General features: G+C 41.8%; 4 protein-coding genes and 1 long non-coding RNA gene across 8 annotated transcripts; 2 read left to right on the top strand and 3 right to left on the bottom strand.

Annotated features, from left to right (window-relative positions):
* Nucleotides 1-4,201: 4,201 nt before the first annotated feature.
* si:ch211-153b23.5 (glutamine amidotransferase-like class 1 domain-containing protein 3A, mitochondrial) lies at nucleotides 4,202-112,275 on the bottom strand. Of its 3 annotated transcripts, none has more exons than XM_032528324.1 (6): nucleotides 112,254-112,274; nucleotides 111,770-111,888; nucleotides 111,497-111,524; nucleotides 4,974-5,117; nucleotides 4,643-4,844; nucleotides 4,202-4,547 (listed from the first exon to the last, which is right to left on the bottom strand). In XM_032528324.1, the coding sequence occupies exons 2-6, from the start codon at nucleotides 111,875-111,877 to the stop codon at nucleotides 4,355-4,357; spliced, it is 675 nt and encodes a 224-aa protein (XP_032384215.1). In that variant the 5' UTR covers nucleotides 111,878-111,888; nucleotides 112,254-112,274; the 3' UTR covers nucleotides 4,202-4,354. The 3 variants fall into 3 exon arrangements, with proteins under 3 accessions (XP_032384215.1, XP_032384217.1, XP_032384218.1); XM_032528326.1 differs by lacking the exons at nucleotides 111,497-111,524; nucleotides 111,770-111,888; nucleotides 112,254-112,274 and adding exons at nucleotides 9,306-9,314; nucleotides 9,400-9,406; nucleotides 21,397-21,408 and having other exon boundaries at nucleotides 4,974-5,119; XM_032528327.1 differs by lacking the exon at nucleotides 111,497-111,524 and having other exon boundaries at nucleotides 4,974-5,146; nucleotides 112,254-112,275.
* Nucleotides 6,477-10,774, top strand: LOC116697018 (uncharacterized). Its single transcript, XM_032528315.1, is given in 10 exon segments — nucleotides 6,477-6,528; nucleotides 7,175-7,290; nucleotides 7,421-9,096; nucleotides 9,184-9,283; nucleotides 9,431-9,579; nucleotides 9,665-9,777; nucleotides 9,869-9,958; nucleotides 10,040-10,064; nucleotides 10,067-10,161; nucleotides 10,265-10,774. Coding segments are annotated over 8 exon segments (2,343 nt in total). The 5' UTR covers nucleotides 6,477-6,528; nucleotides 7,175-7,290; nucleotides 7,421-7,433; the 3' UTR covers nucleotides 10,373-10,774.
* On the bottom strand, nucleotides 75,525-77,213 carry LOC116697027 (uncharacterized). The gene is made up of 3 exons (XR_004333895.1): nucleotides 77,184-77,213; nucleotides 75,971-76,065; nucleotides 75,525-75,878 (listed from the first exon to the last, which is right to left on the bottom strand). It is a non-coding gene; the product is annotated as an uncharacterized LOC116697027 (long non-coding RNA).
* On the bottom strand, nucleotides 77,545-83,177 carry si:ch211-153b23.3 (uncharacterized). 2 transcript variants are annotated; one of them, XM_032528320.1, is made up of 8 exons: nucleotides 83,033-83,177; nucleotides 81,511-81,696; nucleotides 79,907-81,420; nucleotides 79,726-79,818; nucleotides 79,534-79,638; nucleotides 79,318-79,427; nucleotides 79,014-79,205; nucleotides 77,545-77,592 (listed from the first exon to the last, which is right to left on the bottom strand). In XM_032528320.1, exons 3-8 carry the CDS (start codon nucleotides 80,403-80,405, stop codon nucleotides 77,554-77,556), a joined length of 1,038 nt encoding a protein of 345 aa, XP_032384211.1. In that variant the 5' UTR covers nucleotides 80,406-81,420; nucleotides 81,511-81,696; nucleotides 83,033-83,177; the 3' UTR covers nucleotides 77,545-77,553. The 2 variants fall into 2 exon arrangements, with proteins under 2 accessions (XP_032384211.1, XP_032384210.1); XM_032528319.1 differs by lacking the exons at nucleotides 77,545-77,592; nucleotides 79,014-79,205; nucleotides 79,318-79,427; nucleotides 79,534-79,638; nucleotides 79,726-79,818 and having other exon boundaries at nucleotides 80,427-81,420.
* irg1l (immunoresponsive gene 1, like) lies at nucleotides 83,282-86,708 on the top strand. The gene is made up of 6 exons (XM_032528316.1): nucleotides 83,282-83,485; nucleotides 83,711-83,765; nucleotides 83,917-84,104; nucleotides 84,466-84,558; nucleotides 84,845-85,050; nucleotides 85,728-86,708. The coding sequence occupies exons 1-6, from the start codon at nucleotides 83,291-83,293 to the stop codon at nucleotides 86,653-86,655; spliced, it is 1,665 nt and encodes a 554-aa protein (XP_032384207.1). The 5' UTR covers nucleotides 83,282-83,290; the 3' UTR covers nucleotides 86,656-86,708.
* Nucleotides 112,276-114,231: the final 1,956 nt, after the last annotated feature.

The raw sequence follows: 114,231 nt of genomic DNA, 5'->3' as shown, positions 1-114,231 counted from the left end.
TCTCTTCCTGTGTTCTTCCATTGTCACAGCGAGTCTGCTGCGCCCTTCAGGGTGTGCTGTGTGTGTGTGGGTGGCTGGGCGATGCAGTACCAGGCTGTAGATCAGGCGGTCTTGCTTCTGGTGCCATGGATTTCTTCTGGTGTCAGAGGTTTGTCCACCAGCACGTGACACACCGTCAGAGTCAGTCTTTACCACTGCCTCGTTTCTGGTGAGTTGTGTTGCAGCGTTGGTGGCACAGAACTTAGTCTGTCAGGCCACGGACTTCCGGGCGTCTGGCGGGACTGGCTTGTCCCCTGGTCCTGGAACCCTCTTGCAGTGTGGTGCGTGGATCCACGGAGCCCTCTCAGCAACCTTCACTGCTGTGGGTGACCATAAGAACCTGGAAGAGACCTTGCCAGCGTTTGGATTGCCAGTTTTTCCTCCTGTAGTTTTGTTACGACCACGAAATCTCCTGGCTGCAGCGTGTGGAGCAGTCCTCCAGCTGGGTGGGGCAGGGCAGCAGACACCTGGATTCTTATGGCAGAGAGAGCAGAAGACAGTTGTACACACTACTCTAACATCTCATGCTCGCACAGAGCTGATGAGGGAAGGGGTGCTCTAGAAGCTTCTAACCCCCACACTGGGTGGTCTGCCGAAGAGAATTTCAAAAGGACTGAGGTTACTGCGCGTTCTTACCCTTATTCACATGTACATAGTTTTGTTCTTAACGTGCCGTTATCACTTGACAACCGACTTGATATTATTAATAATATATAATATAATAATTTCTGTCATTGAGAGCTTTTGCTAACAGTGAAGCAGTTTGTTCTGAAGCGGGAAACACCTCCACCCATTTTGATCAACCATCACCAAACAAAACTTTTTCACCTGTGACGGTGTGAAATCAACAAATTTCATCATATGTTCAAATGCCTGCTTTACAAAATTTTCCTTTTCTGCAAATGTTGTGAAGGCCTTTGTGTACCATGTTGTTGTTAACAATAATAGCACTCGCCCCTTTGACACATGGTCCCATGGGCCCATGTGTCACTTTGCATAATGTGTGAAAAAATGGTGTGGAAGATAAGGTTTTGAATCCGGCCCCGGCCAGACATCCTCTTTAAAGGTGCACTCTGCCCTTTCCCACTGTATTCTGCAGCCACTGATTCTGTAAGTAGAAAATCAGTCAGCTGCACTGTGTGTGTGTGCAGAACATTTGTATCAGCCTAGCTAAGATGGAAACAAGATCACAGATCAATTGGTGATGCAAAATGGGCTTACCATAAGACTTTAGGAAGTTTTGGTGTTTCCACAATGCCCCAAAATCATGTACAACTCAAAAGGCCTACCTGGTGTCTGTGTAGGTCGTCACAGACGAACCTTCAGCCAGTTTTACATGCTTCAGTGAGAGCAATGAGCTCAGCAGCCTGCGTAGAGAAGTGTTTGGGAAGAGATTTAGCAATTAAGGTTTCCACCGCTTTATCTGGGGACGATCAAAAACAATAAATAATCGTGTCATCAGCATAGAAATGCAAATTAGCATCCGAGACATTTAGGCCCAGGACATTTATATACATAATGAACAAGAGAGGACCCAATAATTTACCTTTTGCACCTACACTGGCCAGGCGATAAGGAAGGTGATCTCTGAGTGTGTGCTGTCTTATCCTGTTGAGGTAACAATGCATGCAATGGCTTTGTTGTTTAGTGCTGCAAGGTTGGGTGTGGAGAGACTGTCCTATTTTACCATTTCAATGAGTGTGGGTGTGTTCTCACTAACAAACAAAAGGAAAACAATTGCCAAATTCAGATATGTAAATATCTAGTAATGTAAGGGAAAATGTTTATTGCCCCTTCTCAAGGAGCTCCATGCCGGTCCTGATTGGCTTACATACTGCTTAACAAGCCACACGGATCTTGAAATTTGGCCTAAGAATCATCTGCCCTGTCACTCAGTATCTTCCATATTTGGTACAAACACAATCTACAGTATATATATGCTGTATATACACAGTATATGTATATAGTATACAGTTTATGTAGATTTAAACATGTAATACGGCTCATTTTAGCCTAACTTATTATATATATATATATATATATATGTCTATCTGTAAAAATTCTGTTTGTAGCAATAGCCATCTGTAGATATGTTCATAGTACATGTTCCCCTGTGAACTCTGTTATAGTAACAACCATCTTTATATTATATTCAGTACATATCCTGCTGTAAATCTTGTTCACAACACTAGTTATCTACATATTATGTTCAAAGGACAAATCTATCCGTGAAATTCTGTTTACAATAGCATTCATTTCTATATTTATTCAGTACTTATCCATGTCCTGCACTTATTGAACCATTGCATATCCTGCACTTACTGCTATTGCACTTCTGGTTAGACCTAAACTGCATTTCGTTGCCTTGTACCTGTACCTGTGGAATGACAATAAAGTTGAATCTAATCTAATCTAAGATAACATATGTGTATTTACTCTCTCTCTATATATATTAAATAGTATATGATAAGCTTATCCCACAGTTCTTATGTTTTTGTAATTTTCAATGTTTTATTTTAACCATCCTGTTGCCCTTTTAAAAATGTGTACATCAGAAATTTGGCATGCTTTTTAAACAAATTACCACAAAAGAGGATGGATTCCATGCAACTCTCTTTGCAAATACAATTGATCACTTTCATCGAATTTTGGGTGAAAATTGGATGGTTTCAAATCAGCATCCTGACCAAACTCATCCACTCAACATACATTCCTCTGATATTAACTAATAGTCAAAATAATTCATAATTTCTGCTTTATTAACTCATTATTAACTGATAATTCTATACAAATGAGGGTTATTGACTATGGATTCCAAAAAGAAGTGTAAAACTAGTAGTAGTAAGATGGTGTTCTAAAAATAATTATGCATTGAAAATGTTAAATGTCGAAATAAAGGTAAGAAAATAAATGAATAAGTGTTAGTCTTTTTTACCCGGGAGGACAACACAAGGGTAAATAGAGTAAAAATGGAAATTTGTAATTTGTAGAGTAACCTGTATTGAAAATCCTCAAGATACATTGAAATATTAACATCAGATACAGTACATGCCGTAACTTTCTATGCTAGTCAAGAACATTCCAATTGATTTTAAAGTAAATGAATTAAAACACCTCAGACAAAAGTAAGTATACCAGCACATAGGAACAATATGATAGACAACAGTAGGCTACACTCTCAAGCCTGTTCAGCAAGGCCTTTTGTTAAAGGTGCCTATGGCTCCAGGGCTTATGTCTTTCCCCAAAGCCAGCCCTTTTGCACCTGCACTGGCCAGGTGGTATGTAAGGTGATCTCTGAGTGTGTGCTGTCTTGTCCTGTTGAGGCTACAATGCATGCAGGCTTTGTTGTTTAGTGCTGCAAGGTTGGGTGTGGAGAGACCAACTGTCCTATATTACCATTTCAATGAGTGTGGGTTTGTTCTCACTAACAAACAAAAGGAAAACAATTGCCAAAGTCAGTTATGTAAACATTTAGTCATGTAAGGGTAAATGTTGATTGCCCCTTCTCAAGCAGCTCCATGCTGGTCCTGATTTTCTTACACACAGGTAGAAGCCACACGGATCTCTGCCTGGACAAGGTTTTGAAACTTGGCCTAAGAATCATCGGCCCTTTCACTCAGTATCTTCCATATTAGGTATAAACACAACATAGTATATGATAAGCTTATCCTACAGTTCTTAAGTTTTTGTGATTTTCATTGTTTCATTTTAACCCTCCTGTTGCCCTTCTTAAAAATGTCTGTATCAGAAATAGGGCATGCTTTTGAACCAAATTACCACAAAAAAGAATGAATTCCATGCAACTCTCTTTGAAAATACAATTGATCACATTCATTGAATATGAGGTGAAAGTTGGATGGTTTCATCCTGACCAAACTCATCCACTCAACACACATTCCTCTGTTCTTAATTAAAGATAAATCATAATTTCTACTTTAACTCAAATACTAGGTAAATTCTATACAAATGAGGGTTATTGACCATGGATTCCAAATAGTAGTGTAAAACTAGTGGTAGTAAGATGGTGTTAGTGAAAAAAAAAGAACATTAATGCGTTGAAATGGCAAATGTCAAAAAAAGGGTAAGAAAAAATTAAATAAGTGTTATTCTTTTGTACACGGGAGGACAACACAAGGGTCATAAAGAAAAAATGCAAATTTGTAATTTGTAGAGTAACCTTTATTGAAAATCTCAAAATACATTGATATATTAACATCAGATACAGTACATGTCGTAACTTGCTATGTTAGTCAAGAACATTCCAATTGATTTTAAAGTAAATAAATAAAACATCTAGAATGTAATTAGAGACTTCTTAAGCCAGTTTCAGTGTCTCTTTAACCATGACTCCTATTCCATCATAAACACTATGAATGGGAGCATTGCACATAAATGCACAGGTGGTGACCAGCTTATTTTTGACATCAACGTGCGCTTTCTCCACATCCGTGTTGATGTGTTTGCAGCCCATCTCCTTCATAGCGCCTGCTGTCTGAGCATACGGCCACCTAAAGATAAAAAGAGAAGGACAGTTAGAATTGTAAATTTAATGTTTTATTTTATATCCATAGACATCTGATGATGAGAAACACATTTTACACACTTTTCACACTCTTTGTCCTGTCCCACAGTGAGCTCACAGCCGGGCAGGATTTTGGCAGCGAGGATGGGGGCGATGCAGCACATGCCCAGCGGCTTTCCGGCTTTGTGGAAAGCCTTGATGAGCTTCTCTAACTGTGGCAGGATGGTGCAGTCCTTATTCTTCACTGCCCAGTCACTCAGGTTCTTCGCCACACCAAAGCCCCCTGAATGAGAGCACACAGGATTTGAGCAGATTATTATAAAACTGGAGGTGAAAAAAGGTGAAAGAGAGTAAAAAAAATGACATAAATATATTACACTGTGGCAATAATTAATGGCCGGGTCAGACTTACCTGGGATGATGAGGGCGTCAAATGCTGAAACATCTAACTTGGTCAGATCGGCCACGTCACCCCTTGCGATGCGAGCACTTTCCTGCAGAATGTTTCTCTTCTCCTCAGTAGGTTTCCCCTCACAGTGATTTACAACATGCATCTAAATCGCACCCAGAAAAAACCACCTGCACCTGCAATAAAACATGAAAAAACTTAGTCTTGTACATTAGTAAAACTTTGGGTTTTTTTCAGAGTTTTTTTTAAAAAGCCCAAACTGCATTTTAGTTGGTCGGGTTTTAAATGTAGACAAAAATAACTGAAGCGAAAATCTTTCAAAATAAAAGGGATCCTATTTTTTGACATTAATAACCAAAAAAAAAAATTTTAACTTATTTTTTTTTCCCCTTATTTTGCCCGCCCCTCGATGGACGGGGATAGCGGGGCCCTCGGGGATCTCTGTGCCGTCAAGCCCACAGCCTAAGAATAACTGAAACCCCCCTTTTCCCTGGTTCCTAAAAAACACACCTACGAAAACCCCTTTTACTAAGTCTACCCTTTTTTTTCCCTTTCTCAGACTGAAAGCCTGCCCCTACCACCTTTTCCTGTTCCATGCCGGGGGCGGGGAGTCCGGGGTCCTGCTGCTAGAAACACGTTACCCCCAAAAAAAAAAGGAACCCAAGGGGTTGGATCTGCGTGTAAGCTCCCCGGAAATACTATTTGTAAATGTAGGTATATTGATAACATTTGAAAACTTTCACATTTTCCTTGTGGATTTTACGTACTGCTTACCCTTTTATCATCACGCTTATCATCCTTTTTTTGTTGCTAAAATTTAAAGAAAGCTTGTGTGTAGCAGGTGATATAGTTTCCCTTTAATGGTTCGGGGTCGCCTAGCTGGGTGGGCTGTTCTTAGGGGTTTTGCTGGCTGACTCAAGGGGGCTCTTTATGTCTGTCGCGTCCGTCCCCTCCCCAATCCTGTCCAAGGCTGCTACCCCGGTCCTTTAAAACAAAAAATGCTAAACTTCCTCTCAGAACTTATTTTTTTAAATAAAACTTTAAAAACATTTACGGGGGTTTTTTTTAAATCCTTTTTTTTAACATTTGGAAAAACCTTTTGCTAACCTTCATTCCAACCTTTTTGCATCCAATTCGGGAGTATATAGATCATAAAATTAACGTTTTTGTCATAAATGACTTCTGTTTCATTTTTAGACGATATTATACATTTTGAAATGCTCTGCTTTAATATACATAAATTCTTTTATCCTTTTTTATTTTTGAAACCCCGTTGTGAAAAAGGTTTAAAAGAAACTAGACAAAAATCCCTGCTTTTATTTGTTCTACTGGTAAATGCACCTTCCTGGGTTTTTCCCCCGGGTTTTTTTTCTAAGTTTTTTCCTAGATACTAGCCTAACAAAAGTTTTTTTCACTGGTCCCACGTCTTGTATTTTTCCCTTTTTTCCCACGAGCTGACGTCAACCTCGGTTTTTTAAAGTGCGCCTCGCCTTCAAATTCTCCTGCTATGGGTCCCACTCGCTTTTCATGCCTTTTCGGGGGTACTGGGCATCTCTGGGAACTTTTTTTTAATTTTTACTATTATAATATTTTAAATTTTTTCGGCAGTTTTTCTACGCAATCATAAGTCACTTTTCTTAAATTTTATTTTCTTAACCCCCCGGACTATAGACTACTCCTATCACGCACATAATCCTGACTTTTTGGGCGGCCCGTTTATCGCTCAATGTGGGCGTTTGTTTTAAACTTAGAAAATAAAAAAATTAAAAAGTCTAAGCCTAGGCTACTGCTAATATCGGAAAACAAATTTATTCTTAAAACATAACTGTGTTATCTATTAAAGGAGCTGTAGCCTAATCGATATTCAGTAGGCTTATAAAAAAATATGAACGGTTTTCACGAACTGTTATAGTTCGTCAAATATAGATCAACGCACTCACCAGCACTAACACGCACGCGCGGCGCGCACCATCCATCAAAACGATGAACAGAGACGTTTAGATTACTAACACACACAATGAATTAGACTTTATTCTGTGTTCAGGACCCTATTACCCCATTATATATTTAAATATTAAATAGCCGTTGCTTACTGCTATATTAACCTTCTGAATATAGAGTAGGCCTAGGTGGTGCCTATTTTTATTTATTTTTTTTGGTAATTACCAGCAGATGGTTCTAGATGAATATGTTTTCCTGCTTAAAGGTTCTCTCCTGCTTTTGGTAAACGACTATGGCAGCACACCTGAAAAATACTTCATCCCCCATACTGCACTGGGGATTCTGCTGCTCATCATTGCAGTGCTTTTAGCGTATGCAGGTTGGTTTTTATGAATGGTCATCACAAAATCTCTTTATTACTATATTAATTTGGAGTTTTGGTTGATGTGTATTTATTGTGTGTGTGTAAAACTCTCAATCCTCTGCTCTGTTTCCTCTTTGTCTGTTAGGTATCGTTGCAGTATGTCCAACGCCCAGATGTTTTCCTCTGTGTGTCTGACTGTATCTGCCCTGTGGTGTGGTTCAGGTCTGGTGTACATCCTGGTGGGACAGGGGGTGCTGCAGCCCACAGAGCTGAGACCCTCTCTGGTCCCGGGCCTGGCAGCATTTACCTTAGCCCTTCTCATTATCGGCGGCGTAGCAGTCGTTGTGAAGGAACCAGTTCTATCTGTCATAGCTATCTGCATTAGCTTAGCATGTGCCCATCAAATCGCCGGTTTGTCAGCTGCAGGTTTTGGTCAGTCTGCCACAGCTGCTAACTACCTTCTGGTCTGCATTGTAGGTGTTTACTTTGGTTTTGGACGTCTGCTGTCCACCATCACTGGTGGTAAATTGGATCCTCCAGGAACGGCTCTGGAGAGAAACGCTGAGATGAAAACAGAGCAGAACCAGGGGTGTAGTGATGCGGTGTCCGTAGGTCTGGTGATGAACTTGCTGTCTGCCTCTGTGTTAGCCTGTCCCCTGTTAGGCGTGGTCCCCCAGCTCTTCGTCGGTCACGTGCCTTGGCTGTGGACAGCTGGAGTCTTCCAGCTTGGCATGTGTGTCCTCCTCTACCGAGGCATGGACACACTAGCTGCCACCTTTTACGGCTTCACAGCTCTGCTGAAACTTGCAGAAGGCTACAGTGCTCTCCTATCATTCTACTCAATTCAGCCTTTCTCCCCTGTTCCTTTCCCTGTTGTCTTCTCTGTGCTTTTCTCCATCCTGGCTCTCTTCATGTGTCAGAAGAGCTTGCTGGATGGGCTCTACCTGTTATTCTACGCAGCTTATTGTATTGCCATTGCAGCCCAGCCTCAAGGCTTCTTTCAAAGAGGCACGCAGGGTGTACAGGGAGCTATATTTGTAGTCTCTGCCGGCATGCTTTTAATTACCACATTCAATATGGTTTCCACTACAATGATTCCCACAGGGCAGGGCTATTTCAAGGATTTAGTAACCAGAATCAAGGGTCTTACTCTCAGAGCCCATGATAAAGAGCTACATGTACCTTACCTGGGCTACTCCAAGTATGCTGATGCAGAGGTGTTAGGCCACGCCTGCAGTGTGCTGGCTGCTTTTGCCATCACTGCCACAGTTGGTGACAGAAACCCTCTGTCTGTGCTGGTTCTGCCCTGGGTGGTGGCGGCTGGAGGGGTACTCCAGTTGTTCTGCGGCTCAGTAGCTTTTGCTCGAGGTAAAACCTTTGAGTGCACAGTTTTTATTCTGTACGGGGTGATGTGGGCAGTGTGGGGGTTGACACGATATGGCGGCCTGTACTGTGGAACCAGAAGCTTTAATGTGGCTGTCGGGATCATTAGCTTCATGATGTTTAACTGTTTAGTGACAGCTGCAGCGCTGTTCATAAATGTTGCCTGGTTTGCTTACGCCCTCACCTTCCAGCTCATCCTTATAAGCTTCCTGCTCGATGCAGTAGGTGCACTGCCTTATGGTTATGACATAGCAGTCACCATCATCTTTGGTCTTGTCAGTTTTTATTGTTTCCTTGCGCACATTTTCAACAGCACCTTCCAGTCCCCCCAGATCCCCTTAGGAAAACCTTTGGTGAAGCTGAGTGGGGTTGGGGGAGGTGCAGATGTCTGTCCGCATGTACCAGCCCGCAAGGCCACATCGGTCCAGCAGATTGCAGGTGAGAATCTGTCAAAGAGATCAATGTTGATTAAAAAAAAGCACAGTTGTTTACATACGTGATGTTTTCCTCTTCTTTAATCTGCAGAAATCATGAAAAATGGTGGCATATGTGGAATGCCTACTGACACCGTCTATGTTCTGGTGGCAGCATGCAACAGGCCGGACGCAGTCATCAAAGCTTACAAGTGAGTTTCCAGTCTGCCCTTATCTGCATTCCTTTATTAATAAAATGTTTCACAGTAACATAGAAAGATATTCATCCAAGAGCGACAGCAGCCTCCCTCAGAGCCAACTGGATCACGCATCAACTTAATAATTATGGGTTATTTCAGAGTGAAGAAGCAGGCGGAGGACCGACCCATGTCTCTGTGGATCTCCTCCATCAAGCAGCTGGAGCCGGTGCGACACCTGCTGAGCCCCCTGCTCCTGGACTTCATGGAGGCTGCCTGGCCTTCCTCCATTAGCATGGTCATACCCAGAGGTGGGTGTGCGTTTAAGGATGCATACTTGTACATCAAACATTTTTGTGTTATATGAGCATCATTTTGGTTTTTGTCTCACACAAGGCACCTGGATGGACGTCTTTGGTTTAGGAGATGCTGCCGAACACATAGGGACACCACAAAGCATTGCAATCAGAAACCCAGACTGTTCTGTGGCCACACACCTCATTAATTTTGTAAGGGCTGTGTGAAGGAATCACTATAAGTCTTACAGTGAGTCAAACTACTCAGGCCCTTTAGTAAAACTAACAACCTCTTTATTTGCAGGTGGGACCCATCGCTGTAACCTCAGCCAACCCCACAGGCGAGGCAGACACAACTCACCACAACCAAGTTTATGCCAAGCTAGGCAAAAGGGTGAGGACAATATTACAGTGCTATTAAATACAACAGGCACTGGATTTTTTATTTATGTAAACGTGCGTTTTGCTGGGTTAGGTTGATGGAGTGTTATGTGACGGACCCTCCCAGAGAACATTGCATCAACTGTGGTTGACTGCACTAAGATTGAAACAGGGCACATTGGCTTCTTCAGAGTGGGTCTCATTCCTAAATCAAAGGTAATATAAATATCCCTTTTTCTTCTAGTCATTCTAAATACTCAGTCTCAGTTCAGTGTATGCCTACACTAATACCTTCTGCTTTTTTATGTTTGCTTTGAAGGTTCTTCAAATTTTCGAGGAGGTTCAGAAGCGACGCAAACATGGGCAGATGAATCCTGCTTTTGAAAATGAACCGCAGCTGTCCGATACACAAAGAGACAACAGTTGAGGAGAGGACAACGCAGTATTAGTAGTGTCAGGAGGAGGAAGTGAAAACTCAAAAACCGTTAAGTTTCACCTGAACAAAGTTGGGTCACAGTATCCATGTGCTGCTTAAAACTGCTAAAAAGTGAATGTAAATTCTGATTTGCACACATAACAATTGTTGTACGCATTGCTGTTTGAGGAGGCTTCATGTAGTACCAAGTACAAGGACAACGCTACAGGCTGGTCAGTGTTTTATGGGGGTAATACTAATGTTTTTATTATGTTTATCCGAAAATTTCTATAATACATATATCATATAATGCACGTTATATGACTAGCAGGATAACTTTACTAATTTTTGTTTTGTACAGTATGTAATATACACATTTTTTTAATTGTCTTTCTGAAATTTGTAGTTCAAATGCATGAATATACTGTATATATCTTTATATTATAAAATGTACATGAAATTATTTCTAAAAGCAGATGCAATTATTTATACACTGCTCTTAGATTACTATTGACTGTGTTTTACTCTCTTTTATGAAACATACTCATTTACAGGTCAATGTATGTTTAAGTAAACAAAACCATAAAATAATGACCTCATTAAACTGTCAATTAAAATGAGCTTCATTGTGTGAATTCTGATTCAGCAGTATTCACAGTATTGTTACAACTTTGTACGACTATTCGATGTATTATACTATGACTTTTTATCACTTTTTTTGACATTCTAAACTATGACTTTTTTCATCACATTTTTCGACATGAGACTATATTTGACATATTTTACTAAGAGTTTTATCATTTTTATTTGACATTTTCATACCATTTTTTAGCACTTTTTCGACATACTATACTGTGCCTTTTTATCACTCTTTTCAACATACTACTCTATAACTATATCAGACATACTTTACTATGACTTCCTTATCGCTTTTTCAATGTACCATACTAAGACTATTTTCAATATAATATGAAAGTACTTATTTATCACTTTTTTAACATACTATGTATGACTTTTTCAACATACTGCACTCTAACTTTTTAATCACTTTTTTGGACATACTATACTATGATTTGTTTTTAATATACTGTACTATGACTAATTTGGACATGCTATACTATGACGTGTTTAATACCTTTTCCAACATTCTACACTATGACTTTTTTATCACTTACATTATTTCAACATACTATATTATGACTTTTTTGACATACATACTATGACCTTTTTGGACATACTATACTATGACTTTTGATTACTTTTTTCAACATACTATACAGTAATTTTTTATGACTTTTTTTAAGTAATACTATATCACATCTATTTTTGACGACTACTGCCTTTTTAATCACTTTTTGACTTACTATAATAAGACATTTTTCAACATACTTTGACTTGACTTTTTATTATGTTTTTTTTACGTACTGTACTATGACTTTTTATGACTTAAAAAAATACTATTTAATACTTTTTTTGAAATACCATACTGTTTTTTTATCACTTCTTTCGACATACTAAACAATGGACTTTTTTCATCACATTTTTCGACATAGGACTGTATTTGACATATTTTACTAAGACTTTTGTCACTTATATTTGACATTATACCATGACTTTTTTGACACACTATACTGTGCCTTTTTATTACTCTTTTCAACATACTACTCTATAACTATATCCGACATACTATACTATGACTTCCTTATCACTTTTATTCAACATAATATACCATGGCTTTTTCATGACTTTTTTGGCATACATTACTGTGACTTTTTCAACATACTATAACATCACTTTTTCATCCCTTTTTTTACATACTATTCTATGATTCTTTTCTATTACTATACAATAACTGTAAATCACATATTTCTACATGACCTTTTTCGATCTAGACTTTGAGCTATAGTGCGTAGTTTCTCCACCCCCATGAGAATTTCTATGTCATGACAGAAAAACTGTTGGCGCATCCACATGACACAAGCCTTCAATGCCCCCCCTCCTCAAAGAAGTTGCTAGTAGGACACGGAGCATTAGAAAAAGAGATAATTATCGTCACTCGAGTGTCACCGGACGCCACAATCTCTTGAACACAGCCATACTGAGAAATACAGAGAGAGTTGTGTAGAGCTGATAGTCTTAATTAGCTTTGTAGCAACTCATTCGGTAATGTCTTGAACGTAACGGACGTTTATTAATATCAAAAAGTTACGCACTAAATATTTAACATACTATGCCATGACTTTTTTGTGACATTTTTCAAAATACTATACTAAGATGTTTTTCTAATATACTGTTTATTTTGTGGGACATAATATAATTTTGTCATTTTCAACGTACCATTCTATCACATTTTTATCACTTTTTGGACATACAATACTATAACTGTTTCCACTTTTTATGTTGGCATGGAGGTTAGTACACCCACATAGCAACAAGTCAGCAGTGGAAAGTGTTACTCTTGGTTCAATACTCATTCTGGGCATATCAAAATTATCTACGGTTCAACAAGTGTTTCACATGGGAAATAAAGAAATACACTTTATCTGCCCAAAAGGTTGAGAGGTAATTATTGTTCTTCATGCATACATATTCAAAGCATAAGTGACATCTTACCAGTTGAGGTTCAAACTAGAATCATCATATACAGGCCTGCATTTGTTATTATGTGTTTTTTAAGTTGAGGTAAAGGTTGAGGAAAAATGGACATACGCCAGTATATTGTCATGTTTCGTCCCTCTGTCAAGTTTCTGTTTTTAGTTTGTTTCATGTTTTTTGTTAGTTTTCCCATTTCCTGTTTTGTTTTGTAAGTTCTCTGTTCTCCCCTGTGTTGTCTTGTGTTTGTCGGTTCACAGGGCCTCATCTTGGCCTGGGACATACACTGAAGGAATTATTAGGGCCCGAGCGCCGAAGCAGTGAAGTCCTTATTGAGAATGAAGAAATTATTATTATTATTATTGGGGCCCAAGCGCCGACAGCGGCGAAGGCCCTATTGGAATTGAAGGAATTATTATTAGGCCCCGAGCGCGGAAGGGGCAAAGGCCCCATTGAAACTGAAGGAATTATTCTTTCTTTCTTTCTTTTTCCATCAAATGAATTGCCTTTTTGAGGGACTTTTCATATTCAAAAACTCACCAAATTTGGCATTCGCATCAAGTCTGGTGAAAATGTACGTATTTTAAGGGTTTCGGGAATGGGCGCACAAAAATGGCTCGCTAGCGCCCCCTATAGAATTAAGAAAATTGAGCCCCTGCAGTACGTTTAACGTAGAGTCACGGAACTTGGTAGACATATGTAGCATGGCAGGGCGGACATATAACTCCATTGTAGCCCCCCCCTAAACCCAACAGGAAGTCCGCCATTTTGTATTGAAAGTTTGAAATTAGTATGATTTTGGCCATTTCCACATGTCGTACTTTAATAAACTCCTCCTAGAGATTTCATCCGATCAACTTTAAACTTTGTCTGTGTCGGGCGGCCATTTTGTGCGATTCGCCAATGAAACAGGAAGTGGGTGTAACTTGAGCGTACGTTGTCCGATTGGCTCGAAACTTTCCAGGATTCATCAGAGTCCACCCTTGACAACATATACATGCCGCTATTGGCTCAAAGTCATAGCGCCCCCTAGTGGCAATAGGAAGTAGGCCTAAAAGACAAGGTGCTATACTTTAACAAACTCCTCCTACAGATTTCATCCGATCATCTTCAAATTTGGTCATCTTTAAACTTCATCTTAGGACGTTAACGATGAAAAGTTATTAAATGAAAAAACTTTTGTCAAACGGTGTGGGCGTGGTATGGCGGCCATTTTGAGTGTTTAGCGATGAAGGAGAAAGTGGCTGTAACTACAGTGTACGTTGTCATATCTGCTTGAAATTTCCCACAATCACCAAGAGTCCAGGCCTGAGGACATCTACAGGCCAATATGGACTTTTGGAGATAGCGCCACCAACTGGCAACAGGAAATAAGCCTTATATGACAGGAAGTGAGTGTAACTTGAGTCTTCATTGTCCGACTGGCTCGAAACTTTCACAATTAATTAGAGTCCGCCCCTGACGATATTTACACGCCGATATTGTCTCAAAGTCACAGCGCCCCCCTAGTGGCAACAGGAAGTAGGCCTAAAAGACAAGGTGCTATAATTTAACGAACTCCTCCTAGAGATTTGATCAGATTGACTTCAAACTCAGTCTGAGTCATCGTAAGATGTTAACGATGAAGACCATTAAAAGAAAAACTTTTTGTCAAACAGTGTGGGCGTGGCATGGCGGCCATTTTAAGTTTTTAGCGATGAAGGAGAAAGTGGCTGTAACTACAGTGTACGTTGTCGTATCTGCTTAAAATTTCCCACAATCACCAAGAGTCCAGGCCTGAGGACATCTTCAGGCCAATATTGACTTTTGGAGATAGCGCCACCAACTGGCAACAGGAAATCAACCTTGTATGACAAACATCATCCATCCATCCATCCATCTTCGACCGCTTATCCGGTACTGGGTTGCGGGGGAAGCAACTCCAGCAGGGGACCAAAAAACTTCCCTTTCATGAGCCACATCAAACAGCTCCGACTGGGGGATCCCGAGGCGTTACCTGGCCAGGTATGAGATGTAATCTCTCCACCTTGTCCTGGGTCTTCCCCGAGGCCTCCTCCCAGCTGGACGTGCCTGGAACACCTCCCTAGGGAGGCATCCTTACCAGATGCCCGAACCACCTCAACTGGCTGCTTTCAACGCAAAGGAGCAGCGGCTCTACTGCGAGCTCCTCTCGGATGACTGTGCTTCTCACCTTATCTCTAAGGGAGACGCCAGCCACCCTCCTGAGGAAACCCCTTTCGGCTGCTTGTACCCTGGATCTCGTTCTTTCGGTCATGACCCAGCCTTCATGACCATAGGTGAGGGTAGGAACGAAAATTGCCCAGTAGATCGAGAGCTTTGCCTTCTGGCTCAGCTCCCTTTTCGTCACAACGGTGCGATAAACAGAATGTAATATCGCACCGGCTGCTCCGATTCTCCGACCAATCTCACGCTCCATGGTCCCCTCACTCGCGAACAAGACCCCAAGGTACTTAAACTCCTTCACTTGGGGTAAGGACTCACTCCCTACCCGAAGATAGCACTCCATTGGTTTCCTGCTGAGAACCATGGCCTCAGATTTTGAGGTGCTGATCCTCATCCCAGCTGCTTCACACTCAGCTGCGAACCGATCAAGTGAGTGCTGAAGGTCACAGACCGATGATGCCATCAAGACCACATCATCTGCAAAAAGCAACGATGAGATCCTGAGCCCACCAAACTGGAACCCCTCCCCGCCCCGACTACGAACATCATCCGATTTACATAAAACTTAGAATGTATGGTCTACATGTGATACTGAGCAGGCCCCTATACTTTAACCACGCCCACTATATCAGGCCACGCCTCCTTTCATTACATTTGAACCGTTTAAGGTACAGTCTTGTGTAAGCTGTCATTGAACTCAGCAGAGAGTTCCTTCTTCGTTGGTGATGCTTTGACCCTCCCCCTTGTGATTTGGCCACGCCCTCTTCCACTGATATTAACTGTATGACGTAGAGTCTTAAGACATGGAGGTCCATCTTCATTGGTGACGATTTGCAGTGTCTGAGTGCCGCGCAAATTCACTGCTGCTAAGATTGGCCTATGCAAGTACCCCCGACCTGCAAAGAGGCAAGGGCCCGTTCATCACTGCTTGCAGTTTGAATTAGGGCCGGAGCACTAATTAAGTGTAGGGGGCTATTGAAACAGGAAGCTCTGTATCTGGCCAAGATTTATTCAGATTGCCCCTAAATAAAAAGACAGTTGTTCCGCATAGCAATATGAGCATCCATGCCAAATCTTGAGTGAATCGGACATTACATGGGGCTCTTAGAATTTTCTTTTATTCATTACCCACATTGCAATATATCTAGCATTAATCCCATCTGCATGAAATGTTGGATTTTGAATAAAATGCTATACATTGTAACTTTATTTCTTTTACAACAAACACCTATCTGACTGAATTGTTTGTTTATTAAATGGGGATAACATGTGGGAGAGCCTTTAATGACACTGGGTGTGACAGCATGACAGTCTGTGACAGTCAGTCATGTGTGACTCAGCTGGCATGGCCCCCCCCCCCCGATGAAATCACTATGCTATAGGCAAGGCAAGGCAAGGCAGCTTTATTTGTATAGCACATTTCAGCAACAGGGCAATTCAAAGTGCTTTAAACAAAATCAGTTAAAAAACAGTTAAAAAAAATAAAAACAGATAAAACACGTGAATTAAAAATAAGAACATTAAGACACATAAATCACAAGAATAAAAAGTTACAGTGCAACATAAGAAATTAAACATTAAAGAAAAGAACATCATTTAAAGAAAGGCAACATCAAAAAGAAAGGTCTTCAACCTTGATTTAAAAGAACTGAGAGTAGCAGCGGCTCTGCAGGTTTCTGGGAGTTTATTCCAGATATGAGGAGCATAGAAACTGAACGCTGCTTCCCCCTGTTTAGTTCTGACTCTGGGGACAGAAAGTAGACCTGTCCCAGAATAATTGGATGACTTTGTAATTGTCTTAATGTGGCTGTTAAAATTCAGGTCTTAGTCCATGACTTTACCAAGATTTCTGGCTTTGTCTGTTGTTTTTAACATTGTTGTTTGAAGCTGAGCGCAGACTTTTAATCGTTCCTCTTTTGCTCCAAAACCAACTACCTTAGTTTTTCCTTCATTTAATTTCAGAAAGTTCTGGCACATCCAGCTGTTAATTTGTTCGATACACTTATTCAGTTTTTGTATTGGACTATAATCCCCTGGCGATAAGGTTATGTAAATTTGTGTGTCGTCCGCATAACTTTATTAACTTATTTTGTTGTTTTACATAATTTGAGCCAGTGGGAGCATGAAGATGTTAAACAGAAGAGGCCCCAGAATGGAGCCTTGGGGAACTCCGCACGTCATTAGGGATGAGCCGAATACTCGGCTGAAACGAGTCTCCGGTACGGATACAGCACTTTTGCCGAGTACAAGTATCATACGAGTAATGTGAGTCAATATCCGTGCTCGGATTCAGTGAAAGTCTCCACTGACTGTGTCTCCGTTCTGTGATAGGCTAGTCACAGTGCCAGTCACAGCGCCTCTCCCTTACACTATTCTGTGATAGGCTAGTCCCAGCGCCCCTCCCCTACACTATTCTGTGATAGGCTAGTCCCAGCGCCCCTCCCTACACACACAGATTCCTTCTGTTGCTGTCTGACCGGCTGTTCTCACACGCACTCAGGGCGCGGAGAAGTGAACAGCTCTACCCTTCAGGTCCGCGGGGCTTTCCCGTTAACATTTAGGGTTTCTTCAGCTTCAGGTTTGTTTTATACTTCGGTTTGAACTAGTACCTAGTAACCAGGAGACTTCTGGTAACCGTGGGGATTGTTCAGACATAGTGTTGGTAGAATGCGACTCGCGTTGCATCTCTGCCGTCAGAGTTTTTTTTTTTTTTTTTTAACTGCCTGCTGGCTCTAACCAGTTTTTTGAGTGTCTTGAGTGTTTTTTGAGTGAAACTTTCTTGCTGTGTTTTATAAAAAAAAATAAAAGGCAGTTGCGGTATAAATGAATAATATTACAAATGAAGATACACACACAAACACATTCCAACCCCCCCCCTGTCTCTCTTTGTTTCTCTCTCTCTCTCTGTATCTCTTACTCACTCACAGACACACACACTCACAATTGAGTGTGTTCGTCTGTGAGTGTGAAAATAACAGTGTGAAAATAAAAAAGAACCAAAAATAAATAAATGATCACACTGATCATAGAAAAATTAAAAGTTAAAAAATAAAGTTATATTATTGAGTATGAAAACTCTTGTTCATTACATTTTACTTAATAATTGCAAGCACATTGTTGTATTTATTGTTGCAAAACTTGTTATATACTGTAGGCCTATATAGTTTGTTTGTTACCATGACAACACCAATGCTGTCATGGAAATAGTTTTCTAATCAGCCATAAATATAACAATTTCTGATCAACCCATATCAATTGCATGCTTAAAATAACATACCGGTTAAAGCCCCCCCCCCCCCCATTTCAAGACAACCCGACCCACTTCCTGGTTAAATCTGACCACTTCCGGTTTAGGCCCCGCCCAGTCCGAGTACGGATCCGGATACAGATAATTCATGTGGTAAACAGATACAGATACAGATACAGATAATGCTGTACTCGCTCATCCCTACACGTCATATTTGTATTTTTAGATGTATAATTACCTATTGACACAAGTAATCCCTATTCTGTAAGTAGGATTCAAACCAGTTTAGTACTGACCCAGAAAGGCCAACCCAGTTTTCCAATCGGTCTAGTAAAATGTCATGGTCGACTGTGTCAAATGCAGCACTGAGATTAAGTAATACTAAGACTGAAATTTTGCCACTATCTGTGTTAATGTGGATGTCATTAAAGACTTTGACAAGAGCCGTCTCAGTGCTGTGGTGTGGTCGGAAACCCGACTGAAAGGTATCAAAACTGTTGTTTAGTAACAAGAAATGGGTGAGTTGTTGAAAAAACGCTTTTTCAATGATTTTACTTAACCCTTGTGTTGTCCTCGGGCCAAATTGACCCGTTTCAAAGTGTCTCATGTCAGAAATATGGATTTCTTTCAACCAAATTGCCGAAAAATAACGTGGATGATTCCATATAACATTCTTCAGGTAAAATGAATGATTACTTTCATTGAATTTTTTGGGGTGTTTTATTTATTGTTATGGCATTTGAATGGCTTTTTTTTTTTTTAGGGTTTCAAAACAGTATCCGGACTAAACTTTGACTTAACATCAACATCCTCTGATCTTAACTATTAGTCAAAATAATTCATACTTTCTGCCTTTTTTAACTAAAAACATATGTACAATTTGATATAAATGATGTTTGTTGACCATGAATTCCAAGAGTAAGTGGAAAACCAGGTCATGTTTTTAAAAAAGCTCCAAAAGCATGGAAAAAGTGACAAAAACATCGGAAAAGCACAAAAAAAATGTTTGTTTTTAATTTTGACCTGGAAGGACAAGTTCGTGGTTAACGGGAAGACAACACAAGGGTTAAAAACGGAAGGTTTGATATTGGCCTATAGCTGCTCATTAGTGATGTGTCTAGATTGTTCTTTTTTAAGAGTGGCTTGATTACTGCAGTTTTCAGGGCCTGTGGAAAGATACCTGAGACAAGAGACGTGTTTACAATCTGTAGAAGATCAGAAGCCAAACAATTCGAAACATTTTTGAAAACACCCGTTGGTAGAATATCAAGGCAACAGGAAGAGAATTTCAGACGTTGTATAATGTCCTCCAGGTTTTTATGGTTGATCGTATGAAATTCTGTAATATTGGAACTAGTTTTGCTTGAACACTGTGACAACACATATTCTGTACTTGATATGGAGGCACTGACTGTTTGTCTAATCTTCTGAATTTTGTCTTTGAAGAAGGAGGCAAAGTCATTGCAAACCTTGATAGATAAAAGTTCAGATGCTACTGGTACTGGAGGGGTTGTTAACCTATCAACAGTAGTAAACAAAGCACGTGAATTATTATTGTTTTTAGAGATAATATTAGAGAAGAAGGACCGCCTTGCAATCCTTAGTTCCAAATTATAAATGCGAAGTCTCTCTTTATAGGTGTTATAATGGAGATTTGTTTTTCGCCACCTTCGTTCAGCTTTCCTACACTCTCTTTATTCTTTTCTCACCAGTAGGACATTCCTCCATGGAGATCTTTTCTTACCAGAGACAACTTTGAACCTTAGTGGGAGCAATGGCATCAGTAACATTTGTAATTTTACAGTTGAAATTATCTACAAGCTCAGTGACTGATAGCCCAGAGAGGGCGGGTGTGGATGAGCAAAGCTGAGGAAATGTTTCACTGGTGTTTTCAGTGATATACCTTTTTCTGATGATTTTTGTTTGGACACTTTTGGACACAGTGATAGAGCCGCTGATGAAAACACAGGAATGATCAGAGAGAGCAACGTCACTCAGCACAACCTTGAAAATGTTCAGACCCTTGGAGACTATCAGGTCCAGAGTGTGACCTTTATTGTGCGTAGGCTCTGTCACATGCTGAGTCAGTCCATAGTTCTCAAAAACACAACACAGTTCTTTGGTCCCCCTGTCCTGGGGGTTGTCAACATGAATGTTAAAATCACCCGCAATGATTACACAATCAGAGTTAATGCAGATTATAGACAGCAGTTCAGTGAAGTCATCAATGAAAGTTGCACAATATTTAGGTGGCCTGTAGATATTTAGAAATATCGCTTGAGGGGAGGACCTTAACTGAAGAGCCACAAATTCAAAAGAAGCAAAATTTCCATAACATATTTGCGTACAGTGGAATGAGTCATTAAACAAAAAGGCGACACCACCTCCTTTCCTATTCAGTCTATTCTCGCTCATAAAACTGAAGTTAGGGGGAGCTGACTTGATGAGAACAGCAGTGCTGTTATTATGGTCTAACCAGGTTTCAGTTAAAAACATAAAATCTAGATTGTGATTATTAATAAAATCATTGATTAAAAATTATTTTCCTGCCAAAGACCTGACGTTTAGTAAGGCTAGCGTTAGTGTGTTTTCAATTTTTGGGACAGGCTGTAGCTGACGAGGAATTGATGCTAAATTTGCTAAGTTTGTAGTTAAGCGCTTATTTACAAATTTCTTTCTATTACCTATCACAACATAAAATGAGGAAGAACTGTGGTGGTGGATCACTGCCGCACTTTGTTGTGTCTTCCTCTTGTTTTGATTCGTCTTGTCTCGTGTCCTTGGCAGAGGGAGCAGATGTGTAGCGCAGAAAGTAGATTAGAGATGAACAGCTTTACTCCAGGCTTGTTAAGGAAAAGTTGATCTGCTTTAAAAAGATGTCTAAATTTAAATTGTCAATGAACTGCAGAGAATGGACGGTACATTAAGTTGAAAGGCATTTGTTTTGTGCCAACAGTCGGCTGAATCTCTCAGCTCCCAATCTCTCACTGGCAGTATAGGGCCATTGATAAACACATCTGCAATTAGGGAGATTACTGTGTCCAGCAGTTCCCTAAAGTCCAGTTTCTGCAGTTCAGATTGTTGCTTTACAACATCATGTGACGGAGAGTAAGACGAGATCGAGAAACAGACGAAATGGTCATGGAACGCAAAATTAAACAATATCCATATAAACAACATTGTAACGGATTCGAGGACATTAGCACCGGTGCGTCCTAGAGGAGCTAACAGCTAACAGATGCTACTAGCACCGACTAGCACTGGTCACTGCTGTTGTCTGAAAAAAAACAGATGGGACAAAATGTTGCGTTTACTGGTAAACTGGTAAAGCTTAAGACCGACGTATAACCGACTGCTATCTGTTGAGTTTTCCTCCCGTTACTCTGTCCTCTGTGACTGTCTACATCAGGGGTGTCAAACTCATTTTAGTTCAGGGGCCGCATACAGCCTAATTTGATGCCAAATGGGCCAGACCATTAAAATCATAGCACAGTTCATCATACCTATAAAAAAACAAATTCATGTTTTTCTTTTTGTTTTAGTGGAAAGAAGTACAATTACTTTAGGATATTTTTTTAATTTAATGAATATCCTTTTACAAAACATGTTATGAACAACTTCAGAATTCTCAAGAAAAAAGTGCAATTTGCTTCAGTTTATCATTTACATGTGTGCATTACAACTGATCACAGTGTTTGTACAAAGGCACAAAACTTTAAGTCACAGGTAGAACTGAAAAATATGGTACTATATCATTGCTATAATATAATATGCACTTCAAGATTAAATCAATTTATCAAGATATAGGAATTATTTTTACTCCATTTTCCACGTGTAATAATTATCAAAACTTAAACTGACTCCCCACATCTTACAAACAAAAGTGGCGGCTAATTTAAATGTATAAGAAAGAAAGTAATTTATACATAAAACATGCATAAAAAATGCATACATACAATGTATGACCAAACTCTTTAGTCGTGAAGCTGGTGACTAACAAATTGTAACTTTTAGCTATTAATACAGCAAGGATTCCTTTTCACAGAACTATTTTTTGAGTGCAAAATGTTTCTGATGCAGCATTTTACAAGAATTAGTCTAGTTTAGACTACTTTGTTTTTGCTCCTGAATCTTTTAGCCTGCACAAGTGCATCAGTGTCAGGCGTCAGGTCCTGAGTAGCAGCCAGTTTCAGAATGTCATTTAAGTGTTAGTGTGTAAGCCTTGAGCGCAGTTTTGTTTTAGTGATGTTCATTACAGAGAAAACCTGTTCACAAAGGTAGGTAGTCCCAAACATGCACAAAACTTTTGCAGCTAGGGCTGTTAATTTTGGGTACCCTGGCAGGAGATACTGATAAAATTGAGGCAAATTTGTTCTTCAAATTTGTATAACATTGCAAATCAATTATTTCTAATTGGATGTCGACGGGCACATCAGAAGCTTTGACTGTGAAGGGTGAGCGAAAAACTGCAAATTCTGTCTTGAGTTCACCAAAGACCTGAAACCGTTTCTCAAACTCCCACAGCAATCCTGAAACTTGTCTTTGTACCGTGTCATGCCAGCATTAACAACAGTTGCACTTACATCTCTTAGACAGGGGAAATGAGCAGGGTCACCACATGCCAGCTGTGTCTCCCACAAAGTCAGCTTCAACTTGAACGCAAGTATGCTGTCATAATACTGTGTGACAACGTTTTTACGGCCTTGCAACATTTTGTTCAAATTATTAAGGTGCTCTGTAATATCCACCATAAATGCAAGGTCCCGCAGCCATTCCAAAGATTGTAATTCCATCACTGGCTTTCCTTTTGTCTCCATAAACTGTCCAATTTCCTCTCGTAGCTCAAAGAAACGCTTCAGCACAGCGCCTCGGCTTAACCATCTTACTTCAGTGTGGTATGGCAGGCCATGGGTAATTTTATTGTCACTGAGAAGGCAGTCAAACTGACGATGATTCAGACCTCTGGCACGGATAAAATTAACAGTTCAGACAACCACCTCCATAACGTGATCCATTTTTAATGACTTGCAAACAATACCTCCTGGTGCAAAATACAGTGAAATGTCCAAAAAACGTCTCCTCCATTTGCGGCTTGTACTTTCTCTCTGAATTTTGTCACGACACCTGCTTTTTTTCCAATCATTGATGGCGCGCCATCTGTAGCCACGCTGACAGCACGCGACCAGTCTACTCCGACTCTGTCCAGCGCACAAACGAGAGAGCTGAAAATGTCCGCTGCTGTTGTGGTGTCCATCATAGGCACCAACTCAAGAAACTCCTCTGTAACGGCCAATGTCTCATCAACTCCACGAATAAATACAGCCAGTTGAGCAACGTCTGTAATATCAGTGCTCTCGTCAATTGCAACAGAAAATGCAAGAAATGACTTGACTTTGTGTTTCAGCTGGCTGTCCAAATCTGTGGATAGTTCTGAAATCCTCTCTGCAATAGTATTCCTCGTCAGGCTGATGTTGGCAAAAGCTTGTCGCTTCTCGGGACATACGAGTTCTGCAGCCTTTAGCATGCACGTTTTGATGAACTCCCCTTCGTGAAACGGCTTTGATGCTAATGCTATTTCGTTAGCAATTATGTAGCTGGCTTTTACCGCTGTTTCACTGACCTCTCGGCTCCGACTGAAAACGGATTGCTGTTTCTTCAGACCCACCAGCAACTCATTTATCTTCCCTCGTCTCAGTTGTCCTTGCAGGCTGTCGTATTTTTCACCATGTTGAGTCTCATAATGGCACCGAATATTATATTCCTTAAACACCGATGATCAGTCTGCTGCTGAAGGAGCTGCTAAGGGACCCCACAGTGTCGTGTAGGGGGTGAGAGGTGTTTTCCATGATGGATTACACCGATGAAAAATCACTTTTTCACACAGGGCCATGATGGTTTGTATTTCACCTTTAATAATAAACACCTTCATTTACAAATTGCATTTTGTGTTTACTTGTGTTGTCCTTGACTATTGTTTAAATTGGTTTGATGTTCCGAAACACTTAAGTGTGACAAACATGCAAAGGAACAGGAAATGAGGAAGGGGGCAAACACTTTTTCACACCACTGTATGTCTATAAAAAAAGTATATTCCAGTGATTTATAAGTATCCAAGAGCCGCTTCTTATAGTTTCTCTCAGAGGAAAAGCAAGATTATCAGCAAAAATATGCAAGCAGAGGCAGGAGCAAGAAGCAAAGAGTCTACACTGTAAGAAGCAGGAAGCAGCAGCCACATAGCAACATAGCTGGAGGCTGTTCTCTCAATGAGCTTCATTAGTAAGTAGTAGAGGTAGGACAACACACACACACACACACACACACACACACACACACACAGACGCACACACACTTAACAAAAAAGTTTGAAATAACTGAAAACATGTCTTGTATTCTAGTTTCTTCAGAGTACCTACCCCCCCTTTGCTTTTTTGATAGCGCTGCAAACCCCTGGTGTTCTCTCAATGAGCTTCATGAGGTAGTCCCCTCTGGGTTAATTTGTGGGATTTCTTGCCTTATTAATGGAGTTGGGACCATCAGTTGTGTTGTGCAGAAGTCAGGTTGATACACAGCCGACAGCCTATTAGACAACTGGTAGAATTCATATTAGATTAGATTAGATTAGATCATACTTTATTCATCCCGCAACGGGGAAATTTTGTCATTACAGCAGCAGCATTTTTTTCAATAAAAAAAAACACACAATCAAGTAAGCACACAAGAAATACAGGCAAGTAATAGACAATGATTATATGGTGACTGAATAAGCAAAATGGCGTCAAATAAAGGTATTTTAAAGTGCGGTTGCCATGATACAAGAAACAATATTGCACTGTAAGTGACGTTAAAATTTAAATTGAATGTGTAATTAGAGTAATGAAGCAAGAGTCGGTAACATAATATAAATTATATTAACCTGTGACCATACATATTGAGAAGTATGTACTTGTAATAAACTAATATAAATACTGATATTAAAGCTAAACAAAGTGTGTGGTGTAGATGGGAGAAAAACAGGAACAGAAACTACAACATTATCAGGTAGTGCAGGTGTTGTAGAGTCTGACGGCGGCCGGGATGAATGACCTGCGTACCTCTCCTTCTTAAACCGTGGGTGTATCAGTCTGCTGCTGAAGGAGCTGCTAAGGGACCCCACAGTGTCGTGTAGGGGGTGAGAGGTGTTTTCCATGATGGATTTCAGCTTGGCTAACATCCTTCTCTCCCCTACTTTCTCCATGGGGTCCAGAGGACAGTCCAGGACAGAGCTCGCTCTCCTGATCAGTCTATTGAGTCTGCTCCTGTCTCGGTCCGAGCTGCCCCCCTTCCAGCAGACCACAGCATAAAGGATGGCAGAGCCCACCACAGAAAGTCCTGAGGAGAGTCCTGCACACTCCAAAGGACCTGAGTCTCCTCAGCAGATAGAGGCGACTCTAGCCCTTCTTGTATAGAGCATGGGTGTTATCAGTCCAGTTCAGTTTATTGTTTAGGTGAACACCCAGGAATCTGTAGCTCTCCACTACATCAATGTCCAATCCCTGGATGCTCACCGGTGAGAAAGGGGATGTTATCCTCCTGAAGTCGACAATCATCTCCTTTGTCTTGCTGGTGTTGAGCTGAAGCTGGTTAAGCTCACACCAGCTGACAAAGTCCTTGATAACCGTCCTGTATTCCAGATTGTGTCATCGGAGAACTTCTCGATGTGGCAGTGGGTGGTGTTGTGCGTGAAGTCCGCGGTATAGAGGGTGAAAAGGAAAGGGGAGAGCACCGTACCTTGAGGGGCACCTGTGCTGCAGTGCACCACATCAGACACACAGTGTGGTCTGTTGGTGAGGTAGTCTGTAGTCCATGCAGCCAGGTGTTGGTCCACTCCGACACTCTCCATCTTTACTTTGAGCAGCGAAGGCTGGATGGTGTTAAAAGCACTGGAGAAGTCGAAAAACATGACTCTCGCAGTGCTCCCGCTGTCCTCCAGGTGGAGCAGCGATCTGTGCATCAGGTAGATCACTGCGTCGTCCACCCCAATCCTAAGCTGGTAAGCAAACTGCAGGGGGTCCAGCTGTGTGCCCACCAGGGGTCGAAGGTGACGCAGGATGATCCTCTCCATGGTCTTCATCAGGTGAGAGGTCAAGGCAACAGGCCTGAAGTGGTTTGGTTCTCTGGGGCGCGGCGACTTCGATACCGGGACCACACAGGGGGTCTTCCACAAGGCTGGGACCTTCTCCAGGCTCAGGCTCAGGTTGAATAAGTGCCTGTGCCACCACAGAGCTGGTCCGCACAGTCCTGAGGAGACTTGGGCTGAAGCTGTCCGGGCCCGGGGCCTTCCTTGCCTTGATTTTCTTAAGTTGACTTCTCACCGTCATTTTCAAGGAAAGGGGGGGGAGGATGATGGGGGTGGGGATGTGGAAGGTAAATTTTTCGGGGAGGGGGAGAGAGGGGGGTTGCTAAATGATGGGGCAAGGGGGAAGGGGCTGGGGGGTTTTGTTGGGCTTTGATTTTTTGCGGGGAGAGGGGAGGGGAAGGGCCGGGGAGGGGGGAAGAAGGGGGCGGGGGGGGGAAAGAGGGAGGGAGGGGCAGAGTCAAATCTGTTAAAAACGTTCAGCTCATCTGCCCAGCCCCTTTGTCTCCCCCTTGGTTTTTCTTCCCCATTTTCCCGTGGCCGGAGATGTTCTCCCCCTCCAACGTCCCGGGTTTTGTTCTTTCCCCGCTTTTTTCTAATTTTTCCCCGTACGCCCTTCCCCCTCCTGTCCACCTGAGTTCCTTCGGGACTCTGCGCAACCCTCTTGTCCCCTGAGAAAAGACCCTCTTTTCTCTTTCCCGAGCTTTAAAATCTCAGAGGCCCGGGGGTTTTTTGTTGGGAAAACACGGACCAACTTGGGGGGCCAGGTTTTTCCCACAAAATTTGATATAGTTGAATGATTGTTGCTGTCAATGTCGTGCAGGGGGGGTGCAGGGGCTTCTCGGTCAAAATTTTCAAACAGTCTCGACCCTACCTTTTGACTCCTCAGCCCCCTGCTTCACAACCTCTTCACAGGTTGTTTTTGGTCACCACGGGGAGAGTCTTGCCAATGGACGGATTTTTCTCAAGGGGCCCAAAGGGGGGAGGGGGGATGGGTGTATGCATCTTTGTTTTTCATAGAAAATCCAAGTTGTGCGCCCCGGTGTGGAAATTACAAGGGGGGAAGGTGGGGGAGCCGAGGACAGGGAAGCATGATTGAATCCCCAAAAATAAAGGGAAGGGAAATGGGGGGGGTTTTTTGGTTGAGACCAACATGTTCTGTCCGTGTGCACACGCCGCCGAGGGGGGTGTCAGGGCCCAAGCATAACCTGTAAAAAATCCCTCGGGGGGGTAGTATGGCCGCATGCAAACAGCTAACACCCAAAGTCTCTGGTGCAATTCTTTCCCCTGTGTGTCCCGGGGGGGCACCCCCTATCGTTCCAAACAAAAGCGTCCACCCTCCCTTCTTCTTACCGCTCCCCGTGTTTGCCCCGCTCAAAAAATTTTAAAAACCCCCAGGGTGGACGTTTTGTGGGGCCGGAACCCTCCCCTTCATTCTTTCGGAAGAAGGGGTAAAGCCCGGGGTGGATAAAAAACTTTTTTTACAATGAATATTTCCAAAAAAGGTTAAAAGAAATGCTTCCCATAGCTCTCCCTTTTTTGGCCCCTTTTCCCTTTTCTCAGATCTTATGGAAAACCGGGGCAGTTCATTTGACCACTACTTTTTGCGCTTGTTTTGTCTTCAAAGGGTTACTCCCTAGCAGAGCTTGACCTGCAAAAAATAACAGGTCTCAACTGCTACTGGAGAGGACCTTCACCCAACACAGGACGTTTCCCAAACCACCCTTGGCCCTGCTTTTCAGAATTAAACTCACTTTGGCAGAGCTATGGTTGGACACATTGTACCAAAACAACTTATTAAAAAGGTCACAGTAAACTTATGAACTATCACACTGAAACCAAGCAGACTATGTGTAATGCGTTTGCTCTTTAGCTCAAAATATATATGAATTTAACACACATGATTAACTATAAGGCACTACGTGAATATAATGATGTTCATGCACACATGATATGAATACATTTTATTCAACACGTTAGGTCGAGAAAAAGTTCACACAGCCACGTCTCGGTGAAACACATGAGGCTGCATTCCCAATACTCCCTCTGCAGTCGGGTCAGCGCCGTCAGCTCCTCCATCTTGTTAGAGAGAGATCTAACGTTCCCCATGATGACAGACGGTAAACATGGTTTATACCGTCTTTTCCGCTCCCTGCGCTTCACACCCTCTCTGCTCCCTCTTCTCCTCCTCCGTAACTCCTTCGGAATCTCCTGCCGCTCCGTGCAGAGAAAAGGTGTGTGGCGCAGGGCCAGCAGCTGATCCCAGGTGTAGAACAATGGGACCGTCGTTGAGTGGGGTGCATTGTTGGATAAGTTTCCATTTGCTGTGCCAAAAAGTTCCAAAAGCAGCAAGAGATAAGCTACGAACGTAACAATATGAACATCTATAGCTGCCCACTTGCTTAAAGTGTCGGTAGTGACAAAGAAAGGCAAAAACACCGTAAAAAACACTAAAAAGATGTATAAAACTGCAGAGCTACTGTAACAAGCTGCCACTCAAGCGGCGCCATCTTGCTTATTATGGCAAGAACCAATCAGCTAAGAGAAGAGAAACGAGTGGCCATCAACACTTTAAGGAATGAAGGGCAGTCGGTCCGGAAAATTACGAAAACTTTGAATGTGTCCCATGTGCAGTCGCAATTGGCTCAAAACTATTCAGGCTGAAAATAAAGGAAACTCATTGAATCTATTGGCCGGAATGCATTTACCACACACACACACACACACACACACAACACACACACAACACCACACCTGAAAGGACAAAGTCAGTGTACGTTGTCTACGCTTGAATTCCACACACCAAGATCCAGGCTGAGGACATCCAGACATGTGGCCTATTGTGAGATCTGCCCAACCAGCTGGACTCACACGGTGATCGCACACTGAACAGGAAATCAGCCTTATATGACAAACATCATCCGATTTACATGAAACTTAGAATTTCATACAATTTGAACCGTTTAAGGCACAGTCTTGTGTAAGGTAGGGTGACCAGACGTCCCCGGTTTCCGGGGACTGTCCCCGGTTTTGGTGACCTGTCCCTTGCTTGATCTGTCCCCGGAAATGTCTCCAGATTTCACTGTGACTGACAGACCAGAAATTGGAATGAAAGAAAGAAAATTCTGACCAAACGGAGCCGATAATCGCTCACCCTACATAAGCAAGCTCCAAACAGCAGAACCAGCGCTGCTCAGAGATGTTACAGAAAGCCGTGTTTTACGATGCTAAAATCACTGATTATTTACATGGAGTCTGGTGGGTTTAGCCAACGCAATTTCGCGGACTTTTATGTTTGTAAAAAGGATCTCAATCTTTAACAGAAAGGTCAACCTCCTTAGAAATCCTTTCCATAATGTTGTCAGACACTTAGAATATTAGATATGGCTATATATTACAATATCATTCTGAGTCTGTCAGTAGCAAAACAAGCACTTTTATGAACATAAATACAAGCTGGACAATTATTGCATTAACTCCACTGCAGCTTGTTTCTCTGCTGCCGACTGCAGCAATTCGTTTAATACTGGATCAATGTCAAAGGAAAATATTTAAAGGATATTTGTGGAATTTGTTTCAACACAATTAAACTTGATATGGTTGACATGAGGATACATCAGGTGATGCTGTGGCACAATAACATTGAACCTACTGGTTCATGGGATGTAACTTTTATTTTTTTTTTCTCTGAAACTCTGTCATTGTCAAAGACTGTTGTTCCCATCAGTCAATAAGACACAAAAGGTTTTTTGCTAATTTGAGGACGTTTTTTCAAAAGGAATTCCATCAACATTTTCTAATGCAATACTTCAAAATGCGCATAACAATACATTAATGAAACATGACTTGTGTCAGACATGTGGACAATTTATTAAAGGGAAAAATTTGAAAAGTACATTTCAGAAGCGTGCACAAGGTAAAAGAGAACACAAAGCCCCCTTTGCCCGAAAACAGAAGCTAACCCCAGGACAGGGCATGATGTATGTCAATTCAAATAAAAACAAATGAAAAATGCACTTTTAAAGAATCTGGGTCTGAAGAAAACGTATCATTAGATTGTATGACATGCCTGCCAGTAAAATCACAGTGTGTCATCTCCAAGGTGGGTTAAAACTCTGCTGAGCTGCACCTTCATCTTTTAGCGTTGCTTTGCAGTATTGGGATATAATGATAGTGCTTCTTCTGTCCTCCATCAATGTACCAAAGTGAGATTTCAACATGCTGAACATAGTTAACGTGTGTCTTTAATATTGCAGCCTTCGATGGTGCATATTGTTGTCCTCAAGGAAACATGGTGTAGAGGTTCTTCCATTGGTTGTCCAATATGCTACAGGGAAATTACTCCACCAAATTAAAAGGAGTAACTCAGGGGAAGAAATCAGGAGGAATGATAACTTGGTATGAATCAGAATACACCAATTCAATAGAATTGATCAAAAGACATAATCGTGCCCCACATTATTACAAACTGAAGGTTGTCATGACATTGTATAAAGACATTGCTGTCGTGTTTTTTTTCATAGGAAACTGTTTTTAATATTTCCTCATTCCCCAAAACACAAAACAACAGTTGATTAAGTGTTCGTAAGAAGAAGCAGGGACAGAGGCAAAAGTGAAAAAAAAAAATTTCACCTATACCAATTGGACCGAGAAAAAAAAGCTTAGAAAACTCCCAAACCTGATGGCAGCACTGGAGGATGAAAAGGGAGGGGGAAATATTGTGGTTTTGTTTCAAACAATTAGCTTGATATGGTTGACATGAGGAAACCATCAGTGATGCTTTTGCACAATAACATTGAACCTATGGTTCATGTGATGTAACTTTTATTTTTGTTTTCTCCGAACTCTTTAAAGGGTTAATATGGAACCAATGTCAAAGACTGTTGTTCCCTCAGTCAATAACACAAAACGTTTTTTGCAAATTTGAGGAAGTTTTTTTTTAAAGAATTCCATCAACATTTTCAATGCAATATTTCAATAGCCGTAAAAATACATTAATGAAACATGATTGTGTCAGATTTGTGGACAATTTATTAAAGAAAAATCCCACAAATTTGAAATTTACTTTCAGAAGCGTGCACAAGGTAAAAGAAAACACAAGCCCCCTTTGCCCGAAAACAGAAGCAAACCCCAGGAGAGGGCATGGATGTATGTCAATTAAAAATAAAAAAAAAATGAAAAATGCACTTTTAAAGAATCTGGGTCTTGAAGAAACGTATCATTAGATTGTATGACAGCCTGCCGTAAAATCACAGTGTGTCATTCCACGGTGGGTAAAAACTCTGCTGAGTGCACCTTCATCTTTTAGCGTTGCTTTGCAGTATTGGGATATAAGATAGTGCTTCTTCTGTCCCATCAATGTACCAAAGTGAGATTTCAAATGCTGAACATATTTTAACGTGGGTCTTTAATATTGCACCCTTCGATGGTGATATTTTTTGTCCTCAAGGAAACATGGTGTAGAGGTTCTTCTCAGTGGTTGTCCAATATGTACAGGGAAATACTCCACCAAATTAAAGGAGTAACTCGGGGGAAGAAATCAGGAGGAATGATAACTTGGTATAAATCAGAATACCCAAATTCAATAGAATTGATAAAAAGACATAATCTTGCCCCACATTAAAAACTGAAGGTTGTCATACATTGTATAAAGACATGCTGTCGTTTTTTTTCATGGGAAAAATGTTTTTAATATTTCCTCATTCCCCAAAACAAAACAAATTTGATTAAGTTTCGAAAGAAGAAGCAGGACAGAGGAAAAAGTGAAATAAAACAGAATTTCCAGACCTATGCCAGATGGACCGAGATAAAATGCTTAGAAAACTCACCAACCGCTGAGTGGCAGCAGCTGGAGGCTGAGAAGGATGGGAGAATATTTGTGGAATTTGTTTCAACACAATAAGCTTGATATGGTTGACATGAGGAACACATAAGGTGATGCTGTTGCACATAACATTGAAACCTACTGGTCATGTGATGTAACTTTATTTTTGTTTTCTCCGAAAACTCTTTACGCTTAATACTGGACCAATGTCAAAGACTGTGTGTCCCATCAGTCAATAAGACACAAAACGTTTTTTGCAAATTTGATGGAAGTTTTTTTTAAAAGAATTCCATCAACATTTCTAATGCCATACTTCAATATGCGCGTAAAATACATTAATGAAACATGATTGTGTCAGATTGTGGACAATTTATTAAAGGGAAAATCCCACAAATTTGAAAGTACATTTCAGAAGCGTGCACAAGGTAAAAGAGAACACAAGCCCCCTTTGCCCGAAAACAGAAGCTAACCCCAGGACAGGGCATGGATGTATGTCAATTCAAATAAAAAAAATGAAAATGCACTTTTAAAGAATCTGGGTCTGAAGAAAACATATCATAGATTGTATGACATGCCTGCCAGTAAAATCACAGTGTGTCATCTCCATGGTGGGTTAAAACTCTGCTGAGCTGCACCCTTCATCTTTTAGCGTTGCTTTGCAGTATTGGGATATAATGATAGTGCTTCTCGTCCTCCATCAATGTACCAAAGTGAGATTCAACATGCTGAACATAGTTAACGCTGTTGTCTTTTAATATTGCAGCCTTCGATGGTGCATATTGTTGTCCTCAAGGAAACATGGTGTAGAGGTTCTTCCAGTGGTTGTCCAATATGCTACAGGGAAATTACTCCACCAATTAAAAGGAGTAACTCAGGGGAAGAAATCAGGAGGAATGATAACTGGTATGAATCAGAATACACCAATTCAATAGAATTGATCAAAAGACATAATCGTGCCCCACATTATTACAAACTGAAGGTTGTCATGACATTGTATAAAGACATTGCTGTCGTGTTTTTTTTCATAGGAAACTGTTTTTAATATTTCCTCATTCCCCAAAACACAAAACAACAGTTGATTAAGTGTTCGTAAGAAGAAGCAGGCACAGAGGCAAAAGTGAAATAAAACAGAATTTCAGACCTATGACCAGATTGGACCGAGATAAAATGCTTAGAAAACTCACCTAACCGCTGAGTGGCAGCAGCTGGAGGCTGAGAAGGATGGGAGAATATTTGTGGAATTTGTTTCACACAATTAAGCTTGATATGGTTGACATGAGGAACACATCAGGTGATGCTGTTGCACAATAACATTGAACCTACTGGTTCATGTGATGTAACTTTTATTTTTGTTTTCTCCGAAACTCTTTACGCTTAATACTGGACCAATGTCAAAGACTGTTGTTCCCATCAGTCAATAAGACACAAAACGTTTTTTGCAAATTTGAGGAAGTTTTTTTTTAAAAGAATTCCATCAACATTTTCTAATGCAATACTTCAATATGCGCGTAAAAATACATTAATGAAACATGACTTGTGTCAGATTTGTGGACAATTTATTAAAGGGAAAAATCCCACAAATTTGAAAGTACATTTCAGAAGCGTGCACAAGGTAAAAGAGAACACAAAGCCCCCTTTGCCCGAAAACAGAAGCTAACCCCAGGACAGGGCATGGATGTATGTCAATTCAAATAAAAACAAATGAAAAATGCACTTTTAAAGAATCTGGGTCTGAAGAAAACGTATCATTAGATTGTATGACATGCCTGCCAGTAAAATCACAGTGTGTCATCTCCACGGTGGGTTAAAACTCTGCTGAGCTGCACCTTCATCTTTTAGCGTTGCTTTGCAGTATTGGGATATAATGATAGTGCTTCTTCTGTCCTCCATCAATGTACCAAAGTGAGATTTCAACATGCTGAACATAGTTAACGTGTGTCTTTTAATATTGCAGCCTTCGATGGTGCATATTGTTGTCCTCAAGGAAACATGGTGTAGAGGTTCTTCCAGTGGTTGTCCAATATGCTACAGGGAAATTACTCCACCAAATTAAAAGGAGTAACTCAGGGAAGAAATCAGGAGGAATGATAACTTGGTATGAATCAGAATACACCAATTCAATAGAATTGATCAAAAGACATAATCGTGCCCCACATTATTCCAAACTGAAGGTTGTCATGACATTGTATAAAGACATTGCTGTCTGTTTTTTTTTCATAGGAAACTGTTTTAATATTTCCTCATTCCCCAAACAAACAAACAGTTGATTAAGTGTTAAGAAGAAGCAGCGAGGCAAGAGGCAAAAGTGAAAATAAAACAGAATTTCAGACCTATGACCAGATTGGACCGAGATAAAAGCTTAGAAAACTCACCTAACCGCTGAGTGGCAGCAGCTGGAGGCTGGAAGGATGGGAGAATATTTGTGGAATTTGTTTCACACAATTAAACTTGATATGGTGACATGGAAAACCATAATGATGCTTGCACATAACATTGACCTTATGTTTGGTCAGATGAATTTATTTTCGACATTCTATCACGCTGTGATTTCTCCGAACGTTCGCTTAATACGGCACAATGTCAAGCTGTTTGCCTCAGTCATAAGATCACAAACGTTTTTTGGCAAATTTGGAGTTTTTTTAAAGAATTCCATACATTTTCTAATGCTACTTTCCTTCCATTTCAATATCATTTATAAACAGACTTGTCAGCTTTGTGGATTTTATTAAAGGGCAAATCACAAATTTAAAGAATTCAAGGCTTGGCACAAGGTAAGTGAACACAAAGCCCCCTTTGGCCAAAACACAGCCTAACCCCCAGGACAGGTCATGGATTGTCAATTCAAATAAACCAACAATGAAAAATGCACTTTTAAAGAATCTGGGTCTGAAGAAAACGTATCATTAGATTGTATACATGCCTTCCAGTAAAATCACAGTGTGTCATCTCCACGGGGGTTAAAACTCCTGCTGAGCTGCACCTTCATCTTTTAGCGTTGCTTTGCAGTATTGGATATTAATGATAGTGCTTCTCTCTGTCCTCCATCAATGTACCAAAGTGGAGTTTCAACATGCTGACATAGTTAACGTGTGTCTTTAATATTGCAGCCTTCGATGGTGCATATTGTTGTCCTCAAGGAAACATGGTAGAGGTTCTTCCAGTGGTTGTCCAATATGCTACAGGGAATTACTCCACCAAATTAAAAGGAGTACCTCAGGGGAGGAATCAGGAGGAATGATAACTTGGTATGAATCAGAATACCCAATTCAATAGAATTGATCAAAAGACAAATCGTGCCCCACATTATTCAAACTGAAGGTTGTCATGACATTGTATAAGACATTGCTGTCGTGTTTTTTTTCATAGAACTGTTTTTAATATTTCCTCATTCCCCAAACACAAAACAACAGTTGATTAAGTGTTCGTAAGAAGAAGCAGGCACAGAGGCAAAAGTGAAATAAAACAGAATTTCAGACCTATGACCAGATTGGACCGAGATCAAATGCTTAGAAAACTCACCTAACCGCTGAGTGGCAGCAGCTGGAGGCTGAGAAGGATGGGAGAATATTTGTGGAATTTGTTTCAACACAATTAAGCTTGATATGGTTGACATGAGGAACACATCAGGCGATGCTGTTGCACAATAACATTGAACCTACTGGTTCATGTGATGTAACTTTTATTTTTGTTTTCTCCGAAACTCTTTACGCTTAATACTGGACCAATGTCAAAGACTGTTGCTCCCATCAGTCAATAAGACACAAAACGTTTTTTTCAAATTTGAGGAAGTTTTTTTTAAAAAGAATTCCATCAACATTTTCTAATGCAATACTTCAATATGCGCGTAAAATACATTAGTGAAACATGACTTGTGTCAATTTGTGGACAATTTATTAAAGGGAAAATCCCACAATTTGAAAACATTTCAGAAGCGTGCACAAGGTAAAAGAGAACACAAAGCCCCCTTTGCCCGAAAACAGAAGCTAACCCCAGGACAGGGCATGGATGTTTGCAATTCAAATAAAAACAAATGAAAAATGCACTTTTAAAGATCTGGGTCTGAGAAAACATATCATTAGATTGTATGACATGCCTGCCAGTAAAATCACAGTGTGTCATCTCCACGGTGGGTTAAACTCTGCTGAGCTGCACCTTCATCTTTTAGCGTTGCTTTGCAGTATTGGATATAATGATAGTGCTTCTTCTGTCCTCCATCAATGTACCAAAGTAGATTTCAACATGCTGAACATAGTTAACGTGTGTCTTTTAATATTGCAGCCTTCGATGGTGCATATTGTTGTCCTCAAGGAAACTGGTGTAGAGGTTCTTCCATTGGTTGTCCATATCTACAGGAAATTACTCCACCAATTAAAAGGATAACTCAGGGAGAAAATCAGGAGGATGATAACTTGGTATGAATCAGAATACACCAATTCAATAGAATGATCAAAGACATAATCGTGCCCCACATTATTCAAACTGAAGGTTGTCATGACATTGTATAAGACATTGCTGTCGTGTTTTTTTTCATAGAAACGTTTTTAATATTTCCTCATTCCCCAAAACACAAAACAACAGCTGATTAAGTGTTCGTAGAAGAAAGCAGGCACAGAGGCAAAAGTGAATAAACAGATTTTAGACCATGACCAGATTGGACCGAGATCAAATGCTTAGAAAACTCACCTAACCGCTGAGTGGCAGCAGCTGGAGGATGAGAAGGATGGGAGAATATTTGTGGAATTTGTTTCAACACAATTAAACTTGATATGGTTGACATGAGGAACACATCAGCGATGCTGTTGCACAATAACATTGACACCTACTGGTTCATGTTGATGTAACTTTATTTTTGTTTTCTCCTCCGAAACTCTTTACGCTTAATACTGGACCAATGTCAAAGACTGTTTTTCCCATCAGTCATAAGACACAAAACGTTTTTTTTAAATTTGAGGCAAGTTTTTTTTTAAAAGAATTCCATCAACATTTTCTAATGCAATACTTCAATATGCGCGTAAAAATACATTAGTGAAACATGACTTGTGTCAGATTTGTGACAATTTATTAAAGGGAAAAATCCCACAATTTGAAAGTACATTTCAGAGCGTGCACAAGGTAAAGAGAACACAAAGCCCCCTTTGCCCGAAAACTGAAGCTAACCCCAGGACAGGCATGGATGTTTGTCAATTCAAATAAAAACAAATGAAAAATGCACTTTTAAAGAATCTGGGTCTGAAGAAAAATATCATTAGATTGTATTACTGCCTGCCAGTAAATCACAGTGTGTCATCTCCACGGTGGTTAAAACTCTGCTGAGCTGCACCTTCATCTTTTAGCGTTGCTTTGCAGTATTGGATATAATGATAGTGCTTCTTCTGTCCTCCCCTCAATGTACCAAAGTGAGATTTCAACATGCTGACATAGTTAACGTGTGTCTTTAATTTGCACCTTCGTGGTGCATATTGTTGTCCTCAAGGAAACATGGTGTAGAGGTTCTTCCATTGTTGTTCCAATATGCTACAGGAAATTACTCCACCAATTAAAAGGGTAACTCAGGGAAGAAATCAGGAGGAATGATAACTTGGTATGAATCAGAATACCCAATTCAATAGAATTGATCAAAAGACATAATCGTGCCCCACATTATTACAAACTGAAGGTTGTCATGACATTGTATAAAGACTTGCTGTCGTGTTTTTTTCATAGAACTGTTTTTAATATTCCTCATTCCCCAAAACACCAAAACACAGCTTGATTAAGTGTTCGTAAGAAGAAGCAGCACAGAGCAAAAGTGAAATAAAACAGAATTTTAGACCTATGACCAATTGGACCGAGATCAATGCTTAGAAACTCACCTAACCGCTGAGTGGCAGCAGCTGGAGATGAGAAGATGGAGATATTTGTGGAATTTGTTTCAACCCAATTAACTTGATATGGTTGACATGAGGAACACATCAGGCGATGCTGTTGCACAATAACATTGAACCTACTGGTTCATGGTGATGTACTTTATTTTTGTTTCTTCCGAAACTCTTTACGCTTAATACTGGACCAATGTCAAAGACTGTTTTTCCCATCAGTCAATAAGACACAAAACGTTTTTTTCAATTTGAGGAAGTTTTTTTTAAAAGAATCCATCAACTTTTCTAATGCAATCTTCATATGCGCGTAAAATACATTAGTGAAACATGACTTGTGTCAGATTTGTGGACAATTATTAAAGGGAAAATCCCACAAATTTGAAAGTACATTTCAGAAGCGTGCACAAGTAAAAGAGCACACAAGCCCCCTTTGCCCGAAAACTGAAGCTAACCCCAGGACAGGGCATGGATGTTGTGTCATTCAATAAAAACAAATGAAAAATGCCTTTTAAAGAATCTGGGTCTGAAGAAAATATCATTAGATTGTATTACATGCCTGCCAGTAAAATCACAGTGTGTCATCTCCCACGGTGGGTTAAAACTCTTGCTGAGCTGCACCTTCATCTTTTAGCGTTGCTTGCAGTATTGGATATATGAGTGCTTCTTCTGTCCTCCATCAATGTACCAAAGTGAGATTTCAACATGCTGAACAAGTTTAACGTGTGTCTTTTAATATTGCAGCCTTCGATGGTGCATATTGTTGTCCTCAAGGAAACATGGTGTAGAGTTCTTCCATTGGTTGTTCCAATATGCTACCGGGAAATTACTCCACCAAATTAAAAGGATAACTCATGGGAAAATCAGGAGGATGATAACTTGGTATGAATCAGAATACACCAATTCAATAGAATTGATCAAAAGACATAATCGTGCCCCACATTATTACAAACTGAAGGTTGTCATGACATTGTATAAAGACATTGCTGTCGTGTTTTTTTCATAGGAAACTGTTTTTTAATATTTCCTCATTCCCCAAAACACAAAACAACGCTGATTAAGTGTTCGTAAGAAGAAGCAGGCACAGAGCAAAGTGAAATAAAACAGAATTTTAGACCTATGACCAGATTGGACCGAGATCAAATGCTTGAAAACTCACCTAACCGCTGAGTGGCAGCAGCTGGAGGTGAGAAGGATGGGAAATATTTGTGGAATTTGTTTCACAACACAATTAACTTGATATGGTTGACATGAGGAACACATCAGGCGATGCTGTTGCACAATAACATTGAACCTACTGGTTCATGTGATGTACCTTTTATTTTTGTTTTCCTCCGAAACCTTTACGCTTAATACTGGACCAATGTCAAAGACTGTTTGTTCCCATCAGTCAATAAGACACAAAACGTTTTTTTTCAAATTTGAGGAAGTTTTTTTTTAAAAGAATTCCATCAACATTTTCTAATGCAATACTTCAATATGCGCGTAAAAATACATTAGTGAAACATGACTTGTGTCAGATTTGTGGACAATTTATTAAAGGGAAAAATCCCACAAATTTGAAAGTACATTTCAGAAGCGTGCACAAGGTAAAAGAGAACACAAAGCCCCCTTTGCCCGAAAACAGAAGCTAACCCCAGGACAGGGCATGGATGTTTGTCAATTCAAATAAAAACAAATGAAAAATGCACTTTTAAAGAATCTGGGTCTGAAGAAAACATATCATTAGATTGTATGACATGTCTGTCAGTAAAATCACAGTGTGTCATCTCCACGGTGGGTTAAAACTCTGCTGAAGTGCACCTTCATCTTTTAGCGTTGCTTTGCAGTATTGGGATATAATGATAGTGCTTCTTCTGTCCTCCATCAATGTACCAAGTGAGATTTCAACATGCTGAACAAAGTTAACGTGTGTCTTGTAATATTGCAGCCTTCGATGGTGCATATTGTTGTCCTCAAGGAAACATGGTGTAAAGGTTCTTCCGTTGGTTGTCCAATATGCTACAGGGAAATTATTGACCCATCCACCATGACATGCCTGTCAGTAAAATCACAGTGTGTCATCTCCACGATGGGTTAAAACTCTGCTGAGCTGCACTTAACTGACAAAGACTGTTGTTCCCATCAGTCACCTAGACAAAAAATCATGGAAATGATAAGGGTTTTGGGAAGTTGAGGAAGTTTTTTCAAATAATTTGCCATCAACATTTTCTAATGCAATACAAAATTGCAGTATTGGGATATAATGATAGTGCCTTCTGCCCTCTATCATTGTACCCAAGAGAGCTTTCAACAGGCTGAACATAGTTACTCTAAAGTGTGTTTTGTAATATTGCAGCCTTCGATGGTGTGTAGTTAAAGGACCATTTTCATGCATGGCCTCTTGCACTGAGCTCCAAGATGTGTTAATGTCTCTGTTGAAACACCATACCGTTCAAGGTCTCGAGTTAGTACCCATGATCTACACATTCCCCCCCAGCCGGTAAGGAACGGTTCTGTGAATACTGTCATGTATGACATCACTCTGGCCAGGGAACCTCTGGCCGCCAGGGTCCGGGGGTTTCCCTCCCAGGTCCGACTGAAGAAAAGGAGGGATGGTCAGCATCCGCCACTTGTGGCGAATCGGCTCGAGATGCAGAAAATGGAACCATCTCTGAATCTTTCTCATGTGAAGGAGACCCAGGTGGACTACCAAGTGACTCGCAGACATTGTGCCCAGGAGACCCACGACAGACAGCGCTGACACTGTTGAGAAATGCGTGATGCGTGACAGCAGCGCGCTCAGTGTGTCCAGCCTTGGTGCTGACAGTCTGGCTCTCATGATGGACGAATCCACGTCCACACCCAGATAAACTGTCAGCATACCCTCCGAAAGATGGTCTGACGCTTTACTGATGATTTTAAGTTTATTGGGAAACCCCAAACCAACGTAAGAGCTGGTTTGAAAAAGAAACAAACACAAACAATAAATGCATTAGCCACTAGGGATGAGCGAGTACAGCATTATCTGTATCTGTATCTGTATCTGTTTACCACATGAATTATCTGTTCCGGATCCGTACTCGGACTGGGCGGGGCCTAACCGGAAGTGGTCATATTTAACCCGGAAGTGGGTCGGGTTCTCTTGAAAGGTGCGGGGCTTTAACCGGTATGTTATTTAAGCATGCAATTGATATGAGTTGATCAAAAATTGTTATATTTATTGCTGATTTGAAAACTATTTACATGACAGCATCAAGCTTCAGATCAATGGTGTTGTCATGGTAACAAACAAACTATATACAGAACGTTTTGCAACAATTAATACAACACATGCGGTTGCAATTATGAAGTAAAATGTAATGAAAAAGAGTTTTAATACTCAATATAACTTTCTTTTTTTAACTTTATATTTTTTTATGATCAGTGTGATTTTATTTGTTTTTGGTTCTTTCTTCTTTTTTTTATTTCCACACTAGGTATGTGTGTGTGTGTGTGTGTGTGTGTGTGTGTGTGTGTGTGTGTGTGTGTGTGAGTAAGAGAGCGACACAGAGAGAGAGGGGCTGGGGGCGGGGCAGTTGACAGTAAAAAAAAAAAAAAATCTCCAATGGCAGAGACGCAACGGGAGTCACATTTAAACCGAGCAACACGTCTGAAACCCCACGAGCCCAGAAATCTACTGGTTATTAAGTCTGAAGTACTATAAACCGAAGTTAAAAACAAACCTGAAGCTGAAGAAACCCTAAACGTTAACGGAACATCCCAGCCGCTGCTGTTGATCGACAGGAGCCGCGGAGGGCCAAGATAGGAGGATTTGTATACAAATACCGAGAGAGGATTTGACTCATTTACTGTGTGTGTGCTTGTACTCGAGCTTTATAGTGCTGTGATTATCCGAGCTGCCGGCATACGTTTTTCATCCGGATACTACCGTGATCACCCATACTGTTAGCCAACCTCGTTCATATTGCCACCTTCAGAGCATTAGCATAGTTCAGCACTTGCTCACAAGGCAAACAGAAACAGCTAAGTCATTAAAAACCACTTTAAACACCACCAACATATACACTTTACAGGGCTATGACAAAAACCAACGTTGTGCCTCTTCGGAAGGGCGCTAAACATTATACATCCAACCGTGTGCCCATTACTGCTTCTCCTTTTTCCGTCACATTCAGCAAGAAACTCTTCAACGTGCCAGCGGGTGACTTTCAAAATAAAAGCCCATTTTATTTAGAACAGGAAGAAGACACAAAAGCCATTTCTTCCATAAAGATAAAACACAGATCTGCCAACTTTTCCAAAAACCTTGGAGTGAGATTTGGGGGGGCCAACCCACATTTTGCCGCGTATAAAGGTATTTCTTTGGCTCTTTCAGCATCACTATCCTTCAGGGTTTAAACTGGGACTTGCTATGTGTGGGTGGGATGGGGGCTCTCTCTAGGGGGGTCTGGGGGTATGCCCCCCCCCCCAGGATTTTTTTAAAAATAAGCCATTAAATGGCACTTTCTGGAGGGTTTTTTGCAAAAAAAAATGGAGAAATAAAGTTTTACATGACATGTGCAAAACTGTAGGGTTAAGAGCCTTTGCATTGTCATAGTATCAACAGGTATTAGGGCTTTTAGCATTTACATAATTTACATTATTAACTTCTTATGATATAAGAACTGACCCAGACAATGTGCCAAACATAATGAAGAGACAGTAGCATATGTCAGCAACAGCTGAGAAGATTTGGGTCTGTGGTGAATAAGTCCAGGGGTCCCTGGTGTAGGGACCAGGGACTAGGGATGATCCGAGTACCCGGCTGAAACGAGTATCCGGTACGGATAAAGCACTTTTGCCGAGTACAAGTATTGTACGAGTAATACGAGTCAATATCTGTACTCGGATTGAATACAACTCCTCAACTGGCCGCGCAGCGTTCTGTGATAATCACAGCGCCCCCCCCCGCCTACAAACATGCTCGGCTCTATCACACACACACACAGAACACGGAGAAATGCGTCTCCCCTCTCTCTCTCTCTCTCTCTCTTCTCTCTCTCTCTCTCTCTCTCGCTCCGTCAGTCAATCGGGTCTGCGGGTCTGTTCCCTTAACGTTTAGGGTTTCTTCAGCTTCAGGTTTGTTTTTTAACTTCGGTTTGTAGTACTTACAGACTTAGTAACCAGTAGATTTCTGGTGAACGTGGGTTTCAGAAATGCTGCTTGGTTTAAATGAGACTCCCATTGCGTCTCTGCCATCGGAGATTTTTTTTTTAATATCAGCTGCCCCCCCCCCCCCCCCCCCCGCCTCTTTTCTCTCTTTGTGTCTCTCTCTTACTCACACACACACACACACACACACATACCTGGTGTTGGAAATAAAAAAGAACCAAAAACAAATAAAATCACACTGATCATAAAAAAATTAAAAGTTAAAAAAAGAAAGTTATACTGAGTATGAAAACCCTTGTTCATTACATTTTACTTCATAATTGCAACTGCATGTGTTGTATTCATTGTTACAGATAGTTTGTTTGTTACCATGACAACACCATTTTCTAATCAACAATAAATATAACAATTTCTGATAAACCCATATCAATTGCATGCTTAAAATAAGATACCGGTAAAAGCCCCGCCCATTTCAAGACAACCCGACCCACTTCCGGGTTAAATATGACCACTTCCGGGCTAGGCCCCGCCCAGTCCGAGTACGGATCCGGATACAGATAATTCATGTGGTAAACAGATACAGATACACATAGACATATAAAGAATAGACGCCGCATTGGCAGCTCAGCGCGAGAAATTCAACCGCCATCTTGGACCGGTCATACTCGTTGCTTAGCAGCAGAAGATTCAAGATGCCAGAGCACTGTGCAGCATATTCCTGTTCAAATCGGCGGACCATTGAAAACAGGGCTTGGGGGATTACTTTTCACAAGTAAGATTTAACATTACCGTACTATTGGTTGTACTTTGTGAATAGAATATTACCAGAGAGTTGAGAAGGATCAAGGGTCTTTGATATTACTGTATTGACATCGTAGCCAGCTAGCTAGCTAGGCTATGTTTACTGTACCGGCTGCTGTTCACCCGGTGTTATGTCCCTGCCATAGTAGGGTGACCAGACGTCCCCGGTTTCCGGTGACAGTCCCCGATTATGACGACCTGTCCCCGGCTGGACCTGTCCCCGTAAATGTCCCCGGTTTTCACTGTGACTGACAGACCCGAAATTGGAATGAAAGAAAGAAAATGATGACAAAACGTAGCCAATAGTCGCACACCCAACACCCGCAGGCTCAAGGCAGCCAGAGCTGATCAGAGCTCAGAGAGGTTTTAGAAGCCGTATTTTACGATGTTAAAATCACTGATTATTTACATGGAGTCTGGTGGGTTTAGCGAACGCAATTTCGCGGACTTTTATGTTTTAGAAAGGATCTTTAACAGAAAGGTCGACCTCCTTAGAAATCCTTTCCATAATGTTGTCAGACACTTTGAATATTAATCTGAGTCTGTTAGAAAAGAAACGTCCCCGTTTCCCATCAAAGACATATGCAAACAAGAAACTGTAAACAATAAAACGACTGTTACTTCAGAACAGGGCCAAAGGTGGGGGCAGACCCAGACTGAGAAAGGGGGGAGTGGGATTGGCGCTGCAGCGGGGGTTGTGAATGGCCTGTAGGAGGGGTTAATGAGGGAATACTGCAGTGGCCAGATAAGATGTACCTCCCCGTGGCTCTCAACTTCGAAGGCTTAAAGGGCAAAGCACCTGACAATGCAGTCAAACGAGGGAGCTGAGGTTGCAAAGAGTCACACGCAGGTGTCTCATGTCCATGATCTGGCACAGGAGCATGGTAGGGTCTGAGACAATTGTAGTGGAAAATCGGGGACTTAGACTGATCCAGGAGGAATAAATCCTTTTTCCTCGGAGAACCCCATCAAAACCAAAGGCCCCTTTTAAATTTCAAACCCCCTTTCCCCGTGAGGGAAAAGTTTCTTTTTTGTTGTAGTGGGTCTTACCAGACAGGTCCCAGGAGCGGGGGTGTGCTTAACCTCTTGTCTACTTTTGTTTCGCTGTTTTGTGGGCATGTCTGTCCATGCTGCAGAACTGAAAGCAACCAAAGTTTCTGCTCTTGGGCAACATAGTCAGCAGGAGAACCCATACAATAGATTGTTTTGTCGGGAAACAGCTTTTTGGCAGGCTTCAAATAAACCAGGTGTAGGAAAAATGGTTGAAAACCTGTTGAGATGGGGGGGGTATTGTAACCAAACAATTGGGTTGAGGCGTCACCCATCCCCCGGTTTTTGAAGTGTTTTGGCCACTGATCAATAAGGCCCTTTTAAACCCTTAAATTGCCTCACTCGAGTGTATGGCTGTACGTGTTTTCTGTAGCCCGCAGTTAACAGATGTTTCACCAAGGTCAGATAAAACGACGCCCGACATGGAGCTCTCCGGGATACCATGTTCCAGTAAAGTTTAAAACAGACATTTTGCCGTTATGGATATCGGAAATGGCATAGGGGTTTTGACATATTGGGAAAATTTTGGAAAAACAAGTACCTTTTTCCACATTGTGGGGGAGCTGAGTATGTCATGAAACCTTTTTGGAATGGTCAGTAAAAAACAATTTTTCTCATGGAGCTTTGTTGGGTGAGGGACTCCGTTTTTGCGTCACAGGGGGTCATTTTGCCCCACTCTTTGGCACGTACAAAAAGGGCCAAAAAACACAGTTGCTGAGCCGTTTCAAGACTTTTCCCAATAAATGACCGCACGGTTTCCATGCACATTGCAAAAACTTGTCTTTAAAAGCATGGGGGGAAAACTTTTGATGGAGCAGATTTTGTGGATGGTTAAAATGTACGGCAGAGTACCCTTTAAAAGGTATCTTGGAAAACTCGTCCCAAAATGCCTTCTCAGCAGTGTTTGTTTTTTAATGCGCCGTTGGGGGGTTCTGTCCTTTTTAACTTTCCAGCAAATGCCCTCAAAAGATGGGTTTTTGCTGTTGTTCCTTTTAAAGTCATTTCAGGGAGCGACACAAATGTGGCGGGGGACGACTCGAAACCCTGCGAGGAGGTGGAGGAGGCGAGGTCCATTTCGAAACGGTCCAGATCGTACTGCGGACTGTATGTACAAACTGAAGGATAACAGATTTATAGGCTTTGACGGGAAATGCCCCTTTCAGGGTTGTATCCCCGGAGCCGGGAGAACAGACAAGGAGCTCTGCCTTTTGGGTTGGTTCACGGGCAGTGACTTTGCTCGCATTGAGGTACTGGGCCCCTTTGAATTACAGTCCCTTTAAAAAAGGTCAATTCAAGACCCATGCCGACGCCAGTTCGGTCATTACCCCCAATTGGTATTTTCCTGAGCCCCAGGGTTTGTGGCGGGTGCAAAAAAAAAGGGTTTTTTTTAAAGGTGTGGGGAAATGTGACGGCCCAACAATGGCCCAAAAGTTCTTGTCGTCGGCGACCTTTTTTTTCTTTTTTGTAAGGACAGTGGTAAGCAATCACTTTTTTTTGTTCCCCCTTGTCTCAGCAAGCCCCCCCCCCCAAAAAGCAGAGCCGAATTCTGATAGAGGGGAATGGACAGTAAATTTTTGGGAATCAACCCATGGAGGGTTTGTGATGGGTTGGAAAGGACCCCCCTACTTTTAAAGAGTCCTTTGAAAAGTGCTTCTTCTCGTGAGTGCGTGGGGGGGGAAACCCTGTGATGTGCAAAGCTCCTGATGAACTTGGGGAAATTTTTATAAACAAACCCAAGAATGCTCTTATTTTCTGTAGTGACCGGGGGAAACAGGCCAGTTTTGAACACTTTTACATTTCGTGGGTTTTGGGATGCCGTCTTTGGATCAATGGGCCCGAACTGTACCTGACTCTGGAAAAACAGCATTTGGGGATTCAGCTTCGGGGCCGCTCAACTGAATTTGGGAGAGCTTTCCTCCAGTGCTGGATTTTCCCCAAAGAGGGGCTTAATGGGACACTCCAAACACTAGCAGGTTTTCCCGGGAGGCCTCGAAGAATTCCCCAAAAAGCGCGGGCATTGTTGGAGCTTTGGGGACCCTAGGCCCTTTAAAGTGGTACGGGCCCCACTACCTGTTTGAATCTGTCTTTTCCGATCTTCCTCATCCAGTAAACTTCCCCAATTACCCATTTTGGGTCCATCGGGAGAACCAGGCGGCCCCGAAAAAAATCATCGCGGACCTTAAAGTGGGGGGGAACCCTTACTGTCCTTTTTTATTTTCGTAGTCCAGGCAAAGCCATTCCCATTTTTTTTTGCGCCCCAAAAACTGGCGCAGCCCAATGTACTTTTTTCAAGCCCCTTGCTTCTAACAGGCTTTCAACTTGAGTCTGTATTTCAGCTCTCTGTTCTGGTGTCACCTGTAGGCTCTCTGTTTAATTGTGTGGCATCACCAGTGCGAATTTGATGCCTGATGATGTTTTGTGCGACCTCTGTCCTTGAGTGTTTACTGAATACTGCTGAGTATTTCTGAAGTAGTGATCTCAGAGATTGAACTTGGGAAGGTGACAGGTTGTTGTCATTATCTGGACAGGTGGAGCCAAATCATGTACGAGGGAGACTGCACAACATGACGTTTCACCTGATATGATGTCAACAGATGAAGCCGAATGAAATTCACCCCAGGTGTTGACCTGAATGCAGCTAATGTCATCTCTGGAGGTATTTAAGAGTCGAACAACAGTCGTGCCATTTTGAACCTCACTGAGAGAATGTGCCACGATGAGTCACACGATGTGTTGGGCATGAGAACACCATAGTAGTCAGTTGGCATGGGAGAAGCAGGTGTGCTGCTGACACACAGGCTGTAATGAGGGTTTCACTCATAGCTTGAATCTTAGTGGGCGCTAGCACAGACACATTACAGCAGGCAGCCACTTCATGTCCTTTGGGGCAGAGAGGAATTTTCATGTCCCAAAGTTGCAGCATTTTGTTTTTGATGTCCAGGAGGGCATGGTGTTGCAGCAGAAAATCGAAACCAAAATGACTGGCTGGCAAGCACCTCGGAAGATTTCAAAGTCCTGTTGCCATACCTGATGTCCCAGTCTGATCCCAATCGTTAACTTGCCTAAAATGTCCAGGCACTGTCCATTGACTGCGCGAGCTGGCAGAGAGGAGGGTGTCATGGGGCGTTTTCCTCAATGCCGGGTGAGAGTTACGAAAATCTTCGCTCACAATGGAGACAGTAAACCAGAGTCAATTAAAGTGCACACTTCAATGCCCTCAATAATAGCCAAGATTGTGGAAGAAACAGAATCATCAGGTTGTGAGTCATTCTTGTCAGGCATGAATTTGGGGAAATCCTTAAGGGGCTGTGAGACAGTAGCTGATGTTTGCCCCTCAACAGCAGCTAACGGAAGTTTCCCTGCCGGTTGGAGACAGAGTGTGGATATCTTTCAGGAGACTGGAAGCGAACACTGCCCCTAGTGTGTGGACTTGCATCCCTGTTTTTCTGCGGAGCAGGACTTGGGCTGCGGCTGAATCTGTTTGTGTCATCGTTGTCATGGCGACCATACCTGGAGTGCTGATAGGACTGACGTGAGGGAGAGCAATGCCGGTCACGTCTGCCATCATCATGCCACTGACGGTCCCTCTGAGCAACAGGGGAAGGAGGACAACGTTCATAGCGGGGCCCTGTTTCACGACCACGATGCTGCTCAGGTAAGTAGTTGTCTCCGCGGTGCTGCGTGTCATGGTAAGGATGTGGAGAGACACTGCGTGCACTGTATTGAACATTGTTGGAGGAAAACCTTTCAGGTTTGGAGTTCCACACGCTGAGCCAGGTAACTGGTGTTTTTCACGTAACAGGTTGTACTTCACTTTGTAAGCTATGACAGTAAGAGTCAGCAGCTCAACTGCATGCAGAAGCTTATCATCAGTAGGTTTAGAACGAACCATAGCTACCTGTTCCGAAGATTGAGTGTATGGAGAACCCTACAGTTGTGTGTTGGAGCGCTGCACGTGCTCTCTCACAGCGGCTGGCAATACCAGGGCTCCCTCAGAATCCTCAGCACCCATCTCATGGACTTTTGACTGAAGATTTGGGTCTTAGCCAGCAACAAAGTTTTCTCACCCTTCAGTGCATTGCTGTCATAGTCGGGAAAGGCTTCTAGTACAAGACGAGTGATGTCCGCACTGTACACATCCAAACTTTCACCTGGTTTACGAGGTCAAGCATTCACATGTGTCTGGAAGAATGGCAGGGAGTATATCGTAGGGATGAGCCGAATACTCGGCTGAAACGAGTATCCGGTACGGATAAAGCACTTTTGCCGAGTACAAGTATTATCCGAGTAATGTGAGTCAATATCCGTACTCGGATTCAGTGAAAGTCTCCACTGACTGTCTCCGTTCTGTGATAGGCTAGTCACAGTGCCAGTCACAGCGCCTCTCCCTTACACTATTCTGTGATAGGCTAGTCCCAGCACCCCTCCCCTACACTATTCTGTGATAGGCTAGTCCCAGCGCCCCTCCCTACTCACAAAGTTTTCTCGTGCTGCTGTGTGCAACTCCGCTCACATGCACTCAGGACACAGAGAGGTGAACAGCTCACTCCGTCTCTTCTCAGGTCCGCGGGGCTTTCCCGTTAACATTTAGGGTTTCTTCAAGCTTCAGGTTTGTTTTATACTTCGGTTTGAACTAGTACCTAGTAACCAGGAGACTTCTGGTAACGGGGTTTGTTTAGACATGGTGTTGGTAGAATGGGACTCCGTCAAAGTTTTTTTTTTTTTTAACTGCCTGCTGGCTCTTACCAGTTTTTTTGAGTGTCTGAAACTTTCTTGCTGTGTTTTATAAAAAAAAATAAAAGGCAGTTGAATATATGAATAATAAATGAATAATATTACAAATTAAGTTACACACACAAACACATTCCAACCCCCCCGCCCCCCTGTCTCTCTTTGTTTCTCCCTCTCTCTCTGTATCTCTTACTCACTCACAGACACACACACTCACAATTGAGTGTGTGTGTCTGTGAGTGTGAAAATAAAAAAGAACCAAAAATAAATAAATGATCAAACTGATCATAGAAAAATTAAAAGTTAAAAAATAAAGTTATATTATTGAGTATGAAAACTCTTGTTCATTACATTTTACTTAATAATTGCAAGCACATTGTTGTATTTATTGTTGCAAAACTTGTTATATACTGTAGGCCTATATAGTTTGTTTGTTACCATGACAACACCAATGACACTCAATGCTGATGCTGTCATGGAAATAGTTTTCTAATCAGCAATAAATATAACAATTTTTGATCAACCCATAACTTTTAATATCTGATAACCCCCCCATTTCAAGACAACCCAACCCACTTCCGGGTTAAATCTGACCACGTCCGGTTTAGGCCCCGCCCAGTCCGAGTACGGATCCGGATACAGATAATGCATGTGGTAAACAGATACAGATACAGATAATGCTGTACTCGCTCATCCCTAGTATATCGGTCCAAAAACGTCCTTGAGTTTCTCCTTCACCGAATCATAGTCCCTCTGAATCGCAGAAGCCGACTGACCAGCCGACTGGCTCCCCCGACCCAGACCGGCCCACTAGCTCACCTGACCCAGACCAGCTGACCGGACCACCCAACCCTGACCCGAGGCCCAGCATTTCTGACCCCCGGCTGGCGCTCGGTGGCCCTGCCCCCCGGCCGACGGCCAACGTTTCTGGTCCTCGGTCGGGGGTCAGCGCCCCCGACCGCCAGCCGGCGTCTGGGCCACTTCCCTCTCCAGGCACTGGCTCCAGGGGTCCCCCGGGACTCAGTCCCCTGGTTTCCTCCAGTCCTGGACGTGGTCCCAGGCCCTTAGGAACCCCAGTTCCTGATGTCCTAGCCCCCCCTAGTCCTAGTCACCCTAGTCTTGTGTCTGTCCCGGTTTCTGTGTTTGTCCCCGTCACTGTGTCTGTTCCTGTCCCTGTCTCTGTCCCGGTGCGTATCCCTGTCCCAGTGCTTGTCCCTGTGTCTGCATCTGTCCCCAGGCTTGTCTCAGTCCCTGTGTTTGTCTCTGTTCCAGTCTTTGTCCCTATCCCGGTCACTGTTTCTGTCCCGATCACCGTTCCTGTCCCCGTCTTCCTCCCTGTCCGTGTGTCCACCCCGTCCAAAATTGCCGCCACACCGTCTCCGTCCGTCCCACCCAAAATCGCCCCTAAACCCGACCCGCCTGTCTCCGTGCTGTCCGTCCCGTCTATGTCCACGTCTGTCCCACCTGTTTGCTCCGAGTCTGGCCTGTCCCCCCTTAGACACCCTAGTATGCCCTCCCGTGGGCTTCCAGGTATTCCTAGTGTGCCCCTCGGTGGGCTTCTCAGTGTCCCTAGTGCGCCCCCCTGTGGGCTTTCCTGTATTCCTATGGTGCCCCTCGGTGGGCTTCCCAGTGTCCCTATGCGCCCCCCTGTGGGCTTTCCTGTGTTCCCAGTGTGCCCCCCTGTGGGCTTTCCAGTCCCTAGTGCGCCCCCCTGGGTTCCTGTGTTCCAGTGCCCCCCGTGCTTTCATGCCCTGGGCCCCTCTGTGGCCTCTGGTCGTCTTCGCGTTCCTAGTGCGCCCTCTGTTGGGCATTCTGATGCATCCCCTCGAACCTCCTAAGTTCTTTCTCTCGGTCCCTCTTCGATCCCTGTGTTGGTGAGTTACCCACATTCTCTGTATCTCTCTCCTTCTCAGTTTTTGTTGTGTATATCTCTCTTCCATCCCCTGTGTCATTGTTTCCCTCATTTTGGTCTCTTAGTCTGTCTCCCTCTCTGTGGTCTAGTCACGTCTCGCTCTCCTTTTGTCTGTCTGGCTTTTTGCGTCTCGTCTTCTCCATTTCTGTCTCTCCACCCCTCTCGTCCCGTCTCTCGGTGTGTCCCTCTTGCGCTGTCCCTTTTGCTTTGTTTTTTGTTTTGTGTCGGTGTATCTCTCTTTCCCTGTGTCTGTCCTGCTTTCTGGGTTTTAGTCCCTTTTTCTGCCTGTTTGTGTGGGTGTCTCTCCCCGTTCCTCTCCGTTTCTAGTGTTTTACCTTTCTATCTAGGCTGCGCTGTCCCTCTCCCTGCTTGCTTCTCCACTCCTTTTCTCTGTTTCTCCTTCTATTCCTCTCTTGTCTTCATCCTCGCCCCTTCCCAGTACTCGTCTCAATTGCCCTGTCCTCTTGCGTACTGTATCTGTCGTCCTTGCTCCTGTGCTTCTCCCTCTTTGCTTGTGGCGCTGTGTCTCACTGTCTTTCTGGTTGTATTGGTCTCATGTCCCTCTTGGTCCACTGGTCGGTCTAGTCCACTCTGTCTCTGCGCGTCTTGCTGTCCCTTCCTCTTTCTATGTCTGTCTGTCTTGCTCTCTGCGTCTCTGTCCCTTTCTCTCCCTCTGTTTGTTTGTGTGTGTCTTGCTCTCTTTCCGTGTGTCTCTGTCTCTCACTCTATGTGTCTCTGTGTCCTGCTCTCTGTCTCCTTCTCTGTCTATGGCTCTGTCTCTCTCTCTCCGTCTCCCCGTCTCTCTCTGGCTCTCCCTCTCTGTGCCTACCTCTGGTTCCTTTTCGGCTCCCTTTTTCTGTCCCTCTCTTCCAATCCCTCGCTGTTTTTTGTCCTCGCCCTGTCTCCATTGCTCTGTCTCTGTTGCTCCCTGTGTCTGTCTGTCTTCTCTGTGTAACTCTCGCTCTGTTTGTTTTCTCTCTCTCTCTCTTTCTGTGGGTTGTCTCTCTGTTTCTCTCTATCAGTTTTGCTCTCCGTCCTGGTGTCTTTTCCCCTCTGTCTTTTTCATTCCCGGTGTCTGTCTGTCTGTCTGTCTTGTCCTCTGTGTCTCTCTCTCTCATTCGGTTTGCTGTCTGTCTCTCTCTGTCGCTCTCTCTCCTTCTATGTGGGTCTCTGTGGTTCCACCGCTCTGTCTCTTTCTCCTCCTCTGTCTGTCTTGTCTCTGTGTCTGTCTCTGTGTCCCGCTCGCTCTCTCCCTGCGTCCCTGTCCTTTGTCTCCCCTCGGTTTTCTCTCCTCGGGTCCCTCGCTCCCTATTGGTCTCCCCTTGTTCTGGGCTTCCTTGTGCCCTCCATTGGTGCCTTCTCCTTGTCTGGTCTTCTGTCCCATCCTTTCTCCCCTCCTGCGTCCTCTGGTCTCAGTCTTGTCCCCCTTTCGCCCTCTCCTTCATCTCCTCTTCCTTGGTTTCCTCCTTCCGGCTGCTCCCTCCTCCTCGCTCCCTCCCTCGCTCCCTCCTTCTCAGTCCCTCCCTCACTCCCTCCTTCTCAGTCCCTCGCTCGCTCCCCCCTCCTCTGTCCCTCTCTCGCTCCCTCGTCAGTTCCCTGCTCGGGCTCCTTTGTCCATGCTCCCCTGTGTCCTTGTCCCCAGTGCTCCCGGTTTGCTCCTGTCCCCGGTGTCCTTTTGTCCCCTGGTTTTCCCGTCCCTCGGTCCCCCTCTCTCCCGGTGTCTTCCACCCTCTAGGGGTTGTTTTAGGTTTTTGGGGGGTTTTCGTTTGGTTTTGACATCGGGATCTGGTCTTGGGGGGGGGGTACTGTTGTGTTTGGGGGTTTTGTTTGAGTTCGCTTCGTCTTTGGCCTCCTTGTGTTTTTGTCTGTTTTCTCTTGGTCTTGTGTTTTTGATTCTGTCTTGTGTCCTTGTGTGTCTGTTTGTTTCTTTCTCCCGTTTTATTGTGGTAGTATGTTTCCTGTTTTGTCTAGTCTTGTCTAGCTTTACGTTGGCTTGTCTGATTGTCCAGCCCCGCCCTGAGTGCTTCACCTGACGTCTCACCTGTTCCCATTACCTCGTTACCTCTTGTATTTAACCCCTGTGTTTTCTTTGTCCTTTGTCAGATCCTTCTGCCTGTCCAGCCGTCCTGTTGTGAGTTTGTTCGCCTCGCCTTTCCCCTGTAAGTTGTTTGTTTATGTCGCCCGTGCTCCATGTGTGTTTTGTCCTGCCAGCCGGCCTGATCCTGCCTGTTCCCCGGCTTTCCTTTGTGGTTTTCCCCGTGAGTCCCCTGCCAGTCCCTGGTGTGCTTCCCTCCCCGTTTTGGACTCCTGCCTCTCCCAGTGTTGGGTTGAATTTATGTTTGGACTTCACCTTTTGCATGTTTCTTTTGAACTGTTGGAATAAAAAACCCCTTTTGTATCGGACTATTCCTGCCTCCACGTCTCTGCGTTTGGGTCCTCCTTCCTGTCCCATCACAGGATCATGGCTATGCCTTGCCTGTGTCTCCTACCGCTCTTAAGACCAGACTCAATGAGGCCTTGGCAAGAGTAGAAGGTCTGGAGCGAGAGAAGAAGAATGCTAAGGCAAGAGAAAAGAGGGCAAGGACCACAGTAAAGAGTCTTGCGGGGGAGTTGAGGGAAAAGAACCTCATTAATGAAGAGCTCAAGGAGCTTGAATTCTACTCCGGTAAGACAAAATTAGCACTTTGAAATTCATGTACATGTTATTCTTACTCTCTTTATTAAACTCCTTAGTTATATCTGAAGGGGACTTATTCATTTTTAATCACATTTCAGATCTTCAGATAGACCTCATGGCAAAGCAGGGCCATGAGTACACAAAGGACTACAGAGAGTTTGCGCTCACTCTCCATCTACATGGTCCAAAGGCATACAATTACCTCAGAGAGACTCAACATGTCCCCCTCCCACATCCACATACATTACAAAGGTAGGCTTAATGTTGCCCGATTAAGTTTTTTAAATTACTGATGCAAATATGTTAAATAGCTTTTTCTCAATTGTTTACAGGTGGCTGCGTTCGGTGGATGCCAAGCCTGGCCTGAACAAGATGATGCTGGATATGCTGGAGAAAAGATGCCAGGGAGACCAGGCTAAATATGGATGCGTTTCCCTCATGTTGGATGCCATGTCCATCAGAAAACATGTGCAATATAATCCACATACCCAGTCAATGTCTGGTTTTGTAGACATGGGTGATGGAATCAGTGAGACTGATGTTGCTACCGAAGCTCTTGTGTTCATGGTGGTTTGCCTACAAGGACATTGGAAGGCTCCCATTGCTTACTTCCTGACCAAGTCTCTCTCTCCAGAAACACAAAGGGTCCTTCTCAGTCATGCTTTGGAGGAGTTGCATGCACGGGGCATTCGGGTGGTATGTGTAACAATGGATGGGCATGCCTCCAATGTCAGCATGTGTAACCAACTTGGGTGTGAGCTGAAGGGAGACCCACAAGAGCCACTTCAAACCAGTTTCTTGCATCCGGTGACTGGTGAGAAAGTATTTGTAATGATGGATGCTTGTCACATGCTCAAGTTGGCACGTAATATGTTGCAGGTAAATGATGATTGTTGAAGGCCTATTTGTAAAAGTTGTGGCTGTGTCTCAAATCGCGCACTTCTGTACTAAATACTAAATATTTGAGTACATAGTGCGTTCACATTGTCAAAGTGCGGTCAAATGAAGTGTACTTAAAATACCCGGATGGTGCACTCAAACCGGTCACAGAGTTAAGTGTAGATCGATGGACACTTTCCACACTCAACGGTCGCCATCTTGGCTACGTAGCGGAAGGGGCGGAGCTAACAACCGTTGAAAAACTAGATAGCGGCGGCCGAAGACGCGATAGCGAGACCGACGGAGCCATACAAAGTTGAACGTGAGTCTTTTTGCTAAACATATAAGCCACTTGTAAATGTATATTTGGTTAATTTTACAGTCGATAATAGTTTTTGTACCACGAATTATAACGTTTATTAGTACCGTAATTTGACGTGCTAGCAAGCCAACCTTAGCTAACAGCGGCAGTTTAACCATATTGGCAAATAAGTTATAAGCTAACGTTACATGTGTTGTAGTATACTGTTGTTTGTGTTAAACTTTCGTCCCATTGTAGACGATTTTAGTGTTAGATGTATGATCTTAACAAGTTGTACATAATCCGACGTGAGCGTTAGCTCAGCGAAATAGCGATCAGCTGATTGCCAGTAACGTTAACATTAGCTTAATGTTAAAACGTATCCACTGTTTCTGCCTCCACCTGATGTATATCCTGTATATCCTGCCTCCCCCTGATGATTATCCTGCATAACCCGTCTCTTCAGGAACAAACGAGGAATAAAGGTCCGTCATTTAGGGGCGACGATGGCCATCAGACCGTAGAAGGATCCCCTGGAGAGTCTGCTCCCCCCTCAGGTCCCTGTCCCCATCAGACTAGCTACGGCCTGGGGGGGGGGGGAGCCTGCAGAACTACAAGCACATATTTAAAATAAAATTATATTAAAAGTATTTAACTTTGTTATCTTTTGTATTACACGTTGCATGACTGTAGCCAACATATAATGAATATAAAGGAATGGGTCTATTTAAATGTCAGTTCTATTACCTCTGCTTTCACTATTGTATTGTCACTGTATGAAGACCATTTAGAACAAAAATACAACTTATATAAAAGATGTAATGATGGTTTGTCTATTAGGTAAGTTGTAAGGGGTAATGCTTCATAACAACAGTCTTATCTATGGGCAACAATGTCCTCATGAAACCGCTGAGAATTAAAATGAACAGTAACGTAATGAATGAATATTTACTTTACTGATTTTTAGAGCAGAAACATAAGTATATACATAAAAGTGGACTGCAAAGAATGGGTATAATTAATGAATTAAGAGTGCAGTAACAAGAACGAATATTACGATACAGTTGTGTGTACTGTTTTCAGCTAATGGGGGGGTGACATGACGGCGGTGTCGCAATCGTCATCCTGGCGTGACACGGAGCAAATAAATATATCACCTTTATTTTTGTTAAAATATCAAAAACAAAGCAGGAATTATTTTTCGCGAAACACAATAGCAGACTGGAATGCTCTCCCTGGTGAAATTCCCAATTGTACAGAAGAAGAAGGGATTAAATGTGATCGTCATTTCCGGTAAGTGCACATGGAATGTGCGATTTGAGACAACACTCCTCTGTCAAAATTTACGCACTATGCAAGACAGTACGTAGTGCACGAAGTGTACTTCTGTAAGTGCACTAAGGGAAGTGCGCAATTTGAACACAGCCCGGCCTCTGCTGCTAAATTTTTGTTTCAAAATTATGTTTCTGTCCATTTGCTGGATGTGATGATTTTGCTTGTTTTTTACTTGTTTTGAGCAGTGACTGATTCTTAATTCTGCAGCCTCGTCCAATTGCAACGGCCATGGGTACAGATCAATTGGGGGGTACATCAATCATCTCAATGAGGGCAAAAAAGATGGACTGCATGCTGCCAAAAAAATTACAGACAAACAGCCCTACTTTGAGAACCACAGGATGAGGGTATTCTTTTGCTGAAACATACACTGAGTCGCTCCGTGTCAGTGGCTCTCCGCCCATGAGGATTGGTACTCTCGTTTAAGGCCCGTGAAAGGGACGGCAGAATTCATTGAGGTAATACAAATTTGTGATTAAAACCAACTACATGTTTTTTTTTTAAAATAATGATACCTAATAAAACCCTTGTAATGATAGTGATTTTAGATGCCTATATTTCTTTATAGATTATTGACAGGCTGTTTGATACAATGAATGGACGCAATCCTCTGGCCAAAGGATTCAAGCTCCCTTGGGTGCTTTGAATTGGAGGGAGGAAACATTTTTGTCAATAGCCAGGAGTACTTGCTCCCTTTGTGCGACAAAAGATGGAACCTCCCTTTCCCAATCTAAGAGTTTTTATCAAAATAGTGTTTGTTAAGTTCTGACATGAGTTCAATAACACTTTGTTCCCTTATGCCCGTTCCTAATGCTCTGTTGTTCTGTTATGCATCGCTTCCTAAGATGCTCCGTTGTTCTGTTATGCATCGCGTTCCTAAGATGCTTCTAACTGCTTCAGTCTGTTTTAAAGTGTGAGTTTTTGTTTTCAGTGTGTTTTTCAGGTCAAAGTGCTTAAATGGTATGTATTACAACACTCAACTTTATGCAGGTGTCAGAAGATGGTATGATTTTACATGATATCTTTTTTAATTTTGTCAATATGCGTTTACTTCTGTTGGGAAATTTTTATGTATTCAGTGTGTTTCAGTCCTAGAGTTTCTAAATGGTATGTAAATTTCCACAGCATCATGTAGGTGTCAATGGTAGGTATTGCATGTGTTGTTCTCCCCATTGTGGTATTTTTTCCTGTAGACATAGTTCCATTTCTACAAGTATACTGTATATTAACAGAAACGATCTCATTCCAAAAAACTGGTGCAAACAAATTATCTTTCCCCCCCTGATACTGTTTTACCTTTTGCTTCACATTACGGGAGGGTGCTTTTGAATAAACAAAACCCATTTTTGTTTTTTTCTTGGGGTGTCTTTTTTTTGCCATATAAAGAAAAAATACACCTTTTTTTTTTTCTTTTTTGCGATCTTGTCATCTTTGGATTTGTTCAATATCGCACTTTTATGGTGATGTTCCCCTGAAACCTGTTTTCCAAGTTCAGCGGGGGATTTGGCTAACCTAATTAAAAAAATTATTGGACCCCATTTAATTACTAATAAAAAAAAAAAAAAAAAAATTTTAAAAAACAAAAAAATCTTAAAAAAAAAAGGGGGTTTTTTTCCCCAAAAAAATTTGAAAACAAATAAACCCCCCAAAAATATCTTCCGCTGTCTGATTGTTCGTTGGTGTCTCCCCGGTGAGACGGGAAATGGGCAGCCCAAGAAAACACGGGTCCCTGTCCGCTGGGGATGTCCCCCTGAAACGCTGAAGCTCCATCCTTTCCCAACATTTCGGCACTTGTGTGTGACCCCATTTTCTTCCCACTCGTTTTGGGGTCTGGGGGAAAATGCTCTGGTTAATAGCATGTTTGTAGTCTGTCCGAAACTGTCCTTGATTTGGCCGTCGAGCTTGCAGAGATCGTACCATCTTCTTTGAAACCACCCCCCTTTTAGCCCGAAAAACATGGTGGCCTAAGGATTTTCCTTCACAGGGAATGAAGTTTTTTTTCTTCTTTTTTTTTTAAGTCTTTGTATATAGGGTTTCTTTTTTTACTGTTCAAAAGTTTTTTATATGTGTAAAGGGGCAAAAATCAATGTTTTTTATTTTTAATAAAGGCGAGAGTCAAAAGTGTCCACCGAGCTTTTGAAATCACCCTAAGGTTTCAAAATCAAAACATCGACGGGAAATTGGAACGGGGCTTTTTTTCCCTTTTCTTTAAACCTGGGAACCGTTTGGATCGACAACCTCATTCTGACTTTTTCATTGGGTTTTGTTGTGTTTTTAAATAAGGGGCCCACATTACCAAAATCCCTCCTTGAACTCAGAAGGACACGGAAAAGCTCTGCAAAACTCCCTTTCAGGGGGGTTTGCAGCGGTTTACGGTTACTGTAAATTTTTTTTTTGTTTTTGTTTCATGAACTCTGGCTTGGATTTCATTTTATCTTATCGCTTTTATCGGGTTTTTGTAAACATTTGTATCTGTGTTTTAAAATTGCGGGGTAACTTAATTTTGACTTTTTTAAGGGGTTTCAACCAATAAGGCTTTAAAAAAAAACGCCTTTTCATTCATCCTCACTTTAAACAATCGTTCGCGGCTTTGTTAGGGTGCAAGATAATTTAAACCCAAAATGTTATAAGCAATTGGGTTTCTAATGAGTGCCCATTTTGGTGTCCAAAAGCCATAAATTTTTTCGTCCTTTAAAAAACCTTTGTTTAAAAAACTTTTTATTTTTTGGATCATTTTTAATTTTACAATGTTTAAAAAATGGGTTTTATATGATTTCAATATTCCTACTACCTCTGTCCTGCTTTTTTTAAACCTTAGTTTTTCATAATTGATTCAACGGAAATGTCACCATTTTTATCCCTTTTCGGTGATTATGTTCCCAGTTTTGATCTGGACGTCTGGTGACTTTATATCATATCAGAATATTCTATTACTGTTAAGCACACTATGAATATTAAAATATGCCTAACCATGTGTCATGTATCATAGCTACATGTAGTAAGTAGTAAGTAAGTAAAGTTTATTTATAAAGCGCTTTTCTCAGATAAAAATCACAAAGTGCTGTACAAAGGAGTAAGTAAAAAACAAGCAGTATAAAATGTATATAAATATATATAAAATTAAAATGACACTAGCAAAAACCCATCAACCAAAAGCCTTCTTAAACAGACATGTCTTCAGATCATTTTTAAAAGAGACGACAGTGTCTGCAAGACGCAAGGACAGGGCAGGGCGTTCCACAGTCTGGGAGCAACAGACTGAAACGACATGTCCCCTCGGGTCTTATTACTGGGTCTTAGGGACTTCAAGTAGGTTCTGGCCAGAAGACCGAAGAGTGCGGTCAGGGGAATACGGCTTCAAAAGATCCAGGATGTAATATGGGGCCTGACCATTTAAGGCTCTGAAAGTCATCACTAAAATCTTAAAATCAATCCTGAATTTTACAGGGAGCCAGTGGAGGTCCAACAAGACAGGGGTAATATGAGTCCTTCGAGGGGCACCTGTTAGAAGTCTGGCAGCAGAATTTTGAACAATTTGCAATTTGTTTAAAGCAGACTTATTCAAACAGGTAAAAACAGCGTTGCGGTAGTCGAGTCTTGTTGATATGAAAGCATGAATTATCAGTTCCAGATCGTTCTTTGACAACATTTTGCAAATTTTAGAGATGTTCCTAAGGTGAAAAAAGCAATTTCGAACAAGCTGTTTTGAGTGTGTCTCCAGGGACATGGCCTGGTCAAACACAACCCCCAGGTTTCTGAGGCTGGATTTGACAGAAGGGCCCAGGGAGCCAAGCTGCTGTTTGATAAGCGGGATCTTATGGTTTGGGGCAAAAATCAGCGTTTCAGTCTTGTTTGAATTTATCTGTAAATAGTTAGTGGCTAGCCAGTCTTTGATGGAGGACACACACTCTAGAAACAGAGGCAAACAGTGAAATTCAGCATCATTAGGACCTTTGCAGCAAAAAAAAACATGAAAATCAGTTCGGTATTCAGTGAGATTGATTAATTAAATGCGCTGACAGCTCATTGCACCTGCCAACCACGTTACACTAAGTGGAGCGGGTGACCGGTCCAAGATGGCGGCCCCACGGCTTGTCGGCGCCAATAGGCAGTAGCGGTCGATGCGGTGTCTACTCTTTATATGTCTTTGCAGATACAGATACAGATAAGGCTGTACTCGCTCATCCCTACCAGTGACCCAAAGTTAAATTAATGTTGAGGGACCAACTAAGACCACTGAAATTCTAAAGAATAAGAACCACTATTTCCATAAATTCTGATCCTTTAATCTTTGTGCCAAGGCTCAGTAATGTTTGGCCCTCATCCTCTGTGCCCCACTTACTGTATTTACGGTTTTGAGAAAATAAAGATTTGTTCATTTTATGAAACATTGAATGAATTATTTACAGTTAAATTTAGAGATGCACAGAGGTTAGAGAACCACAATAGTGGCCCAACGTTGCAGTATCGTATTTATAGTATAGTATAGATGTGTTTCATCAGATTTCTGCTCATGTTTACAACTTTGTGCACAACTCCTCCCATCTCTGTTGTCCGAGATTTGGAGAGTTGTAAATTAGTCTGCTGTGCATGGCATTGCTCCGCTGATGGTGGATCTCATTCAGACCGTCTGACAGACACAGAGGCCCATTTGGGTTTCTAGTCTCTGACAAGGTTTAGAGGTGGCTGTACGCTGCTCAGTATCGGAGGTCTACGCACAGATGCAACGCGTCACTGCCCACAGCGGGTCCACTAAAATGAACTGAAGTTGCTACGCTACAAGTCGCGCTGCTCACCTCTATTGTTACAGAGAGAGTAGTCACGGAGCAACAGACAGGAAATGCACCTGGGATGGCTCGTGATAAAAAATGTTCTCAGTTTGCGACAACTCGAAACTTCCTCAGACAGGGAGCGCTCTTGAAACCCCTCACAGTTTCTGGAAGCAAAACTAGTCGATCACGAGTGGCTCAACAGGTATATCTATAGATAAACTCATCTTTCAGAAATTTGACACTTCAGCGTGAGAAATCGGGGGTGTGGCGTGTGCGTGTGAAACGAGTCAAATGCGTGTGTCTAACGGCCAATGAGTGGGAGTTGGCAGCCCTGTAAAACATATACTGGGTTATTTACATAAACTATTGTCAGTGCGGGGATCATTGAGCTCTTTTCCAGTTTATGGCAAAACCCAGTGTCTGTAGGTTCCATACAGTTTCCAAGATGCGTAGCACAGTCTCCTCTTGGGAAGGAGCCAAAACGAGCATATTGACTAGATAAAAAAGAAAAGAGAAACACTAACCCTGTTTTTTGTCAATGTTTGTTGCATTGAAGTTGCGGGAGACCGTTAAGTGTTATTCTGACATATTTTTTTCTTCTTTTGAGCTGCTGTAGCACAGGAACTTTCCCAGTGTGGGATTAATAAAGTCTATCTTATTTTATCTTAGACCCATTTAGTTTGCACAGTACTGTACTCAAGATTGTAGATAATTAGGGCCCAAGCGCCAAAGCAGCAAAGCCCTATTGAAACTGAAGGAATTAATATTAGGCTCTAGCGCCGAAGCGGCGAAGGCTCTTTTTAAACTAAAGGAATTATTATTATTAGGGCCCGAGCGTCGACAGCGGCTGAGGCCCTATTAAAACTGAAGGAATTATTATTTTTTCTTTTACAATCCAATGAATTCCCTTTTTGAGGGACTTATCATATTCAAAAACTTTCCAAATTTGGCGTTACGTCTGGTGAAAATTTACATATTTTAACACACAAAAGTGGCTTGCTAGCGTTCCCTACAACATTGAGAAAATTGAGCCCCTGCCCTACGTTTAACGTTGAGTCACAAAACTTGGTAAACAAATGCAGCATTGTAGGACAGACATAAAACTCCATTGTAGCCCTTCCCTAAACCCAACAGGAAGTCCGCCATTTTGTATTGAATGTTCGAAATTAGTGCGAACTCCTCCTAGAGCTTTCATCCGATCATCTTCAAACTTGTGTGTGTCATCTTAACATGTTAACGATGAAAAGGTATTAAAGAAAAATCTTTTGTCATAGTGTGTTGCCGTGGCGGGGTGGCCATTTTGTGCGATTCGCCCCCTCCTAGTGGCAACAGGAAGTAGGCCTAAACGACAAGGTGCTATACTTTAACAAACTCCTCCTAGAGATTTAATCAGATCAACTTCAAATTCAATGGTAATCATCCTACTACGTTAACAATGAAAAGTTATTAAAAGAAAAACTTTTCGTCAAACGGTTTCGGCGTGGCATGGCGGCTGTTTTGAGTGTTTAGCGATGAAGGAGAAAGTGGCTGTAACTACAGTGTACGTTGTCATATCTGCTTTAAATTTCCCACAATCACCAAGAGTCCAGGCCTGAGGACATCTACAGGCCAATATGGACTTTTGAAGATAACGCCACCAACTGGCAACAGGAAATCAGCCTTATATGACAAACATCATCCAATTTACATGAAACTTAGAATGTGTGGTCTACATGGGATACTGAGCCGGCCCCTATACTTTGGTCACGCCCACTCACTCAGGCCACAGAGAGTTCCTTCTTCACTGGTGATGGTGTGGCCCACCTCCTATGCTTGAGCCACGCATTTGAACCGTTTAAGGTACAGTCTTATGTGAGGTATCAAGGAACTCAGCAGAGAGTTCCTTTTTCAATGGCGATGTTTGACCCGCCCCCCTATGATGCGGCTACGCCCCCCTTTCACAACTGGTGACCTATTTAAGGAATAGACTTGTGTGAGGTGACATTGAACTCAGCAGAGTGTTCCTTTTACATTGGTGATGTTTGTCCTGCCCCCTTATGATGCAACCACACCCACTTTTATAGATAATGAACCGTATGACGTATAGTGCTGTGTGAGGTATCGTTGAACTCAGCAGGGAGTTCCTTTTTCATTGGTGATGTTTGACCCTTCCGCCCTTCGATTCGGCCACGCCCCCTTTCACAGATAATGAACTGTATGACGTAGAGCAGGGGTGCCCCTTACGTCGATACCGATCTACCGGTCGATCGCAATGGCAGTGGGGATGAATTGCATGGCATTAAAAAAATAAATAAAGATGTCAGCCTATCATCCATCCTCACTATGCCAATATACTATATGTCACTTGATTGACATACAGGACAACCAGTCTAACGTCTGAATTTTTGTCAACCAGTCATCCATCCTTACTATGGCATTTGTCACTTGATTGACATACAGACAACCTGTCTAACGTCTGATTTTTTGCACCATCATCCACTACTAGTGACATTTGCACTGATTGCATCACAGACAACCTGCAATGTCTGTATTTTTTTCGACACATGGGTCAGCACGCATGTGCATGCACAGCAGCAAAATTCCAGCAAATAAGTTGCCACGTTAGCCTAGCTAGTTTTTCTAATAAACTCCAACTCAAAAAGGTATAAAAGAATGTGGGGGCAGCTTGACCAAGTAAAACGCCAAAACTTACCACTTCCGTACAGGAATGGGAGGAGACTTTTCTTTTCACAATGTCCTATTCACAGTGCATTTGCCCCAACTGCAATCTACCATTGCTATTCAGAAGAAGTGAAATGTTGGAGCGGCATTTTTGGACTTTTCATAAAGCTACACCTGAATTCGTCTCAAAAAGTTGACTGAGAAGAAGAAGGTGAAAGAACTAATGCCCATGTCTGGACCGAGTCCTTTTTTCACAGCTTACCACGAATAAAGACTGCCACCGAAGCTCGTCCTGGTGAGTCACTCATTGTTAAACAATAATCTTCCAGACGGAGATGATTAAGAGGCATTTGGTGAAGCGGCTGATTCGTTGTTTCAGACTTTAAAACCACCTGACATAGTATCTTCAATCAAATCTCTTCAGCTGTCAAAAGTACAGTTACCACGGCGCTGTGAAGCAATGGCCAAACGAGTAACTTAGGAGGATTCGCAGACTGGAGTGTTTCTCACTGCAATTAGACGAGTCTACAGACGTGAGTGACACAGCCCAGTTGTGCAATTTTATTCGTATGGTGTTTACCGATATGACTGCAAAAGAGGAGCTGTTAACAGTACTGCCTATAAAAGAACACACGCGGTGAGAGGACATTTTTCAGTCTTTCAAAAACTTTATTGAGAAAACTCAGCTTCCAGTGTGCAAATTGGTGTCCATTACCACAGACGGTGCGCCCGCGATGGTTGGCCACTTGAATGGATTTATTGCCAAATGCAGGGAGAATGATGCCTTCCCCAAGTTCCTCAATAACCACTGCATAATACACCAACAAGCGTTATGCACAAAAATGCTCAACATGAAAGCATAATGGATGTGGCGACGAAAATTGCCTGTGCTGTTCGCGCCAGATCTCTTCAAAGACAGCTGTTCCGTGTGCATCTGGAGAAGGCGGACTGTGACCACACTGAATGTTGCTACACACTGACGTAAGATGGCTTAGTCAAGGGAAATTCTTGCAAAGATTTCGAGAGCTCTGTCCAGAGATTATAGAGTTTTTCCTTGTATCTAAACATGCAGAATACAACCAGCTAATTAACTGACTTAGCATTTTTAATCTGACCAACATGTTGAATGACCTTAATGTTGAACTGCAAGGAAAAGACAAAACAGTGGTCAATATGATCAGCTCAGCCAATGCGTTCAATGAGATCCTGACACTGCAAGCTGACATTGAGCTCAAGTTAGGCTGGCTATCAGCAGCTACTGTCCGTACTATGCATCCCTGGCTGATTCCATTCAGGGCAAGTCGTCAGAGTGAGGTGATCGACAAAAAAATTTACAGTTACATTGTGCATATGGGTTAATGCAGTTATGCAAGGTACACCAACTTATATTATACATATCATTTTCAATATATTTATAAATAAATATATGTTTTTGCATTTTTATAGTAGGTAGATCATTTTGACTTGGTCATTTTAAAAGTAGCTCGCAAGCTGAAAAAGTGTGTTCACCCCTGACGTAGTCTTGTTTGAGGTATCGTTGAACTCAGCCGAGAGTTCCTTTTTCATTGGTGATGTTTGACCCGCCCCCCTTTGATGCGACCACGCCCCCTTTCACAGATCATTAACTGTATGACTATAGTCTCGTGTAAGGTGTCATTGAACTTAGCAGGGAGTTCCCTTTTCATTGGCGACGATTTTCACTGTCTGAGTGACGCTCAAATGCACGGTCGCAAGGAGCGGTGACGCGCGCAAGTTAGCGAGGGCCCCTTCATCACTGCTTGCAGTTTTAATTTGAATATGTAATGCAGTAACTATTTTAAACACTTGCTGTCAGTATTACATATTGCACCTTTAAACTAGAGCAAAGACATTTTTTTTAAGAAACTTTTAAAATTCCTTTTGATCTGGATTTGCCTATCTTTAACTCTCAACTTCAAATTCCATCAAACTGAAACTGAAAAAGGATCTTGGATAGATATTGTGTTAGTGTCTATCTATATTCTTATCTGCAGAAGTGAGGGCCACACTTAACAATTACCTGGATTTATTTACTCAAAGGGAATGTCAGGGTCAATACTGCTACTATTGGTTAGTTCATTGTTAAATCCTCTTAAGTCTCTGCTTGGTCATGGAAAGATCCATTGAGGTGTCGTCAGAGACTCAGACTCTTGACAAAGAATAAAATCCAAATGTCTTTAATAACGGTTCTTGTCAGGCAAACAAAAGACCAAAACCATATCAAAAAACAAGGTAGAGTCCAAGAGGAAAAAACACAGAAGATTGCAAAGGAGAGTGGTGCCAGAGGCAGTCTGGTTTTTATTATTCTGTCAACAAAAGCCAAGAATACAAGAACATTATATATATATATGTACATACATATATATATATATATATATACATATATATACTGTATTTGGTTTAATATATTTGATTCCATATCAATTGTCCAATGGCATGAAATTTTACTTCATGAGGTTTTTTAACATTAATATGTATTCCCCAGCCTGCCTATGGTTCCCCAGTGGCTAGAAATGGCGACAGTAAACTGAGCCATGGGTCTCCTGCTCTGCCTTTGAGAAAATGAAAGCTCAGATGGGCCCATCTTGAATCTTTTTCCTTAAGAGGTCATAAGGACTAGGGATGATCCGAGTATCCGGCTGAAACGAGTATCTGGTACGGATAAAGCACTTTTGCCGAGTACAAGTATATCCGAGTAATATGAGTCAATATCTGTGCTCGATTGAATACAACTCCTCAACTGGCCACGCAGCGTTCTGTGATAATCACAGCGCGCCTTACGTACACAGTTAATTCTCCGGGAAGCGTGGTTTCATTCGTCCTGCTTGGTTTAACATGGGCTCCCGTTGCGGTCGTCCTTCGACTCGGAGAATTGTTATTATTTTTTTTTTGTAACTGTCAGAGCTGCCCCCGCCGCCCCGCTCCCCGCCCCCCCCTCTCTCTCTGTGTCTCTCTCTTACTCTCACACACACACACACACACACACACACACATACCTGGTGTGAAATAAAAAAAATAAAAAGAACCCCCCAAAAAAATCACACTGATCATAAAAAAATTAAAAGTTAAAAAAAGAAAGTTATATTGAGTATGAAAACTCTTGTTCATTACCTTTTACTTCATAATTGCAACCGCATGTGTTGTATTCATTGTTGCAATCGGATCCGGATACAGATAATTCATGTGGTAAACAGACACAGATACAGATACAGATAATGCTGTACTCGCTCATCCCTAATAAGGAGCAAGGTTACCTCCCCATTCTTTGCTTTGCCCGCCGAGAGAATTTGTCTTGCCCATGAGAAAGAGAGAGACAGCATGGCTTTCAAATGAGCAAAGTTGCAGTTGGTCAAGGCCACATCCCCCAGATACATTATTAGGGGACCACTAAGGCCTTTATAAAAGAATTATGGGACCTTTAACAGTTCAACAAATGTTTCATGTGTGTTCCTGGTGATAACTTACTAAGTGAGAGCATTGTTTCTTTGTTTGATAATGATTCTATAGTTATTCTTTAACCAGGGAAATCCCAAGGATATCATGTGTCAGGTACATCATTGACAATAATGACACATGATATATTTTTCATTTAATAGTTTATTTGAACAAAAAAACAAAAAAAAAAAAAACAACAGCATTAAAGTAAAGATGTATATACATGCATTCCTGCATAAATATATAATTAAAATGACAGATGAATAAGGTCATGTACTTCTTAGCACAGTCTTCCAAAATTGAAAGTCATTTCAAACAAACAATGTTGTTGTTTTTTTTCCATGTTCAAAAGGAGTAGAAAAAGTTGATAAACAACTTATCAGGTCCAACCCCCTTTCTCTACTTTTATCCTTTAGTAAATCTTATGCTTCAATTATTTACACATTATTATTTACACATCATAGACACAGATGCATACATACACAAACACATTAACACTTTTTAAAAGTTAAACACTTTTTAACTTTTTTCCTTCCCTTCTTATTCTTTTTATATCATCTGTCTACAGCAGATTAAATAACAAATCCATACTAGACTTAGTATGTAGACATATTAGTATGTAGGTATATTAGCCTATAGATATACTAGTATGTAGAAATACCAGCATATAGACATATCGGTATATAAATATATTAGTATATAGACATACCAGCATACAAATGCCAAGGAGCCAAACAGTCTTTCTACAATACCATCACTTTAAGTCCTTTTCGTGTCCCTTTAATATATTCCATTTTAAATAATCTCTTGAAATTGCTCATCGTTACAGATGATTTAATCTCTTCACTGCAGCTGTTCCATAAAGTAACTCCTTTAGTTGTGATGCAGTGATATTTAGCATTTGTTCTTGTAGGTTTTGTTTTATATACAAATGTTCCTCTTTAATGATGTTTGCTCTCTCATATTTGAAACATCCCTTGGACACTGTTCGATAGCTGATTGTTATTTATTTTGTACATCATTTGTGCAGTTTTAAAGTCAACAATATCTCTGAATTTTAGTGCTTTTAATTTAATAAACAGTGGATTAGTTGGTGCTCTATAAGTGGTTTTATTTACAATTCTTAAGGCTCTCTATTGAAAAATGAATATGGGTTCAGTGTTGGTTTTGTAAGTGTTTCCCCATACCTCCAAACAGTAAATAATGTATGGAAGTATGAAGGAACAATACTGCATATACAATGAGCGTTGATTTAATAAATAACGAGAGGACAGAAGGATGGACTCAAACGCACTGCTCACAGGGAAGGTATTTATTAGGAAAAAGTGAATGGAGTAGGGAGATGGATGCCGGGAGCAGGTGGGCGGCGAACCGGGGAAGATGAGCAGGACGTGGGAAGCTGTTACAGGAGGGACCGGGAGCAAGGGCTGAGGAGGAGGTGAGGACAGGGAGAGCAGAGACACGGGAAATGGAGCCGGGTGGTAACGAGAGGGAGAGGTGGATGCTGAGCGCTGCGATGGCGGGGATGCAGCAATGCGAGGAGCGGAGCAAGATGATGAGAAGACGCCGTGGGAGGAGGACTGGTGGGGGTCCGAAGCCAGCTGGCCGGAGATGAACTGAAAAAGGGAAACACAGGGAGAGTGAGTAACAACACAAATAAAGACACAAAGGCTAGCACTGGGATTGTCGAGACGTTCACCCATATAGCTGATCTGACGTTCAAGTGAAGTGTGGATGCAGAGCCTGGGTAGACAGACAGGTGTGGATGGCGGGAGCGAGTAAAGGCTGGCAGGTGTGTCTGATGATAGTGATTGGCGTTGACGGGTGTGTGAAGAGATTTCTCTCTTCACGTTTAAGATGGCTCAAGAGATGACACGAGACACCAAGCTACTTTGTACAAAGGGCAACCTGCTGGGCTGAACACCCAAGAGAGAGTCGCGCCGAGGCAGTTCCTTGTTCCTTTATTTATAGGTTGATACAAACAATAATAGTGTGTGAGTGTGTAATCATGTGGTTGGGTCTCCGTCCTTGGTTAGTGAGATACATGTTTCAATAAGAGAACGTGAGATACATGTTTCAACGAAAAGAACATCTTGTGAAATGCTTGCATAAGCTTTTATGAGATAAGAGTGTGACAATCACCCATTTATCGCTACACAGCCAAGCAGTTGAATATAGTACAACGAATATATCTTATAACAGGGTGGCAGGTGTGTGTGATCAGCTGGCTTCAGACGGGAGAGCAGAAAAACTATAACACAAGACAGACAGGGTAAAACAAGACGTGAAGTAGGGAAAAATAATAAAGAAGACAGACTCACGACCAGCCGGACCCCCACCATGACATTTTACCATTAATATAGTGTATATGTGGCTTCCAACATAATTCTTCGTCGATTATGACGCCCAGAAATGTAAGTTCTTTTACTCTTTTAATTTCAATATTGTTTATCATAAGTTTTTTATGTAAAGTTGTGTCACATTACCAAAAATTATAAATTAGGTTTAACTTAAGTTTAGTGTTAGTTTATTAGCATCAAACCAGCTCTTCATCTTTTTTAATTCATTTTCTGCTGTATCCAAGAGTTGTTCCAAATTTTCCCAAGAACAGATTAAATTAGTATCATCAGCAAATAAAATTGTTGTCTGTGTTTTTGACACCTCCCATACATTATTTATATACAAGTTACTATATATGCCCATATTTCAAGTTATTTTAAAGTGAGGAAGTTAATGTTTTGTCAAAACTATTTTGACAAAGAAAACTATTTCCATGACAGCATCAGCATTGAGTGTCATTGGTGTTGTCATGGTAACAAACAAACTATATAGGCCTACAGTATATAACAAGTTTTGCAACAATAAATACAACAATGTGCTTGCAATTATTAAGTAAAATGTAATGAACAAGAGTTTTCATACTCAATAATGTAACTTTATTTTTTTACTTTTAATTTTTCTATGATCAGTGTGATCATTTATTTATTTTTGGTTCTTTTTTATTTTCACACTTATTTTCACACTCACAGACACACACACTCAATTGTGAGTGTGTGTCTGTGAGTGAGTAAAAGATACAGAGAGAGAGAGAGAAACAAAGAGAGAGGGGGGGGGGGTTGGAATGTGTTTGTGTGTGTATCTTCATTTGTAATATTATTCATTTATACCGCAACTGCCTTTTATTTTTTATTATAAAACACAGCAAGAAAGTTTCAGACACTCAAAAAACTGGTTAGAGCAGCAGGCAGTTTAAAAAAAAACAAAAAAAACTCAGACGACAGAGATGCAACGCGAGTCCCATTCTACCAACACCATGTCTAAACAAACCCCGTTACCAGAAGTCTCCTGGTTACTAGGTACTAGTTCAAACCGAAGTATAAAACAAACCTGAAGCTGAAGAAACCCTAAATGTTAACGGGAAAGCCCCGCGGACCAGAAGGGTACAGCTGTTCACTTCTCCGCGCCCTGAGTGCGTGTGAGAACAGCCGGTCAGACAGCAACAGAAGGAATCTGTGTGTGTAGGGAGGGGCGCTGGGACTAGCCTATCACAGAATAGTGTAAGGGAGAGGCGCTGTGACTGGCACTGTGACTAGCCTATCACAGAACGGAGACACAGTCAGTGGAGATTTTCACTGAATCCGAGCACGGATATTCAGTGTTGCCATGTCCGCTTATTCTAAGCGACTTTAGGCTTGTTTTTTTGTAAAGTCGCTTACAAATATTGGTTGTCGCGGGTTGCGGTTTTTTTGGGCTTGTCACTAAAGTGTAGTTGCTTATTTGGGCTTGTACACAGCTTGTCCTTGCCGGCTCGCTCGATCCCGCCCACTTTCCCCATAAACACTATAGACAGCAGCGTTATGTCCCACCCACTTCCTGTTTCTAATTGGCTCTGACCCAGATGGAAACGAGTACCAACCAATCAGAGGCAGAGCAGGGCAGTCTGTTGTTTTCTGGTTAGGAAAATGCGCGAGTAGCGACTAATGGTGAGTGTACTGTAGGAGAGTTTTTGGAGGAATAAATGCCCGGGATAAAGTGGGAGAAATACGGGAAGAAATATAACAAAGACTGGGAGAAAGAGAAAGGAGGAAAAGAATGGATTCATCCCGTCGTGGGGAACAACTCAAAATCACTGAAAAAAAGGGATTTCAAATCCCATCAGTTTTCTAATGTTAAATAATGTTAAAAGGTGGTTTAACTTGTCCTGAAGCTCAGGGGGAGAAAATAAATAAACTCTAGCCTACCGTGTGTACAGTTTACCAATCTGTCCACATGGATTGTAAAACTGTGCACACAGTTTTATTTATTTTTCTCTTCCAGGATCTTAGGGGGGCTACGTAGAAAAAGTCGCTTATTTTGGGCTTGTTTTCACAGGCCTGGTTGCGTATTTGTCTCGCAAGATCTGGCAACACTGCGGATATTGACTCACATTACTCGGATGATACTTGTACTCGGCAAAAGTGCTTTATCCGTACCGGATACTCGTTTCAGCCGAGTATTTGGCTCATCCCTACTCGTTACCTCTTGTACTTAACCTCTGTGTTTCCTTTGTCCCGTACTGCATGACGTCTAGTTTGCATCTTACTTGCCAGTTTGCCTGCCTGCCGTCCTGTCTCTTCCCCAGCCTGTGTGTTCCCGTTGGTGTTCCAGCAGATTCCCCGGGAGTGCTCCCTGGTTTCCCTGTTTGGATGTTTGATCTTCCCACGTGCCTTTTGGTTATATTCTGTTGGACCTCCCCCGTTCTACTCCTGTGTTTGGACAATAATCCCTTTGTTGTGGTTCTACTACTCTGCGTTTGGGTCCTCTTTCTGTAAGGTGACCAGATTTCTCAGACAAAATCCGGGGACATTTTCTGCTCCGAAGCGTATTTACCTCCAAAACAAGTAATGTTTTTACTTTTGTAAAACTTAAAACAGGGACACTAGACCTAGAGCTGTTCTCATTAGGGGCTGAGCCCCCCCCCCAAGGTCTGATCCTAGACCCACCCCTGCTGCTACTTCATACTCCACTCCACTACACCTCAGAGGGGAATGTTTCAGGATAGAAAGTCCTAATATTTCAAGATAAAAAATCCTAATACTTCAAGATAAAAAGTCCTAATACTTCAAGATAAAAAGTCCTAATACTTCAAGATAAAAAGTCATAATATTTCAAGATAGAAAGTCCTAATATTTCAACATAGAAGTCTTAATATTTCAACATAGAAAGTCTCAATATTTCATAATGTTGTAATGTTTACTGAACTACATTTATCTGACAGCTTTTGCTTTATTGCTCAAGGCTTGTTTCTGCAGCTCATTGAGAATCAGATACAATAAAAACTATTGAGGACATATTTTCCTTTGACATTGATCCAGTATTAAACGAGATCGCTCCAGTCGGCAGAAACAAGCTACAATGTAAGTTAATAGGATAATTGTCCAGCTTGTATTTACGTTCATAAAAGTGCTCGTTTTGCTGCTAACAGACTCAGATTAATATTCTAAGTGTCTGACAACATTATGGAAAGGATTTCTAAGGAGGTCGACCTTTCTGTTAAAGATTAAGATCCTTTTTAAAACATAAAAGTCCGCAAAATTGCGTTCGCTAAACCCACCAGACTCCATGTAAATAATCAGTGATTTTAGCATCGTAAAATACGGCTTCTTAAACATCTCTGAGCACCGCTGGCTCTGCTGTCTGGAGCCTGCGTGTGTAGGGTGTGCGACCATCGGCTACGTTTTGTCAGTATTTTCTTTCTTTCATTCCAATTTCGAGTCTGTCAGTCACAGTGAAAACCGGGGACATTTCCGGGGACAGATCCAGCCGGGGACAAGTCGCTAAAATCGGGGACTGTCCCCGGAAACCGGGGACGTCTGGTCACCCTATCTTTCTGTCCCGTAAAACAACGATCTGGCCAAAATATGGACCCAGCGGAGTATCGGTTTCAGCCGCTCCTCCACCCGCTCAACCCGTTGGCGGACCTTATGTCCACCGCGTTTTGTCGCATGCACGAGGTGGACCCCACAGAGACTTGGCACCTCATGATGGTGCGGTGGGAACAGGTGGACGCGGAGTTCGGTCCCCTCCCGGAGCCTTCTGAGACCGATTCCCGGGGAGTCGTAACCGACCGGTCCTCCCCGGAAACCACTGCGGATTTCCAGACCCCGACTGCCGCCGCCGCGAAGCTCCAGCCACCGCCGCCTGCTGCCGCCGCGGAGCCTCAGCCAACGACGGCCACCGCCGCGGAGTCCCAGCCGGCAACGGCCGTCGCCGCGGAGCCCCAGCCGCTGACTGCTGCCGCTGACGAGGCGGACCCCCAGCCGCCGACGAGGCGGACCCCCAGCCGCCGACGAGGCGGACCCCCAGCCGCCGACTGTTGCCGCCACAGAGGCGGATCCCCAGCCGCCGACTGCTGAAATAACGAGTGGTTATTTCAGTCAAAGTTGCTCTTCTATCAGCTTGAATCAATCGGCCCATTCTCCTCTGACCTCTAGCATCAACAAGGCATTTTCACCCACAGGACTGCCACATACTGGATGTTTTTCACTTTTCACACCATTCTTTGTAAATCCTAGAAATGGTTGTGAGTGAAAATTCCAGTAACTGAACAGATTGTGAAATACTCAGACCGGCCCGTCTGGCACCAACAACCATGCCACGCTCAAAATTGCTTAAATCACCTTTCTTTCCCATTCTACAGATTTAGTTGGAGTTCAGGAGATTGTCTTGACCAGGACCACAACACTAAATGCATTGAAGCAACTGCCATGTGATTGGTTGATTAGATAATTGCATTAATGAGAAATTGAACAGGTGTTCCTAAAAATCCTTTAGGTGAGTGTATATAACACATAAAACATGCAACTTATACAAAACACATCAGATTAATAAATATCAAATTTGAAAAGCAACTGATGTGGTTTAGACCATTTCAGTGCTCTGTATCTGCAGACATAGTGGAAGTAATTTGAAGAATTGATTCAGAGGATGAAATGACATACGTTTCATGGCTGTGCCATTCATTTCTGATAGGCTGGGTGTGGGGAGACTGATTATCTTAGAGGAAATATGTGTGATTATAGTGAGTTTTTGCAAGTGGCTGTTAGCATTGTGTAAAAACAGGGTTAGCAGTATAGCAGGGTGGGTTGGATGATGCTTTAGGAGCAGTAGAAGGGGGGGAAACAGACAGGGCTTTCAAACCTGTCCTGGTTCAATTCCAGCCGGGGCCTTTGTTGCATCTGTTTTTCCCCTTTTTTCTCTCATTGTTTCATTCAATTCAATTTCAATTTTATTTATAGTATCAATGCATTACAAGGGTTATCTCGAGATACTTTACAGATAGAGTAGGTCTACAACACACTCCATAATTTACAAGGACCCAACAGTTCCTCCAGAGCAGACAGTGACGAGGAAAAACTTCCTTTTAGGCAGAAACCTCGGACAGACCCAGGCTCTTGGTTGCTTAAATCACTAGTAAATGTCATGTAACCTTTCAATTGTCAACTACTGAATATAGGCAGAGATGCTATAAAATGTTTTAAAAAATGAATCAATTGAAAATTATATTATTGGTGACATTGTCATTTTATTGTTATTTTGGGACACAAAACATACATGTTACATATCTGTCAAATTAATTGTTTGTAGTTTGAAATTCATCTCAACATACAGTAGAAACAGTTTTTGCTGAGAATGTTAAGTGTCCATCAAGGACATTGTGAGCTACAAATGTTTTTTTTTATTTTTTATTGTAACATTTGCCAAGACATCCACAGTTACACATAGTACACATAGGCTACACAACCAGCAATAATTTTCACGTATTTACATAATGTTTTATGTTGAATGGAAACGGGGGAGCTGAAGAATCTGATCTTGTAGGATATAAGTCATGATGAGGCTCTCTGAGGCAGAGAATTGAGGTACGAGACAATCACAACATAGTGCTTTTCACTCTGTCGAAGATCTGTCGGACTTTTACTGCAGGAACACATCCTTCCCTTACAATGGTGATAGTCCCTGTGGAAAGAGTGAGATGGGCTTGAGTTAGAAAGTCCCTGTGATAACAAAACAAAAAAGAGAGAATGTATTGGGAATATTCTGCGTTTCACCTTCATCAATCTTCAGGCAGTTAACCACGGTGGAAGCAACAACTTCATTTGAGTCTCCGTCACACAGTACCCCTTGAATCTTGTGTCCCAGTCGGCTGTAGCAAAAAGAGATGGTATGATAGGAGAGAGTGAGTGAATGGGAATTCATTAGCAATATTCAGTACTGTGATGACATGGTACTTAGTAGGGGTGGAACGGTACATGTAATTTTATTGAACTGAAACGTTACGGGCCTTGCAGTTCGGTGCATGAATTTACACAGAGAATACATGGTATAAAAATAAATAAACCTTGCGTGCAAATTAATTAATGTTATAAGGAACTACCATTAGATACGCGGTTTCTCTAGGGACACCTAATCTGTAGCCCTGCCTTAGCTCTGATTGGTACCTATGTAGCCGAGCTTCGCCTATGTATGCAGTTTTTGTCAATGGACGGTCCAATGAGTGAGTCAGAGATAGCAGTACTAAAGACAAGTATGGTGAGCGGTTGCAACCCACAAGAGTTAGAGGACCGGCCAGCTTCCTTAAGATCGAAAGTTTAGGAAAACTTTAATTTCCCGTCGTCCCAGTAGTACGGGTGGAGAGTGGGGTGAAAAGGCCCCGTGTCGGCTTGTTCAGCATTTTTGGGGTATTAAAAGGGAAATACATGCTAACGCATGACCGACGCCCTCACCCAAGTCCAATCTGACAAAAAAAAAAAAAATCCCAAATTTTCCTCACTACGTCTTTAAACCCCCTTTAGATAACACAAAAGGCCACCAAATCCTGAAGCACGGAATTTTCATGTCCTTTTTTGCTTTTTTACAATGCTGTTGGATACAGTCACAAATGGACTAGAACATTAGTGCAGCATTATGTTATAAGGAAAAATGTAAGAAATTTCCACATTTTCCCAGATTTTTTTTTTTTTTTTTAAATTCATTTGTGCCAGGGTAAATGCACAGGGTGGAAATTGCATACATTATTTGTTCCACACAAGGTATTACGGTAAAAAAAACACATTGTTTTGCCCGGGGATATGAATTGCATTTCCCTTTAATTGTATCAGGGGTGCAAATACCTCACCCAAGAAATTGTCCCTCTTCATTTTTTTTTTTGCTTTTCCCTCCATAATACCAAATCATCCAAACCGGGATGTCTGAACCATGTATTAACTGAACTGTTACTTCTGTCTACCATTCCACTCTGGGTTATTTCTTGAAGACACTTACTTGATGACCATGGGTGGTGGGTGCTGTCTGGCTCTCCGCGGGGATTGGCTGAGTGTAGCAGGGGTCCGGTGTTCACATAGGTGGCCCGTCACCGTGTGGTTAGGAACGCGGATCATGATGCTTCCTTGGTGCCAACACGGGCTACGCTGGTCCCACTCCTACACAGGGTAATTAAACTGACGTGAATACTGATAATTAATATATAATGAAAAACGAATTGTAACTGAATCTATAACTTTAATTGAACGTTTTCCTAGTTTGAACACCAGTCCCCTTTTTCTGACATGCGTGATGCCGCCCGGATACACCATTCCTCATAACTCCCGAGCAGAGGCTGAAGGGAGGCTTGGCGGCCACCAGCTGCTCCACGTTAGGATGCAAATGCAGATGGCTTCTCTGCTGGTCTGTCCTGGATGAGGTCACATATTACAGGTTTATAAAGAGAAAATGTTGAAATTACCTCTTTGCCAGCACGGTCCCGCTGACGGGACGTTTTCTCCATTTTAGGAGACAACGTTTTCTTCACTCATAAATTTCAAGCATTAAATCTTCATAAACACGCTCATGCAGCACATCATTAGAAAGCTTAAAGTCTCATGATTCCATTAAGCCCACACACAAAGCATAAGGTGACTTATAGCGGTCATTTTAATCATGTTATGAAGTAAAGAAACACTGAAAGATTTGGCGCCGTTTCTGTCTAAAGTCGAGAGTGCATCCCTACCTGTTTCGTCGTGTCTTTATCCACAGCGGTGAAAGATCGCCATAAACTTTTTTTCCTACATCGCCAACAGTTTAAAGAATAAGTACATCCAATCCTTTTAATCCAAAACGAGCTGGTCCCCTTACAATCTTGTCAATTCTGGACGAGTTTCCTCGTAAACAAAGCTGAACAGTCCATCACTTTTGGATTTTGATTGCTCCTGCCATCTGCCCTGAAGCAGCCACATTTTATCTTTTTACACAGCCAATAGCCTGAATCCTAAGGAAATGAGTGACAGCTTTTTTCAGCCAATCCATCTACTGTAACCTTAGTGATCCCTTATGGAAGCCAATCAAGTCACAGTGTTTACAGAGGAGGGACCTGGGAAACATTGACAGCTGTTCAAACCAGTTAGAACCAAACATTATGAAACCAGCCTCCCTGTGTAGCCAATAAGAAGACGAGTTGGTTGATACCAAACATGACCAGAAAACATTTAACCCTGTGATGGCTCCAGCCTTGTCAAAGCAAAAATAGGCATCTTACGTCATTTCCCCATTTCATCAAATTCTGATTACTTATTTCTATAAATCTATGCATGTAGTTATTTCAGGTATGTGTGTGAGTGATGTGGATGTGTTTTTGTATTTCAGAAGTTTTGTATTTTGCTCTTTTTGGGCTTTTTTAGAAATAAGAAATAAGACAAACGCAAAGACATATCTGTAGAAATAAATTACTATAAAATCCATTTTCTAAGTCATTTTTTTCTGGATTTTTTCTGTTCTAAGTTGAGATATGTGGCTAGGGTACTATTTTTTGCATATATCCCATGTAATATGCTTACAGTAGTGTTTTTTAATAATTTTACAGATGATTTACTTGGACAGAAATAGAAATTCTCTGTTCTAACCTCTTTTGCTCTGTGTCAGTAAGGCCTAGTATCACACTGACACTAGAAACAACAAATTGAGAGTGTTAACTTCCCAATGACCTCAGGGTCATCACAGAGGGCAAAAGTATATGGAAACTGCATCACTTTTTGGGGGGTAAAAATTTAGGCAAGAAAAGCATGTATTTTCAAGTGTCTCTAAACTGATACCAACTACCAGCATGTTTTTCATTCTTACTTTAATATTGTAGATTCTCTCTATAGCTTGAGGACTCTTGCAGGAGGCAGCCAGGGCATACACAGTGTCTGTGGGAATACCACACACTCCTCCTTCTTTCAGAAGGCCAGCGATCTTCAAGAGACCACTGGTGAGTCGGGAATTAGCCACAGGACAGGGACTATCCGGAGCAGATTCCTGCTTCACTTTCTCCTGAGACAGGCCACAGAGGGAGGGACATTTAAAAAATGGTCTGTCATGTCAAATATGACAGACCACTGCAGAATTAACTAAGGAATGCAAAAGGAGTGTTTTAATTGGTTACCTTTATTAAGGGAGGGCCCATAGGTAGCAGTCTTTGTGAGAAGATGCAGTTCAAGAGTGACGCCAGAACTCCATATATACAAATTATTGAAAGTAGTGCCAGCATGGCAACTGTAAAGAAAATGTAAGAATGTTTCAATATATTGAGTTTTTCATTTTCGTTTATTTCTATTTTAAAACATAAATGTGATCGGAATGAGGCTTTATCCACACTTACTTTCTAGCTGATAAGGCAGTTGCTGCAGAGTGGAAAGCAGGAAACAGACCAGAACAACCTCCATGACTGCTGTTAGAAACAGCAAAACCAGGTTCCTGTTGGCCGCTAAAATAGACAATGGAAGGATGAAAACAAGCTCAAAAACAAACTTATGAATTAAATATTCTGTTTTAAAAATAATGTTAACCTTACCAATCAGCATAAGGAAAGCATTAATGACCAAGAGAGCAATGGCTCCGGCTGTAAAACCGTAAGCTTCATCTGTGGAAAGCTGAAGCATGTCACCTAGAAAGAAAAAGAAAAATGTAAGATCAGATTTGTGTAATTCAGTCAGAACATGTCTTCATTTAAATACATGTTTGTTCTGACATACCTGCAAACCTAAACCAGGTCCAGGTTGCCCATACTACTACATAGATGGATGAGATGACTGAACCAAAACGGCCACCTCCTGTGACCTGCAGTCGGCTGACATACACCTGGATGATGGCTCCAGAGATGAGGACCCAAGGGATGGTCAGATGAAGAAAGGTGGAGTTTGTCCTGGATGAACTTGCATGAAGAGCTGAGAGAGCTGCAACCCCATTTGAAAGATAGAACAGGGCGTCTGAACCCTGGTCAGTTTGAGGTAGTGGTTCTTGGTCCCCCTGCTCGGCCCTGCAGCACTTCAAAGCCTTCATCAACTGGTCAGAGGAGATGGGCTGTGGTCCTACAGGGATTAGAGACTTCTCTGCTATGGTGTTGATGAGACGCGAGAAAATGCCATACAGGGAGGCTGCGGTGAACAGGGAGCATGCTACACCAAAGAAGATGTAGTATCCCTGGATAGGAATCTGGGGGATTGTTGAGAGCGTAAGGAGGAGAAACAACATGTTGTGGATCAGCTCTAGGACATCCGTGTTCAGGCTTCCCACACAGAGCACCACGCTTGCCACCTAAAGAACCAATTTCCCACCATTATTACCCTACCTGAGGCCACATTAATGTCCTCCACAACCAGAGAAGATACCACAAATTCATCCCAAGCTTTGATCAGCCAATATGTGGCGTGAAGACCAAACTTAGTGGTGTGGTAACAGTCTTGGCGCAGATGGGCATAGTAGCTGGAGAACAGCTGGGCTACTGTGACGATTGAGACCCATGCAGCTCCTAAGTAAAAGGACTTCATGTACCCAAAGCTGTAGAAAGCAAAGATGAAAGAGGCAACAGTGTCACAGAAGAAACCCAAGGCCACTGGCTCTGCATATTTTGTGTTTTTCTTCTTCTCCTGGCCAATGCTCTGAGCGCTTGCTGAGTTGGGGGTCCCTAGCAACAGAACATTAAAAAGGGGGGTACCAAAGCCTTTGAGGACTAGACGTTGAGTCAGACCTTTTACAAGCAGTGCAGCTGAACCATAGATGGCAAAAATCAGAATGAGCAACTCCATAACCCCAGAGAGCACCAGAGCCCAGGAGTTCGCTACCAGACCCACTGCTTCAAAAACTAAGGTGGCTGTGATGGCCCCAAAAACAACAGGCATGATGTAATTAACTGTGGCAGAGCAGAAGGCTAGGAGAAAGGACAGAAGGATATAAGGGACCAGACCAGCGATTGCTGACTCTTTTATGGACAGCAATAAATGGCTAACTGGAATCTTTGTGGTGGCATTGAGAGACATGTTGCTCATCATGTTAGTGCACAGGGACAAATTGTTCATCGTCTGATGTGGCATTGATGCTGTTGCAGGAGTTTCATCTAAGGTACCAAAGTAGATTCGAGTGGCACCATAACTGCCCCAAAGAGCAGCATAGCCAATGAACGCAGTGCCACTCAGATGATCGTATCTTCTAAAGGAAATCAGTCCAGCCACCAGTTGGCATATACCACCAATCAAAATGAGATGAACACCTATAAAAAGAAACACGGAATTGTAATGACTAAGACAATTTGATTCATTTTTTTATAATACAGTTTTCACAGATTGACTAAAAGGTTTACCTGCAAGTATGTTTTCCACCCCGACCGGTGCATTACCAGTGTGAGCTGTATTGAAGTTCTGTAGAAGTACGAGGAATGCACTTATCCCATTGGATAACATGCCTAACACTCCTGGTTCACCATAGAAACTGGCTGGAAACCCATCTGATGTTGCCATCCTGTCTTTGTTGTCGAGCTGCAGTTTCACTGAAACAATGAAACAAATGACACAGAAGACATAGCCATGAATGTATGTACGTTTTAAATTATAGCTTTACTGCATAACTTTTTTTTTATATTAATGAACGTCCGTTACATCCAAGCCATTGCCAAATAAGTTGATACAAAGCTAATTAAGACTTCGGCGCCCACGTTGTTTAAATAGCAAATGCACTTGCGCCCATGGGCTTGCTGGTCTTACAGGGAGGTGTGTTCAGGTGAATTTTTGCTGTATTGCTCTCTTGAGGCATGCAGTGGGAAGTGATCTTACTTTTGACCAACAAAAACCTGGTCTAAAGTCAATAGTGTAGCATTTCATTGTTCTTTTAACAGAAAATTTGTAAAATGAGCCTAGGCTTATGCACAGCACGCACATTATGTTTTTTACACACACAGGGAAGAGCAGCAACACAAAAACATTCAGAAGACTACAAATAAAATCCGCCATTATCATAGCAATGTGCCAAGGCACAAATGTGCATGGCTTTGAAGGAAATGGGAGATGACAATCTGGTGTATTGCATGTTACGCCCAGAACACAGCCATGAATTAATAAAGACACTAAGTGGATTTAGACCCACCTTAAAAGCACCTGCGCCAGGTGCTTCACATCGCAGCTTAGATTGTTAAAATGAGGCCCTATAGCTTTAAGTTAGTACGATGTGCAATACCAAATGCAGAAATCACCCAAAATACAAACTGAGAAAACTATCTTATTCTTGGCTGATATATTGTACAATTTATTAGCAAAATATGAACAGCATCACTGATTTGCTAAAATATGGATGCAAGTTTTAGATAGAGAGAGAGAGAGAGAGAGAGGTAACTGTTTTTGTGCTTTGTATTTGCACAGCAATGTACAAAAAATAAAAACAAGGCTAAAAGGCAATTCTAATCATTTTAAAGAACATTAATATTCTATAAAGTGCATGTGACAAACTGTTAAGTCCTGTTAACTCAATTAAGTTGAATTGGAAAGTCTTACTCTCCTTCTTTACTTGTCTTCTCTCCCCAAACACTTACAGAAACCTTATTAAGTGGGCATTTTATCCCATACACACTGATATTTACTGGTGTTTACCTAAAAGACATTACTGGTTTTGATTATGTCATTTAAATGTTTTCAGAGTTGTAATTTTGGTATTCTGTTTTCAAAACTAACTCACTTTGTTCTGCCATAGAGCATATTCCTACTGACTGTAGATATTTACACTGTGTGAAAAACAACTGTTATCGCCATCCATTTTTTTGTAGGATTTAAAAATAATAAAAATAAACATAAGGCAGTTTTTAGTAATACAGCAAATGAAAAAAAAAGTCTTACCTGGTGAAGACGCTCAGACAGATTGTTGAGTTGTTCTGAAGCAGTGATGAAAGTTTGTCATACATAAGGCCTCCCTGTGTGTAGGAGGAGTTCATGAAAATCCCCGTCTGCAACCTGAGAGGTGACATCACTGCTCTTCACCTTATTCAATTCAGGACCTCTCCTTCCTCTTCCTCTTCTGAGAATTATGATGCTGGTTGTTAACTTGGAAATTCGTCCTTTTACTTCATTTACTAAGGTTATTGATAAGGTTTTGTTATGGATATGGCTCTATTGCTGGCCCTGCCCTGTTCCTCCCAGCCCAGTGTCATAGCCCTGGACTATATAAAACAGGTCTCAATCCGAAAAGCACCACCATCCTTTCAACAACCTGTTGACTGCAAACCTACTGCATCTGAGAGAAAGAAAAAAGAAGAGCAACAACTAACTGAAGCTATGATCTCCAAATTACAGGCAAAGATTTAAAATATTTGTACAGGACTATTTATGATTAATATTGATATACAGTATGGACTCATGAATTATGTTTAAATACAAAAATAATAGATTAAAATAATAATAATTATAATAATATGCACTAAAAGGCCGGGTCGAGGCTTGAAATGAATTTGACATGTAAAATAAAAAAATGTCACTCTTACTGGTTTCAGTAATTATATTCTGTACTCTGTCCTGCAGAAAACCATTAGACCAGTGTGGGCTGTCAGAGGACTGCATGAATCTGCAGTAAAAGGTAAACTTAACTCTGTTTTGTCTATGGCTCATCCGTTCCAGACAGCATTTTTACTTGATGACAAATACTAAAACTAATAATTCTCTTTTATTTACACCTGATCTCGTTCTTTATTTGTGCAAACACCATTTTTTGCTCTTTCCCCTTACAGTCTTGAAGCGCCTGGCCCCTGAAGACACAGTCACAGCCAGCTTTGGGAAGTTCATCAGTGAAGTAAAGCCCCAGCACCTGTCCTCTGTGGTGCTCCACCGCAGCAAAAGGATGGTGCTGGACAGCATTGGAGTTGGTGTGATTGGCAGCACAACAGACGTGTTTGAGCTGGCTCTGCAGCACTGCCAGGTGAGAGAGAGGGCAAAGAAATAACTTTAAGGTATTATCTGATATGAGGCAGTAAATGCAAACAGTAGTCATAAGTCAGTGCAACAGCTGTGTGTGGACAGATGAGGTGAGTCAAAAAAATAAATATTCAAAGTTATTATTATGTTCAAATGCTTCTGGGAACAGGCAGGGTTTTAATGTCTGGTGATTTTTTTCTCCAAATTTCTGTGTTTGACATATGACTTACAAAGAAACTATTCAGCTTCAACTGAAGAGTTATATGCTGGAGCCTTTCTGTGATGACACAATCTGTGACTGTTGTAATAAAAATGTCCTAGCGACAACTCCCTGTGTTTACCTGTCTCCGTCTTTTCCCCTTCAGCACATGTATGCCCCTGATGACATCAGCTCTGTGTACGGACGCAGGGGCACCCGGCTCTCCCCGACACTGGCAGCTTTCGTCAATGGAGTGGCTGTGAGTATAAATGGGTGGGACAGATGGGTCTCCATTGTCCCCGCTAATTTCTGCCACATGTATTTGCCTTGAGTGGATGAAGCAATGTTATGGCAATTAAAGGTATTTTAAAATAAAAAAATACAATGGCTGTGAGTGTTAACTGAGAAAAGCAAATAATTACATCATACACACAGACACAGTGTTTAAAGCTAGCTACTGTATTATTTTTTATGAAGCACAGTTAGTCTATGTAGTATGTTCACAATCATTTTGTTGTTGAAAATGTGTTTTTTCTTTTTTGCAGACTCACTCCATGGACTTTGATGATACATGGCACCCTGCCACTCATCCCTCAGGAGCAGTCCTTCCTGCTGTGTTGGCACTCAGTGACATGATGTCTGCTAACAGCAAACCTAGTGGCCTGGACTTCCTGCTGGCATTCAACATCGGCGTTGAGATCCAGGGCAGATTGATGAGGTTCTCTAATGAGGCGCACAACATCCCCAAGAGGTAAAAACCTCAAGGCGTGAGTCATGTTGGACATAGATGTCACATTGGACACAGACATTGTAATGTCTTTAGTCCAAAAGCAAAATTGCAGTAGGTTTTGTAATCACTGCTGGGTCATTGCAGTGATGATATAATACATATAAAGCCAGTTCACTGTTGAGCAGTTTTTATTTGTACTCTACAAGGAGAACAAGTATACACATGACTCTAAAAAGATCCATATTTGACTGATCTCTGCAGTGTGGTTTACAAGGAGGCCTGTGCAGTGTAATGTGCAGCCTCTTAGTGGTGTCAATGAGCTGTAAAAGGCGTGTTATGTTCATCTCAAGGACAGCAGAGGCTCTGTGGGTACTGCTAGCACAATTAGTGCTAGTGGAGGAAAATATCACACAGGACTCCATTTGGCAGGTGTTTACACCAAGTCAAATGACCCGCCACATTATTTGCTTGTTTATCAAATACTGAAATGGCTAAAAACCTACTTCCTTTAACTTCCCTGAAATAAGCTCTGCATGTGGAAATTCTTGTGAACTGTTTGTGCAAAGAGTCATCTTTAAATGTTGGAGCTAACCATACAAATGGAGAGCAGCCACTTCAAATGCTCCTTTAATCACAAGAGTGAAAAGTTCCAAAACACCTGACCAAAGTCTCTTTCTTTCTGTCTTTCTCATCACCAGGTTTCACCCTCCTACTGTGGTGGGGACCATGGGAAGTGCAGCCGCCTGTGCTCGCCTCTTGTCTTTGTCTCCCTCCCAGTGCAGTCATGCCTTGGCTATAGCTACTTCTCTATCTGGAGCCCCGATGGCTAATGCTGCCACTCAGTCTAAACCGCTCCACATCGGTAATGCCGCACGATTGGGACTGGAGGCTGCTGTGCTAGCATCCAAAGGCCTAGAGGCGAGTTCTCTGGTCCTGGATGCTGTCACTGGTGTGGCTGGTTTCAATGCTTTTTATGAAGACTATGTACCGCAGCCTTTAGAATTACCCAATGATGGCGGCCATACGTTCCTACTAGAGGAGCAAGACATGGGCTTCAAGCGCTTCCCTGCCCATCTAGGGATGCACTGGGTAGCAGATGCTGCGGCCTCAATCCATAAGATTCTTGTGGGATTTGGCCCTGGCACTGTCTCCCCAGCTCAAGTGCAAGACATCCTGCTCAGAGTCCCCAAATCAAAGTACATCAACAGGCCTTTCCCTGAATCTGAGCATGAGGCACGCCACTCCTTCCAATTCAATGCTTGCAGTGCTCTCCTGGATGGGGAGGTGACTGTGCAGTCTTTCACACCCGCTGCCTTAAGACGCCCTGACCTACTCGCTCTGCTGAGCCGTGTTCGCATGGAGCATCCCCAAGACAACCCAGCTAATTTTAACAGTATGTATGGTGAAGTCCAGGTGACACTGGTTGGGGGAGACATTCTGAAGGGACACTGTGACACCTTCTACGGTCACTGGCGCAACCCGCTAACCAATGAGAGCCTGAGGAAGAAGTTCAGAAACAACGCAGGGGCCGTGCTTCCCTCAGAGAAGGTTGAGATGCTGATTGACGTGGTGGACGAGCTGGACAGACTTGGGGACTGCAGGGCCCTTCTCTCACTGCTGCAATGAGAACTCAGACATACACAATGAGAGCAGCACAGAAACCATTGCATATAAATACATTATATATCAAAACAGTTACAGTAAGATGTATTTCAAATCACATTTGTCCAAATCAATGCTTGGAAATATCATCATGTTTACCTCTTGCACAGGCCACTACACTGTGCACTGCAATTATGTTTCCAACTATGTTGTTTCTTTTACCAGTACTGACGAATACTGAAATATTTGTTGAGAAATGTCAAAACCTACCTATATGATGTAAATTCTGCAATATTATTTAATTGTATAATTCATCTTCAACTGCTTATCAGCAGCATCTATAGCAAGGGACTTTCCCAAGCCACATTAACCAGCATTGACTGGGGAATCACAAGGCGTTCCCAGGCCTGTGTGGAAATATAATCTCTCCATCTAGTCCTGGTTCTTCCTGAGTCATCCTCTATTTGACTTTATTTGTATGATTTTATCTACATTGCAAATAAAAAATGAAGGAAGAATTTTGTATTTCTTTATTAGGATTATTACTTATTTATACATTCAGATATCATCCCTATACATATATTACATGTTTGCAAAATATTGTATTCCTAATGTGGTTTTGTGGCGTATAATGTATTTTTAAATTTTTTTATTCAAAATTCATACAAAAAAAAAAAAAACACTGTCTGAGAAATGAAATTGATGACGTAAGAAAATGGTCTGAGCAAACTAGAATTAAACTAGAATGTTCTCTTTGGCCGACGAAAATACTGAGATCTTTTCTTGAGTATTTAACCACACGTATATTAAAACACACATTGAAAATGCAAACAAGCAAGTTGTAAGAGAATGTACAACAAACTGCATTTCCAGAGAATAAAATATTAATAGAGAAAAGTAATGATTAATGAGGTCACAAAGTACAGCACTTTTCTCTGTCATATAGGTTAATTACTGGGGCGACCTCTAGCTCACCCAGTAAGAGCGTGTTCCCCAACGTAGGCTGGGGCCTTTGCAGCAACCCGGGGATCAAATCTGACCTGCGACCCATTGCTGCGTGTCATCCCCCATTACTCTCCCAACTCTCATGTCTATCCACTGTCAATCTGAAATATAGGGGGAAAATAATCTTAAAAAAAAAAAAAGTTAATTACTGCCTGTAAATCATTTAAAACCATGCAGTCTTCATTTAATGATTAACATTTTAGTGTATTTTGACTGAAAGAAGCAGGACATTTGCATGGTAAGAGAAGTCCACCTATAACTGCTTAGCATACAAAAGTGACATTGTCATGAAATAAAGGTGCTTTTCTTGTGTAATTGTTAACATTAGAAATGCAAACAAAAACCAGTCCGTTTTTCTTAAATGTGGAGTGGTTCTGGGAAAAGAGAGTTGTTTTCTTCATTCCAGTCTGTGGTATTTGTGTTAGTACTCAGCAATAAATTTGCAAAGGAGGAAATGGTCTTGGAGACAAGTGGGTTTTCTTTTAACCACCTGCCCAACTCATGCATAGCACGGGTCACAGGGAACCCAACCCATCTTAGCCCTGTCTGGGCTGTTTTATTAATGGTTAATAAAGTACTAAAGAAGAGAAGTTTATGCGTTTATTATTAAAGTGAGTTCTAAACAGTCTAAAAGCAGCTCACAGAGTTCAGAATACAGCAGAACATGAACTGCTCCACAATCTTGAGAAGTAAATAAAAATAATTTTCCGTAGTAATTTGTAGGAATGCTGTTCCACAGCATTCCAACTATTGTTATGCTGTTCTTTCTTTATTATTTCGTCTTCCGTAAGTTTTTTGGCTCTCCGTATCTTCTGCATACTTTCAGCTATTTAAACTATTCAACTTTTCAAATCTTCAGCTCTTTCAGCAGATGATGGGACTTCTTCAGCTATTTTTCTGCTATTTATACTTTTTCAAATATTAAGCATTTAAACAATTTTTTTTAACATTAAAATCAATGAGACCAAGCTTAAAATCCTTCAAATCTTCTTTTGCTTCAAAATGTATCTCCTCCTACAGACGTGATTCAAACTTTAAAACGTTCACAAAGTATTCAGCTATCCGGCTATGGCTTTTCAGATTGATATATTTTACAGTTTTTGTGAAAAACCTGTTTAAGTACAGTGCACATTTTATGATTTTTCTGCATTTATAATGGGTGTGTATTGCGTGAGCTAGAGTGAGGAGTGATGTCATTAGAGCAGGGGTCTTCAACGTTTTCCAGGCCAAGGACCCCCAAACTGATGGCGAGATGGAGCGGAGACACCCTAATTGTATATATTGTATAAAATTGTGTTATATCAAACTGGTCCTATAGTGCCGTGTGTGCATTGATGACTGAAAGACATCTTCTGCCTCAATGTCTCAAATCTGTTTACTACAGTGTGTTGAATTCAAGTTAATGTGTATTTAAAGACATTTCAATTAGTGGAAAAAATTGCAGGGGGGGTGGGACTATAAAAAAAAGTCTAATCAACCAAAACTTTCGCAACCAACATGCAGTATCTCCGCGGACCCCCTAGGTGTCACGGACCCCCTGTTGAAGACCCCTGCATTAGAGTGAAGTGCTTTGAAAAAATGATCTTACTCCGTTCTCTATAACTTGCTCCCACGCCAACAATTCTAACTTGTCATGGACAATTTACACATCAAAACGTAGGTATTATTGTCTAGTTTCAGCCGATGTGATCATTTATGCGATATGAGTTATACTTTTCGCTCAGCGAGCTTTAAAATGACCAGAGTTCACAATCTTCCTCCATTCACTGCAATGTTAAAGATCGTCCACATTTCTGAGCAGAATGCAGAGCGAAGCCCTTTTTTAAATCGTTGATACGCCCACATTTTTAACTTTATCAACATTAATTTTACATCATTACGTTCACAAAGGCCTTCTGGTGCTCACGGTGAGGTTGTTTAATCAATATCACGTATTCATTTTGTGGAATGACCATTTGTTTGACAGCTTGTTCAGTATGTAAAGAGCTGGTGAGACCGCTCACAGCTGTGGTCGTGAACTGATTACAGATCAAAAGAGATGACATCACAGACATCAGAGGCTTCCTAGCTGTGTTTACAAACATGGCCACTGATAGTTTGTATCCAATAGCAACTATTTCATTCTCTGTCAATTGCTTTGCTGTCGTCTCCACACCTCATTTTAAAAGAGACAGTGAAAAAGAAATTTGAGCTGTGTCCCTGTGTGTGTGTGTGTGTGTGTGTGTTTGTGTGTGTGTCCCTGTGTGTATGTGTGTGTGTGTGTGTGTGTGTGTCCCTGTGTATGTGTGCGTGCGCACATGCCAAGAGTGCACACCCACGCAGACAGACAGACACACACTCACAGAGACACACACACACACAAAAACACACAGACACAGACACACACATAAACAAGGACACACACACAGACACACACAAACACACACACACACACAAACACAGACACACACACACACACACACACACAGACAGAGACACACACACACACAGACACACAGACATACACAGAGACACACACACACACAAGCAGAGACACACACACACAGACACACACACACAAGCAGAGACACACACACACAGACACACAGACACACACACAAACACAGATAGACACACACACACACAAACACAGATAGACACACACACACAGACACACACAAACACACAGACACACACACACACACACACAAAACACAGAGAGACACTCACAGACACACACACACACACACACACACAGACAGACACACAGAGACACACTCACAGCCACACACACACATGTGGGAAATTATACTCAGATATTGTGATTATTGTGGGAAATTATACTCAGATATTGTGATTATTGTGAGAAATTGTACTCAGGTATTGTGATCATATTTAGACACTGTGAATGAACTTATGCATAAGCAAATGAAACAAAGCTCATGTCAGACACTGAATGAAGGAGAAATGTGTTGTTGCTTGGCATCCAGGTGGGAGCGACATCTTGTTGTTAAGCATTACATCTTGCAAGAGAACAGCATACAGTAAGGCCAGAAAGCCACGTGTTCACTCACAATGGAGGGGAACAAAGGGGGAACAAAAGGGCAATTTCCACAGGAAACAACCCCCAACACACGCACGCACACAGACACAATCCTGAAGACTGAAACAGGTTGTCGCGCCCACCTAGCCAATAGAAATACTGTTGCTAAGGCGATATGATCTGCCCAGTGACGCTTTTAACCAATAGGGCTCCCTAAAGAGAACCCTTATAAGTCGGGTACGCCATTGTTAGAGTGCCTTTTTTGGAACCTCTGAATTAGTCATGTTCCATTTAGGACCGTGCACGTATTTCCCGGAATGCATTGCTCTGTTTTTATTAATAAATCATATACATAATCAAAGCTAGAGTGATTCCTTAGCTAATTGAGTCCCGACGTTTGGACCCTCCAAGTGGGATTCGCAACAAATTTGGTAGCAGAGGATGGTTTTCGAGTAGTGATTAAATTTAGGAATCCCACTGCATCAGGATTAGTAGTTGTTAAACTCCAGTCCAGATTCCACGGAAAGTCCACGTCTGAAGGAACGGGACGAAGGAGGCATTGTGTGCAAACCTCAGAAAGCTGGTCACGAGCGCTCTTACAAAAAAAGGTAAGCAGAACCTATTTGATTAAACTCTGCATATTGTATAATAGTATAAACTAAATTAAAGTGACCAGAACTACTGAGTGAGTACATAATGCAAAAAAAAAAAAATAGACAAAAAATTATTAAATGTTTTGTGGACATTGAGCAATGCATTCCGTTTTTCTGTTGAATGAGAGTGAAAAGTGCGTGAGTTGAAGCATCTGGGATGCATAGACGATTCCAATTTCTTGGAGCTGCGCTCTGTGAGAGGTTCGATAAACTTGTCAGTAGATTCGCTGCAGTAGTATACTGATGAGGGAAGGCCGCGGCGCATAGCGAGCCAGTGTTCGTCGTAGTGGCTTCATCCATAAGGTGGGCCAACGCGTGAAAGTGTGTGAGTGTGGAAACATAGAGAACAGAGTGTATATAATGCATTGCGTTGATGAATGAATGAGCGAGAGCGATTGAAGTGAAGAAATAAGATGATTCCATAATTCTTTGGAGCACGTGGTGTGAGTGATTCGATAAACCTGCAGTGTTACTGTTAAGGGGAAGGTCACGGTGCACAACGGGTCAGTGTTCGTCTTAGGGAGACTCGGCCCATAAGGCGGGTCTCAACGGATGTAGAGAGTGAGTGAGAGTAAAAAGAAAGAGATAAGAGAAGAATAAGAGATAAGAGAAGAATAAGAGATAAGAGAATTGTTGTTGAAAATGTAATGTATTTGTCAGAGATAAAATTGGAAAGTTTGGAAAAGAATGACTGTGTGAGTTCAAGTGGAGCGTTGACAATTGACCAAGCCTCTGGTCCGTCTGTGGTGCTGCCGCCGGAGGACACGTAAAAATACTGTTGGTGGATCTAGTTATAAGTTCGATAGGGTGCTTTGTCGGTTATAGAAAGTAGAGGGAATTTGGAGGGAAAAAGCAGAGGGAGGAGGAGCGGAGACAGCCTGCAGAGAGGGAAAAGAGAGAGGAGGAGTGGAGACGGGAGCGGAGGGAGAGTGAAGAAGGGAGGGGCTGTTTGATAAGAGTCAGTAAGAAGTGAAAGGGAGGGACAATGGCGACATCTTATGGAGAAAAGCTGGTAAGATGGAAAGACCGTAGTAAAATGGTTAAAAACTGAACTGATACCACGGTACGGCGTTCCAAGACGAATCAGATCAGATAATGGCACCCACTTTAACAACCAGTTGTTGAGAGAAGTTGAAGCTGCCTCGGGCATCACACACTCATTCGGGTCGGTATACATCCACAGTCCCAGGGACTGGTGGGGAGGGCCAACCAGACATTGAAGGCTAGGATAGCCAAGGTCTGCCATGGGAGCAAGATGAAGTGGGTGGAGGCCTTTCCCTTGGCACTCATGGCCATGAGAGCTGCAAAAGGGGGAGAGACGCACCTCCCCCCCACGAGATCTTGACTGGCAGACCAATGCCAGGTCCACCCAATGATGGAGGTCATATGCCATTATTGGATGTAAAACAGGTAGAAATGTCTGCCTATATGAATGAACTAACCTCTTTGGTCTCAGCCCTCTCTACCCAGGTGGAGAAAGCCTACAAGAAGCCAGCACCCACTCAGAACGAGAGGCAGACCATTAAGGTAGGAGACTGGGTCAGGGTTAAGGTCCACAAGAGGAAGTGGGCCAACCCCAGGTGGACTGGTCCGTACGAAGTGAAGGAGGTTACTTCACACTCGGTCCAGGTCAAAGGTAAATCAGGCGCACCTTGGCACCACCTGACACATTGTGCCCCGGCAGATCCTCCAACCCGCACTTTAGCGGACACACAATTTGATCCAAAAAATGCAGCGATTACTTAAGCGCTGCTTAGGAAGTCCAGACAGTCCTCAGTCTGGACAGAGGGCACCAAGCCTAAAAGAAATGGGGCTCGGGAGAAGAATAGTAGTGTTAAATTGTGTCACGCTGGGAATAGGGGCGGGACTGATAATGTGGGGAATAGAACCAAATTACAGGATAATATAACTGAATTAGAGGACAATGCCAAAACCGTGGATCTCGTATTACGTGCCAAATTGAGAAATAAAATAATAAAATGTAGTAGATAAACATGCTGTTCTCCACGGTCTTTTAATGCTCATACATACAGGGAGCAGCACACCCCATAAGGGACACTAGGACACAAGGTAAGGAAGACAGGGTTGAAAAAACATACAGAAAAGAGACAAAGACAGAGGGTGTTGTAAGAATGAGAGAAAGAAGGCTGAGATCTGGTAGATTGAAGGAAAAGAAATGTGAAATTTATGATTTCACAAGGAAAAAGTAAGAAATAGAAAGTTTAGTGCATTTTATGGAGGGACATAGCTGGTGAGAATTCAACACTAACTATTAATGACTCACTTTTCAGATTGGGCATAGTTGGTATATGTTTAAATGTATGTCTGTATGTCTTGTCTTGCTTTATTTGTTGTATGTCAGCAATTAGGAGATGGATCAAAATTATAGTAATATGTCCTGTCAGACCTTAGTGGTACTTGGGGAGGCTGAGAAAACTCCAACTAGGAAAAAGAGGGAAATAGTGTAACGTTTTAAGAAAAATAATTTAGATTTAAATGAGGGAACATTTGGTTTAAAAACAAAAACAAAGAGATAAAAGTAGTCAATCCAATGTGGGATCCATCTTATATAACAGAAGTTTTAAAGAAAATAATGGAGAATAACTAAAAGAGAAGTGCTTATGTAAACATCCTATGTTAACATGAGCTGAAGTGGAGGAAGGGGGATGCTCCCCTTTTGACCCTTCCACAGAGGGGGCTGTAAAAAAAAAAAAAAAAACACAGATAAGAAACCTCATTTAAAAAAAAGTAATTAACCAAAATGCCTCTGCAGGGCAAAAGGTAACTCAAGGGTTAAATTAAAAGAAAACAGATCTGATAAAACTAACAATAATGTTGTTGTAAGAAAGAGGAAGATGTAGGTGAAAAAAAAAAAAGAATCAAATCAAGTTAATGCATTGATCTAATATTCACATGAAAGTCATAATTGATTAAATTACTTAGTTGATTAATAGAAAATGGCTTTGATCATTTCCAGTTTTAAGAAAGGAAAAATATGAGGCTTCTTATTTTGTTACCTTTACAGTACTTTGTGATACTTTTCATGCTTGGGAAACATTTTAGGGGAATTGGGTTGGTAATAGAAATACAAAGATTTACAGTTTGGAATTGGGACTTTAAACTTGGAACAGTGAAATGATGAAATTTCTTACTATTAATATGACTGACCCTACTGTAGTAACGTTTTTGAAATTAATGTCATAGATTAAGACTTCTTTATGTTCTCATATCAGGTAACAAATTGGATAGATTGAACCACTAGGTGATAAGTTGGTTCTACTGTTACTAGGACTACAGGTCATAAAGAACACATTACACATTGATTAGTACAAATTTTTTGTTGCAACTTAAAAATAGAAAATTAAAGAAACATTCTTTTTGTTGTAGGTCATCTAAGTTTATTGGTTGAGATAAGATTGAAACCAGTCTAGGCTGATATGGGATTCCATTCTAGGTGTATTTGTTTGTATTATGATTTTTTATATGACAAATTGTTTAAACTATTGAATTGATGGGAAAGAAATGTTATTTGAGTGACATGAGTGACATACACTAAATGAGCATTGATAAAAGAGAAGATAATGTTTTTTGGAGTTCTGTTTTGTGCCACACAGTGCCTCGTTGTGTCAGAACCAGGTCCATCTCGCTCCTCCAGCTGCGGGATCAGTGACAAACTGGACCAGAAGACTGACAACAACCATCACAGCACCTCAGACCACAGCACAGCTAAAGACCACAAAAGTTCATGGTCTGGCTGTGATTCTTGGCCTAAAGTGACATGAAAGTGGACCAGGGCTAAACGTTTGATAGTGGTCTCAACATCTGTCAGTGTGCTGTGCTGCACCGCAGAGCAAGGAGTGGGGTCCACATGCTCTGGCTGGGGCCTTGCTGATGCTGAGGTGAAAGGGCTCTGCAGGGGTCAACCATGTGGCCTGCTACACCAAAAGACTGAGGTACGGACCAACAATCAGCAGATGGACTGATAAGGAGAAGGGGGGAGCGAGAGACCATCCTGGTTCTGGTACTTCAGATGCACACGTGAAAGGAGATTTGCCACTTACAGACTCACATTCTGAAAACACACATACGATACTGGGAACAACTAATACTTTAGAATTACTTATTCTAATTCCACAAAAGAAGGTACCTCAAAAATATAAGCAACCTGGAATGGGAAATTACATTTTGTAGGGTCTTGTGAATTTTGTATCATTTCATTAAATTTCCTGTCATAGTTTCAAGCAAGATCAGTGGCAACTATGTTAATACAGATGGATTAAACATAGTCCTCACATTTTCAATGAAGTGATAAAAGATGATTTGGTAGGGATAGATCCGGTATTGCAAAGTACTGTGATTTAATATGTAGACATTGATCTGTTCGCAGGATGAGTAAACATTTAGGTGGTAATCTCACAGAGTGAGATAAAAAAGGGGGAGTGCAAAACTCCATGCTTTATTCCGGGGTGCTCCATGATTAATGCTGGGACGTTTGTCATTTCATTGTGCTCACTGAGTAGGATTTCCATATAGGTGGTGTCACGAAAGCTGAGACCAAAAGAGGGAAATGTTGGAATTTAAAATGTTATATGTGCTTAAACATTGTGTGTGATTTGCATTATACATTCAAGTCAAAGGGTAAAAGCATTATTTCAGCATAAATGAAGACATGTGGGTCATGCGTTAAGTTTGTTGTCATAAGTATATAGTTTGTTGTTTGTTGTTTGTTACATTAAGATGTTTTGCAATACTTCTGTTTTATAATATAAGATTTTCTGTTACATTTTGTTATAATCCAGCTCTACAAATACTGTATATATATATATATATATATATATATATATATATATTATATAATATATTATAGTTTAATTTTAATCTTTAAAAAATAAATAATATTGTAATACGCTGTGCAAACAGTCAAGTTGTACTTTCAAACCACACACAACATTGACTTCTCTCTTTGTTATTTACTACTTTTCATACTTTGCATCCATATTTCAGCAACGCAGTGACACTTTGTTTGTTGATACTGTTGTATTTTTAGATTTTGGGGATGATTCCTACATTTGGTATTGCACATTATACTTACTTCATGGAAAATGTTAATACATTCATGTCTATTTCTTCTGTGTCATTTGTTTCATTGTTTCGGTGAAACTGCAGACAGGATGGCAACATCAGATGGGTTTCCAGACAGTTTCTATGGTGAACCAGGAGTGTTAGGCATGTTATCCAATGGGATAAGTGCATTCCTTGTACTTCTACAGAACTTCAACACAGCTCACACTGGCAATGCACCAGTCAGTGTGGAAAATATACTTGCAGGTAAACCTTTTAGTCAATCTGTGAAAATTGTATTATAAAACGATTGATGAATCAAATTGTCTTAGTCATTACTATTTCCATGTTGTTGTTTTTTTGTAGGTGTTCATCTCATTTTGTTTGGTGGTATATGCCAACTGGTGGCGGACTGTTTTCCCTTTTGGGAGATACATCATCTGAGTGGCACTGCTTCTTTGGGCTATGCTGCTCTTTGGGGCAGTTAGGTGCCACTCGAATCTACTTTGGTACCTTAGATGAAACTCCTGCAACAGCATCAATGCCACATCAGACGATGAACAATTTGTCCCTGTGCACTAACATGATGAGTACATGTCTCTCATGCCACCACAAAGATTCCAGTTAGCCATTTATTGCTGTCCATAAAAGAGTCAGCAATCGCTGGTCTGGTCCCTTATATCCTTCTGTCCTTTCTCCTAGCCTTCTGCTCTGCCACAGTTAATTACATCATGCCTTTGTTTTTGGGGGCCATCACAGCCACCTTAGTTTTTGAAGCAGTGGGTCTGATAGCAAACTCCTGGGCTCTTGTGCTTGCTGGGGTTATGGAGTTGCTCATTCTGATTTTTGCTATCTGTGGTTCAGCTGCACTGCTCGTAAAAGATCTGACTCAACGTCTAGTCCTCAAAGGCTTTGGTACCCCCCTTTTTAATGTTCTGCTGCTAGGGACCCCCAACTCAGCAAGTGTTCAGAGCACTAGCCAGGAGAAGAAGAAAAACACAAAATATGCAGAGCCAATGGCCTTGGGTTTCTTCTGTGACACTGTTGCCTCCTTCATCTTTGGTTTCCACAGCTTTGGGTACATGAAGTCCTTTTACTTAGGAGCTGCATGGGTCTCAATTATCACAGTTGCCCAGCTTTTGTCCAGTTACTATGCCCATCTGCGCCAAGACTGTTACCACACCACTAAGTTTGGTCTTCACGCCACATATTGGCTGATCAACGCTTGGGAAGAATTTGTGGTATCTTCTCTGGTTGTGGAGGACATTAATGTGGCCTCAGGTAGGGTAATAATGGTGGGAAATTGGTTCTTTGTGGTGGCAAGCGTGGTGCTCTGTGTGAGAAGCCTTAACACGGATGTCCTAGAGCTGCTCCACAACATGTTGTTTCTCCTCCTTACGCTCTCAACAATCCCCCAGATTCCTATCCAGGGATACTACATCTTCTTTGGTGTAGCATGCTCCCTGTTCACCGCAGCCTCCCTGTATGGCACTTTCTCGCGTCTCATCAACACCATAGCAGAGAAGTCTCTAATTCCTGTAGGACCACAGCCCATCTCCTCTTACCAGTTGATGAAGGCTTTGAAGTGCTGCAGGGCCGAAGAGGGGGACCAAGAACCACTACCTCAAACTGACCAGGGTTCAGACGCCCTGTTCTACCTTTCAAATGGGGTTGCAGCTCTCTCAGCTCTTCATGCAAGTTCATCCAGGACAAACTCCACCTTTCTTCATCTGACCATTCCTTGGGTCCTCATCTCTGGAGCCATCATCCAGGTGTATGTCAGCCGACTGCAGGTCACAGGAGGTGGCCGTTTTGGTTCCGTCATCTCATCCATCTATGTAGCAGTAGGGGCAACCGGGACCGGGTTTGGTTTCAGGTAGTCAAACCACATGTTTTTAAATGAAGACTGCCTGCTCAATTACAAAAAATTTGAATCCCAGTTTTTTTTTCTAGGTCGTTTTTCCCGCTTTCCCAGAGGAAGCTTACGGTTTTACAGCCGGGGCCATGCTTTTTGGGCTTAAAATGCTTTTCCTTATTGTTTGGGAAAGGTCAAGGGGGTTTTTAAAATAAAATTTTTTGTTAGTCTTTTTTGAGCTTTTTTTCTTTCCCTTCCCCTTTCTTTTTTAGCCCCCAACAACCTGGTTTTGCTGTTTCTAACAGCATCAGGGAGGTTGTTCGGGTCGTTTCCGTTTTCCACCGCGCAACTCCCTTATCCTAAAAAGTGTGGTAAAGCCTCTTCCGACCTTTTTGTTTTAAATAAAATAGAAAAAAATGAAAATCAATATTTTTAAAATTCTAACATCTTCTTTACAGTTGCCTGCTTTGCACTCCCCTTTCAATATTTTAATATGAGTTCTGGCTCATTTTGCTGCTCTTCTCACAAAACTGCTCCCTATGGCCCTCCCTTATGAAGGTCCCATTAAAACACCCCTTTTTGCTTCCTTTTAATTCTGCAGTGTCTGTCTATTTACATGACAACCATTTTTTAATTCCCCCCCCTGGGGCCTGTCTCAAGAAATAAAGCGGGAATCTCTCCGGTTTCCCCCTGCCCCTTGGCAAATTCCCGCTCACCGGGGCCCTTTTTGAGACGCTGGCCTTCTAAAGGGGAGGAGTGTGTGTATTCCCCAGACCGGGGTTACCCTGGCTGCCCCTCAAAATCCCAGCTTAAGAAAACTACAATATTAAAAAGGATAAAAAACATGCTGGATTGGTTTGGAATTTTATAACACGATTTTTTTTTTAAATTTCAACTTTTTTCTTAAAAACCCTGTTTTTGCCTCGTCAGGACGGCCAAAGAGAGGCCCTCTGCTTTCTCTCACGGGGACCGGGTGGCCGCCAAAGCCTCCCTCAGCCCTCTGCTCTGGGGTTTTGAGGAATGTGTACCGGCGGAAAGCTGCACTCACCCAAGGAGACGGCTTTTAAAACAGGTAAACTGTTCGTTTCCAAGTTTTTCAGTTCTTAATATTGATTATAAGTTTCCTCATTTTTATTTATCCTGTGTAGGAGTGGGACCGCGTATCCTGATGGACCAGGGCACCCAGACCGCGTTCCTAACACCGGTACGGGACCCTACTGACATCACCGGACCCCTTGCTATCACTCCCCAATCCCCCAGCGAGAGCCAAACACCCACCACCCATGGTCATCAGAAAGGTCTCTTCACAACCCTGACCACTAATACCTATCTCAAAAATATTGCTAATGTTCCCCTTCACCGACTCCCCCCTTTCATCCATCTCTTTTTTGCTGCATCGACGGGACAAAGTTAAAGGGGTCTGTGTGGGGAACCCAAAATGATTTGCTTCCCCCGGGTTTAAACTCCTAAAGTTTGAAAAGGTGAAATAACCCTATTCAATCAGAGATTTCTTGTGAATGAAAATTTTTATTGACATGTGCACAAAAAAAATGTACGAGTCTTGGTAAAAGACCCCCCCTTTAAAAAATATTCACACCCCCCCCTTGTTTTTTTCCTTTCCCCTGAAAAAAAGAGATCATAAACACCCCGGAATAACATTAATTTTGGGGGGAAATTACAACGGCTAGCAAGAGCCACCCAACAACGTAAATGGCTTTGTGGAAAAGGGAATAAGTATTCACAAAGCAGTTTCACAAAAAACAAGTGGTACTAAGCAAACACACACCCACTTTCAAGCACCGAATTTCCCTTCATTTGAACTTTTCTTTACTTTAAAGTCTTGTCAATGCGTCCCAAAAAAATTCTAATATTTAACTTATTTTAAAAAACCCAAAAAACCTAGCGCATTCCCCACTCTAAAATATTCCTCATGTTGCCTTGATATTCTGCCAAAAATATTTTGTTAATGTATCAAATTGGATGGCATCACATTTTCGCTTTAAACAAGTCTCCTAACTCTTCTCTTCCCACAAACCCAAACTCCGCACAAGCCCTAATTTAAAACCCTCACATGAAAAAATTATCCCCCCAAAAAAAAAACCCCCCCTTTTTTAAAAAAACCTAACCCCTTTTTTTCAGAGCTAAAACGGGTTTTGACCTATTTAAAAAATGCCCCAACTTTTTTTTAAACCCCAAAAACGGGGACTACTTTGTGTCTTGTGTCTGAACTATGGGCATGTATGTAATGGAAAAGAAATGTCCTTGAAGTTTAACTCTTTAAAAGAAAATCAAAACCCTTGTCCATTGAAGAAAATTATTTTCCTGACCTTCTAGACATCTGTAAAAGGAAGGAAATATTGTTGGGCCCCCCCCCCTCCCCCCCCCCTCAAAAACAAATGCCTTTTAAAATTTTTTCTGTTCAAACAATAAAAATAGGCTTACAGAATTACATTATTGGAAGTTACGTCACTGGGGGGATGTCTTTCCCCCCTTTAAAAACGGTTGTTATCACTGTAAACGGCCAGAAACCCACAGTAACTTTCCCCAAACAGCCCAAAACTCCTAAAAGGGGAAAATACCAAGACACCTCGTCGGTAGGTTTCTTTATCCGGTATATTTAATGTTTTTACAGAAAAAAGCTCCTTAAGTAGTCGGAAAAGATTTTTCCGAAAAACTCCCATTCAGAGCGTTTACTGGCATTAGTAGATAAGATTTCTAAAAGGAAGTTTTAGGTTTAATTTCCGCGGGTGTTTCTTCTGGTAACACCTTTGAGTCAGATAAAAGTTGATTAGCACCTATCATGTGGGAAAAAAACACCTGTATTGTTCACGTCTGCAGATTATGTAACCTAATCCTAATCTTTAATTGAATTTAAACAATTTAATCCACTAATCTTTGAATGGCCGCAAATGGATTTCCCTCATTAAATTTTCCTGATTTTAAGGGAATTTTTTATAAGTTTTCAAACTTTTAAAACATTACCCTTGAACCGGGGCCACAAGAGTTCCTTTCCTAACGTTTTTGTTAGTTGGGGGCAAATCCCATCCCTTTGGGGAAAAAGTATCTCAAGATTTTTCGTTCTTCAGAAATCCAAATTTGTCAAAACATTGGTTTTTTTTTCAATTTTAATGTCTTTTAGTATCAAATCTCCTCTTTCTCTTTTTTCCCTCTCCACTGCACAAAACAAAAAACCGCCCCAAAAAGGTTTTTTTATAAAAAAGCGTTTTTTGGGAAAGATGTTTTAAAATTTTAACTATGACGCAAAAAAGCCTCTTCATTCCAAAAAACACTTTAATACATTTTTGCATGGAATCAACAAGGATTTTCTTGAGACAAGCATTTACCACTAGGGGGTTTGGGCCTGAGAATTTTACGTCTCCCAAAGAAAAGGACTGGGCCCAAAAGGTTTAAAAAATGAATTTTAAACTGTTTTGCTGTAGCATAAAACATCGGGAAATTTTTAAAGGAAAAAGTTCTCACTTGGTTTGGCAACCCCCCAAACAGGGGAAAATTCCAACTTTTCAAAAACACAATCTTCCTGAAAAAAAAAAGTCCATGGGTTTTTCGGGCAGATTGGGAAAAAAAACTCATTTTGTTATTGTTTTTTTGTTAAAAAATGCTTGGTAAACTGGCATTTAATGCCCCCTTTTATTAAACTTTTTAAAAGCATAAAAATGAAAGGCAAATTTTTTCGTTTTGCTCGGTTTTTGTTCCTAATGTTTTTTTTAAAACGCATGGAGAAAAGGAACTTTAAAGGGGCAGGGAAAAAAAAATATTTCCTTTTTTAACAACCTAAAAAAGTAATAAAGGGAAAAAAATTTGAAAATAAAAAAAACTGTGATGCGACCGATGCAAACGGGCAATAAAAAATAAAACAAAGCCCCAAAATATAACATAAACAAAACTCCAGAATAATTCCCATAGCTCTGGCACTTAAAATATCATTTTTTAAAACTAACCTTTTTTTGGGACCAAAAAGGGGGAAAATTTACCCCATGATAATAATTTTTTGTTTTCAAAACTGCCCCAACCAAAAAACAACCATTTTTGGGGGTCCGCATTCAACTAAAAATGGCCAGTTGGGGCCAAACCACTTTTTATGATTATATTTAACCCAAAAAAATGAATTCTCCCAATTTTGAAAACTTATTTAAAAACGGGAAATGCGACACAAAATAAAAAATTCTTTTTTTCTCAGACTGCAAACCCCACCAGTTCCTTTTGTTACTCCCTAAGAAACTAAATCACTGGGCTAAAACCCCGTGGGTGGAAAAATAACACATTTAAATCAAATATTCTATTTGGGTTTTGGAAAAAAGGTTTTTTAAAACCGGGTTTAAAAATTTAACCCGCTGTTTTGAAAAAAAAAAATAATCTTGGTTCTAATCCACGTTAAATTTATTTACCAAAAAAAGTCGTCCAAAACCTGTAATTCCAGAGGGGTGCCTTCTTTGGCTCCTGCCCCGGGCCCCTGGTTTTTTATAACAAAAAAATTTTGTAGAACGTTACATTGTTTGCATTGGGTTTGTCACAGTGCAAGGGCCCCCCCTGTGCTCCTTTCAACGGGCTTTGCCTAAACTAAAATTTTAAAAAGGCTTTTTTCACTTAAAAAGGGAAAAATTACTCAATTTTTTAAGACTTCATAACTTTATCACAAAGACTTTGGAAATAATTTATTTTTTTATTTATTTCTATGCTTTGACGCTAACTCTCAGATGATTCCTCATTTTTTACTCTTAAAATCTTCTAATTCCCCACAGAAATTTGGGCAGAACTACTTTTTTATCCATATTTAAAAACAAAAGACTTTATGCCACATAAAAAATAAACTTTGGGTTTTTTAATCCAATTTTATTAAAGAAACCAAAAAACTGCTTTCAGGACTCGTAGTAAAGCTAACAGAAAGCGGTTTAAATATTCTTTTCACTGCTCTGACCGGCATTTGGATTTGATAAACAAAACACATTTTTGGAAAATCCATTTTTTTCTACTACCTTTGATGGGGGCCAGTAACCCTTTCCCAAAAACGGCTAGCCTGCTCCTTTTATGAGAACGCATGAATAACTGTTTTTTTATTTGGCGCTATAAATGATTTTTTAAATTTCATTTAAATGTTGGGGAAAAGAAGAGAATTTTTCTCTTGGGGTGGCGTTTAAGGCCTTTTCGGAACGGGGGCGCTGGGTTTTCGTCCCCGGCGGACCAAAAATTGATGGTGGACTGATTGGGGGAGGTCCCGTTCCCTCCGGGCCTGCCAAAGGGGCTCTTGAGCAAGGGACTGACCCCAACCTTGGGTGCCTTTCCATGGACCCCCTCCTCGCCTCCCATTTGTGCATGTATAGGCTTGAGTGTGGGTGTGTGTGTTGAAATGTTTAAAAACAACAAATTAAAAAAGTAAACTAAAAATCTCCTCAAAAAAAATCCTATATGTTCCCCAAAAAAAAGCGGGGAAAAATCGGTGCATAAAACTCGGCCATAATTAATGTTTCGTCTCCAGGAGCCAGATTCACATTCTGAAACCCCGGGCCCCATCTCATGGGAATTTACTTTTTAACACTTCAAATTAAAACCGTTCCCAAAGACACCCAAACCGCTCAGTTTTTATACCCAAAAAGTAACAAATAATAAAAGCATCTACCCAAATTAATAAAGAATATGTGGCTTGGGGGTGTTAATTTTTAATGGGTCTTCTACTGGCTAAAAACCTTGTGGCCGTACCATTTGGGGTCTAAACCTGCTTAAAAAACCAAACATAGTTGAAAATTTACCTCACGAAATTCTAAAAACAGACCTCGTATATAGGGTAAAATTTTCCAATCTACGTGCTCTGCTTTGGGTTCTTTTTCCCGTAAAAAAACATTTCATTTACAAAAAATTACTTTTTTTCTTTTCCCCTTCTTTTTTTTAAACCCTTTTTTTCTCTTTCCCCCACATTTCACTTTTGGGTTTTAGGGGGATTAAAAATGTAGATGTTTTAACATGCAGGTTTTTGAAAGTTTTTCGAAAAAAATTTTGCCCCATTTTCTTCAGGTAAAAGCTACAAAAAAAAGCCTAAAAACCAGCCGATCTTTGCAGGCTATCTCCATCTGGGGTTTTTTTCTCGCACAACATTTTTCAGCAGCCCTATGGGGGCTTTGCAAAACCAATTTGTTGGGTTTGGAAGAATGCCTTCAACCAAAACACTTTTTCTTTCCGCCAAAATTATGTGGAGTAACCAACCCCTTTTTAAAAAAACTGGAGGGGGTCTGGCAAAAACGAGACTCATTTTGGAGACCACCGTTTTGGGCCTTTGTGGGCTTTTAAAACTGTGGCCGAGGAAATTCAAACGTGGCCTCAAAGGCTGCCCCCTGAATTTTGGGCTACCTTTTTAAATGAAGGAGTAATTTTAATTCAAATTTATTTTTTTATAGTTCATTATAAACCCGGTTTCTCAAGACACTTTCAGATGATAGGCTAACCAACTCCGAAATTTCAAGGGGGCCAAAAGTTTTTAGATTTCTCCAAGCAAGCAACATGTACAGGGGGGAAAAAAACTTCCTTTTAGAGAACCTCGGACAGCCCCCTCTTGTAGGCGGTGTCGACGGGGCCCGGTTTTGGGGGTTTTGGAAAAAAAGATAAATAATATATTTGTAGCGTTCTTTTATATTCTGGATAGAGGCCTGTGCGGGTTCAGGCACGCAGGGTGTGGCTGGGCATCGCAAATGACAAAAACCGGCACCGCAGAAAAGGGCACGGGACCTGGCGACAGCTTTTTTACCAGATTAACAACCCGTTAAAAAGTTTCCAACAAATTTTTCAGGACCACATAGTAAAGGGATACAGAGTCAGTAATAAAACATAAAATATTCGTTTTTAGCTGCTCTACTCAGGCCTTTTTATTCCAAACAAAAACTTTAGTGAAACATCCTTTTTTGCTAGCTAGCTTTCGATGGTGCCGTAAGCCCCTAGTTGGGAAAAGGAGAGATGTAATTTTCCACCCCCTATTTGCAAGTACAGCCAAAAGTTTGGACAGACCTTCTCATTTAAAAGGGGTTGATCAAAAAAAATTTAAAATAATAAATCCTCTCCCTAAATTGAATAAAAGAAATGAAAAGGAAAGAAATGGAAATTGACATTGAAATTTAATTGAAATATGTGGCTTGGGCGTGTTAGTTTAAATGGAGATCTTCTACTGGAGCAAAAAACACTTGTGTGCACAGATGTTGCTTTTGGCACTAAACTCGGCTTAAAAAAAAAAAATGTAGTATTGAAAATGTAGCCATGTTAAGAACTTCTAAATCAGGACCTCGTAAGTATAGACTATGAGAATGCTGACTGTTCATATCCGCTGCTCTGCCTTAGGCTTCTGTATTCTGTAAACAAAACATGTAAAATTTACATAACATTACATTTCTTTCTTGCTAGCTTGATGTAAATATAAATATTTTGGCCCCAAATTGATGTCCTGTTGCAGTGTATCAATGTGTCCCATTAACGATCTACGGTCCCAATTCAGAGGCAGCAGACTTCAGAGGCTGCATTTGTAGACCGATTGCGTCACACTGGCGCAACAAAGGCTGTCCCGTTTCATTTAACTTCAAATGCGGTCCACAATTGGCCTCCTTTTACAGAATTTGGAGGATCCAACTGTTCAAACAGGCATCAAGCAGAAGCTCAGGCAAATGCAAACAGCTATTATTTCTTTTCTTTTTTTTACCATTTTCTTCTGCTATTTCATTATCTATTTCACTTCTGAGCATGTTGTAGATAGATAGATAGATAGATAGATATTTATTGATCCCAAAAAAATGGGAAATTACAGTGTTACAGCAGCACACAAAATATACATACATACAATATACATGAAATAATTATAATTATAAAAACAAAATAAGAATAAAATAAAGAATGTAGACACAAATATTAAGTATATACAAATGGGAAAAAAACAAAACAAAAATGTGCAGCTTTGTAAATATGACCCAGTCGGCCGGTTGCCCTTATTGTAGTATTGTGTGTCTCAGAGTCTCATCTACCCCCCAGGATGACGTGTTGAAGAGTTTTATTGTCTGAGGTAGGAATGATTTCCTGTAGCGGTCCGTGCGGCATTTAAACTGCGGAGCCTCTTTGAGAAGCTGGCTCCTCTGTTGGACCATGTGGGGTGGAGAGGGTGGTCAGGGTTATCCATGATAGATAACAGTTTGTTCAGCGACTCTCCTCTCCACCACGCTTCAATGTTCCTGTTTGCAGCCGATCACGGAGCCAGCCTTCCTGATCAGTTTGTTCAGTCTGTTTGTATCGCTGGCTCCGATGCTGCTGCCCCACATATGACGGAGGAGAACAGAGCACTGGCCACAACAGACTGGTAGAAGGTCTCCAACATCCTGCTGCACACGTTGAGGATCTCAGCTTCCTCAGGAAATAGAGTCTGCTCATCCCCTTCTTGTAAACAGCAGTGCTGTTGACCTTCCAGTTCAGCCTGCTGTCGATGTTGACAACCCAGGTATCTGTAATCCCCACCATGTCCACGTCACTTCCCAGAATGCATAGGCGCGGAGCCGTTCCCTTCCTCCTGAAGTCGATCACCACCTCTCTGGTCTTATCCACGTTCAGCAGCAGGCGGTTCTTACCAGACCACTCCACAAGTCACCCACCAGTGCCCTGTACTCCCCTCCTGTCCATCCCTTATACACCCAACAACTGCAGAGTCATCAGAAAAACTTCTGTAGGTGACATGACTCTGAGTTGTACTGGAAGTCTGAGGTGTATAAGGTGAACAGAAAAGGAGACAGCACAGTCCCCTGTGGGGCCCCCGTCCCACTCACCACCACATCAGACAGAACACGGTCCAGGCGGACGAACTGTGGTCTGTCTGTCAGGTAGTCAGTGATCCAGGAGACTATGGACGCACCGACACCCATCACCCGCAGCTTCTCACCAAGTAGCTGAGGCTGGATGGTGTTGAATGCACTGGAGAATCAAAAAATGTGATTCTTACAGTGCCGCCACCACCATCCAGGTGCAAATGAGCTCGCTGCAGAGTAGATGACAGCGTCATCCACTCCCAGTCGAGGCTGGTAGCAAACTGTAGAGGGTCCAGAGAAGAACTCACCTGCGGCCTCAGGTAGGCCAAGACCAGCCTCTCCAGCACCTTCATCACATGAGATGTGAGAGCCACTGGGCGGTATCCCTTAAGGCCAGATGGAGTCGACTTCTTGGGGACCGGGACAAGGCAGGACGTCTTCCACAACAGCGGCACCCTCTGCAGGCTCAGCTCAGGTTGAAGAGTACTGGAGAACACCAGACAGCTGCTGCGCAGGTCTTCAGGACCATGGGCTGATGCGTCCGGGCCAGCAGCCTTGCGCTGTGTAGCCTCTCCAGCTGTCTCTTCACCTGGCCATGTGTGAATGTAAAGCAGGGGGGGAGCTTGAAGTGTCAGTGGGGGGGGAAATGTGCTGTAGTGGTGGTGGGGGAGAGGGCTGACTGCAGGAGGCTGAGGGAGTGAGGAGGGGGTGTTGGAACAAATAGGGGGGGAGGAGGCAATGAGGGGTGTAGGGGGTTTGGTGGAGCGGTAGAAGGGACAGGGGATGGCTGTGAGCTAAACCTATTGAAGTAGAAGTTTAGCTCGTTTGCTCTCTCCTGGCTCCCTGCTGTTTGTCCTCTTCTCCTCCCACACCCGGTGATCTCTTTCATTCCTGTCCACACCTCCCTCATGTTGTTCTGCTGGAGACTGGCCTCCAGCTTCCTCCTGTAAGTGTTTTTACACCTCCCTCAGTTTATCCCGCAGTCGGTGCTGTACTTCCCTAAGCTCTTGTCTGTCCCATGACCTGAAAGCTGCTTCTTCTCCTTCAGAAGGACTTTCAGGTCACTGGTGATCCACGGCTTATGGTTGGGAAAACAGCGTACAGTCCGGAGGGCATGTGGTGTTCTCACAGAACTTAATGTATTCTGTGATACAGTCACCATGTTGTCGATGTCCTCCCCATATGGCTCACAGAGCACGCTCCAGTCTGTAGACTCCAAGCAGTCCGCAGTGCCTCCTCAGCCTCCTGAGTCCACCTCCTTACAGTCCTTTTGTGGACAGCTGCCGCAGGACACAAGGAACATACATGGGAGACAGCAAGACAAGATTGTGATCTGATTTGCCAAGGGGGGGAGGGCAGTGGCACTGTATGCATCCTTAGCATTTGCATACAGAGGTCCAAAGTTTTATTTTCTCTTGTGGGCAGTTAATATATTGTTTAAAGTCCGGGAGGGATTTATCCAGAGAAGCATGATTAAAATCCCCAGAGATAGTAATGAAGGCGTTGGGCTGCTGCGTCTGGAGTCGTGAGACCGTGGTGTTAATGACGTCAGCAGCTGCCTCCGCATCAGCAGACGGTGGGATGTACCCGCGATCATTATGGCGGACGTAAACTCCCTCGGTAAATAGTACGGACGGAACCCCACAGCCAGCAGTTCAATGTCCGGGCTACAGAAACGTTCCTTCACATTCACATGTCCCGGTTGCACCACCTTCACTCACATACAGTGCAACCCCCCCTCCATTCTTCTTACCGCTTTCTGTAACGTTTCTGTCCGCCCGAACGGTCAAAAGCCGGGTACCCGCCACACCATAGTCCGGGATGTGCGAGTGCAGCCATGTTTCAGTAAAACACAGTAAACTGCAATCACGGAACTCCTCTGGTTCTGATGAGCGCTGCTAGTTCGTCCGTCTTATTCCCCGAGACCGTACGTTCCCCATAATGATCGCTGGGACGGCAGGCCTGTGCTTTCTTCTTCTTTTCTCTTTACGTTTTATTCCTCCTCTGCAACCCCGACGTCTCCTTCGTAGTTCCTTCGGGACTTCATGTTTGGCCCCCGGCAGCAGCACAGGTCCACACAGCGCAATCAGCTGATCGCGTGTGTAAACAACGGCCCCGCTGCCTTGAGCGTAGCATGAAGTCACAAAACACGTCCAAAGTAAGAATAAAACTAAAATAAAAGTTCCGAAATGTACAGGCCCCATCCTTTTCACAGCTATACAACACTTAAAAACAAAAGAATAAATAAAATAAAGTGACTAAAAACACACAAAACACGAATGCAATCAGGAGCTGCTGCAACAGGCTGCCGCACGACACAGCGCCATCTTGCCATCCCTTGCCATTGTAGGTGAGAAATTAACAGTATATGTTGAAATTAGGCAGTGTTATGAAAATGTTTGGCTAAATAAAATCTTTCCTCTCTTTGAGACAATTGACCAAGTGGTAAAATTTTGGTGCAGTAGCAAATGTTTTGATCACTTATTAGCTGCACAATTAATAGGCAACAAGAATGGCACTTTAACGCAAACAGGAAATGCTCTGCAGACCAGACCGTCTCATTTCGGTAGTCTGTATCCTTGATGTTACACCTTTCAGGATTGCTCCGGTGCTGCAGGAAATTCCACTGGTTGCATGTAATTTCCGTTTCCTTCATCTTTCTTTGTGTTGGAATTTTAAATTTGGTGGATTAATGAGGACTATTGTTAACTGTTCCTCAGATCTCTGCAATCTGAGTTTTCTCTCGCACAACTGTTTTGCAGCCGCTCTGTGAGGAGCTTAGCACCGCCCATGACAATTCTGATTGGTTTAAAGAAATGCCATTCAACCAAAGCACCTTTTTCTCCCATCCCAAATGCTATGTGGAGTAGCCAGACCCAGACCCTTTCAGAAAGCATTGGAGGAGGGTCTGGCAAAGCGAGAATACATTTCGGAGACCACTCATTCGGCACGTGGGTTTTGAGACTGGGGCCCCGAGGTAAATTCAAGCTGGGCCCCCAAGGGCTGAGCCCCGATTGGGACATAGCTATTGAAAATGAAAAAGTTAACAATTCCCAAACACATTTTGCCAGGACCCCGGTGGGGGAAGGCTATGCAAAGAGGAGTTAAAAATTATTTTCACGCTCTGACTCAGGCATTGGTAACAAAAAAAAACATTTTTATGTAAAATATCCTTTTGTTTGCTATAGTTTTCAGGGGTGCCATAAATCCTCATATTTGGGGAAAAAATGAAGAATGTTTTTTCCCCATCTCCTATTATAGCATAAGCCAAAAAGAGCTGGAAATAATCTGCTGGCATAAAATCTCAAGACCACTAGGAGTCGCCCGGCTATTACAAGTTAATACGGGCCTGGTGGGTCCTAAGGTCATTTACCATTTTTTTGAAAAAGGTAAAGGGACAGTTTTAAAACCTTTGATTTCTGCACATCCCTTTAAATGCTTTTTTTGCCCTGTTTGGGTCTCCTTGACAGATCTTACGCCCCGGGAAGAAAAATTTAAACACAGTTCATGTAGGCCGTGAGGTGTAGTTGCCAGCGTTATATTGGTTTTATTGGGCAGGAAGAAGAAAGTGGTGCTCAATGCAGTACAAAGTAACAGTAAAAGTGAATATTGTTCCACAGTTTTAATGTTGCAATTTGAATTTTAATATTGAAAAAAAATTCAAAAGTGTAATTTGAAGTATCAGCCGAAACACAGCCTATATGCCATAACTTGCTATTGTACGCTTGTATGGGAAATCATAATTGGTTTTAAAGTCAACAAATACAAACATCCAGAATGCAATTAGAGACTTCCTAAGCCATTTTCGGTTTTTTTAACCGACTCCTTTCTCAAAAACCTAAAAGGGGAGCTGCACAAAAAGCCAGGGGGGCCACTTTTTTTGAACATAAACGGGCGCTTTTCCACATCCGGTGGTGTTTGCACCCCATTCCTTTAGCCCCTGCTGTTGAGATCGGCCACCTAAAGCCCAAAAAAAGAGAAGGAAGTTAAATTGAAAATTTAAAGTTTTATTTTTTTTCAAGACATCTGAGGGGAAAAAAAAACATTTTACACATTTTTACCTTTTGTCCTGTCCCAGTGAGCCACAGCCGGGCAGGATTTTGGCAGCGAGGATTGGGGGCATGCGCACTCCCCAGGGGTTTCCGGTTTGGAAACCCTTTGTTTAGCTTTTTAAAATGTGGCAGGATGGTGCACCTTATTCTTCACCCCCCAGTCACTCGGGTTTTTCCCCACACCAAACCCCCCAATGGACACCAGGATTGACAGATTATTAAAAAACTGGGGGTTGAAAAAAGGTGAAAAAGAGCAATAAAAAAAATGACATAAAAATATGAAAGTACAATAATGGCCGGGCAGACTTAACCGGGGATGAGAGGGGCAAAGCGAAACATCAAATTGGCAGATGGCCACGCACCCCTGCGATGCGAGCACTTTCCTGCAAAATGTTTTCTTTCCCATGGGTTTTCCCCCTCACGGATTTCAACAGATCGATCTGCTTTTGAGAAAACCCTCTGCACCTGAAATGAAGATAAAAAATTAGTTGTGTACAGAGGTAAGAACTTTGGGATCTTTCAGAGTTTTTATAAAGCCAAACTGATCTTTTTTGGTTGGTTTATAACATAAGCCTTGGGTTGCAAAAAAGGAAGAAAACATGACGTGAAAGCTAAAAAGACCTCTAAATGGAAATGGATCCAGTAGTTTGACATTAAATACCAAAGAATTAAATATAATATGTTAACTTATCATCTTTTTTTGCCCTTACTTTTGCTCCAGCCCGACTCAGATGGACGAGGATAGCGGAGGCCTCGTGGATCTCTGTGCCGTCATAGACTCCACAGCCTGAGAGAATAACTGCAACACGCTTTGCCATGGTTCCTATAAAACACACACATACAGCAAACACATTTATCTAAAGTGCGTATCCCCTTTTTGTTTCCTTATCAGACTTGAAAGGCACTGCTCCTGAGCCCTTTGCACGTCACATAGCCAGGGGGCAGGGGGTCACGGGGGCTGCGGCAGGAACACTGTTGCACCAGAAAAGAAAGGAACCCAAGGTTGGAGTCCCATGTAAGACCAAGCAAAAACATAATTGTAAATGATAGGTTTAATTATCATTTTCGCTTTAAAAATTGTCCTTGTGGATTTTTTACATACTGCTTTTTTCCCTTTAACTCAGTCATAAACCCTGTTTTTTGCAAAAATATTAGAGAAACATTTGGGATAGCAGTGTAGATATAGTTTATTGATAGGTCGTAGGCGCCTAGCTGGGTAGGGTCGTAGGGGTGGCGTGAACTCTAAAGCGGGCCTTATAGTCTGGGGTCTCTGTTCCCCCCACACATCTGTCCAAAGGTGACTACCCAGGTAGCTTAAACAAAAAATGCTGAATCATTCCCCCAGGAATTTATTTTTCAATTAAAAAAAAAAACTTTTTTAAAAAAACATTTTTCCTGGGTTTTATATTTAATCCTTTGTGTTTAACATTTGAGCAAACACTTTTAGCTAACCTTACATTCCTAACACATTTGCATGCACTAATTCTGGAGTATATTAGATCAATAAAGATTAACGTATTTGTCATAAATGACTTCATGTTTCATTTATTAAGGACTATGATATATACATTATTTAGAAAATAGCATCTGCTTTAAGTATAATATGAATGTCAGTTGTATCCTTATTTGTATTTTATGAAGCCCTGTTGTGAGAAAAGGTTTAAAAAGAAACATAGACTAATAAGTCACCTGATCTGTGTTATTTGAATTCTACTGGTAAAAATGCACCTGTCTGGGGTTTTTCCCATGGATGTTTTATTCTAAGTTTTCCATAGATACATAGCCTAACAATAAAGTTTTTGTCACTGTTGCTACGTGCATTGTAGTTTTTCCCAGTGGTTTTCCGTACGAGCTGACTCAATCGGTTTTAAATTTTGCAGCTCGCGTCTTCAGAAATTACCCTGAGGCTCTCCACTCGCTGATGCTCGCGGGGTACTGGGGATCTCTGGCGGTAATTAATTTTATATTTACTATTAACAAAAAATTTTGAACTTTTGCGGCAGTTACTAGAATCATAAGCCTCTTTTACTTAATTTTTTTTTTACTTTAAACCTGGGTATAAATATCCCGATCATCGCCATATCCCAACTTTTGGACGACATTTTTCGCTCAAAGTGTGGGGGTTTTTAAGCTGTAGAAACAAAACTTAAAAAAGCTAAGCCAGGGTACTCAAAATCGGAAAAAAAATTATTTTATAACCCCTCTGTGTTTATTAAGGAGGTAGCTTATCGATATTTATAGGCCCATAAAAAAATAAAAAGTGGTCGGGGTGCCTCCACGGTTTTCACGAAAATGTTTTTGTTTGTCAAAAATAGGCCAATTGCACAACACGCACGCGCGGCGCGCCCCTCCCTCAAAAAATGAAAGAGAAGTTTTGATTACTAACAACACAGAGAATGAGACTTTATTTTGTTTCGGACCCATTACCCCCCTTTACTTTAAAAAATTTAAATAGCCGTTTCTTATGCTAATTTCCTTTGAATATAAATAGGCAGGTGGTGCCATTTTTTTTTTTTTTTTTTTGGTAATTTCCGCAGAGGGGTTTTGATGAATATGTTTTTTCCCGCTTAAAGGTTCCTCCTGCTTTTGGTAAAAGACTTGGCGCACACCGGAAAATCTTCATCCCCCCTACTGCCCCCTGGGGGATTTGCTGCTCATATTTCGTGCTTTTGCGTTGCGGTTTGGTTTTTTTGAAAAGGTCACACAAATCTCTTTATTATTAATTAATTTGGAGTTTTTGGTTTTATTGTATTTTTTTGTGTGGTGTAAAAATCTCAATCCTCTGCCTTTTTCCTCTTTGTCTGTTAGGTTTCTGTTTTTCGTATTCCAACGCCCAGATGTTTCCTCTGTGTGTTGAGTCTCTGCCCTGTGGGGTTTGGGGCAGGTCTGGTGTACACGGTGGGGCAGGGGGGGCTGCAGCCCACAGAGCTGAACCTCTTGGTCCGGGCCCGGCAGCATTTTCCTTTGCCCTTCATTAGGGGGGCGTAGATCGTTTTGAAGGAACCATTTTATCGTCATGCTATCTGCATTTGTTAGCCTGGGCCCCTCAAATCGCCGGTTTGTCAGCTGCAGGTTTGGCAGTCGCCCCGCGCAATACCTTTGGCTGCTTGTAGGTGTTTTTTTGGTTTTGGACGTCTGCGTCCACCCTCACTGGTGGGAAAATTTGGGTCCT

This window comes from Etheostoma spectabile, chromosome 10, assembly GCF_008692095.1.
Source record: "Etheostoma spectabile isolate EspeVRDwgs_2016 chromosome 10, UIUC_Espe_1.0, whole genome shotgun sequence".
NCBI classification, from domain to species: domain Eukaryota; kingdom Metazoa; phylum Chordata; class Actinopteri; order Perciformes; family Percidae; genus Etheostoma; species Etheostoma spectabile.
The sequence above is the reverse complement of the archived record's forward strand: the minus strand, read 5'-3'. Positions and strand labels throughout refer to the sequence as shown.

Coding starts and splice junctions, on each gene's coding strand:
- si:ch211-153b23.3 (XM_032528319.1), bottom strand. CDS start 81,667: ATGGCAACATCAGATGGGTTTCCAGCCAGTTTCTATGGTGAACCAGGA. Junction 81,421..81,510: donor GGTGGAAAACATACTTGCAG/GTAAACCTTTTA, acceptor TTCTTTTTATAG/GTGTTCATCTCATTTTGATT.
- irg1l (XM_032528316.1), top strand. CDS start 83,291: ATGGATATGGCTCTATTGCTGGCCCTGCCCTGTTCCTCCCAGCCCAGT. Junction 83,766..83,916: donor GCATGAATCTGCAGTAAAAG/GTAAACTTAACT, acceptor TTCCCCTTACAG/TCTTGAAGCGCCTGGCCCCT. Junction 84,105..84,465: donor TGGCTCTGCAGCACTGCCAG/GTGAGAGAGAGG, acceptor TTTCCCCTTCAG/CACATGTATGCCCCTGATGA.
- si:ch211-153b23.5 (XM_032528324.1), bottom strand. CDS start 111,877: ATGGCAAAGCGTGTTGCAGTTATTCTCTCAGGCTGTGGAGTCTATGAC. Junction 5,118..111,496: donor GGTTTTCTCAAAAGCAGATC/GATCTGTTGAAA, acceptor TGGGTGCGATTT/AGATGCATGTTGTAAATCAC. Junction 4,845..4,973: donor TGACGCCCTCATCATCCCAG/GTAAGTCTGACC, acceptor GCTCTCATTCAG/GGGGCTTTGGTGTGGCGAAG.